Below are 143,214 nucleotides of genomic sequence, written 5' to 3'. Positions count from 1 at the left end.
CAGGGATAAGAATAAAAAGATGTTTTGCACTATTTAGCACTGCCTGCTCTTTCAGAATAAAAAAGACAAACCCCTCTACATTCCTGGCTGTCACAAGCTGCACTTTCCTATTCAGATCCCAGCCCACCAAAGCCAGTAGTTATAAATGCTCAAGAGCCAATAAACACTCCTCAGGATTTAGCCCTGGAGAAGCACATGATAAGGAAGAGACAATTCTTTGTTATTACCATACGTAGCCCCCTCCTTAAAATGCCCTGACACGATTTCTCAGGCAATAAATCAGCTTTCTTCTGCTGATGTGCTAAAGCCCATCTACATACCATAAAAGCTTATTTTTCCTCTCCACATTCAATATCCTTATGATGGCTTTAATCAAAAGCAAGAGCATGTGCATGAGAAGAGAAAATGCAGATCTTGCATTTCTGAGAAATAATTCTTTTTGCAACTTAATACTCCTCTGAGCAAGTGGAAAAGTCCCATCCTCACCCAGCCAGCATGATCTTTATTTGCTTTATATTTTCCTGACACAGTCACAGCTCTGCACCGTTCCATCATATGGTAGAGGTATTAATTCACTATTTCCTGCATTATACAATCCCCACTTCCTTTCCAGTTTTCTCACTATAATGATGCTATAATAAAAAACAGAGGTAATAATGAAGCTGGAAAATAGTGTAATTTCTAGCTGGCTGGAATAGAGCACAGCTCTGGAAGCTGCCTTGCTACTAACTTATTACATGAGGTTTTGAACAGTGTCTGAATGACTACCCATGAACTGCCTTGAAAATCTGCCAGCACAGCGTTACTGGATCTCCAGAGCAGCACACCAAGGACTGACTCACTGATGGACAGAGCCAGGTAGACCAAAGATTCAGCAGCTGGGCATTGTGTTCAATTCTGACAGCAAAATTCCCTCAAATGGGGTGGATTTTGAGGTCGGTTATAGCTGCTGTGTGCTCCAACACAGTAAGGAGTCCTAGAGGCAAGGATTGCCTCTGCTCCCAAATTCCTCCTGCTGCACCACCTGGGTACTGCCACATCCCTGGCACGAGCTTTGCTCCTCCTCATTGCACTGGAATAAACAGGATCAGGACATTCAAATGAGGTTTTTAATGAGCAATTTGGAGATAACATTTCCTTTCAGCACACCCAGAGACACACCTTTCCCCATAAGCTCTGCCCCTCATCTGATTTTCAACACTTCATTCATGCATCCATGACAATTCCTTATACAGTTGCCTTTTCCCAAAAGAAGTCCTCACGATACAATTAAAGATATTGATCTTCTGGCTGCCTGCAGCTTCCAGAACTCCTAACACCAGGGGAAATGGCATTTCACAAGCTGGATGCTCCTGGGAAATGCAGTAATATCAAGGAGACAGCTTGGATGCTTTTCTCAACCAAGCAGAAGAAATACCCTCCTGCACAGCCACAGGAGCAAATGTGAGGAAGGGAATGCCATCTCCAGAAACAGTGACAATGACAGCTTCTTGTGTAATCAGCTAAATCAGGAATGGAGAAGTTTGGCAGGTACCAATGGAGAGCAGACCATGGAGAAGGCTGTCCTCAGTGCCAAGGACACAGTTTTCAAGGTCTCTGCTACATGGGCCCTTCAAGCTGCACCTCTGGGCTCACTCTCATCTTCCATTAGCCCCTTCCAAATGCCTCATTTTATGCCTCACCTTCCACCACGGGAGAGCAGAGTCAATCAGGACAGGCTTGGCCTTACCCTTCTCTAGCAGAACTGTGGGTTTGCAGAGGAAAAATTAACCTCTTCAGCTCTGCAGAGAACAGGACAGAAACAAAAAATGTGGGATCTCCTCTATGGACACCAGCTGGAGCCTCCCTCCAACGCAGGGGTTACCCTTTCACTACCCATGAGGAAAGGTTGGGCAGGGATGAAGTGGGGACAGGGGCTCTTGCCAAGCTCTGTGAGCTCACACTGAGCAGCCAGACCTGTATTTCATGCAGAGACACAAAATCCTCGTGTGGAAGAAAGTGTGAGAGCAAAACTGCTGTTCTCATCTGCCTCCCATGAAACAGGAGCCTGCAGCCCAGCCCTGCCCCGCTCCTGCAATTACAGAGAGCTTTGGGGGCAATAAACAGCACCCAGCTGGTTGCAGCACAGCCCAGAGCACTTGGTTTTCCGTGTCTGGAGTCTTTGCAAGCTTTGCAAGCACGGATTTAACAGGGAAATGTATTTCCACAGGTGAAGTTGAGCTGCAGCTGGGAGGAAGTGCTGAACGCCTGGATGGACAGAGTGCACGCTGTGGGATGGATCCAGAGACACTGGATCCCTCACTGATCAAAATGCTGCCAACCCTGACTTCTAGCACAGCTGGAATTGAGCTCCTGGGGAGCAGGAGGGCTACAGTGCAAAGGAAAGGAAAGGAAAGATGGCATCCTGCACCCCCTTCCCACAATAAAGGGGCACTGGGAGTCCTGCACCCCCTCACCTGGCTGCCAGCACTCTCCACAGGTCTGTGCACCTGCAGAGAAAATCCCCCATAGCCGGAGCAGATCCCAGACTGCATCAGCTACTCCATGCATTGAACAGAAATGCACACCATTGTGCATCCATCTTCCCTCTGAAGGGAGTTTCATGCCACCGCTTCTGCTTTTTGATCCAGTAGCTGTCACCTGAAACAGCCAGTGCTTCCAAGCACAACCACAAAGAGAGAGACAGTTGCTTGATGCAGCACTATTCAAAATATGCCCAAACACATGATGGATACAGTGTCTGAGCATTGTGACCTTCAAACCTCTCCCTCAGCTTTTCCATAGTCTTGCAGTCAGATGTGATGGTTGTTTCATTTATTTGGGGTGTGTGGGCAGAGATAGGTGTCTGTTGACTGATGGTATCAGATTGTATAATTTGCTTTTAATTTATATCTGTCCTCCCAAAGTGTCTAGTGGGGAGAATAAAATAGATCTGAGGATAAAAACAATGGCTTTGGGGCGGGAGGGATGTACAGAACACAGAGTCCTCCACTCCCCACACACGTCAGCCTCTGCTGAACACCTGAACAGACATTAACAGCTCCTGTGGGCTTCAAACTATCATGTGAGCTAGAAAATTATGCATAAGTGGTTAGAGCCCAACTAGAACTGGTTTTGGAGCAGATATCAGAAAACAATAATCTGGGCTTGCACTAAACTGCCAGTCTGTGCTAAAGAGATGCTCAGGCGAGCCAAGAGTCAAAGAGGCAGAGAGAGGGCAGGTGTAGCAAAGCAAGAGAGGTCAGAGACAGGCTCAGTCACACCACCCTGTGAACTCCTTGGCTTTTGGGAGGCAATGCCAGCCTGAGCAATGAAGCCTGTCCTGGCCTGGGACAGTGGGTGACTGGGAGCAGGGACAAGGACAGCCATGTGGGGAAGCAGAAACTGGCCATGGGGCAAAAGGAGCAGGAGCAGGACCCAGAAGGACACAGCAGAGGGCACGCTGGAAAGGTGAGAGCAGCTGGTGGCATTGCTGCTGTGCCAGCCACAGGGACTGGCCAGTCCCAGGCCTGGCAAGATTGGTCTGGAACTCGTTCACCAGGCAGTCTTTTTGAGGCTTTGATTAAGACAACAATCTCTTCACTTGTCAGTGCACAAGTTTGTCGTTTCATTTACAGCCTCTTCTACTCTGCAAACAGGAGAGCAGCTTGTGTTTGCAGGGATTGGCAGAATGTGTTAATTAATCCTGAGACACTGAGAATTTTCTCAGCCTTTGTAGTCACAGCTGACCTCTGCATCTGCAGAAAAGCATTTTAATGCACTTATCACCAGATTTCATTGCAGTCATATTCAGCCATCCTGCCTCTGGCTTGGCCCTCTGGAAGCAGGCAGATGCCATCTCTGCCCTCTTAACCTACCCACACCCATCAGCAGCTCACCTTTCTCCTGGCACCTTCACTGTGTGGCCACCTGTTTGCACAGGCATATGAGTAATAGTAAATTCAAGCACAAGGGTAAAGAATCTCTGTTTGTCCCAGCCAGCATCCCTGCCTGCTCACAGGAAAAGTCTCTGTGTCTTTTGCAGCCCAAGACCCTCTTATATCACAGTGGTGATCAGCTGACTCTTTCTCTACAGTTGCTTTCTAACACATAAAAGATGTTACTCTTTAGATTTAAATATTCCCCGTGCACAAAGCAGCACTGGTGCATTTAACCCCCCTGGATTCCTCTCTTTGCCATTCAAGGCTTCCCTGGACTCAGGACTCAGTTTATGACAGGCAAGAGCCCTTAATCATTCACACACTGAATTAACTTGTCTGAATCCAGTGAAGACGAGGAGCCAGTACGTAAAAATGCTCCATGTAAGCCAAATGTTCATCCAGTTTGATTTGTTTTTAATGCCTCAGCTCACGTCAAGTCTCAGCTGGGATCTGACAGCTTATTTCCACTGACTGGGGTAAACCCAAATATCTCAAAGAGTCAGGGAGAAACATTCAAAATAATTTAAATAAAAGTGCTGGTCACTCCCAGCTCCATTGCTCACATTGGAAGGAAGGAACTCTTTTTCTTATTTATCTCCCACTGTTTGCAACCTGGTCCTGCAAGAAAAGTGTGGCCAGCAAGGAAAAAATATCCATTCCAACACCTGAACCTCTCCATGCCTTTGATAACTGACTTGACCCATTGCCTCATTACAAAGCACAGCAAGACTGTGGGCAAAACTGAAGGGGAGTCTGAGATCAGCAGAGAATTTGAGCTCCAGAAAATAACAGCTACTTAGAAACAAAGCAATTTAGAAGTAAAATTAAGTTTAGCAGTCAAACAACATAAAGAAACAGTAAGATCCAGAGTGGGATCAGAGCCTTTTGAATGTCCATCAGAATTTGAATCCTAGTCCAGCAGGTGAATGAGCCAACCAAGGGATGTGGCTCTCTGAGAGGGTGGGCAGTCCCAGGAGCCAGGACAATGCTCAGACAGAGGACAAAACTGTAATTTCAGCAGAGCTAGACAGGAAGTCAGACTGGGTCATATTAAAATGATCTCTTTTACTCTTGCACTTGGTGAATGTTGGATCCAAGCAGTGGGTGAAGGATCTCCAGGCTTTCAGGTTTGCTCCATACACAAATGAGTCTCAGGAGAGCTGGGATGGGGTGAGCCAAGCTCTGTACCAAATTAACTGGTATTTGGTTATTTGGTTATTCAAAGCTGGCAACTGTGGGAAACTCTTAGAGACTTCTCCTGGGGTATCTCCACTAGTTACCTAGAAACCCAGGCTGAGTTTTATGAGCAGAAAATATGTTGGGAGGCATGTTTGCCTCATCTCCTTTAAAAAAGAGCTATTTTCCCCTTTTCCCTACCCAGCAATTTCATTAGTTGAGAACTATTTATGGGCTTTAACTGCCCCTCTCTTTTTTGTAGCCTGGATTTCCCAGCCTTAAGAACATCCCAGCCCCTTCCACTTCCAGCACTGCGGCCTCACCCAGAAGCAATCTGTGCAAGCTTCCATGGCATCCACAGGACTCTGTGTGAATAAGAAACCCTTTATGAGCCTAATACCTCTGCATGCTGTGCTGAGACCTTAGAGAGAACTACTTGTGAGACAGAATTCAGCGGGGAGGGCGGGTGGGAATGGTGAGGGGTGAGGGCAGCCAGCCCATGATTGAACCCAGCGAGTTTTCCGGTTGATTATCCTCTCCTTTTGTCCAGGATCGAGCTGAGATTTCTTTGCAGCCTGTTTGCTGACCATCACAGAGCAAAGAGCCAGCAGCCAGCGCTGGCCGCTCGTTCTGCCCGCGCACCGAGCAGGGCGCTCTGCTCTCCCTTCAGCCATCGGCTGTGGCTTGCAGGAGCGATTTCCCAAAGTCAAAGCATCGCTTTAACAAAGCAGAAGGGGGGCTCACTGGCAGGGAGGGAGGCCAGAGTATTAGCCTTTCACCTCTGGAGGCCAAACCCTGGCTCAGGTTACCAAAGGAAGCGGCTCTGATGCGCTCCTCCCTCGCCAGCAGATGTGCTGCGCACCACACTCAGCATCCCACATCCCTGCAGAGCATCTCCGTGCTGGGGCTCCACTTCCCGGGGAACCTGGCCAGACTGAGAGTTTCATGGCTACAAACTGCCATGCAAAGCCAGCAGCACCCAAGGATGTGAAGGTGAAGGCAGGCTGGGAAATATTTCCCCATTTATTTTCTTTGGGTTTGCTGATCTTTCTTCTCCACTCCAACTGGACCAGCTAAAATTTGCTGACCCTTTCTCTCTTTTCATTCTAAAACTCTCTGTGATGAACGAGGCAGGTAAAAATATAGGAAAAAAATATAGTTCAACTACAAACTATCTAGGATCATCACTTTTCTGTGGGGAGCTCTGCTTTATGTGGGCTGAGCTGCTGGGGGATTTATTTATTAAATTACATCAGAAAGTAGCAAAAAGAATTAATTCTGAAAAAAAAAAACCCTGAAGTCAAAAATCATCTCAAGCTCCTCAGACTGTTCCTAGAGATAAGGCTGAGCTTGGCACTCAGAAATGTACTTTCAGAGTGGAAAATTTTTTGCTATTCTTCCTTATATTTAACCATAGCCACCAGCTGTGAATTTTTGCAATAGCCTTCTGGGAACAGTATCAAGGACAAAAATACAGCTTTGGAGATGAAGGTAGAGCAGTTTAATGAAAGTTTAAGAAGTGACTGCCAACAAGAGAGATGGGGTTTAAATTTTATCTGAGATGCAGCCTACATAGGGGTCTGACATAATTTTAAATTATTTGCATCTATGAAGTACTCTGGTTTGGTTCAAGAAGAACTGAAGCTGAGGTGTTCTTCCAAACCAGCTGATCTCCTGGCATTCTCCAGGAGGATATTTTACAGGGACAGTAGACTTATCAGCACTTCTAAATTTCCTGCTTCCTGACTTCAAGAAAAATGGGATTGCTGAGTAATTGATTCATGGTGAGGTAAACATCCAGATGCTTCCAAGACCACGTTGGATGGGGTATTAGTGGGAGATATACCTGCCCATGGCAGGACAGTGGAAATAGGGGAATTTTAAGGTCCCTTCCAACTGAAGCCATGCTGTGAATCTCTGTGCCTGTGCCAGTGAAGGATGGGGCAGGAGGAGAGCTGGAAGAGGGCTGCAAATTGAGTAACCAGACAGGTTCACCCATTTTCAAGGCCAGACTCACTGACCTTGCACAAGATCAGTCCCCACACTTGTGTTCCAGGAGAGGCCAATTAATCTCAGGTAGATCAAACACACCAGAGGCTCATCCCTCCACCAGCACAAACCTCCAGGAGCTTAGTGACCACTGCCCTTCATGTCCTGTGCAAGCTCAGACCTTACACAGCCCACTGAGGGTGCTCCCAGCAGACCTGCACGTTGGCTACAGACAGTCTAGAGCCAACCAGTGTGAGCACAAGGTCTGAATTGGGAGCTCTGGGCTTTTGAACCCACCCATCTGTCCATGCAGGCACCCCACGGGGGCTCAGTGAGCTTTCCCTGCTCACATCACTGCTGCTTTGCAGGAAGCAGGGACCACCATGGCTGTCCAGCAGACATGACCCACTGGTGCTATTTTAACTTTAGGTATTTCTTTTCCCTTCATGGAAGGAAAAAAACAAATACAAGACCTTTTGCACCTGGTGAGGAACGGCTGTTTGTTTAGACAGCCAAATGAAGTCATCGCTGAGACACGATGCCCTCACACCCCCTTCAATACTCACTTGCCAGAAACCATAATGGAGTGAAATGACCCATCACCATCTGCAGCTGTCTGATACAACCAGGAATGTTCCTGCCTCCTCCTCAGTCTCCTCTAACCATACAAAAGCCAAACTTATCATTGCCACTCAGCACAAACAAAAAAGTCATCTCCCTAGAATGAAAAGGAGGTGGAAATTACCGCACAACCAATTTTTCCTGCAGATTGCCCTGTGAACCTTCTAATGAAGGCTACAGCACCCAAGCCTGCCCTGCTCTGGGGTCTGGCCAAAGCATTACACTAACCCCCAGCCCAAGCAAAATTGCCCTAAAGAAGCTCCACACTCTAACACCACTCCTCAAGACAAATGGAAAACTAAACATTTTTAATTTGCATTTTAAAACAAAGGCTTCTAATATCCAGACCATTAACTTGGCTATGAGGCTTTCACAGCAAAACTTGTTACCCACTGCGTGCTTTGTTGTCACTAAGGTATATTAAACACTATTAATTGTGATGCCTTGCTATTATGCTGTTTGGAGACTTGCCACAAGCCCGCTTCCGCCCGACCTGTATTATGCTGTGAACCTTGGAGGCATTTTAAACATCTCCTGCAAAATTCATGAATGTGAAAAGGAGCCTGTCTATGCTTCCAACATCTTGAGGGGCTGGGGAGCCTTCCTGAAACCCAGCTCAGTTCAGGGCTCATCCTTAGCAGCTACTACATCTCAATCCAACCAGCCAAGCCCCATCTCAAGCCCTGATTATTACCAAGGTCCATATGCACCTTCCTCCTAATGAATATAGGCTTACGGCCATCTCATGCATTATTTACCAAGGTGTGCTTATTATGATTGCAGTGATTTAAGGCAGTTTGTTACAGGCACAGCTCTGAGTGATTGCGATCAATAGAAGAAACAAGAACAAGCCAATCTGCATAGAACAACAGCCCTGCTCCTCAGGGGCTGTGCTTCCCTGATTAACCCTTCCCAACCCAGCACAAGAGAGATAGACACAAAGAGTTGGTTCCCTCTCTCTTGCACTCCCCACTCTGGGTCAGGGGTTCTGCAGCTCCTCCAGCTCTTTGTTGGGCAGGATCCCACGTGCTGGCACAACATTCCTCATGGTATTTATATAAGGTGCACCTTGGATGTGGCTGTACTCCGCTCACTAGCATATGTCACGCCCTCCATACACAAATCCTCCATCTCTTTTCCCAGACACCAATTTAGAAACAGTGGCTTTTGCTACCAGCTGGGGAGATCCCAGGTTCAGCTCCTGAGGATGGCTAAGGCAGCAGGTATGAAGCAATTACTGCAGACAAGGAGCTGGACACTGATCCTGCCTGCCTGAAAGGTGGTGAGAGCTTCCTCAGCTAGAACTGGAAGGAGACAGGGAGAGGGATGTAGAGCAGTTTTGTGATTTTATAAGTTTACAGACTGAGAGGTCAAAACTCTTTGCACCTGATACCGCCTAATGTACAGAATTATGGTTCAGCCTTTGCTCTGTGCACCCTGGGAGCTGGAGCAGATCTCTGGGCCAGTCAGGATGACCCAGTGATGTTGCTGCAATGTCCCACCACAGCAGCATGAGGTCCCAAATGCCAGAAACTCCTTCCCTGTAGCACAGGAAGCAGATAACTGTGACCTCTGGGCAGGGCTGGAGTGTGGTTCAAGGACAACCAATAAACACTGCTGTATGTTTATCCAAAACTCCTCACATGAGGTGACTCTGGAGATGTCCTTCCCCACTGAGGACACGACTGGACTTCGCTTCTCCATCGGAGCTTTGGATCGGACCCGGCACATGGGAAATATATTCATTACTTCCAAGGGGAAGCAAACAGGATGTCTGGACAAAGCACCAAATAAAAGGCTAATGACACAAATGGATATTTAATACAATGACTTCCTCTGATTATCCTATAAGGAAACACTTCAAATGCTGTCCATTTTCTACATCCTGCATCATTGCAACGTGCTTCAGAGGCTGGGAGGGAGTTTTCCACACCACACGCTGGTCAGGTGCCCTTACCTGCCTGCTGCAGACAATTTGGTACATCTTGTTCAGCCTGCAAAAGTGGCTCAGGGCCCTGGGGTGCTCTGGCAAGCAGCAGGATGGGAGCATTCTTCCTCCTCACCACCAGTGCTCGGCATCCCCAGCACAGTGAGAAGGGTGACAAAGCACTGCTTTGGTGGCTGATCACCTCACAAAGAAATTCCCAGTGATGCAGAGGAGACCAGAGTTACCTTCCCCCCTCCCGTCTATCCCTGGGATAGCCAGCAGGAGCTGGGGATAACACCAGCACTGCAAAGCACTGCCTGGGTTCAGCCCCCAGACTGGCTCTCCAAAGGTCTGTGCCACAGCCTGAGCCATCCCCAGGGCACTTCTGTGCTGGGGAGTCACTGAACAAACAGAGTTTATCCCAAATCCTTGCTTAGATTAAACCAAGACAGGATTTCATTAGCACGGCACTTGTTCTGCTGCTGCTGAAATCTCTGGAGAAAAGACAACTGAAGCCTTTTGCTTCATAGCAACTGGAAGGAAGAGACAAGGACAAAGTAGTTCAGCTTAAAAAAAAAAAAATTGTTTCCAGAGTCACCATGACCTGATGATTGCTTTGGGTTAAACTAAATCCAACCCAATTGGCCAAGAGGCCAGAGACATCAATATGTAGGATTAAGCTTAGATTTCTTTTTGCTGGCGAGAGAAGCCTGAAAAACTTCTCTGTAGAAATTGCCTTTCATTTCTGTGTAATTTTTGATGTAAAAAATTCAAGTGAGAGTTGAGCTTTATATGGTTACTAAAGAGCAAAATAATGACACCATTAGGAACACAAAGCTGAATGCAGAAAGTTCCTTTCTAGTTTAAACTCATAGGTTTTGTTAACAGTTATTTCATTCCAGTGCCTAGCCAGCACTTTGTTTAAAAGAGGTCTTTGTTAATATTTTGATTAAGTTAATAAACATTATTAGGCAAACTTGCCTCTACACAGCTAAGAAAAACCTCCTAGCAAAACAGAAGAGGACATTTGACAGTCCTAGAAATTCTAAGATAAGGAAATACACAGGAAAAACAAAAAGGAAATTCCCTCAACATCAGTAGTCTTTAACCATTCCAGCAAAATTAAATACATAAATTAAATGAAGTCTAATTAAACAGCAAATTTTATTACAAGCTATTTTCAAGGCACTGTTCTTCCAATAAAGGAAATCTATAGTCTGGGGAGGAAGAGGAATACTTTCTAATGTCTTTTGAAGTCTGACTTTCTTCCAGTAATTTATACACTGTTTGCTGGGATAATACCACTGGAAAAAAAAATTAGAAGGAAAAACCAAACAAAACTAAAACCCCTTTTTCATTTCTCAGCAACATCCTTGGGATATAACTTGCTTTCCTGATGCAATAAAGAGAGCTGTGACTAATACAGCCATTGCTAGCAGTAATCAGACTCTGGTATCTTTGTACATGGTGTGAATTATAGTTATTTCTGTACCAGTGATGCAATAGCAGCTTTCTACCCATCTTGAGTTGTTCCTAAGCTCAAGGGAAAGAGATTCATTCAATCCCATCTTTGCTGTACAGCTGCTTTAGGAAAGAAGCCAGTTAATGTTCCATCCCAGGCCAAGAAAAATAATTTTTAGGGATGAGATAAGACAGAACTTGATCCTGTATTTACAGGCCCCATTGCAGCAAAGGCCAAGCCAACAGACCTGTGGGAAAGCCTCTCAGTCTCACAGAGCATCAGTGGCACCAAGAAATGTTTGCCCCAAAGAGCAATGCTCCTCCCAAACACCTTTCTGCAGCAACACAAGGGATTAACTGGTCTCATTATTTGATAGCTCAAAGCTCCCTATTGATTCCCAACTACTGCTGACACTAAGGAATCACAATTAATTGTGGTCAGTTTTCCTGCTGGGACAAAGCTGCTGGCAGCAACCCTCAGCAGGCAGAGCCTGTGGTCCCATCACCTGCTCATACAGCCCAACACCAACAGAGAAACCAACACGCAAAATCAGGAAAACACCTTCATTCAGATTCAAGGCCACCTCCTTTTTGTCCCACAGGAGCCCTAGGCTCCATCACCTCCTCCAGCCTGGGAAACAAACCCCTCTTTCCTCACAAACGAGCTGTTTCCACAGGCAGCAGCTGATGCTGGGCCACTCACTTGCATCCACGTCCAGCTGCTGGCAGCTAGCACAGCACAGCACAGCACAGCACAGCACAGCACAGCACAGCACAGGAGGTTAAGTGTCACTGGGGCTCAGCAGCAAGATTGGACCTGCCCTTCTCCAGCTGCATCCGTTGTGCTCTTGGGGCTGGGCCAGGCTCGAGACAGAGGATCTGACGGGGTGGAAAAGGAAATTCTGTGCATTCCTCATCCGTAGCCTACATGCCAAGTGAAATGCAGCGACGAGCAGCCAGACCGGAGTGCTCGTCTAAGGGCTGTGAGAGCTGCAGAAATTGCAGTGTTTTAAAGCACTGCTGTTGAGCTGGGTCCAGATGAACCAGGCTGTTTGGGGTATGAAATCATTAGCCTTCCAGTTGTACTGCTGCAACAGGTGAAATATCAGGAGGAATGTAAATCCCGGGATACACCCTTCAAATATTGAATTCTGGCTGAGGAAAAACACCTGCCCCAAAATGTTCTGAGCATGTGATTTTAATTTTCTATGACCTTTTTACATCTCTCCTTAGCCAGGGACAAAAATATCCTCCTCAGAAAAATTTCTGCCTGGAAATGATGGTCCTTTTTCCCCAAGTCCTTTTAAAGGGAAGAAAATTACTTGTCTTCCAGAAATATGCTGCTATGAACAAGCAGTGCATGAACTGCCTGTTTGGGGGAAGGAAAAAAATTCTTGCTCTGCATGGGGAATTCTCTCAATGCTCATCCATGCTCATCCCAGCTATATCCTGAGCAACTTGATCTCGTGGAAGGTGGCCCTGCCCATGATGGTGGGGTTGGAACTGGATGGTCTTAAAGGTCCCTCACAACACAAATCGTCCTGTGATTCCATCCCAACAAACATAACTGTAATGAAATTAAAACACAACAGCAGGAAAATCCATCATAAATGAAGTATGATCTTGATAATTAACAGTTGGAAAAGTCAGCCTTTGGTTGCCTTCTGCCTCCTACCAGTGCATTGTTAACTTTGTAAATGGAAATCTCCTGAGGAGAGTCATGGCTGCTAATCTCAGCATCAGGATAAATGCTCTTTAGTGCCCCATGTGCCTTCAGAGGGTTTTGAGAGGGACTGTCCTCTACCCCCACAAGAACACCAGCTCCTTTTCATCCCTTAGAGCACTGTGTGGTTTGCTGGGCTGCTCCAGATCCAGACACCCTCAAGATCTGTTCACCCCAGGTAACTTTGGTCCCATGGTGTAGCTGGGGATCTGTGGGGATGAAGAACATAAAAGACACACAAAGTATGTTCCTTTTGTAAGAAATGTTGGAGAAGGGTCTGTTCAATATTCATGTCCAGGGGTTCCTGTCAAGTATCCCATGTCCCAGGAGTTGGACTCAATGATCCTTGTGGGTCCTTTCCAACTCAGGATATTCTAATATTCTATGTGCACTCAAACCTTTAAAACTTCCAGCATGAGGGAGCTGGAGCCAGCAACACTCATGCCTTGGGGAAAGGAGACTCATCCCTCCTAAAACATAACCTGTGCCTTCCCACCCCAGCCTGGCAGCCAAAATACCAGCCAATACCACTTCAGCACCTCACCCACTCCATCCATGGCTGCTGACTTTGATGGGCCGACAGCTCTGGTCCAGGATGGCTTGGACAGAGCTCCCAGTCAGGTTTGAATCCAGGCATTTCTGGCAAATGCACCTCTGATTCAACAACTGCATTGGGTTTGGAGACCTGGCTTTTGAAAACAGACCAGCTCAGCTAAAATCCTTAGGGAACAGAATGGAGAAGGGTGCCAACAGCCAAAGGGAAACAAATTGCTCAAAGACTCTTCCAGGAAGCTGGATCACGCTCTATTGGCATTGGCCACACAATGTTTTCTTCACCACAAAAACAGTGTTTCTGCCACTGCTACCACTGATTTCACTCCAGCATTGGGAAACACTCCTGTCTTTGTAAATCTGTTTCCTGAAAGGGTTCATAACCATCCCACTTGTGCCATTCAGTGTGGGACTCATTCCAGGTATGTGGCCCAGGTGCACTCAGTGGACACCTCTGGTTGTTGCCATGTCACACCTGCTGGGAGGAAGTTGCAACCTGCTTTGGACACCTCTCCATTCCTGTGAGCCAGGAAGGAAGATGAACTTCAGGAGGGAGAAGCCAAGAAAAGCAATATGTGAGGCATCATTATTTGGGAATTCTCCAGAGCTCTTGGTACCATACCCACAAAACTACAAGCGCCTAGAAATATAGATGTAAACTTGCACACTTCTGGTGTACTAGAGGTATAAATTATCCCCAAGCAGCTGATCTAAAAGCACTTCTGCTTCCACATGAGGAACAGTTTCAGGCTGAGATGACTCTGACACGAGCAGGTCAAGCTGGGGGCATTGGCCCCACAAAGAGAAATGGGTCACAGATCAAGCATGCAGGAGGTATGTGGTGGGGATGTCACTGACACTTTGTCCATCAAAGGGATCAGTTAACAGCTGTACCTGATGCCAGCAGCAATGTACCAGTGCTGCCTAAATGGCTTTTGGTGTTTAAACTTGCTCACATGGATGGTTCTTTCAGCTGGATTTGTTACTCCCAACATCCTTCCTAAACCATCAATCAGTGTTCTCTATAAACTGAAGAAAATCTCCTCTCAGCACTGATTTCTGCCAAAACTGCTCAAACGCAAATTCACATCCCTCTAGACAAAATGGTCAATGAAAAATTTTGGGATAAATATCAGCAATGACTTGTATTTCTTGGGTAGAGCAGAAACCTCCCAAGGCAGGATAACGCCTGTAGGTGCAGCAGATGGAGCTTGTGCTGAGCTGGCACAGGGCTTGCTCTCTTGTTGAAGGACAAGTGACACAAGATCCGCAGCTTTTCTTCCACATTTCTTCACAGGAAACAGTTGGGATCCAGGAACAGCCTTGTAGCACATGTGCTGGGGGTAAACAACTGCACTGCTTCTAAAACAGTGCAAACAGGGCTACAATAACATGGACCAAAATCCTTGCCCTAAAAGGGTTTTTCCAGCCCTGTGTCCTGCGGTCCTGTTCCTTTGACCTTGCCTTTCTAACATTAACACATACCACACATTTTTCAAAAAGCAACCAGCAAAATGAGATATTTCACTGCATCTGATCCTCCCAGGGAGAGATGAGAACAAAACCTCCTAATGCACGTTAATCCCATCACCAGAGCACTGCTGAAAGATGGCTGATACTCGGGATAGGAGCACTGGCAAGGGATAGGAAAGCCCGTATCAAGGTTCCCACATCCCACCCCAGCAGTGGCTGTCTATCAGTGGCCGGGGAAAATATTCTCAAATACAATTTTTCCAGCATAAGTCAGTCTGCAGCAAGGCTCATCCATGATCACAAAGCAGGCAGCAGCATGGTTCAGGCTCTGCAATCTGCCTGTGTAAGGTGTTGCTTCAGGCAAGGGGTGGCCTGGCAGTTTTTGGGTGATGGGAAGCAAATGTCACTGCTCTGCACGTTTTGGGTCAAATCCCCTCCTGAGCAGGAACCCTTGTGTCTCCATCTCAGAAGAAAACAGAACAAGACAATTTGCATCCATGGGACCCTCAGCCACTGGTCCGGGGGAGAAGAAAACCTCTGGCAAATCCATTGAAATACAAACAGAGCCTGGATAAAGGGTAAGACCTTCAACAGGAGGAAGGGAGAGTCAAGCAGCAATTTCCATCCTGGGGCCGGGGCAGGTGGCAGCAGCAGCAGCCGGGCCGAGCACAGACTTGTTCTCATTTTTGTCCTTTGACCTTCTCCCCTCAGCAGCTGAGCCTTGTTTACCGGCATTTCAGCAGCCCATCTCCTGTTTCCATTAACCCTCGGAGAGGTGGGAGGCAGAGAAAGGAATGGGTTTGCGCACTGGGTGGTTGGTGCTCTGCGTGAAGGGCAGTGAGCTGCTCTCAGGATGCTCCATGGGCACAGATTTTATCCACGGGGGAAGCCTGGGGACAGCAGCCTGGCATGGGCTTGCTGCTTTGCCTGGTCCACAGCACACTGGGAGAGGCACAGCAGTTATGAGGACTCTGGAGCCACCAGCTTTGCCTCTGATGCTGCACATCTGGGGGGCTTCACTGTTCTGACAATTAGACAGACAGTGTCAAAACTAGCCCTGCTTTGCCCTCAGGCTGTGTTTATTCAGCACAGAGATGAGACATTTTCAGCATTCCTCCACCAAGCCTGACCTTGTAAGAGAATAAAATCTGAAGGATCTGTCCCCCGCAAATGACACTGTGGAGACTTCAATGCTCTTGAACAGCCATGCCCCATGGGTTAAATCCAAGAGTTTAACATAAAAACAAAGGGAAAATATTGCCCTGCTGACATTGAGAGCCACTGAATGCAACTGATCTGAGCTGCTTCTGGCCAAACGGATCAGAGATTAAAGATACCTGCTACAGGCAGGGAGGCACATCACTCATTCTCCCTCTTGATAACACTGCAGTTACTACAGCATGGCTGGTACCTGGGTTATAGATCAGGATTTTTTGTGGGGACAGTCCTGGGACAGTCCTGAACCATCCTGGCTATGAGCCAGGCCAGTGAATGCCCAATTAATTAATGCTCCAGGGAGCACACATCCAGAAAAGCCCTCCCAAGTCTTCACATTTTCAATGTATCACTATACATTGAAATACACAGAAATAAGCTCTCCTTCCCTGCAAAATCATCGAGGCTTAGCTTTAGAGTATTTATGTTTATGGATTTTTGCTTATCTCTTCTCTTTTTCCTTTCTCTTTATGGAATCTATTGGTAGCAACAAAGATGAAATTTCATCTGTGCACCACAGCCAACTGCAAGGCATCAGCCTTTGGTTTGGAGAGAGCCCACAACCATTCTCCAAGCTAAATGCTGATTTTAATGACAAGCTGTTATGCAGTTATTCAGGATGGATAGACAGACAGACTGAATCTCCCTCTACTCCTAAAGTGTTTCAGTAAGGCCACAGTCAGTCAGCCTGGCTTAGCTGTAGGTTTATTTGCCATACAGGGATGGTGAAGGGCACAGATTTATCATTATTCCTGCAAGCACAGGCTCCCCAGCCCGTGCCTGGGAATTAACAAATGGCACAAAGAACAAATTGAGGATTACAAGGACCCCTCAGTCCCTGCAATGTCCTGCTTTGCTGCTGGCCCCGGGGACCGAACGCTCCCCTTCCCTTTGTCTGATCCACACTTGGGCAGGTGGCAGCCCCTGGCTGGACTAGGCACCCCGCAAGCATCAGGGTGCTGATGAATATCCATCTAATTAGAATTAGGGATTCTCCAGACCAGCCCTTCGACTGCAGAAATTAGCTAGTTTATTCCAATAAAGATGCTAATACGGGGGGCTTTGTGAAGGGCGAGAAATTCCCATTGTCATTCAGAAGCAATTTGTAGCGGATTTGAAGCCTTTGAAAAGGTGACGTGCTGGTGGCTGGGTTTGTATAATACCCATCCCCGAAACTCACAGCTGAGCATTCTTCCCCTCCATATGCTCCAGTGCTGCCCAATTTGTATTCCCCCGGTGAGGAGGCGCTGGAGCGGAGCAGGGAGTGAGAGCGAGTCAGAGGGGAGGGTGGCAGGTCCTGGGGAGGGGGGACATCAGCCCTGCACGGCGGGGCAGAAGGGTTTGGGTAATCTCCAAATTGGCTAATCTCCCCGACAGTGCATAGCCTGAAACGGGCAGAAAGGTCTAAGGTGCCTTCAGATATTTGTATTAATTATTTAATGCTTCTTTTGGGTCTTCATGCCATTTTGCTGGTATTGAGACCCTCTACATTTCTCCTTTGCTTTTTGGAGCTCAGACCTTCATTAATCTTTATTTCTAGTGACTGATGTTGAACTTAACACTATCTCTTCAGAAAAACCCCAAAATCCTCAGCTGAACTTTTCAATTTAATTTGATTTTACCTCACCACTCACTCTCCAGATGCGGCCTTCCGAATTGGAGACTCTTGTGGTGGTGTCCTGCATGAATCACCTGATGGAACTGAATTATCTGGGGAGGCCTAAGCTCTCCAAATTGCTTGGCAGGTGACTTTTTCCTCACCTTTTAGCCAGACTTGCCTCTAACGCACCAGTGTCTGCAGCAAACCTAATCAGCATTTTAGGAACAAAGCATTTTTGCAAACTGCAACCTAAACTCACATAAAACCCTAATGCCTCCCTAAGCTCCTCTTCATGGATCGCTCTAGGAGACATAATGATGTAAAAATGTTTCTCTAACAGCTGCCTGGAAATGGAGGTAGAGCTCTGTAGCACAGCAAAGGACTATTTTTGTGGAGAGGGCATCCTCTTGCCACTGACCTTCCATCCTCTGCTCTTTCCATCTTGTGACATCAAGTCAAGGAATGACAGCAGAAGACATGAGCAGCTGGGGCTGCTCTCCAGAAGCCCAGATGCACTTGACTCCTGTCCATCTCTCTGTAGCTTTATCCATGCACAGCCTGGCACTGAATTTCACATTTGCTGTGGATTGCATTGCTCTATTAAGTCCATTAAGTGCCAGGGGTTGCTCTACTGTAAATGTCACTCCAAGGCTCTCAGTCAGGTATTTCAACTCATGCCTAAATTTAAACACAGGATGGCTATGCTGAACCCAGGGGACTACTCCCATGCCTGCTGCAAATACTTTAAGGTCAGATAGTTTAGAAGCACAGGCGAGGGAGGAAGAATATTTCCACCTGCTCAGGATCCTGCCTTTGCCCATGGGCCATGGCCCTGCTTAGGACAGGACAACACTGACCAGGTCAGAGCCCATAAATGCTCACTTTCAGCCACAGTGAAGAGCTTCACATTTCTGGGAATGAGCCCATCAGCAGCTGCAGCTGAACCAGTACCAGGTTTTGATGCTTGAAGCAAGCATCAGTTTAAAACTAATAGGTAGAAGAATATTAATAAATAGCTGCATAGGCAAAAAGGAGGTTTGGTCCCCAGCCAGGGCAGCTGATGCATCTGTGGGATGTTGTTGGCTGTGCAGCCTGGCTTGCCATGCGTCCCTTGTGTGACCAGAGCACAGATGAGGATCATACAGAGTAGGAGAGCGGTCTTGGCTGAGCTCAACTTTGTATTCTGAAATAAGCTAAATTCAGCTCTGAAACCCCCTGAGTAGGGATTACAGAATCTGTTTGTGATCACAAAGCGCCACATAATTGTAACTGAACACTTCTTTTCTTATCTTATTTGCAATGTTAATATGAACTTTAATTAAAAGGAGGGGGAAAAAATGTTTCTCAGACATTTTGGCCAGCATTGAAGTAATGCTTTACATTATCTACCCAGAAAGAATAGCTTCACTAGCACAATAATTTTTTTTTTAACCTCTTGGAAAACAGAGCGAAGATAGTATTTTATTTTTGGTTTCCAACTAGCTTCATTTTCTATGTGGGGCTCAGAACTGGGGAATTTTCTCTGGTTCTGGATGAGGATGGGGCCATGGTACCTTCCTCCCAAATGCAACAGGGAAAGGAGAAATGAACCAGTATCACCAAAATGTCCCTAATAGGTCAATCAGGCTCAGGTCAAGGAAAAGTGTAAAGATCAGGACAGAGACCCAGCAGCACATGGTCACAACAGCTCCACACTGAAGCTTCCACATGGAAGAGGGGAAAGGAAAGGTTATTGTGCTCCAGGCAGCAAAAGCATGGCCTTGCAGTCCAGCCCTCGCTCCAGTCTGGTGACGTCCACATCCTTCCCGTGGTGAAGAAACCCCACACTGCACCCCACAAAACACAGGCTCTGTCACCTGCCTGCAGGCCAGGTCTGACCTGTGAGTGTAGGTGTTGGTAGCTTTGTGGCACTGGAAGGATGAACGCATGTCCCTGCTCCCCAGCTCCTCCTCTCCTCGGCGGCTCCACATGCTTTAGCTCTGCAGTTCAGGCTCTTTGGGCCCCCATTTTAGTGCAGCCCATGATGCACTGAATGCAGGAATGGGGCTGGAAGGAAGAATGCCCTCCCTTGGGGACACAGTCCCCATGAGAGGTTTCCCAGTGCCACCATCAGCCCTACCAACACAGCTGGGTTGTCGCCTCCTGAATGGTGCCATTGTTCCTGCCTCCAAAATAAAACAGACACAGGAGGCGTTTCCACCCAAAGAAAACCAGTTTCCACTGGTGACTTCTTCCCCCCTTGCTCGAGAATCCTCCCTCCCTTTCAGGGCCCCCGTAGCTTTCCTTTGTGCCTCTTCCAGGATGAAAAGAGGTAGTCATTGATTGTATTAATAATTCAGGGCCTAATCTCACAGACGGGTGTTCATAGCCCGTGAGGTGGCAATCTTTCATCTTGAGATCAGGATCAGCCAGATCTTTTAGAGGTCAAGGAAGATAGCTGCAGCATGGAAAATGCCTTCAAAATAATAGGTTCAGGCAATCCTCATGCATGGATGGAAATGGCAGATGAAAAGCTCGTGTGTCTCACACTCTCGGTTGCACCTGCATGTCAGCCTGGTGATGCCCAAAAACTCTTGATTTCCATCAGTGTCAGTGAGCTGTGATCTCTGCCACATATCCCATGGCAGGGGGGCTGGAACTGGATGATCTTTAAGGTCCCTTGCAGCCCAAACCATTCTATGATTCTACAGCATGTCCCAACCCATCCCCAGGTCACCTGAGTCCTCCTGCTTCTCAGGACAGCCACCTGCCTCCTGATAATGGGTCTCATGCTACTGTTCCTCTTCTCCCATGGCCAAGCTCCTCCTTTAACTGCCTGTTCACTTGCGTTGTCTTAATCATATCTGGAAGGACAAACTCTACTGGCACTATTTTTTTTGTTTGGTTTGTGGCCAGGAAGGTCCCTGCACAGCTAGAGAGGCAAATTCATCTCCAGGGCTAAGAAGCTGGTCACAGGCACTAAACTGGGGATTCACCAGACAAGCAAAGAAAAGGGAAATCTGAATATGCTGGATCTAATTGTAACCTGGCTGTACTGTACGCATGGGGACCAAATTTACATCAGTACTCTTGGAGTTTCCCTGCAAGGACAATAGCCCACCCCCCATGGAAGCCTTCTCTTGCCCCAGGACCCGCAGTCATCCTCACCACTGCCCTGCCGGCTGGTGCTGCTGTCACCACAGGGGCTAAGCTCATGCAGAAGGTGCCCATGAAGGGCCGTTGTTGCTCCTACACCTCGCAGGGTGTTTATGGAGGAAATGCCAAGGTCAAAGACATGCACCTTGCACCTGGAACTGGAGGTGCCAACTCCTGTTGTGATGCCAAAGATTAACGGGCGCGCCGATAAGAGCTGGGGAAAGTGGCCAGCGGAGACTTCTGAGAGTTCCCACGAATGCAGCTGTGCTTTGCTGGAGCCTCCCTGCTTTGGGGCTCCTGGTTCCCAACAGGAACCGGGCTCAGCACCAATTGCTGCCGCCGCAATGCTCTGCTGCTGTTACCAAGGCACCTCAGCGCCCTGTGCATTAGCATTCTTCTGACTTGTGCTTTGTCTTCTCAGGGAAGCCCTTCCCCAGCACAGCCAAAGCTGCTGTGGTTGCGGTGGCAATGCCCCCCCAGCCAGCAGGGGCACAGTCCCCAAGAGCTGGGATTAGTAACGCTCCAGTGTACAGTATTTTACAGCCTGGGACTCGCGCCCGACCCACTGTGCACACCTGCAGGAAGGCCTGGGCTTGCCATCACTTCTCCCCCTCCTCTTTGTCTGCTGCATTCACTTGGGCTCCTCCGAACAAGCAGTTTACCTTCTCCCAGGCAGGGTCTGCGCCTGGTTTCCTGTCTGTGCAGCATCCCAAGCCTGACAGAAGCTGCTCTGTCTCTGCTGTGGTGTCCAGACACCACAGTATCCAGAACTGAGGACTGATTTGCAAATAATTATTACGGAAGGAAGCCGTTCCTTCTATAACTGATAACTTATCTGGTATACATCAGGCTTTCCCCAGTCTTCTTTCTGTTCCTGCTTTAATAACTCATTCCCAAACACGTTGTTCCTTTGTCAGGACTATACACTCACTGTGCCCACATTTAAGAGAAAGCCCTCTTTGATAGCAAGGTTTCTGTAGCAGGGTTGTTTAGATTTGTTGTGATTAAATCACATCCATTTTCTAATTTGTACCTTACACACACTCAAATCCCTCCTTAAGCCTGAGCTGTACAGGCACATTTTGTCTTCACTGCTGACTTAATCAAGCAGTGGAGAGCTGCTGTGTGCTCTCTGTAGTTGCTGTCTCGTGCACACAGAGGAGAAAGGGGAGAAAGAAACACTTTGCAAAGAGCTGCTATTATCCATGCACTACAGCGACAGCATATTTAGCGTTTGTGGCTCTGGGGCTGCAGTAATTAATTGTGTGGCTGACACTTGTGTTGGCACAGCCCCGCACCCAGAGCTTTCCCATTGCCCCGGTACCTGTGCGTGCCAAAACCAGCCCCCACAGGCCTCTCACAGGAGTGCTGGGGAGACTTGAGGGCGAGCTGCCACACTGCCCAGCTCTCAGCAATGCTGGGTGCTGGGGCAGCTGGGGTGGGCGACTCCACTGAGGGGCTCTGAGGGCAGCCTGGGGTCTCCATCCCTTCCCCACCACACAGTTCTGCTAAGGGTCGTCCTCCCGCCCCAAGTCCCAGTCTTTGTCACCATGCCCCATCAATGTAAAGATGCTCTCAGCACCTACACATACCCCAGGGGCTGGAGAGGGGGGTGCCCCCGAAACCCCACTTCCCCTTCATCTCCTCCTGCTGCAGGTGGAGCATCCCCACCACTCCGGGAAAACCCTGAAATCCTCCTCCACGTCCCCCAGCCCTGTCTGCCTGCACATGGACAGGGGGTGCTGGGGGTCGGGGGTGTTGCAGCGGAGACCCCCAGCCCCCCCTTCGCGGGGCCGGGGCTGCGCCTGCCACCCTCCCTCCCTCCCTCCCTCCACCGCTCCTTGCGAACGACGCTGCTCAGCGTGTGCGGAGAGAAGGAGGGAGGAGGGAGAAGGGAAGGACGGAGGAGGGAGGGGACCTCCCTATCTGGCTCTATCTCCTCCGCTGCCTCTCACATGCTCCGGGAGGGCGATGCGGCTCCCCGCGTCCCGCTGAGCGAGGCCGCTGCACCCCGCCGGGGCTGCCCGCAGGGCGGGGGGCTGCCCGCGCCCCTCGGCCTCCACCCCCCCGCCACCCCCACTTCGACCCTTGGGGGCTTTTACTATTTCATTTCGTTTGGGTTTTATTTTATTTAGTTTTTTATTTTTGTTTTATTTACCCCTCCTGGAAAAAAAAAATACAAAAAAAAGCCGCCGCTGCCTGCACCGACCCCCGCGGGGCTGGAGAGGCTGATGCGGCCGCCAAGGTAAGCGGGGCGGGGGCTGGGGGCCCCCCCGGCCGCATGTCCCCCGGATCCCTGCATGGCCCTTCCTCCTCCGGACCTGTTGAGGCTCCCGGTCCCCTCCTGGCTCCCCCTCCCCGGCCGTTTTTATAAGGAACCTCGATTGTTCCCACTTCCCCTGCCCAGCGCTCCCTGCCCGGCTCGGCGCTAGCTGGCATGCCTGAGGTTATTCATTTATCCTCCCTTCTGATGGTTGCCACTAAAGCTGCTCCCTGCTGCGCTAAGTCAATCGAGTAATTTCTTGCAGACCACTGATGAGAACTGTAAACATCCTCCCCAGTATTTCCCCCTTTCCCTCGGATTGCTCATCCCGGGGCTGATCGCGGTTATCGAGACCGGAGCGGGGACACAAAGCTTTCCCTGAACTCCCCTGGTTGCAAAGTGCTCGGGGGGTTTGCGAGCTCCGAGGTGGGGGGTGATAGCTGGACAGATGTGGGACACTGCTGGGACGGGCACATCTGTGCGCAGGGAGAGGATGGGCAGCTGGAGTGTGGCAGGGCAGGGGGAGCGACTTCGTTCCTGATGTCCTGAGCCCGTAAATAGCCCAAAACCTGCTCCAGGAGACGGTGGGGGGACAGAATAAAGCCCCCAGACAGGACAGTTCAAACGCACCAGCCAGAGCAGCCCCTGTCCAAGCTTCCACTGTGGGACATGCACGTTGCCCTTCCTAAAAATTACATATATTTATGGAAACCGGGCTGCGTTTGCAAGACAGGTGCTTTTTGTTGTGGTGGTGGTTGTGAGGCAGGAGATGAAAGTTTGGTGTTGTTTTGATGTGATTCTTGATTGCTGCCTGTTGGAGTAATTGCATCGCAATTGCTCAGAGGTAGAATCAATTTCCCCAAATTGAGATTTTAATGGGAGCTCGCAAGCTGCTGTTATGTCATGTGGTTTAAGGCGGCGTTGGATTGCATTTATTTTATAAACTGGATACTTTCGCAGGCGGCGCAGGGATAACAGCACCACCCAGTGGGGCCGCAGCCCCGGCCCAGCCCAATCCCAGTCCAGCCCAGTACCATCCCAGTTCACCCCAGTCCCAGCTCAGCTCCAACCCTGCCTTAGTCCCAGCTCAAGCCCCAGCCTCAATCCCAGCCTTAATCCCAGCCCAACCCTAACCCAACCCAGCCCAGCCCCGAGCCAGGCACACCCGGGAGGACTCCTAGTGCCAACTCCAAGATGCTCCCCCTTCAGAAAAAACTCCCGTTTTCGTTTGCCAAAATATCCAGAGAAGTACTGGATTAAAGTTGTTTGGGTTTGGGGGCTTTTTCCCCCATAAGAAGGAATGTCTCTTTCTCAGCTATTCAGGACAAAGTTTTAAATCGGCTGAGGTCACTGTCACTCAGTGTCTCACAACTGAGAACACAGGAAAGGCACCCTGTGTTGGGTTGTATTTCTGGCCACTGCTGCCACGAATTGACAGAAGGAGACCTGGCAAAGGGCAAAGCTGATTGGGTTTCACAGAGCTTTTTCCAGAGGATCCTTCAAACACCCCTTGCTCAAAGGGCTGCAGATGTAGGCTTGCAAACATGCAAGCCTACCACCTTTAACGATGCCATCTCCCACCTTTAAATAGGATCGAGGAGGTGTCCTTAGCTGACCTGTCAGTCAGAGGAGGGGAATCAGTGGGTTATGTTTGCACTTTCTCGAGTTGTCAGGAGCTTTTAAAAGCAGCAGAGAAAGACTGTCCCATCACACAGACTGGCTTCTGTCTCTGCTGATAAGCACACAGTTCTCTGCAATTCTTCTGGTTTCCCTGCCAGGGGAATCAGAACTAGATGATCTTTAAGGTCCCTTCCAACTCCAGCCATTCTGTGATTCTATGATTCTGATCATTTTTTGGCAGTTCAGACTTATCCATCTTTTCTGCTGAGCTGACATTTGGCCATTTGAACTTGCTCTAGGGAACCTCCCAGCCCATCTTCTATTTTTGCTTAAAGGGGAGCCCAGATGTGAAGATTCACTACAGAGATATTACTTGATATCTACCCCAAAGGGGAGACTGGGCCAGGAAGACCAGCTCCCTGCAGAGAATTAAATATACAGATGGTGAATTCCAGCCAGCCCTCCAAACACTGCTGAAGAAGGGATGGTTACATGCTCCCATGTGTAGAATTAGGCCTCATACCCCCCCAGGCCTTTGCAGGCAAGGGAAAGGGAGAGACACAAATAAATGTTACAAGTAAAAAAAAAAAAAAAATGTGATGAACTCTATTTGCCTTAAAATATCCCTGCTTGTTTTGCTTTCTGTCATGGGTGAGACTGTAAGTTTTCCACCAGCCCATCTTCCCTTCCCCTTATGCAGCCTGGCTGTTTTTCAGCATTTAGAGGTCACTTTTATGGCTGTAGGCTTGGAGCAGGCAATTTGAGGAGAGAAGGTTACCCACTGTGACTTCAGTGGGGGTTGCTGATAATCAGTTAATCTGCAGATGCGAGGATGCAGGTCAACAAAGAGTTCTTACATTTCATTTACTGGTGGCACAAAGCTGCATTTTTTTTCCACCTTTCACAACTGGCCTCTTTTTACACAGCCAGGTTGGTGAGGCTGATATTCACAGGGGCAGCTGTGGGAAGGAGGATTTAGATAAACCAACAAACTCCTCTCTGCACTTTGCTACGCAGGAATGGGTTGCTTCTCAAAGCCCAGCTCTGTGCCATCCTCTCTGCCTGCCCCATCCAGCTGATGCCAAAATTCAGTGCAGGGCACTAAGGAGATCTTGGGTGGACATTTTCCTGCTCTACCTGCAAGGAAGCATTGGCAGGGAGGGGGTTTGGATGAGTATTCAGCAGCTTTGGGTGCACAGCTCAGGGACAGCATCTACCTGGTCAGCCAGGGAAACTGTAAAATGATACAAAAATGGACTGATGAGTAAAAGGAAAGTCTTTAAATTTAATTGCAGGTATCAGAGGTGGCTGTTAGTGCATAAAGATGTTGGGGTATTTTTGGTTCTTATTCAGAGGTTTTTTTTTTTCTATAGTGAAGTATTTTTCTTTAGTTCAGTGCAAAAATGTTTGCTTTTATTTTCACAAACATTTTGGGATCAGTTGTCAAACTTCTCCAGGCAACAACTTGGGGGTTTCCATTCCAAACTTCCTTTCTTCCTCCTTTAAGGAGCAGCTTGTTTTTTGCTGCTCACCCCAAACACACACATATCCCTGCAGAGTGTTTCAGGATTAACTTCCTGCAGGAGTGATTATGGCTTATCCCAGACAGGCCAGGAGTTGAACACCGTGTCCTGAGGCAGAGCAGGAGTGTGGAGATAGTGGTGTGAAAAGTGGCCACACAAAAAGTTCATGGGAGAGTCAAGAGCAGACCAGGAGCTCCAACATCCACTCCTCTAACTACTAGTTGCAGCCCTCAGAAATACCCATGTTTACTGTTTTAGCCATATAATTACAGGTAGTGAATGATTCCATTAGGAAGGCTGTAAGGGGAGCCCTCATCTGCAAACCTCTGGGTTCAAATCAGCCACATTCACTCAGCCCCACTGAAGCCCACAGCCACGCAGGGCAGAGAAAAGGAAAGTTCAGCCCAGCGATCCCAGCTGAGTGTCCCGTGGGAACTGTGACTCCTCCAGCATCCTGCAAATACCTCGGAGAAGGCTGTGATTTGCATGTCACCCCTCCACAATGACACCAAACACGGCAACAACGTGCAGATGACCACGGAGGTGCCTGTGCCCCGGAGCTGAGCCGCTGCAGTGGTTGCATGTCAGCGGTGGGTGGTTTCCCACATTCTGTTTGCAAGGAGATCAACGCTGCCTGAACAGGGAGTCCTGGATGGGCTTTGAGAAGGAAAGAAGTCGGGGGAAACGCAGTAGCTCCACATATCCCAGCCTAGATATCCCCATGAAGCAGGGCACAGATCTGAATTTCACACAGTCTCTGATTCAGTAGGTGATTTAAAGTCCAGAGCTTTGATTCAGCTAAACAGAAAGGTGAAGTTTATTTCTAAAACGTGTAAGGGGGAGCAGGATTTCAGAAACACACCTTATTTGGGGCCTTTTCCTCCCTGAAGTTACGGCTTGGACACATCTGTTGTTTTCTCCAGCAAAATCCGCTGCTTTGATCAGTGCCAAGAACAGCAATCCCATTTGCAATGCATGATGCAACGGAGCAAAATCAAGGAGAAATTTTTACAAACTGGAGCCAGGGGCACCCGACCGTTGCTTTATAGCAGCACAGTTTTCCCTACACCAAAGGCTGAATTTCCATCAAGGGTCTTATTTTAACTATAATGCCTCAGACTGGATTCCAGGCTATCATTGCAATGTGTCAGCCTGCCCCAAAACAGCAATACCAAAGTGGTGCTTTAGGTCAAACCATCAAAGCAGCCTCGCAGCAGCTATTTAACAGCTGGGTTTTAAAAGTTCGTAATTCAGATGGGTTTTTTTAGTTAAACAGATCATGTTAGATGTCATCAGTCAGGGTAACAGCAGAAATTATGTTTTTCATTTTGAAATAAAAGCAAAAGTTGAGTTGCAAGAGGAGAGGGTAGGAGCAAGGGGAAGGGATTTGAGGTCTGGAGCCCCATCCCCTGGATCTCCTCCCTCCCTTTCCTGGGCTCTCCCCAGCTCACAGACCCTCCCTCTCCTCCCTCCAGGCCCCTTCCAGCTCCAGCTGCCTACACATCCCATCAGCAGGCATTTCTTCTTGGGTGGTAGGAGCAGCTGGCAGGGTTTGGACATATTTGCCCCTGTTTGACATCCCCCACAAAGAGGTGCTTCGAGTCGGCGTTCCTCCCACACTGCCTCTGCTACAGGTCTGGATCCGGCCTGCCAGCTTTCATCTCCTGCCCAGCTCTGCCCACTCTGGCAGCTCCTCTGCACACAGAGCTCCCTCTGACTTTAGTGGACACCGTTTGAGAGCAGCTCTAGGACCAGCAGGACCAAGACAGATATTCCGTTAGGCAGGCAAGGCCACAGGATTTTTGGATCCCATCTGGGTCCCAGATGGAAAAGATGCAGTGTTTTAATTCCTGTTGCAGCCTGGATAAAGCCCCAGAGAAGCTCCTCCTTAATTTGGAGGCATGGGGGCTCGCTCCCCTCATGGAGAAATATATATGTGTTAAAAGATATCTTTGCTTCTTGGATATTTATTCCCATCTCCTCTTCCTGTTTGTTATTTGATATTTGTTGTACTGGATCACAGATTCAATCTGTGACGGGGAGGAGATCACAAACTCTTATTAGAGACTTTAAGCCACGGTCACTTGAAAAAGCATGCTTAAGGATGTTTATGAGCGAGAAGAGGAGGTTTCCAAGAATAATTAGAAGAAATGTCAAGGAGTATCCCAGCCTATACCAACCTGCAGGAGGAAAGTCACATGGTCTTACAGAGTTGGGAGATGGGTGGTGTAAAACAACCAGCATCCTTTTATTCTTTGTGTAAGAACCCCAAAAGGAAGGAGATGAAACATCCGGACGGCAAGGGGACACGCCATCAAAGGAGAGCTAATGATCCAAAACACGGAAGTTATTAAAGCCTACACCCGTGGGCACCCTCATTCAGAAGTGGTCTTAGTTCACTGTGGCTAAAACATCCCTCAAGGGAAATTTTTAAGAGATCCAAGCTAAGTGGATGCCTTCCTCCTGGCCTAGCCCTCTCATGGGTGGCACAGACCCCTGGGATGGTGGGGATGCAGATCCAATCTGCTCACCTCCGCACGCTGTAGCATTTCAGGAGGAAGAGAAGAGCAGGATCTTGAAACCCAGCAGGCAAACGCCTGTGAGCTCCAAGCTGCTGTTGCATCTGATGGTCTGTGAGCAGGCAGGGTTCTCCCAGGGTTGGTGTCTGCCTGGGACTGCCCAGAGGGTCTCTGAGGAAGGCTTAAAAGTGAGAACCTGGGACAACCCTACCAACATAATTGGTGAGACTTTCCCCCAGTGAACATCCAGGTCTGTAAGTGGGCTGGTGGTGCAGAGGAGGCAGTGGGAGTGGTCCTGAGCGAGTTTAGGTATTGTTACTCATCTCCATCAGTCCTTGGTGGGCTGGCACCTGGATTTGGGTACCTGACAGCCATGCCCCTATGAAAGGAGTGCCAGTCTAATGATAAGGACCTATGAGACTTGCTGTTTCTGAGTCACCTGGGGTTACTTCACTGCTGCCAGTGCAGGTGCGGGTGAATTACCTGGAACTGTTGTGAAACTCTCACCTACCATGGTGCCAGGGCTGGGAAGACATGGAGGAGCTCCATGTGCTGGGGTACGCCATCCCCCAGCAGGCTGGAGACCTCAGTGTCGCTATCACAACCCCTACCCCACACCAGCTGCATAAAGCCTCCCTGCCTCAGTTTCTCTCCTCTGCTGTATGACAGCACCTTTACCCCAAACTGCTTAAGTTTTGGGCCCAGGATCCCAGGGCCAGGTTACCTTGTTCTTTGGATCAAAGGGCTCTTGGTAGGCCCATGGGAGAGGGGCAAGGAAGGCACAGTGGGTGTTGAGACCCGATGGGGTGGGAGAAAGCCCCTCTCCCAAACTGCCACTGAGCTGCGATGATGGCACACGTCAAGAGCCCTTTCCGTTACCCATCCTGCGTGAGACCACCGCCACCCCCTTCCCCCGGGGCACGGGAGAGCTTGGCGGCTCCATCCCCAGCTCCAACCCCCCGGCCCGGCTCTCCCCGGCTCTTTCTCGCCGCTCCCTCCCTGCCCGGCTTCCATGGCCGCGGCCGCTCCCGCCCCTTCCCGCAGCATGGCCGGGGAGGCGGGCGCGCTCGGAGGAGGAGGCGCACAGGAGGATGCAGGCATTGGGAGGCAGCGGGATGATTGATGGCTGGGGCTGGGTTGCGATGGGAGGGGACGGAGAGGAGGAGGAGGAGAAGAAGGAGAAAAAGTCTGTGTAATCTTTCAGTGCAGAGCCCGGAGCTGGGGCCGCCCGTGCCTGCCGCGCTCTGCGGAGCCATGTGGGGCTTTTGATTTCATTTTTTTCCCCCAAGTTCTTTTGATTGATTGATTTATTTTTTCCTTTTTTTCTCCCCTTCCTCTCTTCCTTTCTCCCTTTTTTTTTTTTTTTTCCCTTTTTAAACTCTTCTTCCAGGGAGAGGATAGTGGTTAAAGCTCGAGCTGGATGGATGGGTATGGGGAGAGGGGCAGGATCCACAGCCCTGGGACTTTTCCAAATCCTCCCTGTCTTTCTCTGCATCTTCCCTTCAGGTAAGGAACAGCCTCTTTATTTTGCAGACTTTTTCCTTGTGTTTCTAGCAGCCCTTGGATCGCCGCCCCCGTTCCCCTGTCCCTGGGCCTCTTTCCCTCTCCCTCTCCTCGCAGCAGTTTGCCACATGTTTAAAATAAGCAAGTGGGGCTCAGTTTTGGTGCGTGCACCCCCAATTCCCCGTTCCCCAAGCAGTTGCGGTGGGTGTTTCTCCTTGACCTCATCTTCTTTGTCTCCCCGCTCCTCATCCCACAAGGAAGGAGATGGTGGAAATCAAAGCGGCGAAGGCAGCCGGGAGGTGTTCCTGACAGCGCCAGGTTACCTTGTTCTGCCCTTCCCGGGTGCCGCGAAAGGAAGGGGGGACACTGGTGGGGTGACCCACCCATGAACACCCCCATCCGAAATTTCTGCCGTGAGAGCGCTGGGCTCCACGCTCCGAGCCCCCGCGGAGGGCAGAGCCGGGGAGCGGTCGCGGAGGGGCTCGGGGGGGGTCGTTGCGGTGTGATTTGGGATCGCTGGGGGCCCGGGGGTCGCACGGCCCCGGCGGGGGGAGCGCGGCCGCGGGGCGCACCTGGGCGGGCGGGCGGGGGATGCGCGGGCGCTCCGGGCGGCCGCCCCTTCTCCCTCACCGCCCCACGGCTCTGGGGGCTCAGCAGCCTCGTCTGCTTGGAAAACTTGCCCTGGCTGGGCCGGGAGCTGTTGTGCCGTCCGAGGGCGGGATGGCAACCAAATGGTCCCGCGAGCATCGGCACCCCCGGCCGGCCGCTCGCACCCGCCGCGGGGCTCGGCCCCCCCGCCGCCCCCGGCCCCGATGTTTGTATTGTGTCAGAAAAGGGGAGAATTTCAGAATTACAGCTGAAAACGCCATCTGTTTCCAATGAATCCCCCATAGTTTTTCACAATGTTTTTGGCAGATCTCTGCCTGCAAATTCCTTCAAGCCCTGAGTGCTTGTTTTTGTTGGGGGAGGGGAAACCCAGTCCACAGAGGCGGATTTGTTCCTTCCAAAACTCTCCAGTTTCTTTACCTCTTTTTTTTTTTTTTTTTTTTTTTTTTCACTTGCAAGGGGGGGAAAATGGAGAGAAAGCAGAAGGGAGAAAGGGAGATTTAAACCTTAGAGTTTTTCTTTCTCCCTTTTTATTTTAGTAAAGCTTTCATTTAAAAAAAAAATTAATTCATTAATTTTTAAATCGCCTCTGCCTTTCTTTTGCATAACCGTAGGTGAAGTAGTCTTGCACACACATGTAGGAAATAAATAAATAACTGCTTTACGCCCTTCCTCCCATCTTTGCCCTCTTCGCCCTCTTCCAGGAAGACCTTTTCAGCGCTGCCCTTAGTACTGAGGTGTCTCTCTGAACCCCAGTTTTCCCATGAAACTTCCCAGCAGGCTGGAAGCTGAACCCCCTGGTTTTTTTCTGGAAACTCTGGAGCTGCTCCCGTATGTGTTGCTTAACGCCCTTTTTGGAGCGGTTGAGTTGCAAAGCGTCGAGGCTGTGAGATTTACGGTGCAAGAAAGAACTTGATAGGAGATCTGGCTGGCTGCTTTGTTTGATTCTCCCTTCAGCAGTCAAATAAGGTGCAAAGAACTGGCAGAACGAGGCGATCCAGAGCCCGCGGGAGCGGGGCGCAGGCGGAGACGGGGCTCCCCGTGCCGTGGGCTGGGAGCAGGCTGGGGGCTCTTTGAAAGCTTTGTGGGTGGGAAGGTAGGGAGAAGGGGGGATTTATTCCCTGCCATATTCTTTTGCTCCTTTTTCCCTATGCTTCCTGGGAATTTGTGGGTTCCCAGCAGGTTCCCAGCACCAAGGAGGCTTCGCACCCCTCCTGGGAGCCCCAGGTGAGCAGGGCTGCTGGAGGCTGCCCAAGTGGGCGCTCGGCGTGTCAGATCAGTGCCTCGCTGAGTCCTGCCCTATTTATTTATTTGTTTAACCCCCCCTACGCTCACAGCCCGGGCTGGATTCCCACTTGTGCTGCTCTCACACTGATGGCTTCGCCCTGCTGCCTCCTGGGCAGCCCCCACCATCCAGTACCCTTGGGCTGGGTGCTCTGGCCGTAGGTCAGGGTGACCGTGAGGCAGCTGGGGAAGGAGGTCTGGGCAGAGCACGCCACTGCTGACAGTTTCCTTGGCAGAAATTCTCCTTAGAGCTTGTGCCAAGTCCAAGTGTTGGATGCTCATGGGTGCTCTCCCAGCTGAGACCCTGATCTCCTGGGTGAACCAAACCTGTGCCTCCCAGTACAGGCTGTGCTTAGTTTTCTTGCAAATCCTTTTGTACTTCCAAGATCTGGCTCTGGGTGTTTTTGCCTCAGGTGTGGCAGGCTCAGGTTTGCTTTTTTTTTTTTTTTTTTTCTGTTTGTTTCCAGCTTGGCTGTTTTGGCTGTAATACACTCCTGCCTCCATAAAAATCTGGAGTTTTCTGCTCTTGGTCCATCCAGGCAGTGCAGCAGTTTCCAGATAAGGATCCAACCCTATTGGAGGTGTATGAGGTAGTCAATAAATGGCTTTTGTCTCAGCAGCAGGGAGGTGATGGCAGCATTAAGCCAAAATTGAGATGGGGCCTTAGAGGCTAAAATAACCCCCGCAGTGCTGTGAACATGGAGCCCATCCTGGGGAAGGTGGAGGCAGGGGAGGAACGCGCCTGTGCAGGATGTTGTCAGGGCAGAGAAGAAGGGAGGGATTCAAACGTAAACCTGGAAATATTTTGGCTTCCCTGTTTTGTTGCAAGCTTGGAGCTGGTCTCGTACTTGGAACAGGGAGTTCTCTACCATTGCCAGCAAGGCACGTTGTGGGGCTGGAAGGAGGCGCCTTGTTTTTATTGTAGATGGGGTGGATATGTTGCTTTTTTCCACATAAAACAGTAGAATTCCTGGCCCTTGGTTACTGGGCACAAGGCAATGTTAAGAGTGACTTTGGGTTTATCATGGGAACAGTGGAGGTTTCTTTCTTTGTGGCCTGGACAGCTGTGCTGAGTCGGATGTGCACATGAAAGTGCTCACAGGGCTGGGCAGCCATAAAAACTTCCTGACCTGGGGGCTCTTCTTGGGCTCTGCCCTGACCTGCTGTCCCTGGAGAGCCAGGCTGTGGCCTCAGTGACAATGAGTTCTGTGGTCTCTCTTCTGGCTCCCTGATGGGCACACCCCATAAAGCATCCGTAGGCTCTGGCACGGCAGTGTGTGGCCCAAGCAAGCCCCTCTTCAGTCCTTCAGGGGATCCCACAGCCAAGCCCTACTGCTCCCAAGGGATAAGTGTTGGTGAGACAGTGAAAGAGGTCAGAGACAGAGGCTTTTGATCCATCTGGATGAGTTTGATTTAGTCTGATCTGCTTTTCCTATTGGAGCAGACACCAGACTTGGAGTAAGGGAGAGTGTAGGAACCCAGGACCAAAAGAGCCTCAGGGTCCCAGGTGGTTTGAAGGGGGCTGGGGTGAGCTCAGGGCTGCTGGAATCCAGGAGTGATGTGTGCTGGGGTGACTGAGAAGGGTTTTTGGGGAGGATGGGGGTTGTGTGGAGATGCAGCTGTGGTGGGCAGGTGAGAGGGTGCCCTGGCCTGTGTCTGGCTGTCCTTGCAAATTCCATCCTGATGCCACAGAGCAGGAGTGAGCTGTGCAGGCAAGGTCCTGCCTGACCATGCACAGCATCCAGAGTGCACTTGTTAGAGGAGAGCTCCTAAATGCCTTTAAAAAGCTCTGTAGCTTGCACTTGGCAGCTACTGGGATGAAAAGAAGAAGATATTTATTCCCTTGTCTGTGAGCTCTCAAAATAACAGTGCGTTCGATTGTAGCCTCAAGATTGCTTTGCACTCAAGTGCAGCCCGGCTGAGTAAATCACTGCTCCACCAGCTGAAATTCCTGCAGCAAGGGGGAGAATTGAATTATAGCCAACTGCAAAACCAGATGCCATCCCCTTGATGAAGTCATCGGGCTCTCACTGCAGAGAACAAGCTGGCTCCGACACACACAGAGCCCTGGTAGGCACAGACTGAGCTGCTCTGTCTGTCGGCCTGGCCGTGGTGTGTGGGGTGGCCAGGGTCTCATGTCCCCACAGATGCAGGGACAGCAGGTCCTTCAGAACGGTGTCGAGTCCCACTTTGCACTACATGAGCATCCAGAAGTGTTTGGCCATTCAGTTCCAGTAAGCAGAGCTGTCCCTGACATACAGGTTTTATGGGTCAGGCAGAGAGCAAGCTTCACTTGAGGCCAAAGAATTTTCTCCTCCCTTGGTTTCCTCTCCTTCCTGGACAGCTGTTGACTTTGGTCCCCAAGGCCTTAGTAATGATCTATGGCATTTTGGGTTTTGGACAAGCTACCTTTTTCTCTTGCTGTGTGACACACTCCAGCTGGCCCTTTCTGAGATGACAAGGCATGTGGCAGGACATGACTCTGAACTTTGCCAGCCCAAGTGATGAGAAAGCATCACTGTGCTGGGTTACAAGTGGGGGAGCAGTGGGACTGGGGGAGTGGGTTCCAGTTAGAAAGTTACTTTTTCTTCTTAAAATTAAAACCTGAGTCCAGGAGAGGCAGCATTTAAAAATAAATAAACCTCTGAAAGTCTGTGGCTGTGAAAGATGAACAGATACTGTGGCTTCCATGGGGTATGAGCAATAGGGAGGGAGTCTGGTGCTGGGTGGGAGCCCAGCCTGCAGGAACGGATCCACAGGGTCCCCTGCATCCCCAGGTGAGGCTCCAGAATCAGTCAAGTGTCTTGATGGGCTTGTGGGGCTGCTGCCTTCCAGCCGGGCAGCTGCCACCCCACGCCCTGTGCAAGCCAACGCCTCCAATTGAGATGCCGCAATTTTTTGGCAGACATCTGATTGTATAAATTTGCCTCATCCAGATTTATGTGCTCCGGGCTTTTCTCCATCTCCTCGTTTTGTATCTCATTTACCTCTGCGTTTGAAGGGTTGAAATTTCACAAGAGCACAGCGGAATGATTATTCCTAGAGGGAATCCACACCTGTGAGCAGAAAGCGTTTCCCTGCCAGCCCTGCCGCGGCCTGGGCGAGGGGGAGGAGGGCGAGGGACCCGCTGCCACACCTGGGGGGCCCCCGGGCACTGGTGGGTGGCAGCGCTGCCTTCAAAGGCACCCTGAGAAAACAGCTTTAGCGTGGGGAGAGAAATGTCTGCTGGAAACCTGAAACACTCGGCAGTGGGGGTGGCTGGCACAGGTGACTTTATGCAGGGACCACTTCTCCAGAGGGATGGGGACATGAATGGTGGTGGCTGAGGAGGAAGGTGAGGGTGATGCTTCATGTAGGGCATGAGAGTGCAAATTCACTTCTCTTCCCACGGCAGTCATCTTGAGTGAAAACCTTAACATCCTTCAGTGTCCTCATCTCAAAACTGGACCATTTGCCTGAGGAGATTTACCAGCTCTTGGGAACTGTTGGTGAAAGTGTCTGGGTGCGCTCCCAACGGGGAAAGTCAGGTGTGCAGCTCCAGAACAGCTTCCTAGCCTGCAGCACACTGTGCTGCTGGAGAGCCAGCTTTGTTAGTGCCCATCTGCAGAGGAAGAGTCAGAGCTCACTGCCTTATCGCTTCCCTCCCTGCTTATCCTCCATCCACCAGCTCGTGGAGGAGTAAAACCTGCATCTTCTGAACCACCCACTGGCGCTGCTTCCTCTGAGCAGGCAAAAGCTCAACAGCTGTGGCAACGGCAGCACTAAGGCTCAAATCCCAGGAGGAAGATTCAAGAACAAAGTCAGTGACTCCGTAGCTGCGTTGTCTGTTGCACTGGTTCCCCCTCTCAGCCCATTGTGCCTGCTGAAGTCCCCAAGGTTTGCTGGTAGTTCTCAGAGCAGCACGGCCCTGGCTGGCAGCTCTGGTTGGTGCCCTCTCTGATGGTGTCTGCTCTCCCTTCTCCCTGCACATGGATGCTGAGGTGAGCCTGGAGGAGCAGTGCTGCCTGGGGGGCTGGGGAGAGCTGCCTTGGCTGGCGCGGAGCATGCCGGGCCAGCCGTAAGCTGAGTCTGGAGCCAAAAGAGCTGACTAAGTGACAGGAGCGATCAAGGGCTCCTTCGGCAGCGTGCAGCAGTTTGTGCTGTAGCTGGTGAAGACACTGACTCTGCTGGTTTCCTGCCTGTACTTGCCCTGTGTCTCTGTGATGCCTGCAGAGGAAAGATGGGGGGCCGTGAACTCGGTGCTGAGGACAGAAAGGAGTTGGCCATGGCAGGTCCTCCGGATGACTTAGCGATTGACATGGGCTGAAAAGAAAAATCCTTTTGTGTCCCTCTTCTGACTTCAAGGAACTGGTTTCTCCTTCCACCAACATCCTCTTGAGCAAGACAAGGACTGGGTTAAAGGAAGCTGCATGGTTTGAGGTGCGCTCTGGGGTACATCTAGAATCACTTTATCGTACACAAAGTAGGGCCTTTGCCTGGATTTAATGCATTTGCTGATTTTGCCAGTGGAAATGAGCAAATAACCCCGGCCCCAGCGTGGAAGGTGGCCCCTCTGCACCAACCTCCCCATGCACACCCTTGCAAAATATGAGCCCCAGCTCTTTAAGAGACTCAGGTTTATTTTTCTCCTTCAGTCCCCTCCTCCTGGTCCTCCCCCCACTTCAGTGCAACTGAAACCTGATCTAATCCCTTTGCACATGGGTAATTTATTGGTCTATTGGGCTTTTCTTGATGGCAAATTGCATTGTCTTTCTTCCTGGGTTGAGGCTTTGGAGCAGTTTGCTGCATTCCTGCAGCTCTTTTCTCAGGGCTGATCTTTCACACCCCCTCTGAGCACAGTCAAATCAGTTTTATTGGGCCTCTTTGTTATGCAAACAAGGCAATAATAACCAGGCTATTATTCTGCAAGATTGTGCTTGATTAACAGTTCAAAGGAGGTCGCTGGAAGAGCCCGGCGCTGCCTTCCCGCACAAATCCTTTCACCGAGCTTGGGTCAGGTGGCCCTTGGGTCTTGCTCGCCCCACGGTGCCCCGTGGGGCTGCGGGAGAGCTGTCCCTGCCCATGACATCCCATCCATCAGGGCTGCACCGAATCGCTCCTTTCTCTCCCTGGTGTGACAAGGCGCCGGCTGATCCGTGTCATAAAATAGAATCACAGAATGATTTGAGTTGGAAGGGGCCTTTAAAGGTCACCCCATCCAATCCTCCTTCCAAGGGCAGGGACCTCTTAAATATCTCCGGGGATGGGGCAGCCACCACCACCTCTGTGGGCAACCTGTGCTAGAGTCTCAGCACCCTAACTGTAAAAAAATTCCTTCTTTTTGTCTAATCTCATGACCCTCGTGGGCATCAGGATGTGGGTCCAGCATGGCCACCATGAGGAATGGCTTATGGGGACACCGCCTAGGGTAGGAGCAGCACGATGGGCTGGCTACAAAGCACAGTGTTCATTCCCTCAGTTTTTGCTTGGGACTCCTGATACCTTCCTGGAAGCAATCCCTTGTCCCGTGGTTTTAAGGAGCAATAAGATTTTTTATTTTTTTTTAACTCTTTTGGGTTCATTTTGATGCTGGTGGTGACTGCTGTCTGCCTGTGAGCAGAGCAGCCCCCATCTCCTTGAAGCTGGCAGATGTTGCTGGTATTTAGCACCTTGGAGAATCGTGCCTTTCCTATTGAGGTGTCAGCATAAATATGTTTATTTAGATTACTTAAATAAATATGTGTTTAGGAGCCTAAGTCTGCGTGCTCAGATCTGAGGCCAAAGGTAATTACGTTTTACTGTGTTCTCCAAAAAGGCCCTTTACTGCATGTGTGAGGCTTGCACATCTACACTTCAATCCATGTATTTGGAAAAACGCGGGATGATGTATTTGCATCACATGTGGGTGATGAAATACTTTCCAGCCCGTTAGGAACCAAGAGGATATTAAAAAACATTGCTTAGCAGTGAACACTTTAAAATTAACAGGTCTGGTGAATGTGCATTCAAGAGTCTTAAAAGAATTGGCTTTTGCTTACAGAAATTAATTTCCAGTAATTCTCTTTGTTACAGGAATTACAGGAGAATAGACGAAATGTTGGTTTTGTGCTAGTTTCCTGTAAGAGCCTGATTTGGGTAAATGAAATCCAGGTTACTTGACACCCGCTGAAGGGAGAATAGGGGGGCAGTGATAATTAAATGTTGTTAAAGTTATATGTGTGCATGTGTTAGAACACTTAATTTGACATCAGGTAATGCAATGTACTGATGGTGAGGGCAGAGCAGTGGGACTGGGGTCGGGTGATACCCCAAGAGCCCTGAGTGTGTGTTTGGTGGTCCGTGGGATGTTGAATGAAGCACCAGGGCTTTCCAAACCCTCAGGAAAAGGTCACAATTCATTCATTGCCTGCTCTATGCGATGTCCTGGTTAAAGGGCTGACCTCGGGAGAGTTGTGAGCTTGTCTTTATCCCGTGTCCTGTCGGGGTGGTTGGCTGTGCAGGAAACACGGCTGCTGGAGGGAGATCTGATGGTGGGGCTGGGCAAACACCTTCCAGCGAGAACTTAAAAGTGCAAACCGTTTAGCTTATCTGGAGGATTGACAAGGGACTTGATTGCAGTGTGTAAATATCTTTGTGGGAAACACACTCGTTACTAACTGATCTTTTACTGCTTTGGAGAAAATCGCTGTGTCTTTTTATGTCCTTACAATGAAGTCAGATAAAATCCACTTAGAAGCAAGACCCGTGTTTTGTAAATGTGATAAACTCCTGAAACAGCCGGCCCGGGGTGGCTTTTCAGTGGGCACAGACCTCCGGAGTCCTCACGGGAAGTGTCCCTGAACAAACGGGGGGTATGGGAGGGGGCTATCCTAGTCCAGGTGGTTTTCTGATTTATTTTTTTTTTCTGGCTTTAACTTTCTGAAACCGTTGGTTTCAAGATAACAAAGGAAATGTTGTTCTCTGGTTTGAGTGGCACCAAGGCCTTGAAAGAAGATCATGAGGGAGGGTTGGGAGGTGGCTTGGGGGGGTTGAATTCACCTGTCTGTGAGATGCAGGCTACTTTGCCATGGACGAGAAATCACCCAGACCTGGGGATGTCTCACAGATCCCAGGAGAGCCTTGCTGGGTTCCTGCTTGAGAGGGATTTGTTTCCATGCTAAGTCATCTGTGGTTGAAAAACAGAACCATTGTGAGTCGATGGAAAATAGATTATGTGAAATTGAATAAACATCGTTTCTTGGCCAGGGTACAAATGAGCCTGCACCACTGTGCCAAAGCTGCTGCCAGAGGGGACGAGGCAAGGCTGCTTGGGAGGGGTAAGGGTCGTGTTTGCTCTCCTCCACAGCCTTTGTCAGCTGTGGTCCCTCCCCAGCTGCATGAGGGATTTGCCACGAGGGTGGCTGGGGAGATGTCCATGGGAAAGGCCAGGCGTGAGCGGCCCCGCTCACACACCGCCCAGCGCCGGGGCACCTGGATTTGGAGATCTGGCCTTATATGGGGCCCTGAGCGAAACAGTCAGAAGGGGACCGGTGCCAAAAGTGGAGCGATAACATCTCAGAGCAGAACGCTCCCCCTTCAGGCGCCGGGAGGAAGGAGATGGGCTTCCCTGCCCTCCCTTTGGTTGGGATTTTTTAATTCAGTACCTTATAAAGTCATGTGTGACCCCAGGCAGGGCAACAGTGAGGGATGCTCAGCATCCCTCAGCACCAGGATGTGCCCAGCACTGGGTGTTGGGCTGTTCAGCAGGGCCCTCTAAGTCCCTAGGCAGCCACAGCTCATGGCTGCATCTCTTCATCCAAGCGAGTGAAGCAAGTCCTTAAAGAGCAAGAGGCAGTGGATTTGTTCCTATTCAAAAAATCCTCTCTATGCAGCGGCTGAAGGGCTGGAGCAGGCAAAGTGCTGCAGCCAGGACTCTGCAAGCTGCCCCCTGGATGGGATGCTTTGTATAGTGCATCCTGGTGCCTTGCTGAGCTGTGGGGTGTGTGGCTCCTGCGTGTCCAGGGATGTGTCCTCCAGCTTCTCCCGGGGCTGTGCGGGCTGCAGTGACAGCACCTTCTGCCACGAGAAACCCCAAGGCATCCTCAAGCTGTACATTAGCATAACAACTAGGAGAGCAATGACTTTAATTGCCTGATGCCACAAGGGTTTGGGATAACCAGCAGTGGTGGCACTGGTCACACTCCTGCGTGCTCTTTTGACTCCTGCCTTCCTTTATGACAGTCCTGAAAAACCACACTCCTGGGATGAACAAGAGAGGGATGTGAAATAATAAACATCTTTAAATTTGACACATACATGCAGAAGACTTAGCAGAAACATGAGCCTATGTCCCAGGTCAGAACCTTGTTGTTGAGTCACTGCTGGTCAATGATGAGTTAAAGGCTTTCCACAGAGCTTCTTGCAGGTTTAAATGGGATGCTGCCAAGACCAAACAGCTCCCGGGTTCTTGGTGCTGTTGCTAGCATCTGAGTTTATTAAACATGAATTTTAAAACTCTGAGGAACCTGTCACCATTTCCTATTTGCACTTCAGTCTTCTTGGAAGCAGAAAGGAGACTGGCTTGTTTCTCACAGCTGAAGTGCTCAGTGTTTTATAGTCTTAAGTCTCCCTTTCTGATTTTCCAGCACCAACTCTGTTTAAGTTTCCAGCACTGTGATGTTTAAAACTCAAACATACTGTTTTCCCTGAAACAATACTGGGTTTTGTAACTTTTTTCTAAACAAATCTGAGATACTTTTGGCACGGATGCCCTCATAAGCTCCTTCTAAACAAGCCCCAAGACAGGAATATATGGGTACGCCTGCAAAAGGCACCATGAAAGCATCTGGAAATGGGGGGGCTTGTCTTCTCCTCCTCCTGCTGCCTTTTCTGCCTGAACCCATCCTGTTTCCAAGTGCTCTGAGGGGGTCGATTAAGAGGAGAGGAAGGAAAATGCCATGAATTTTAAGTAGTGTGCGCCTGGGTTCACCCAGCAAGACTCCAAATTGGCAGGGGCAGAGCAGTGTCTGCGACATTCAGCGATGGCCATGTGCTTTTTGCACAGCTGCTTTCAAGTCTGCTCCAGGGAAGCCACACTGCCCCAGGGAGCAGACGTTGTGTGTGTGGGGAAGAAACAGGATCTGAATTTTCTTTGCCTTCCTCCGCCTTGCCAGGAAGCACCAGGGCTGCGGCTGAGCCCGGCAAAGGCCCTGCAGCCTCTGGCTTCGCCTCTGCCTGGGCACCACACGGCGGGTGGGAAGGGAAGGCGGGGACTCGCTGGCATCCCCGCACCTGCTGTGCCGGTTTTTCTCCTCCACCTCTTGTTCTCCCTCAGCGGGCCATGGTGGGGAACGGGCTCCCAGGGCTGGGCAGAGCCACACAGATGTCAAGAAGGAGATTTTTTGGCTCCTGCTTCTTTCCGGAGGCACAGGGACAAGTACTGCGCCGTCACTGCTGTGGCGTTGGTGATGGTGGGTGGCCTCTGGCTGTGCTGCAGGGTGGGTCATGGCACTGGTCCTGCTCTAACCTGGGCACAGTGGTTGTGATGCTGTTCTGTTTTCCCAAGCCCATAGAGGAGGAAAAGGAAGAGAGCTTTGTACTGGTAGAGATCAGTCTGGACACAGTGCCCAGTAACTCACGCAGCACAGAGCTTAGAATGTCAAACCCTAAAAGGGCATTAGAAACCCCATTGCATCTCCCCCCCATATTAATGATCCTCCCTCATCACTGCTGATGAATATGTCCCATTCTTCCACACCATGGTTTCCCCCCATGATCATTCATCTAAAGGCTGGATGTTCTTTCCCTTTTTGGCTTCACTTGGGGCAGATCCTGTTGGTTTCTTTGGCTTTGATGCATGAGAGTTGGGTCATGGGAGAGGGTCACGTCTGGTGAACGAGGCCCTGTCACGCGGCCGGGCCGGTGTCATGAGTTTGGGCAGCGGGAGGAGGATGCGGCCTCTGGATGGGCTGGAGTTGGGCGTCCCACCCGCGGGCAAGCCAGCACTGACCCCCTTGTGTTCTCCTGCCCTCCCACAGTGACATCTCCATGCAAGATCCTCAAGTGCAACTCTGAGTTCTGGGTGGCCACGTCGGGCTCGCACCACCTGGGCGCGGAGGAGGCGCCAGAGTTCTGCACGGCGCTGCGGGCCTACGCGCACTGCACGCGCCGCACCGCCCGCACCTGCAGGGGAGACCTGGCCTACCACTCGGCCGTGCATGGCATAGACGATCTCATGGTGCAGCACAACTGCTCCAAGGATGGCCCCACGTCCCAGCCCCGCCTCCGGACATTGCCCCCCGGGGACAGCCAGGAGCGCTCCGACAGCCCCGAGATCTGCCACTACGAGAAGAGCTTTCACAAGCACTCGGCCGCCCCCAACTACACCCACTGCGGGCTCTTTGGGGACCCCCACCTCAGGACTTTCACGGACACTTTCCAGACCTGCAAGGTGCAGGGGGCTTGGCCGCTCATAGACAATAACTACCTGAACGTGCAGGTCACCAACACGCCGGTGCTGCCTGGCTCCTCGGCCACTGCCACCAGCAAGGTGAGCCTTGTCCCCCTGGACAGAGGTGGGCGAGGGCAGAGAGGCTTCAGAGCAGCCTTTCGTTCCTCCGTGTCTTCCCCCATTTCCATATCTCCTTGGGGAGGGTAAGACAGAGCATGAGCTCTTCAGAATTGGAATGTCTGGCCCTCAATATCGGATGTCCATCCTTTTTTTGTCCTCAGCCTTCACTGAAATGTGGTTTCTTGTTGAGCACATCCAGCCCCATCACAGTGAGCAGGCTGAGGTGCTGCATCTCAGGGGGCCTTCGTGGCCAAGCCAGGTATTGCAGATTAGGAGGGCTCCCACTTTGGGACTCCGGGTTTCTGTGAGCAGCCAGATCAGAAATGATGCTGGCACCTCTTGGGAGACCCCCAAGGCCCAAGCAAACCCAGGACTGCCCTCCAGGGAGGCTCCAGCTTGCAGGAAAAGCCTGGAGGGAGCTGAGCTCCTCAAACTGCCTTCCCCTCTACCCAGGCTTGTAATCGTCTCTGTGGTTTGCAGCCAAGTCAAGACATTTTGTGGGGAACAGTCTGTTCTGGAGGTGCTTTGGCAGACTAAATAAACATCCTGAAGGTACAAGGCAAACACAGAAAGCCCAAGTGAAAATGTGCTGCTGTGATACAGCAGGACTTGTGTGGCACAGCCTCAGCTTCAGGAGGGACCTGGAGCTGAGGAACTGTTGTGCTGCCCCTGGTGCACAAGCTCTAAAGCTAACAGGGCACTTTTTGTGCCAAAGAAAATGGGAGGCTCAGCAGGAGGCATCCTCTTGCTTTTGGAAAATGTCCTGTCTTACCATGTCTGGGAGTTCTGCTTCTCCCTGTGTGTGGGGAGAGAAGAGAAGCACGTTTAGAACAAGGGATGCTTCTCTGCTCTGGATATCACCCCTTTATCCTGAGCTGGAACTGGCAGTGAGGTTCTGACCTGTCTCAGATAAACCCCCTAAAAGATACTTAATGATGCTCTGATGTCCTTACCTGCTAAAAGACATCAAAACCTGCTGAAGCTTGCAAGGAAGTCTGGCTTGAGGAAAGTGGTTCTTAAGGATCCCAGGACCTGCTGGGATCGCAGGATCACCATCTTAATTGAGCCTTTTCTCTTATCTGCCTCACAGGCTTGTGGTGAGGAGGGATTAGTCATGAGATCTGCAGCGTGAGCTGTGGGAAGCACTGCTGTGGGCACTGTGCTGCTGGAAATGATGGGAGCACTCAATCCTTGGGGCTCTTTGTGTTCTCTGCTCTCTTCTCCAGCCCCACCCTGCTCTGGCCAGGTCTCAGTCTCCCCCTTCATGGGGCCCACGTGGCAGGAGGTCCCCTTTGCCACTTGTTCCTCATGGGCAGAAAGGTGCAAGAGCAACTCTGCAAGAGCTGAAAGAGCGTAGTTTGTACTGTTTGTACATGCAAATTCTACTCATCTTCCTCCCCAGGTCTTCCCTCCAAAAGCCAGGCCAGCAAGGGAAGAGCAAGCACTGTGAGGTCCTTCTGCTGGAGGGGGCCTGTGTTTGAGCCCAGCCAGGGGTGAAGGAGGCATGTTGGGCTTTGTTTGTGTCATAGAATCATAGATTCATTAAGGCTGGGAAAAATCTTTTAAAATCGAGTCCAGCCATTAACCCAGCACTGCCAAGGCCACCACGAAGTCACCCCTAGAAGGGCCATCCTGCTGGAACAGGCTGAACACATGTGTGCCTGTGGGGTTGAGATGGAGCAGGACATGTTTGAGGGCCCGTGGGAGAAATCCTGTTGGTCTGCAATTGGTTAGGGAAACAAATTGGTCCAGCCCTTGGGATGTAAATGTCATGGCAGTCAGAAGAGAAGTTCCACCGCCTCCAAGGGAGTCAGGGCTCATCCCTGCTGCCATCTGCCAGCCCTGGAGGCGAGGCAGTGCTGCGTGCACGGGCATGCTGCCACAGGCCTGTGAGTAGGGATACTCCACCCAGCTCCAGCTGCAAGGAAGCTCCTGTGCTGGGTCTGGAGATAACAGGCAGATCCAGGTGGTGCATTCAGTCAAGCTTCTGGGTCTTGGATCTCTACACAGTGTCTTCACCCTTTGGCTGGAGCACGATCACTGTGTCTGGGGGGCTAAAAAGTCAGGGCCACTTCTTAGGATGAAGGACCGTGAGCCTGAAGGTCACGCTTCTGTCTGGACTTCAGCGTCCAGTCTTTCCACCTCCCACCCCACTGCAGTGTGTGCTCTCAGGTGGCTGTGTGCTCTCAGGTGGTCGTCACTGGCCGTAACCATGCTCCTTTCCTCCCCCACAGCTCACCATCATCTTCAAGAGCTTCCAGGAGTGTGTGGATCAGAAAGTGTACCAGGCAGAGATGGACGAGCTCCCCGCTGCCTTTGTCGACGGCTCCAAGAACGGAGGGGACAAGCACGGAGCCAACAGCCTGAAGATCACAGAGAAGGTGTCGGGCCAGCACATCGAGATCCAGGCCAAGTACATCGGCACCACCATCGTGGTGAGGCAGGTGGGGCGGTACCTCACCTTCGCCGTGCGCATGCCGGAGGAGGTGGTCAACGCCGTGGAGGACCGGGACAGTCAGGGCCTCTACCTGTGCCTCCGTGGTTGTCCAGTCAACCAACAGATTGACTTCCAGACCATCCGCTCGGCTCAGGCCACGGAGGGTCGTGCCCGTAGGAAGGGGCCCAGCCTGCCCGCCCCCCCCGAGGCCTTCACCTACGAAACGGCCACGGCCAAGTGCAGGGAAAAGCTGCCCGTGGAGGACCTCTACTTCCAGTCCTGTGTCTTTGACCTCCTCACCACGGGGGATGTCAACTTCATGCTGGCTGCTTACTATGCCTTTGAGGATGTGAAGATGCTTCACTCCAACAAAGACAAGCTGCATCTCTATGAAAGGACACGGGTTCTGACCCCAGGCAACACGGCTCCCACGGGAACACATCCCACCCTCTGGGTAGCACTGCTGTGTTTGTGTTGGTTGTGTTTGTTATAGAGGTTTGCTCCTTCACACCTTGGAGAGAAGGGAAAGGGGAGCAGGAGGCAACCAGGGATGAGATGCAGGTGTTGGAAAACAAGAGGTTGGACATCAGAGCCACGTGGGTTGTCCTCAGACCTCAGTCTCTCTCTCGGTGCAAGTCCTCCACCTTCCCAGCTCTTGCCTGGGAGGAATGTGCTGCCAGTGGGACCAGTCAGGAGTTTTTGCTGGACTGTACCTTGTCTGGACCTTCCTCACTTCCCCCTCCTCCTGCTCCCATTTGAGTGGGTGCTGGGGAGCCCTTGTAGCTACTCTGCTTGTAGCGCTCCCCTGGTCCCAGCCGTGCACGTGGTGACTGTGACACTGGCGTGTGTGAACATGGCTTTGCCTGCAGAGAGCAGAGCCCACGAGGAGGGCATGGAGCAGTGAGACAGGACCAAGCCTGGCCAGCACAGCAGGGCAGGATGTCCTGCTCACTGGGGCTGGGCTCTGCTTTTTGGCACGTCCTGCTCTGCCCACAGTCCTGCTGTTGCAGAAGGTGGTGCAAGGGGCCGAAATGGTGGGCAGTGATCCCATGCTTGCTTGGCTGCTGGTGCCAGACACCTTCTGGCTGGAAGGAGGACACGTTCCTCAAGCCTTGGCCTGCATTTTTTGTGGTTCAAAGGCGTCCCCTATTTTAGCCAGTTCACCTGGCTGATTCACTCAGTAGTTTTACTCCTGTCTCCCTTGTCTCTGCGTGGACCTACCGTGGACTCTTGATGGCAATGGGAGAAACCTGGCCAGTATTCAAGCGGTTTCTGCAACTTCTGCCCAGCATTGGATTAGTTCCTCACACCATTCACTCTCTGGTCCCCTGAAACTGGCAGCAGGGCGGCTGCTCAGTGGGAGACCCAACCTGCACCTCCCTCCAGCCCCTCTCTGCCTGTGGCTCGGCCTGGCCCAGCCCTGGGATGGAGCAGGAGCATGGTGCTCTTTTTTTTTGCTGCTAGGTCTCTGCTCTGCTCCCCATCCTGGGGCCGCGACTTGCAACCCCATTGCAGACCAGTTGCACCTTAAGCCCTTCAGGGGATCAGAAATGGGGCAATGTCAGAATTCAGCCAGGAGATGGGATGCAGCAGAGGACCCCCCCCAGCTGCCTCCAGATGTCTGTTCCCTGCCTCAAAACCATCAATAATCTCCTTCCCCCACCATGTAGTGCTGCCCATCTCCTCCACTTCATGTTCCTCTGTGGTTCACCCCATCGCTCACTGAACAAACATCGAGACCACCTTTGGTCTGCGCCTTCAAGACCTCCTGGTGGGTTTCCCCCACCTTTCCTCAGGGGGAAGTTCCCAGAAACAAGCCCCAAAACACGTCATACTTGGGGCCACCTCCTGCTCTCAAAAGGGAGGTCTCTGGGCGTGATGAGACAAGCTAGCACCAAAAGAGGTGGGAACAGGCTTGGTTTGGCAGTCTGAACTGGTGCCAAGAGGCAGCCTGGTGTAAATACTGAACATGACTATTCATTGTGTCCTTACAGCTCTAGAGCTCCATTTGTAAAGCAGCAGAGAAATGCAAACTTGTGTCAATTGATGTAATTTATATTGTCTCTTTAATATATAGAGCCCTGGCATTGATCTCATGTGACTGTACAGATGAAAAGATGTAATTGGTTTTTAAATGTTTAAGGAAAGAAAAGAAACAAAAAGATGTGTTTACTACTTTGTTCCTTGCTTTGTTTGCTGATGCCCCAGATACTCTGTTTAGGGAGATGTTGAAATAAGGATATCACAGTTTGGAGGTGCTGAGAGGAGCAGCCACTGGACCACGGCACCAGACAGTTTCATTTCCCAATGCACTAATGCTCAGCCAGGCTGATTTGGACTTTCTGTTTCCTTTGTTCTAGAGAAAACAAATTTTGATCTTCCCTAGAAGTTTAAAACCCACCTTTTAAGAGCCAAAACCTGTTTCTGGGCAAAGAAGAGGTTTACCCCACAGCTAAATGCAGCTGTGCCCAGCCTCCCTCTGAGCACACAGTGCTGCTTGAAAGCTGCCTGAGCTGGCCCAGCCACAGTGTGCCAACAGGTCAATAATTCCTTAAGACCTCCCCTTCCTATAAAACAATCACCCCACAGCATAACACGCTGTGGTTTAGGGACAGTTTCCATCCAAGGAAAGTCTGGTTATGGCGTGGCCCATTCCCTCTGTCCAGGTGGGTGCTCCAGTGGTGGCTGATGGTGTGAGGTAGTTGGGGTATCCCTATTTTAGAAGCAAACAGTGAAGCACTTTATTTTGGTTGTGTTTGACCCAGTTCTGGTTAAAGGTGAAGTGTGGCCAAGAAGGACCCGATACTTGGAAACAAACAAAACAAAAAAAAAAAAAAAAAAAAAAAAACCCCATAGGCAAAGGGGAGGCATTCTGAAAAGGCTCCCCCAGCTCCTCCCTCCTCCCTGCGCTGAGACCCACGGGAGTATCACCGCGTGTAAATACTGTAAATTATTTATTGAGAGAAACACAAGTAAAGTTTGAGGTTTTTTTGACAATAAACGAGTGGGTCTCACTTTGTTCCCCGTGTGCTGGCTGCATGCAAGTGTTGCCCCATTTCTGCACTCACTCCAAAGCAGCTCTCTTCCACCTGAAGGACCCTCTGAGAGCTCATTTCTGTCCTGAATTCTGAGACTTTCACGCTGGAGTTCAATTTATCTAAAGCCAAAGGAGGCAAAAAGGGGATGGGGGTGAAAATATAGATAATAAACCATTAGAGCCTTGCCTCGCAGGGAAGGGAGATGTGCAGCAATGGAGTCCAAGTGGGTGCCACCACCCTTCCCCTGCTCACCACAGCAGACTGAGGTGAGCAGCCGATAATGGTAATTCCTCCCTTTTGTTGAGCAGCTCTCCTGTCCCAGCTGGGTTTGTTGCTGCCCTCTAATGAGGAAAAACAAAATTGCATTTTTTTTCTGTTAAATTTTCTGGTTTTGAAATCTCATTGTCACAGCAGCTGGGTACAGGGAGATGCTGAGGGCAGGTGGGACACCCACACCAACTCAACATTATTTGGGTTAAATCTGTGCAATGATGCAAATCACAGAGATGTGATTGACATCTGGCCTTCCCCTCCTTCGAAGCCCAGAGAACTGGCAGCGTTTGGAAAGAGCCAAATCCACTTCCTCTGCCAGTCCTTGTATGAGAGCTCAGGTTTAGCCATATGAAATTACTAAACCTGAAATGGCTAAACCTGAGAACTCCTCTACAAAGTGCCCAGAGTGCAGGGGCCAGGGGTCCCCCTCACTAAGTGTTCTGCCAGGAGGTCACCAATGGTCCCCTGCTGTCCAGCCTGGGACAGTGAGCAGGCAGCCCCTGCATGTTCCAGTGGGACAAAGTGCTGATGTGAGGGAATGGTGACCCCTGAGGCACAAGGATGCCCTGTTCCCATTAACCACACAAGGCAGCAAAGCATCCCCAGGAGGTAAGTGGGGAAGGCACAGGCTGTGCAGGGACATTGGTGGTGGCCTTGTGGTTCAGATTGCTCTCCAGACCATGTTCAAGGCTAGTGAGGGGGCAGCCCCTGGGGGATCCAGGGTCCCGTCCCATCACTGTGATGAGCAGCAGCTCAAGTGCCACCACCTGGGGCCTGGGGTGGCTTTCCAGCCCCATTTTGGCTGTGCCTGCCCATCCCCTGGCCTTTGGCCACTGTCTTGGGCTCTGAGCTTCATGTCTGAGTGCTTGGGGTGAGCCAGGACCAGCTGTCTGGGAGCAGCCACAACTGCAGAGTGATGGTGTTCACCAAAAAAATGGGCTTTTTGCTGGGAATCAGCTCCCTATAGAGGGTCTGTCCCAGTGTAAAGCACAGCCCTGTCCCCTCACTGGGGTGGGTGCAAGGCAGGGCTGGGGGTCCTGCTCCCTGTGCCAGCACATGCCTTTGGCACGTACCATGTCCTTATGGATGATACCTTCCTGTGGGACTGACCAGACCTGCCTGGCATGGACAGGTGGAAAGGTCAGGAGGTCATTTCCTCATCAATTTTGAGAAGGCCTTACTTAGGATTGAGCTGTTCTCAGTGTGGTGCTGTGGACATGAGTGGGCAGGACTGAGCTGTGCTGGGGGAGACACCTGGCATCAGGGTGCTCACATCCTTACCTGCCTGCTTAAATCAAAATAAAAACATTTTAAAAGTCACTGGCCTCAGGCAGTGTGGTGGTCTGTTGTTTTGCAGTTTGTTCTTCTGTAGTATGTTTTAATATTCCTTGTTACAAGTTTGTAGTGGTTCAGTCTGTGTACCCCATTTGGCTTCCCTAATGGTCCAGTCCTGAGTTGCTTACCACAGTTTTCCCTGCCAAAATGTGTGTCAATCCACCTGTATTCCTCCCTTGTTCCCTCGTCTTACCCCTGTGTGTCAAAGATAGCACACTCCTTTGGTTCTGGAGTGTTCCCTGTCTGTCATCCCCTCCTCGAAGCAGAATTGGGCAGTAAGGTTTGCTCCCTCCCCGTGTTGGCTTCTATTGGGGAGCCCTTACCCTGCACCCCTCCCCTAATGCCCTGCTATTGGTCAGAGTTGTGTCCTCCCCGTGTTTCCCCCTCCCTATAAAAGTAATCTGTTCAGGTTAAGATTTGTCACTTGCTCTGCCCCGCTCTGAGGTTAGATCCTTGGAGACTCAGACAAGTGTCCCTCCCTTATTCCTGTGCCTCGCTTTCCTCGTTCCCCGTGCCTCTGCTGTGCTGCGCACGCCGCAGCGATCACCGCCCCCCGCAGCAGTGCAGCCTCGGCAGAGCCTCGGGGCGGCCGCTCCCGTGTGAGCCCTGCGGCCAGCAGCGGCACAGCGAGCCGGGAGCCTCCGCCCGTGGCCGCCGAGAGCCAGGCACAAGGTAGATTCACCCAGGCATGTGTGAGTTTGCGGGCCCCACGTCGGGCAACTCCCTGAGGGCTCCCCTGGCAGGGGGAAACCCTCGTGAAGCAGTTCTTTGTCAGGAAAAGCAGACGCACGGGACTTTTTCGCTCTTCAGGTTCTTGTTTTATTGTTACCTTATCAAGACTTCAGCGCACTGTCTGCACCCAGCCCTTGCATGTGTGAAAACAGCACAAAATGGCTAACAAACTCGTGTTGCAAGGTCTTAAGTCTAATCAAAACGTAAACTACCCAATTAAGAAGTGACACCTGGATTATTTCCTTTTCTAACCCAGTTACTGACTCCTAAAGACCCGCAATGCAGATTTTTCTACCCAATTACAAGATACCACCCAAACCCAAGAAGAAGAAAGAAGAAAGGAACTTGAGACAACACCCTGTATCCTCCATCTTGTACCTGTCTATAATATGCTAAAAATCCTAAAACCTAAATTTCTCACCCATGTGACATACTAAACTAATCTCTACAATCTATTTCACACTTGCGTGGTCTCTAGGTTACTTAGAAGCTTTGGAGGCCTTCTCCATGAACTAGAGTCAAAGTCAGTGTTTTCCTGGGAGTCAGAGCACCCCAGGGCAGACAGGGGGATACTCCACCTGCCCTGAGTTCCCACAGGCATGTAACACCCAGCCCAGCTCCCTGCAGCCCCTGTGCCTCCCTGCAGCTGAGCCCCTCTCCCTGCTGAGCCCCATGGCTAACAGCCAGTCACTCTTTCCATTAGGAAATCCATTTTTCAGGAGCATATAACTCAGCTGTGAAATTTCACTCTTGGCTGAAACTTGGCTCAGCAGCAGAGAGTCTGGGAAGGGCTGGACCCAGTGGCTACAGGTGTGAAAAGTGCTTTTTACAATGAGCTTTTATAACTTGGGGAGAAATGGCTCCAATCCCTGCTCTGTGTTTTGCTGTGTGGGCCTCAGTGTGAGCAGTGGAGGGTAAAGACCAAACCAAAGCAGCCACTGGATGCCTTCACATCCCACCTGGGGAGAGGCACATCCTGCTCAGGAGGGGCTGGGGATAGAGAGGGAGAACTCACTGGTGCAGCAGGAGCAACACTTCTAGAGAAAGGGGAATTGTCTCCAGGAAAGGTAAAAAATTTAGACATCTTCAAAGATCCACAAAACGTGGAGGTGGGATAAACATACAATCATCAGTATCATCCCAGTTAAATCCTGGTGGATCTGGGTTAGATTTCTCTGTTAGAGAATGTACAGCTCCTTCTGATCAGGTGGAAGCTCCCATCTGAAGAGGCTTCCAAGTCTCTATCACCACAGACTGTGAAACTGTGAAACAGCCAAGCAGAACATGCTTATTCCTGCACAGTGAAGATATCCACACTGGCTTGCCTGTGGCTGGCAGAAAAGGGCCCTGTCATCCCAAACCAGCCCCCAGACCTGCCACAGGACCCCCCAGAGACACCACACTGGGGCCCTTCTGAAAATCTCAGTAACACTTTTTAATATACAAGAATCAAAAGTACAGCAGTTTTACAATGTAGGAAAATTTCATACATACTATATAAACAACATATTTACATCAGAAATCACTAGGACAGTGGCATTTCTTTCACAAATATAAATTAATATTAATTACTGTTTTTAGTCAACAGGTTTAAAAGTCTGTATTTTTACAGTAAGAGTCCTTCTCTCCCCAAAGGGGAGGCAGAGGTGGGGAGGAAACGGGTGAAAGCAGAAAAATATTTTTGTGTTTATCACAAACCGTTCACACAAGGACTTCAGCACTCGGTTCCGTGTCCATTTTGGTTGGGACCATCGCCTGTCCCCACAGCAAGTTTTGGTCTGCAGTATTTCCACCATGTGAACTCATAACTTGTACACCATTTCCAAAGAGGTCAGGCTGAAACACTCCTTTTTTTTTTTTTTTTTTTTTAATTGAACCTCAGCAAGTTACTGCTTTTTTTCTGCAAAGAGGCTGGAGGGAATCCCACAGCTAGTTAGGAAGGAAGAGCTGTTCCAATGTTGACACAAACACCACAGGGAAGTTTATGGCTGTGGATGTGTCCCCTCTGATCCCACTCCCGTCCCCGTGACTGTGTTAGGTTATGGTCCCTATGCTGAGGGGACAAAAAATGCATAAGAGTGTCTGTGTATGTGTGCTCAGGGAAGACTTTCTCCCAAATCTCCTTCTCCAGCTTCACTAAAGCCAAACCCAGCAAAGACTCACCCATCATGAGTGGACATGATGTGACTTCAACATCAGGCTAAAGTGACAGTGGGGACAGCTCTCCAGTGGGTGTGGGTAAAGCTTTTGCTGTTGCACAAGAAGGAAATCCCAAACCTTGTGCCTGGAACCTGGGATAAGCAGAAACCCCCACATCTTGACACAGAAAATGCCTCTTGCTGGGATCCAAAGTTTCCTGCACCAGCCCTCACACTGGTTGCCAGTATTGCCTTTGCTACACGAGTATGGCACGAACGTCCCACTGTGACAGCACCACGCCGTGACAAAAACACGGTGCCCCTCCAAGGCTGCCTCCATTTCACATTAAAAGCTAATACCTCTGAAAAGAAAGGACCTCTTTGTTGAATACCACAGCCTGCAATCACAGCTTAGTGGGAAATGTGCTCTCTCCACACCTCCCACCCCTCCGAGGGGGACTGTGGAAGACTTGCCTTCAGCTCGCCCTGCACAGGTAAACACAAGTGTAACACTTTATCAGGGCAGCAAGTGCCCCTAAGGAAACAAAACTGCCCTGAATTCGGTGGAAATCTTGCAACATAAAAACAAAAGGGGAACAAAACACTTCCTGTGTGTCCCCTTAGAGCAGCGGGATGGGGAGGAGTGATGGCAGCAGATTTCCAGGGATATACTGCATGGAGGAGTATTAGTGTCAGTTTGCATGCACCTTCCAAGGCACTGGCTGGAGTCAGGAAGCCAGCCCTGAACACCCATCTGCCCTCAGTCTTTTGGGGAAGGGACATCACAGCTTATTAGAGTCAAATACTGGCATCTTAACAGGAGGCCCAGCTTCTGTGCCCCACCTAACAGGAGTCTGGAACTGCCTGGTCTTTAATACTGTGCTCTGGGTGGTGATGCAGCCCCAGACACCACGCTTGGGGCAGCTTTTGTGGTCTCCAGGGAACTCCAACCTGAAAAATAATCACTCAAGGTGCTTTTGGCCAGCAGGATGTGCACAACCAACCTCTCACCACACCAGTGCCCAGGCCGGACACTGGTTTGCATCAAATGCTGTGGTTTGAATACTTGGAGTGTTTGCCCTGAAGTCCACTGAGCTGGGCTGCACATTCCTCTTTTCCCTCTGTCATGCCTGGGCTCTAAGGCATTTGCTCCAAGGATCTTTATGGATCCGTCCTGAATTCCTCATTCTCTCCCTGCTCACTGAGGTGCTAAGTCCTCAGGTTCATTTCCAGTTTAGACAAACAAAAGGTCTATAAATGCAGGTACTTTCAGCAGTTCAGAGTCACTGCTGACTGCTGGAAAGGGAGTCACCTTCCTGCTTCACTTTGTTCTACCATTCCTTATCTTTCACTTACAGTAAAGGTTTGTGATCACTGCTTTGTGAAGCACAGAGAGAGAAGTGATTTGCCCAAAGACCAGAGATTTTAGTGGCAGGAAGATTAGGAGTTCCAGGATCCCCAGAACCATCTTTTGATCTTGCACCTCCCAGCCAGCATCTGTTAGTTCCTGGAGCACCCAAGCTGCCCATGCCAGAAGAGAAGAGTTTTGTTATGAATTACTGAGCCCTGTCCACTGAGAAATACTGTTCTCACCACAATTTCTTTCAATTTCTTCTGCTGGTTAGACATGAACTAAGCCTTTGCTAAGGATGTTGGCCTTTTTTTAACCAGCTCCCACTTACTCCCAGAGTCAAGATTTGCCAGTTCCAGCTCTGGAGATGGGAGGAAGATCCCCCCCACCTCTTCTGTTGCAGGGGACACAACAGCAATCAAAGCAGAGCCAGTTTCTTGAAATGGATAAAGACATGAAAATGATAACATGGCCAGGAAAGCGATGGATTGTCACCAGCATGGCTCCAGCTCCTTTGGAGTCATTCTGCTGGGACATCAAGTCCCTTTCTCAACCAAGTTTGGCTGCTGAGGGACTTTCCTGTCCCTCCTTGAACATATCCTCCCATTGCCCCATGCTGATGACATACAAATCCCAGCCCAACCAGTTTATCCCCAACCCCAAAGCAGCATCAAGTCAGAGCAGGCACACAGCCTTCTGCACCATCCTAAGCAGCATCAATCTGCCTTCTCCTTCTGAGGAAACACTGGCTGGGGAAAACTCCTTGGGTCCATTGGACTGAGGAAAACAAAAACAAAACAACAAACGAGGCAGCAAGGCTGGTTCCATGACAGAACAGTTCAATGGTAAAAAAGGGGAAAGGAAATGGGAATCTAAACCAGAATCAAGAACTAGGGAAAATCTTCCTCCACCCACTCCCCCAAAATCTTCCTTGACCCAGCCAGATGATAGCAGCATGTTCAGAGTTTCTTGTTGCTGGCTTGGAGAAAGCAGCCACCGTCGCATCAATCCCAGTATTTCAGACGTGCGCTTCGCCCTCTCAGTCACTTCATGCTTTCCGAATGTTCCAGTTATAATCTGGATTGTTTTTCTGTTCCAATGACCTATCCAGAGGTGACCTGTGATCGAGAGGTGACTTGGAATCGTGGGGGGATTTCTGAGAGGGGGGCGAGCGAGGGTCCGACACCGCAGGGTGAGATGGAGGGAGGGGCTGTTTGTAATCCCCCAGTTTGTCTGTGTGGAAGGACCGGTAGTGGTCCGAAGGTCCTTGGCCATGGTATCCCATGGGCGGCCTGTGGTCAGACATCCGCCGGAAATCCTGCTGGTGGTAGTTCTGAGGCCTGAAGTCGTCGGACCGTCGACGTTTGGAATCGTGGTGGTGCCTGTGGAGAGACGAACGGATGGAGATCAGCTCTCCAAGCCCTCTGAGGTGAGGGCAATGCCTTAGGTTGGAAATGGGTGTGTGTATTCTATTCCTATCTGTGGAGCAGTTATCTTCTGTTAACTGGGCAGTTTTTCTTTATCTCTTCCACAATCAATCCTCCCTCCAGGAGATATATTCTGTTAATGGGCCAGTGAGGGTCACTGCATGGCTGATAAAATTACATCATCCCATTGTGAGATGCTCTGCCCAGAGGGAGGAGCCAAGCATTACTATCTGGATATAATCAGACATTTGGAAGACCACAGGCAGCCTTTTCCACTGGATTCCCAGAGGAAGACCAGGCCCATCTACACCACCACTGGGCCTTCAGAGGAAAACTCCACCCTTCTACAGGGTCACTGCTCCAACAGAACCACACCTGTTACTGCAGGAGGGCTGCAGCCACCATTTCAATCAGACTGCTGCCAACACCCTGACTAACAGGGTGTCAGGTCGTATTCTGACTCTTGTCGGTGTTGTTTTATATTACTGCATTATATAATTTTTTTTATTTTCTTCCCTAATAAAGAACTGTTATTCCTGCTCCCATATCTTTGCCGGAGAGCCCCTTAATTTCAAATTTATAACAATTCGGAGGGAGGGGGTTTACACTTTCCATTTCAGGGGAGTCTCCTGCCTTCCTTAGCAGACACCTGTCTTTCCAAAGCAAGAGAGCGCTCACCTGTCGTAGTAGTCGCGGTGGCCTCTGTGGTCTCGGTCGCTGTTGTACTGCTCGTAGGGCCTCTTGCGGGACAGGTTGTTTGGTCTGTAGTTCCCGGAGCTCCGGTGGGGATCCCCCCGCGACCGCCGGTCCCCGTAGTGGTGGTCCTTGTACCAGTGCTGCTCGTACTGGTGGTGCCGCTCCCCGCCCCACATCTGGTTGCTGTTGCCGCCGTAGTTGAACTTCCGATCCCTCTGCCAGTCTCCTCGGTCTGCCGTGAGCAAAGAGCACCTCTGAGTCTCTTTCATGCTTTGGTTTAAGCCCATTTGCTTCCCTGATTTCTCCAAGAAATAATAGCTACTGACGGCCCTTTAACTTTTTCCTCCCTAAACAATGTGGGCCAAATTTTATTCTTTGAATGTCTTTATCACTATCACTTTATCATCCCCACAAATCTTATTCTGTCCCATTCTAATGTTTGGTCTCTTCGAGCCGGGTCTTATGAGCTCTCAGAGACAAGTATTATACCCTTGATAGCTCAGCTACCTCAGGTGGCATAAAAGTAGCAGGATGGCTCCTGTGACAGTGTTGTAAACAAAAAAGTTTTAATAAAAGTTAAAATAAAAAAGCTCTTTTCAGAGAAAGACCGAGCCAGGGCAAGAGGCTCTTGTTCCTGCTAAAACACTCACAAAAGCGATTACTTCTTTTGTTCTCTTCTTTTTCTAGTGAATTGCTTAGGTGGGACTTCTTGGCTTCTGTCCAATTGGCTATCCTTAAGTTTGAGGTGAAGTCTCCAAGGTCCTATGAGGTGTCTTTTAACCAAATTGAGGAGAGAAACTTCTGGACTTTTTTCCTTTTTAAGGAGACAAAGGGTAACTTTTTTACTCCATCAACAGGGGGCACATTCCTACACCATTCTTACATTCCTTTCCGCACTACCTCACCATGTTTTCTATCCCAGCATTAAGTACAGTGGTAGTGTTATGTTCTATCCCATCCCTTTTAAACCTTAGCAGTCACAAGCCCCAGAAGGATTTGTACCCATGAGCATTAGGTCAGAAGGGAAGGTTTCTCCTGGCTTGCCAGTGCTCACCTGTGTTGCTGAAATGTCTCTTGTTTGGATGGCCGTAGTTGTCCCGGGGGTGCCCGTGCATCTGCTGCTGGGTGTGGGAAGGGGGCATGTGGATCTTCTGGGAATGAGGATTGTGAGGCACGTGGGACTGGGACATCACGGAATCGCGGCTGGAGCCCGAAGGCTCTGGGCGGAACTGCTTCTTCATGTTGGACATGTCCTCCTTCTTCTTTTGCTCCTGCAAGGTGGAACAGAGGGATACAGCTCAGCTGCTCTCCCACCAGAAGAGCAGGACTGTGAGCAATGACCTTGTCTGCCAGGCTCTGGATTTTCCTGCTTCTTTGAGGTGAGCCAACTCTGTGCTCAAGAACAGCACAAACGTTGGTGGAGGACAGGCACAGTTTGGCAGCTCTGCTTCTACACCTGAAGCTCTGCTTCTCTACAGGGCAGCATGCCCAGGCTTTTCACTCCACAGGGCAACTGAACATCACATGCCACACCAAACAATGCTTTTGCTTGGTCAGAACAGCCAGGACAAAGTGACCAGAAACGCCACATGAAAAAGAAGTCTAATCAGTCTAATCAGACTGTTTAGATGTTGAGAAAATCACACACTGCCAACAACAACAAAGAACACCCACAGTAAGAGGCAGAAAGGATTGGAACTTCCAGTGCAGCAACTTTTAAGGACAGAAATCAAAGGGAAAGCACTTCAGCTCTCACCTCCTCTTCCTGTGATCTTTTCTTATGAGCCATCTTGTAGAGTTTGTGTAGTTTTCTGGCATCAAATTCTGTGAATTTTGACACAAATATCCATAGGTTCCTAGGAGGACATGAACATTTTCTGTTAAGTGCTACAGCAGCAGTTTAACTGCCAACAGCTTCCAAACCAACATCAAATTCATTCTACCCTCTCTGGAAAACAGTCTTAGCTCAGGACAGGATGATCAGGAGGGCTGGAACCACATTCTTAAAACAAAATAAAGAGGTTTGCAGTGGTTTATGTGATTTAGCTTTGAAAAAAAATTTAATGAAACCAGCACAACTTGAAGAGAAAACATTTGCCTGGGACTGGTGATGGAAGACCATCCCTGGAAGTGTTCAAGGTTCAGGCTGAATGGAACTCTGAGCAACCTGGTCTAGTGAACTGTGTCCCTGCCCATGGCAGGGGGTTGGAACTGGGTGATTTTTAAGGTCTCTCCCAACCCAAACCATTCTATGATTTTGTGATTCTGTAGAGTGAGTGGGCCAGCAACCACAAGATTTCACAGGTTAAGTAAGAGGCAAATGGCACATCCGTCCACAAAAAAACCAGCAGCCTCTGGCTACCATTTCAAAATATCCTAGACAGCTAAGGAAAACAAAAAGCTCCCTCACCTTCTCCATAGCTTGATGTGATCCTGGTCAGTGTAGGCTTTAAGGCACTCAGAGATGCGATCACCTATTTTTAGCAGGCAGTTGCGTGTGTGCTCCAGCTGTTCTTGAACTGTCAGTCCCTTGTCAGGCTTATCAAGTTGCTTCAGTGCTTTTTTGACTGGTCTCATCCTTTCCTTGCACTTGAAAGAGCAACAGAGAGGAGAAAGTGATTAATTTGGCAGAGGGCTCTACATCATTGCCCTGTTAATCGAAAAGAAGCTGATTTAGCTTTATCTGGCCATTAGGCAAGGAGAAATCAGCTATAAAATAAAATTGTTAAACAAGCTGCAGAAAATAATTAGTAGAAGACAAGGTTCTCCACACCTCCACTGCCCCTTCCTTTTAGGAGGGAACAATTTGCTTTGCAAGCAGTAATCACACATGGTCTGCCCCTGCACCGATCCCGTGGCAGGCAGGGAAGTATCCAAGCCTCCACGTGCTGAACCAGCCACCCCAGCTGAAAGACTGCTCAATTCAATCCTGTCCAATCCCATCTTTGGTCACTTTAATGCTTGCTTTTACTAAAACTGGCAGATATGAGATGAAAGCACCATGTTTTTCAGCCTGGGCACATCAACACTGCACACAGATAGGAAATCAGACAGGTTTTTTGACTGCCTGCCTGGATCTTTTGTGCATCACAGAAGGAAAGTTAAAGAAAAACGACAAAAAACCCCACAGGACCTGCAGAAAATACAGAGATTTTCATTGAGAGAACTGCTTTGAAGAAGTGGTATTTCAGCCAAGGAGAATCTGCCATGACAACTTTTACTAAAAGGCAATTTTTACAACAAGCCTTGTGGGCATGTTTGCTGTGAGAACATTTACACAGCTCTGCACCTCCTACAAGGTCACCCTCAAAACTCTCCTGCATTTCCTTGCTTGAAATTGCTTCAGTGGCTCCTTGGCTTCTACAAGAGAGGGAATGTAAGGCTGCAGGGTGTTCCATAACCCAGGGCTGCCAGCTGAGCACTGGGAAGTCACCAGCTGAAGCAGAGAGCCCTTGTGCCTGCTCTGCTGACAGGCTACCAGCTGGCAGCACTGGTGGGCAGCTCTTGTCCAGGGTTGTCTTGCCCTGCTCTCAGATCAGCCAGAGGGAACCCCTGTGGGGCACTAGGATGGGGCTCACACCCCAACACCTAAAACACGTCCTTGGATGACATCTGAGCAAACCTTGGCTGGGCTCTCGGCACTGCCCTCCCATTTCCCAAGGAAAATACTCACTATGCTGAATGTTTCTTGGTCCAGATCATCATCCTCATCTTCTCCAATGGGGATTGGCTCGCTCCCTGCAGTGATGTGGACGGGACCTTGTGATCTCTTCCCTTTACTTCCAGACTTGGCCTCGCCACCTTTAGGCTTTACAAGGACAAATTACACGCATCACGCGATGAGCCAGAATGGAGGATCCCCAGTGACCCAGCTAACAACCTCCACACTATTGTTACTGGCAGTGGCTAAACCTGGGCACTGTTCCTACAACTTTCCTCCCAAAATCTCCAACTGTTGAGCTGCAATGGCTCTGTTTAGCTTTATATCATCCATGAGGGAGCAGGGAGAAGTCAGAGCCAACAGTTTGGACACGAATACGATATTCACACTCATGGGGAGAAACCAATATTGAAGACTTGGAAAAGAGGTTAAAATAAGGAGTATCTCTCCCTTGCAAAGGATAGAGCTCAGGGTAGTCTTGTGTCTACAAGGACCTACAACTTTTTGTGATATCACTAGCTCTCAAATCATGGCCTGTTCATGTACATTTTTACCTATATGACTTACTTGCAGTCAAAGCCATACCAAAAATCACTGGAAAGCAAACTTTCCCCTACATAAGCAACAAAACTTCTTAGTTTGCACTTATGACCTCAGTGTCAAAACACACTGGGCATGTCGCACATACCTGTTCCTTGGACAGGTACTTCAGGTCATTATTACGGAAGCTTTTACCCCTCCTTCCAATCTGCACCCACCCTCAGGGCAGTTGTACCCAAAATCCAAGAGACATTTGAGTCTCCAGCATACCAGTGATGTTGAAACACTCATTCTGTTGAGTCCTGAACAGTGACAATGACAACTTACAGTCTTGATGGTGTGGACACTTGGGTCATTTGGGTGAGTTTAAATTAAAGGGGAATACAGACACGGACCTGCCAACCCTGTGATAAATCACAGCTGGACAGAACTTTGATTTGAGTGCTCCAGGCTCTTTTCTTAGCATCAGCTCTGTGGCCATATGCATGTCACAGGGACAGCTGTACTTCAAAGGCAGCCTGACAAAATCTCTTCAGTTTTGGTCACATTCCATGAAGCTTTAGGACATATAGCCTTTTCTACTTTTTTATGGCAATTCAGAAGGGCTGAAAAAGGGATACCCCTTCACCCCACGGTGCTTCACTGATGTCTCTTCACACAGGGCCTTTAACAAACCGTAAGTCTCACAGTTTGTCCTGTTCAGGGACTTCCCTATCATGCTGCTCCTGGAAGTACCACATACCTTCTCCTTCTTGTCTTTTGTCTTCTTTTTCTCTTTATCGCTTTCCTTTTCTTTCTTAGAGGATGTCTGTTTTTCCTTGTTCTCTTTGTTCTCTTTCTTCTTCTGTTTCTTTTTCACTGGGCTCTTGTCCAAGCCATCCTCCTAGAACATCAGTCACAGCACAAAGTTGGAGTCCCTCACCTCATGTACATTTTCTTCCATAAAACATAGGCAACTTTTGAGGTCCATCCAGATTTACCCTCACACCTCTTTAAGCAGACATCGAGCCCTGCTCAAGCAGCTGCCATCCCCCCAAATGTGACAAAAGGGTATGAAAACCAGACCAGCCCCACTCTGAAGCTGGCAAGCTGCAGAGCAGCCCTGCTCTCCTGTGCCAGCTGCACTCCAGAACGATCAGCCCCTGAGGTAGATACTGATCAGCACACGAACAAAAAGCCTCAGAGTACAAGCCAAACCACTCAAAGACTGAACATTTTTTAAGCAACAGCATGACCTTGGTAAACTCCAGCTTCACCACAGACTGACGTGCCCAAAAGGAGAGGGAAACAATTCTTCTTTCTCTCCTTTATAAGGGCAACAGGCTTTGTCCTGAGACAACCTTTCCCCTGAGTCAATATGTGGGTGTTTGTGGCCATTCTGGGATGCCCCAAATCCCTGAAAGCACTGAGCTAAAAGAATAGGTGGGAAAGGCCCCTCTTTCACACCAATAGCTGTATGGGTGGTTTTGTGAGTTTGCCAGTCCTGTGGGAATTCACTCTTAGTGCCTCTGACTCCTGGGGGCTTTGCTGGGAATGCTTCCCAAGGAAGCACAGCCCAAGCAAACCTGGAAAAGCCACTGTTCACCTAGGCTGACTCACCTTGACTTCACCTTCTTCTGACTGGTTGTCTGAGTGCCGAGGAGAGGACAGTTCATTCCCATGCTCATCTTTGACTTTGGGAGCCTTGTTCTCTTTCTTCACTCGTGGTTTCCTCTTCTTGAGCTTGCCCTGGTAAAAACACAGAACAAGTCAGGGAAAGCAAACAGCTACAGCTACTTCCTGGGGACATTTCCCATCTCCTGAACATAGTGCAAACAGCTGCAGGTCCTGCATGCTGGCAGGAAACCTGATGAGACCAAATCCTTCAGTAAGGGCAGTAATAAGCTTTTACCCCTCTTCCAATTGGCACCCAGCAAATTAATTAGCATTTAAATGAGAAATATCACAATGCAATCAGAGAGTAAGTCCATATTCCTTCACAGAAACGATGTCTGGTGCCCTGGGAACACAGGCTGTCTCCTGCTATCAGCCAACCACTCCCCATGAAACTCTCAGAATCAAGAGGCCACATCTCACCTCTTCCCCATCTTTCATGTTTTCTTTCTTGTCCAGATCTTTTTTCAGCAGTTTCAGTAGATAATCAACTCGGGTCTGGAGCTGTTTTCCCTGAGGTTTCTTATCTGTCTCAACCGGTAGGATCTTTGATAAAGCAGAAAAAAAATATATATATATACACTCGTAGGCACGAAGTTTGACAAAAGATTTACACATTAGCAGCAGCCCTTCCAGGCCCAGCAAAGGGCACCAAATGCTGCACCTTCTGGGGAACAAAAGGCTCAAGCCTTCCTTCCCCTTCTCAGATTGTCCCTGTCTGGCCAAAGGCAAAGCTCCTAGCAAGCAATCATCCCTCCCCTTGGAATCCTGCAGAAGTTAAAGGATCCTAAGGCTTCCTAAGCCTTGCAAGCTTGTTAAGTTCTCTTGAAGGAGAAAAATCCTTTACAAGCTACATTTGGGACCTCGAGTTGCAAAACTGAGTCCACTCGCCTTGACACCTCAGATTTGTTTGCGACAGCTTGGTCACAGCAGCCCAGTCACTCTGGTAACCTGAGACATTGCTACAGCAGGGGCACAGATGCACAGTTTTTAGTGGAAAACAAGGCTGAAAGGTGACACTTTGTGGAGGACATAGCTCAACTTGCCAGCTAGGTTTGCTTCATACTTCACTGGAAAATGGGTGGCATGTTTCAGGCAGCTGTTTCCATTGCAGAATGCCTTTCTGAGCTCCACACATGGGGGGCTCTCAGGCAGAGCCTGATCTTTGCTAAAAGCACCAGCAGGGATGTCAGGGGAATGCTGCACGCCGGCAGCAAAGCTGGTGTGGAGATTCCCAGTGCTCCTCAGCCCTGTGCTCCAGTTTCCACACTCTTTCTACCACACTGACACAACGGATGGTGGATTATTTTTAACCCAGATCATTTCAACATGGTGCCTGTAAACTGTTCTTGTGGGGATGACTGAGGAACAGAGGAACTAGATGGAGGCTTTCCAGCTGGCTGTGCTGCCATTCCCAGTCGTGTAACCATACCCTCAAAGCTAACACGGACCAGCCTTGACATAAGCAGTGTCAAATCTGTGAAAAATTATTTCCACTCAGAAATTCACACTCAGCTTCTTGTGAGATGCTCAAGGAAACATCAAGTCACAGCCTCTTCTATCCTGTGTATGGAACCACACATGTCAGCACTGCCATTTTCTGCCTGCATCATTTCAGTGTGGTTCACCTGGTACTGCCCACCAAACGGCACAACTCTGCTTTCCATCGAGCATGCAACATTCCATGAAGGCCACTGTTTCCCCCATTATTATTGATCATGATTTTTGCAGTAGTTACAAACATAAACATCTGTTTCTGGAGTAAATGAGGCATGTTTGCTATGAGCACTGCAATGGACCCAATGGAGGCAGCAAGCAAAGCGACCTACCTTATCAGATAACTTCAACTCCGGATCTGTTTTAATTAGCTCCCAGTTTCCATAACCATGCTCGTAAATTCCCACTAACAAGCGAGAATCCTCCTCCACTCCCCAGTCTACATCAAAATGAGCAGCTTTGACACGGCACGTCAGGCGGTACCTAAAGGCATTTCAAACACGAGCTCCTTTTAATGCTGTGGAGGACAAAGCAAATCCACACATCCAGGCTATTCTCTTTCCACTACAAATTCCAAATTCCCTGAGCCTCTTTCTGCATTGCCTGCTTAGCCAAACTCACTTCTTCCTTTCCTCTGGGTCCGAGGGAATGGATTTGTGCAGCATTTCAAATTCCTCTTCATGCTGGATGATGGATTTCACATTGACTTGGACACCAGAAATCTTGATGGTAGGACCTCGTCTCTTTCCAGGTCCCTTCCCTGCTCAGCAATAAAACACAATAATTAAGGGAACTCTTACAGAAGGAAGTGTCTCTGTAAAATGGCTTCACAGACAGTGATCAAGACCTTGCCTCCAACCTCTTATTTAAACATAAGGTCAAAAATATAAATTTTCTTCCACTAACTCACTTAGATTTGCAATTTAAACACCTCCCAGTACCATTTTCTTAAAAATACTTCTAAGTATGCTGGAGCTGTTGATTCTGCAGTCTTGATCAGTTGCAACAGGCAGAGACCCAGCAGGAAATCCATCCCTGACGCTGTATGTCCAAACAAACAGCAAAGAACAGCCAGACAGAGTGGGTGGTGATTCCAGCTCTGGGAATTGCTAACTGTGGACCCAGCTTTACTGTGGAGTACACAGCACCAGCTTGATTTCCAGTTCCAGGAACAGTTAAAATAAGATCTGCTTTGCTTTGTGGCCCAGCATTCAATAAGCTGGTCACTTCAGTCCCTCCCCACAGAAACTCATGTCCAGCAGAAGCCAACAGACCCAAGTGACACTCTCCAGTCTCATCAGAAAGTTCAGTGGCTCCTCTCTGTAGGTGAGAGCTGCCTGGCAGAGATGGGGTGGTTTAAGTGTGTTCTTGTTCATTGCTTCTAAGTCACAATGTGACCTCCCTGTCCAGAACAGGAATGGTTTCCTCACAAGCTCCATGGAACACTCCCAAAACTACCCAAACAGCAGCATACAACCCCCTTGCCTACCTTCTGCTGGATTTTCCTTCAGCTGTTCCTCATATTCCTGCATTGCTGACACACAGCTGTTGTGGATGAGCTCCCCTAACCGCTTCAGGTCAGCCACAGACTTATCCACCAGCTCAGCATCCCGGGCAATGCACTCCAGCCTGGGGAACAGGGAGAGTTTTGTGTGTGATACAGCAGTTCTTCTCTCAATCATTTCCTATTCAATTGTTTCACAGCTCAGTGCTGTACAAATGTGAATGTATGAAACATGCATGAGTTGAGTTCATGCAGGAAACAACTCAGGTTTTTGTCTTTTTTTTTTTTTTTTTGGTCTAACAGCTGCAGTGCAGATGTAGAAAAACTGATCCAATCCTTTGGATTTTTTAGTACCAAAGCAAAGGTGAGAACTGTCTCTCTTGGGGACAAGAGGGACCCTCCGTGACTGTCCAGTATTCCCTCAGGCTTTTCCAGTTCCACATTAGCTCCATTTGATGGTCCAAAGCTGCCATCTGCTGTCCCTTTTGCCTGCCTCAAGTCAGTAACATCACGACTCACACACAAGCCTTGTGTTTCATACCAGGAAAGTAGAAGCAGCTGAAAAAGCACTGAATTTCTCCTATAATACGTTTAGGGAACTCTGCCTCAGCCCTGAGACCTTTCCAGAGCCAGCACAGGGCCAGGGCTCTGCAGATCCCTGTTTAAGGATGGTGCCTCTCTTCGTTTCCCTTCAGCAGGGATAGAGCATGGAAGGATGCTCCAAATTGAGTCCTGAGGCTAACGTGCATAGAGAAGCTTGCCAAGTGTTTTGGGTAGCATTTGTTGTTCTGACAGCTGCTCCCTCTCCTTTCTGGGCAGAGTGGGAATGCCCCTAGGGCAGGACTGTGCCAGCAGGACCCTGCTGTGTCACAGCTCGGCACCACGACTGTTCCAGCTGGTTTTTAGCCAGCGTTCATCAGCGCCCATCAACAGAGACACCAGGGAGTGTAGAGCAGTGCCTGGGGTCTGATGGCAGGACAGAAAGGCTTGTGCTGTCTGTGGAGGTTGTGTCAAACACCCAGAGCAATGTGTGCCTGGCTGTGCTCAGAAGTACAATGTGCCTCCATGATTCCCCTCTGGAGCAGGGCCAGCTTGGGACTCACCGTTCAAGAGGCAATCCAAACTTCTTGTAAGCCTTGATAAACCTAAGGAGAAAGAAAACAAAAAAGAAAAACCCTAAACTAGCTGCCATAAAAAGTAGGTCCAATATCACAAATATGCTTGAATATATTAATTACAGCCTGTCACATTATCACCCTTGCATTCCCCACTGATCATCAGCTCAGCATCCCTCAGCACTGGGAAGTCTCATCCATTAGCCCCCACAAAGAGTTTTGTGACCTTGGCTGAAGAAGAACACAAAATTATTATGAATGTTGAGTGTTTGACAGATGAGGGAAAAAAAAAAAAAAAAAGGAGAGTGGTAACTGTAGGGTAAAAAAAAAAAAAATAGAAGGATTGGCTCACACCATGTTGGTAATTATTAACTTCATTTTTCCAGGAAGAAAAGAGGCATTAAATCAATGTCATTAGTAATTTTAAAGCTCGGGCTGTAAATGTAGCAAACCATCACAGAAGAGCCAAATGTGGTTCAATCCATCACAGAGGTTTGCTATTTATTTTCATGTCTTAGTTTTATTGTGAAAATCCCTGCTGTGGCTAACACATCTTTAGAGCATGAGCTGCTGCAATCAACCATTGCCTTGAGCTGGGAGTAGACACAATGGCTACAACTACAGGTTATTTTTTTAAATTAATTAATTTTCTGCCTTCTTACTTTCATTTTGTATTCTTTTGGCCCCTTTCTGCTACATCACAATAATCTAAATGGCTGTTATATTGCATATTGTAACATGTCCTTCCAGCTCCATGGTTTCAGGATGGTTATGGGGCAGCTATCACAGCCCAAAAACTCTGTTATCTCCTGCTTAAAAATACACCAGCTCAGAGATAGGGAGTTAAGGAAAACTCATAACTCCCTCTCTTCCATCTTTGGCTGAACATCTGGGTAGAGCTGTAAGAAAAAGATCTCTGGGAAAGACTCAATAATTAGAAGATAGGAGAAGAAAACAATGTTCTGAAATTCAGTCTCCAGCTCACATCAGAGACTGACACACTCGGATCAACAGGACCAGTGCTTCTCATGAGGGCACTTTGCCAGAGTCTGCCTTTCCCTGAGAGCTTAAATCAGCAGTATGACTGCCAGAAAAATGTCAGGAAGGCCAGAGCCCTTGGCTTCTCCAGCTCTGCAGCTGATGGCACCTAAGACCTCACATGTTATACAGCATTAGCTCCCTCCACTTGGCCCACAAAGGGCAGTTACAGCATGGATTAATTTTAGGAAGGTACCAAGCTTCACTGTAGCCTGACTAAAGACAATCCAGTCCATTCTGCACTGATCTGAATGTTAAGGTCATCATGGGATCAAACTGAGTTATATAAAGGTGCAGAAGCTGTGATAGTGAACCAGCTCTAACACTGACATGCTTACAGGTGAGCACATCCTGGATTAATCTGGGATTTTCTCCACCTGCATGGGATTTCTATATTTGTCTTCTGAACTGTCTCTCGTGCCCAGCACTGACCTCCTGATTTCAGCATCAGTAAATCCTTCCACAGTGTCTTTTCTAACACTCCGAGGGCGTCCCCTGCGCTTCGGTCTCTTCTCGTCGTCGGTATCGTCAGTCTCGCTTTCTGACCCAGATGATCTCTGAAGCCTTCTCTTGGTCTCTGCATCAGATTCACTGTCATTTGTCTGAGCCTGCACGTACCAGAGAAACAGCAGGACAGTTAACAACTGCTCATCTAATCAGCTAGCAACCTCTTCTGTCCCTCCGTGCACTGGCGCTATTTAATGGACTGCACAACACCTGAGCATCCATTCCTGAAGATGCAGGAGCCCATGTGACCAACCCAGAGAGGCTGCACACCCTTGCAGCTCCCAGCTGGCTGAGGTTGTGGTGGTCATCCTCCTTTCACAATTGCATTTCGATATACTAAGAGATGTTAAAATACTGATTTCTATGGGTTTGTGCCACAGTCCCTTAAGACTATTTTGAAAACCAGGACACCTCAAAAATTAATCTGGATTCATCCAACATGACTTATCATTCTCTGTGTTTTTCACATCAGTATTTTTCTCCAGCTCACCCCATAGAAGAGTTCTAACCCCTTAAAGTCCCACCTCCCAGCAGAGCATCCTTGCACAGTCAGCTTTCTTTTGGATTGGGATAGATCCCATTACATCTCTTTTGCTCCTCAGGATCCAGATTTAGGCAAGACCCACCCAGGGAGCAAGAGAGCCCAAGGAAAAGATACAGCCAAAAAATGGCAAAATCTGCAGCAAAATCCAATGCAATTGGAAACTTTGCTTTATGGTCACTACAGATTCTTTTGATTTTGTCTGCTAAGGTGAGATGAGTTGCACCAAGTTCAGTCTGGGCCCAAACCGTTGGTCCAATGCATGGTGCCAACAAGAGGTCACTGTGCTACCTCTGTGCTTTATTCTCAACCAACTTCGGAGGAGGGAAAGATGCAAGGAGGCTTCCCCTGAGCATTCTCTTTGGCAGCTCCCTCCTCCAGCCTCTCATCCCCTCAAGATGAGTTGTACCTTTTTCGTTGAGCTCCGGATTCGAGGCAGCATGTATATTTCCTCCAATTCTTTCTGCCTTTCTTCCTCCTCCACCTTCTTCCTCTGCTCTTCTGGAATGATATCATCCCAGTCCTTCTGGGACCGCTCATCCAGCTCTGTCTCTTCCTCCTCCATGGTTGCAAAGTTGGCAACCTTGTACAAGCAGAAGAGAAGTTTCAGAATTCCCTCCCCTGGCAGGAACACCCCAGAGCAGTCTGCTAAGCCTCAACTCCTTCTCCATAGGAATTCTGCCAACACTTCCATAACTACTCCATAATTGATCCCTATGCCACTACATTCCTGGCTCCTTGCCACGTCTTAGGACTAACAGCTTTTGAGGAAGTACGTGCAGTTTAAGAAGTACTGCTGAGTATTTGTAAATGATTGGGTTTGCTTCCAAATTTGGTAAATTCTGCACTTTATTCACAGCCTTCAAAACCACTTTCCTGAAATTAAATTAATACCTAACTCAGGGAGGTTGGAAATGGACGATCTTTAAGTTCCCTTCCAACCCAAACCATCCTGTGATCTCTCCGAGGTGTTCCTGCCTGTTACTGACCTCAGCTCCACGGCAGGGTGTGTGGGGAGCCACATTCCCACACCCCAGTACAGAGCCTGGGGTCCATACCTTGAACTGTGAGAGCAGCTCGTCGGTGGCACTGGTGGACACCTCATTCTCCCGTGTTTCAGCCAGACGCAGAATCTCATCGATGTCCATCTCCTGCCAGTCAGGGAGAAGGAGGGATAAAGCAGAGGGTGCCAGGCACAGCAGGAAGTAAGAGGCTTTGAGAACAGGCTCATGTGCTGATATGAGCTAAATAAAGTGCAAATATCTGCAGGGTGCCATCCCAGAGGGCAGGGATGAACTATCTCAAGTGGTAACACAAAGTACAAATAAGGTGACAGAACAGCAGAAGGAAAGGACCATCAAGGCTGAACAGTGGGAAAAATTTCCAGGTAGTGAGAGGTATGAACTGTAGACTGTCTCCCTGGGGAGAAGCTCTGCTGCTTGGACCATTAAGATAATTGGTCAAAACACTCAATGCTAAACTGTCAAGCAATGCTGCACTGAGGCAGGAGAGAGCAGCCTGTTCACTGCACTGTGCTGACTCCTGCCTCGCTCAGAGCCACCAAAAAAAGGTGCTGAGCAAGTGCTCAGAAGAGGCAGGGAGAGGAGCCTTCACTAGGCTGTGCTGTCACTAGCTAATAATCCTCAGAAGGCAAGGGACTCCCTTGGTGACCATTACTATTTAATCCCTAACAACAAAGCTCTCCTCAACCCCTGATCCCCCAATCCAGACTCTGCTTCCAGCTTCTCCAGACTACCACGTGTCCTATTCACCAACTTGCTCTCGTGCACAGGGCAAGAACAAAGCAGGAGCAACCACACACAGTCCTTCTTGCAGACCTGGAGAGCACTACAAACTGCTGTGTGATTTTAATTTCCAACTACCTGAGGCTCTGACTCTTCCCCTTCAAGCTCCTTGAAAAGATCTTCAGCTCCAAACTTCAAAATAGCTGTCAGCTCCTCTTTGTTGAAGGGATTTGAGCTGTAAGAAGAAAAGAAGGAAAAGGTGTTTTGAGCTGTTCAGACAGAACTGCTAACAGCACAAAACCATACCAAAGTTTTTCCCAATTGAAGCAAGGAGTAAGTTTTCTAGCCAGCACTATAAAAAGCTTTGTTATTAATCTCTTTCCTGCTCTAGCACAGACAAAGACTGCAATGGGAACCACCTCCATCTACTGGGGAAAATGAAGAAAATCTGAGGTCACTGCCAAAATGCAACTGTTTCACAGCCAGGTTCCCTCAGACCAGGATGATCTCTGAGTGGAAGACACAAGCAAAAACACACAGTGCCCTTAAATGAATTTTAAATTTTTGATCATCTTTATCCTATGTATCCAAATTAATGGCTGCAGAAGCCAAGTCAGTGGAAGCTGCCATTATTAGCCTTCTGTCCTGTACCCTATCAAATAAATACTGGGAAATGCCAGCAGGGGAAGCTGGTTATGCCACATGTTCCAGACATTTCTGCCTCCTGACACAGCCACGTACTTGGATCTCCCAGAGTTGTTGTCCAGAACAGTCCGGCCAGTGGTGTCCATACGCTGGATAACCAAATGATCCAGCACCATTTTCTTCTTGGCTCTCTCAATGATCTCCTCCTCCACTGTCCCCTTTGTGACCAAGCGGTAAATATTCACCTGAGAGGCAAAAAGAGACCACAGCTATTTCCTGGACAGGCTCTGCTGATACAGCAATGCATCCCCTCAGCTGTTTACACTGGGCTGCTGACGTTGTTTCTTCATGTGCAGATGTGCTTTTTTCAGAAGAAAAACAAGCACATTCTCTCTGTATCTCAGGAGATCCAGTTAAAAAATCAGTATAGTTAATACAGTTCCTGTAGTGTGCCTATGCACAGAGTAAAAATCTTCTGAAACAATCACTCCAAATTCAAACGAGCACCAAACTAGTTTTTCACATATCTAATAACCCCTAGTAAAGGTGGATGCTCTACTTTTTGAGTTTTTCAAGGCAAGAAAGAACAGAGTCTACTAGGACTAGGCTGAGAAGTGCAATGCCATGGGTTGGGTTCTGGGTATGTTCAAAACCAACAGAAAGACTTGGCACCTGGCAAATCTGGGCTGGTTTTTGTCTCCTACTTTTTAAAAATGAGATTCCCTTGGGCAGCACTCTCTGGAGCAAGGACTGGGACAAAAAGCCCATGTTTTCAGAAGCTTTGGTGAGGTGAGAGGATGTTTAGATGCACACACTGAAGCCACAGTGAAAACAACCCAGGCAGCTCTTCTGACCTGCTTCTTTTGTCCAATCCGATGAGCTCGGGCTTGAGCCTGAAGATCATTTTGGGGGTTCCAGTCCGAGTCAAAGATAACAACAGTATCAGCAGAGGCCAAATTAATTCCCAACCCTCCAGCTCTTGTTGACAACAAGAAACAGAAGTCCTGGGAAGGAAAAAATAAAAAGCATCCATGAGTTAACCAGCTTGTAACTGTGGGCATAAAATAGCAGTGGTGACTCAAAAGCTGTAAAAGGGAAGGCTCTGCTGCACTCATGCTTCTTAAAGCAGAAAAAGGATTTCCTTCCCATGTCCTGTTTATGCAGCCTGTTCATGCAGGCTGACCAGCACCAGTATTTATGCCCAGACCCAGGGTGAGGCAGTGCTGGCCCAGGTGAAGGCTGTGCTACTCCAGGCATGAATCAATATGGGAGAGCAACACAAGCAGCTCAAGGCAAGGGCACCTTGGAGTCACTTCTGAAGGTCAGACCACATTGCTCACCAGACTCCTGCAAAGGCAGCAGGCAAACACCTGCTTTTTGCTGCCTAGATCCTGTTAGGAGTGAGATCAGCAATGAACAGACTGTGCCAGGTTAGAGCTAAAATGCCTGAGCCCCCATAGATGTCCTCAGGACAGGGAAAAGGGCAGGTTCTAGGGGCATTCTTGCTCCTTTCCCCCTCACACTTCCTTTTGTTAACTATCCTGCAACCACTATCTCTCACAGCCCCTGTGTGAGCCAAGAATCCCGCTCCAGCCCAGGCTTCTGGAGTGAGGAGAGGTATTTCTCACAGCTGGGGTGACTGACACAAAAACAAGTATCTTGCACCAGTCACTATGAGTCAGCAAGCCCAGATGAGAGGTTTCAGATGCCCTCTCCTATTACACTGGAGACTTTCACCTCCAGCACTGGACTCCACTGCCTGCCAACACTTAAAATCCTTCTTTTGCCTCTGTCATTTCATATTCAAAACCAGCTTCAGACTGGAATCACTCAGCAACCATCTCATTCTCCAGACCAATAGGGAGAGAATTGCTAAATTTTGGCTCTTCCCAGCCTCTTCAGAGCTTTCTGGAAATGTGACTTGCCACCCTGTTCCTTGGATGTGAGATATTTCAAATAAGCAATATGGCTGGCTGCAAAACCTGCCATATCCGTGTCTTTAAAAGCACCTGGGGTCCTGTGAAAAGAACTGAACTGAAGCAATCCCCTGGTGTCAGTCACAACCTGTGGCTCAGCCACAAACCCTCTGCCCAGGACTGCGGTACCTCGGAGCCGTCGGCGTTGAAGTGATCCAGCGCCTGCTTTCGGATCTCCCCCTTGATCGAGCCGTCCAAGCGCTGCAAGAATCAACAAGAATGATAAAAGCAAGAAGGTAAAGCAGCCCTGAGGCACTGCTGCGCCCGAGTGCTGTCAGCCCTACAGCCCCCTTTGCTGCCTGCAGCGTTTAATTGTTAAAAATAGCCACCAATTAAAAATAATGCACTGCCTCAGCTGTGTCACAAGGGCTGGGGGATGCTCAGGGAGCAGGCACACAGCGGGTGACACCACGGCTCCCGTTACAGGCTTCCAGCCAGGCTCTCTGTGCTCACTGTGCTCAGGGTTTATCACATGACACAGCCCAAAGCAGGGGCCTGTCAGAGGAGTTTTGCAGAGATGGGGTCACACTGAAATGAAGGGACATCCCAGTTCCTTCCAGTAAGTGCCACCTGTAATCCCAGACACCAGACTCTGGGGAACTCAGTGACTCCTGCTGCTCAAGCTCCTTCCACTTTTTCCCACACTTTCAAGGGGATCCCACTGTTTTCTATGCTGATGTTTCTCACCTGAAAAGGGTAGTGTTTGATAGTCAGGTACTCTGCCAAGATGTCCAGCATCCTCACCATCTGGGAGAAGATCAGCACTCTGTTGCCTCTCTCCCGCAGCCTAGTCAGCAGCTTGTCCAAGAGGATCAGCTTTCCACTGCTCCTGATCAAAGACTGAAGAAATAACCATCATTTCCAATCTTATCCTGTACATCACACAGAGACCTGCACACACCTGCTCCTTTTGGGGGTCATTCATCTCTTCTACATCTCCAATCGAATCATCTGGATTTACACAGCAGAGCCCACACACACAATGAATCACACAAAACAGATCCTACACTGCCCCCAACTCCTGCTCTACAAGGCCATAAAAAGTTGCCTACAGTAGATGTGGAGGGCTGGGGGTTCAAATGGCTTAGCTGTGGGAACTATTTTTTCAAGAAGAAGCCACAGAATATAAAGCTTCACCAGCTATTATTTTGTTGGGGAGACAAAAGAATGAAATTTAAGGGAAAAAGATGGTGACTAAGGACACCACTCACCTGCAGGGTCTCAAGGCCATTCTCTCTCTCGTTTTCCTCGGGAGGTTTGATAAGGTAGCAATGGTTGCAGCACTTTTTCAATTCCATCACAATATTCAGGAAACCAGATGTGCTTCCCCTTGTTCCCTTTGAAAGAGCTTTGTAGTTTCTTGTCAAAATCCACCTGCAGGCAGGAAAATTAAAGTCCAGATCATTCCTTGGTGCAGAGCAGAGCCTTAGAGGAACAAAACCTTCAGGAACAGCTCATTCAGGCATCAGTATACTTCCCTCCCTCCATCTCTCCTCACTTCTCTTACAGGATGCTCTTTCCTCTCTAAAAACCCTGACCTGATTTTCCTATTGATACTATCACTGTTTAATATTGAACAGCATCCCAACTTTGTGCATATTGTCACTCCCCCAGTGACATAACCTCTATCTTGCAAAACTGGCCAGTTGAACTGTATCACTCTACAAAAACATCTTCCAGAAGGAAAGATATCAACTCCCCTACCTCATATTCCTGCTGGGAAGCTCCCAATACTACAGGTGATGGTAGGCCACAGTATGCACAGAATACTGGAACACATTGCCAAGGCCCACAGAAAGATGTGCCCATTGCTACTGGAACTCCCAGTAACTCATTCAGTGACTCACTTGTAGTACTGCTTCTGCAGAGCAGACATTTCCACCCGGAGGATCTGCTCCACTTTGGCTGGCAAAGATTTCTCCACATCCTTCTTCACTCTGCGCAGCAGAAATGGCTCCAGGACTTTGTGAAGGCTCTGGTAGCCATTCTCTCTACCTTTCCCGTGATCCTCCTCAAAATCCTCCCAGAACTCAAACCTGGCAACAGAAAAGAGGAGAAGGGAGGTGTCAGAATACCTCTTGTCTTATGGCACCAAACAGCATCTGTTGGATACACTCCTGCTTCACCACAAGGCAGGAGACCAGCAGTTTAATGGAAACACAGTGGAAAATAACAGATTCACTCTGCTCTGGTTAACTGAAGAGACTGCTGGCAAAGCTCGATCTCTGGGCTTAGACACCTTCCTAACATCTTATATTTGAGCTCCACACTCAGGAGGTGTGTGTGGAGGACCTCCGCACTCCCAGGACCCAAAATCCCAAGTTTCCCACTATTTTACTCTGCTGGCATTTACCTGGCAGCAGTTTCTGAATTTTCCACGGTGCCTCCCCCAGGCACAGCTTTGACAACTGGACTGTTTTACCCTGCCCTGAAGGCTCTTTTGGGCTTGTTGCTTCCTGACAGCTCCTTTGAAATGTGGAGATCCGCTCTACTCCACTTGGGAAACCTCAAGCCTCTCCTTCACTCTTTCTGTGATCCAACAAAAATAATTTGGGGGACAGCTCTTCTTGCAGTCAAACATGATTTCAGTAAGCTTTGGGGCATGCCTGCCTTAGCCTTAGAGATGCCCATAGCTCATTTTATTTTAAAGGAAACCAAACATTTGTTACACTGTGGACACACAATCAGCCAGACAGCACCCCCAGAGCTGCCACTAAATGCTTGGCAGAGGTGCCTGAACCACAGTGTACTGGAAACCTCAGAAATGGCTGAACTGATTGCTTAAAACAAGTTTAGCTTTTTAGAGATGGCTGGAAGACAGCAGACAGATTTGAAAGGCATGTATCAGGTTTCCCCATTCAGTTGGCTGCCAGAAATACTCCTCGTGTTAGTTATTTAACCTTTGATTTTCCCCACTAATGTCTGTTCTCCTATCATTGCTGTCACACCACTGAGTTTAATTCAGGGATTTCTGCCATTCTGCACTCCCTTGAGCCTATTTAACAGAGAAGAATGGAACAGAGACATTTCTTGGAAGGCCTGAAAGGAGACTCACTTCTCCGGCATGATGAAGTGCAGCAGAGACCAGAGCTCCTTGAGTGAGTTTTGAAGTGGGGTGCCAGTGATCAGCAGCCTGTGGTTGGACTTGAAATCAATCAAGGTTTTGTACAGCAAGGAGTCGTCATTTTTCAACCGATGGGCTTCGTCCACGCCAAGAAAGGCCCAGTTAATGCTTCCCAAAACAGTCTGGAGGAAGAGAAGGAAAAAACACAGGCATCAAGGGGATGCTGGGTCAGACAGGCCCCACCACCTTGCACATGTATCTCTCCAAGGCAGGAAGCCCTGCAGTGTGGGCTGCCCAGGGTGTCTTGACCCAGCCCTGCAGCTGCACCCTCACAGGATTTTCTTGCTAACAAAATTTGGGGACCAGGGTGCGTTCCCAGAAAGGAAAAGGTGAAAATTAGCTATGCTGTACAACAGTCCTGCTGTATCTCAATAGGCCTGCAGCAAGTACACCTATCCTAGTCCTCCTTTGCTTTACCCAGAAAGCAGAGTCCTTCCCCAGCTCTTTATTTCCCCCTTTCTCCATGCCCTTGGGGCCCTGGGTAGCACTAGTCCCACTGGAGCAAGAACAGGAGAGCAGATGAACAAGCCTAAAAAGTTCAGGTAATTCAAGGGCTTTGATTTAATTTTTTTTCTTTTTTTTTTAAGCTTTTAGTTTTCTACTAGGACTCTGACTGAGCTGATGAATATTTCCTAAGCAGACAGAGTTCTTGTAGATGTAAAAATGTAAATACTGTTAACACTGTGGCCAGAGGTTCAGTGTAATGTTTTGTCCTCTTAACAAGCCTAAATTAAACCAGGTAAAAATCCAGGTACTGCTGGATCCTGCCAGATGTCTTACATGTAAAAAGAATAGCACAACTATGCAGTACAAGAGTGAAGACACTGTAAAATGTGTCCCACATTCCCACATTTGCTTGCATTACTGGGAAAGAAAAGCAAACAGTGGCTGTAGTTGTCCATCACCACAGAAGGAAGAGGTGAAACCCACTAGCTGAGAACTGGCTTTCTCCTTTGAAAATGAGAGAAAGTCTAAATAAAAACATTCTTGGAGTAATGACTCACCTTATCCTTCAGGAGGATCTCGTACGTTGTGATAAGTGCATTGAATTTCAATCTTTTAGACTGAGAATGGATCCACTCATATTCACGTATCTGTGAGGGGAGACAAAAGTTAACTTGAACACATGCTATCAAAAGGAAAAAGTTAACAACTGTTATTATAGTGTATATATATAGTGTAGCTGTAAGCTAGAGACTCCAACCAAGTCCAAACCCCTGTTGTTCCAAGGTGCCATTTGATGAGCTCAAGGTGCCCAAGGAACAATTTGTTTTACCCCACACATGGTTCCACTGCCCTTGCACAGGTAACAAAATAAGGTTAACCTGCTGTTGTGGCATTAATGAACACATCACCTCACTGCAGACACCACTAGAGTCTGCACCTGCGTGTCCCATTGTCTGAACAGTCCCAAACACTGAACACAAGCACTTTTACACTGCTGGACTTCTCACTGCATGTTTCACTCCAGATCAGTACTGGCTTCCAGACTCTGAGAGAAGCCAGTGTTCCTGTACTCACTCCAAGAGGCAAAATAAAGCAGAAAATTCCCTGCAGCAGGGAGTTACACCCACACACTCAGCTCCAGCAGCTCCAGCTGCCTGCAGGGCTGCCAGCACTATCCACCAGCCTCTCCAGCTGACTGTGTGTCACACACATCACACACAAGCTGCTGCTTTGCACCCAGTGCTTCTCCCTGAGCCCTCACCCTTTGCTCTCTGATTACACACCATGTTCCTGCTCATGAGGTCTCCAATGTAAACCACCACGTTTATCTCGGGTGCCCACACTTCAAACTCCCTCTGCCAGGAGGTCAGGGTGGACAGGGGCACGACCACCAGGAAAGGGCCATACAGCTGGTGCTGATGGAACAGGTATGACAGGAATGATATTGTCTGAATGGTCTTGCCCAGTCCCATCTCATCAGCCAGGATCACACTGTTGTTCCTGAGAAAGAGGAGAACAAACAGAAAAATGCTGTCTGAGTGCATGTTTCTGACACTACTCATTGACTGTGCTCCACATGAACAGCAATCCATGACAAGGACAGAGAGGGGCAGTGCAAAAACAGTTATTTGAACACTTCCAAGTGGATCCCAGGGACAGCCAGACTGAACATGGCACAATAACATGCAAAAATGAGCTATGATGACTCCAAACTGGAGGAAAACAGGCAAAGGCAGAGGGGAATCAGTGGCCTAATTTTAGAAGGACATCTCTCAAAGACTTCAATGAGTATATATAAGCACACTAAGCCAGAAACCATTTTTCCCATTAAGTCAATGGAAATCTAGGGCTTATATGTACCAGGCTCAGCCAAATCCATCATGTGAACAGGCCCAGACAGGGAAAATGCTTCTTGTTTTCACACAAGGTTTCTTAAGTTCATGCTTTAGGTAGTTCCTGCTTGCAGTGTCTGCAATGCAGCTGGGCATGGTAATATTTGAAATCCTCCAAGCTGCAGAGGGAGGGCGGGTACAGACCTCACTTGAAAAGGAGGTGTGCCAAATCCTTCAGGGACAAAAAAGCCACAGGATGAACATCACAGGCTGTGTACATACTTGCACCAGGAGTGAGCGAGCCAGTTGAGGCCCTCCAGCTGGTAATCCCGCAGCTCCAGGTTCTCCCCGCCGATGTACGAGGGCTGCTTCTTCAGGGCAACAAACCTCGGCCTCTGCTTCAACACCTGGAAGAGATGCTGCCATAAGTCCACTGAAGAGAAAGACAGAACTCCCAGTGGCTGAAAGGCTGACAATTCAGCAGTGAAATCTGTGAATTCAGCAAAGAGTGCGTATCTCTCCACCGGTTCAAGTTAAGAGAACTTCACTTCCATCCACATTTTCCTAGCCAGTGCTTGTGTCCGCATTTCTTGTGATTTGCCTGCTGCCCTGTGGTTTATGATTAGGGCTCTGAGTCCCCCAGGAGTGTAGTAAGCTGCACGAAATACATAGGAGTCAGAACAAGCTCCACTTCCTTCTTTGTCCTCTTCTGGTTTTTCTCCCATTATTTCTGTCCCTCTCCTTCACTGTATCAGCATCTTGCAGGCTTCCTCTTTTCCCAGGTGTGCTGTTTTTTCATCCAAATGATATTAAAACTGCTGCAGCTCCTTCTGAGGAGGAAGCACTTTGCAAGGATTAATTAAGCCTCCCACTCCCCAGGGGGACATAACGTTCTCACTGTGCACAGAGTAAATGAAACTCAAAGGGGTTCACATCTCTGCTTGAAGTACAATACAAGAACAGCAAACAACCCTTCAAACGCAGGTGGGAGGATGGGAAAATGTTCTCTGACATTTATCCTGACAAAACTTCATGCTCCCACTGTTTGCATCTTCCCCCAGCCTGGAGGAACCCAGCAAAGGAGAGAAGCCAGCAAACCTTGCAGTCACGGGTGGGAATCGTCTTGGAGTTGTTCCTGCTGTTGAAGCTGTCAATGCAGTGCTGAAATTTCTTGCTGATCAGAGCCTCATCTTCCCAGCTGCACTCAGCATAGGGCAGCCCCATCCACTTGCACAGGTATTCGGGGTCATTCGAGGATGTTTTGCGACTGTTTGCTGTAAAATATGCAAAAAAGCCCAAACCTCAGCACCTGTAGCTGAGCAGCTGAACCACAAGCATGGTTCACAGGCTGAACTGCCCAGACAGCCACAAAACAGGTCTTGGCTCAGAGCAAAAGTGTAGAGTGACCAAAAAAATGTGCCTTTACCTGGGAAATCTGAATGTCCCGTGGCAGACTTGCTGGTCTTCACAGCTGTGTTTGGAGAGAGAAGGGAAGGGAGGGTTGGAAATGCTGGCAGCCAGCAGAGGGAGCAGGGCAGGCCATCACTGCCTCACACCCACGTTTTTACAGGAATTGTATTGGAAATAGGTTAAACAGCTCCCCAGGCCAATTCCCAAAGCAGCTGGGTGCTGGCACCTCTGACTGACATGATTGTGATATTACCAAAGTGCTCAGTAGGTTCTGGTTTTATTTTTATTAATCAATCGTGAAAATCTCGCCCCTGAGCTGCCTTGCAGCCTAACCACACCATGGAAAGTGGACCTCACAAAAGCCAGGCCCCTGCTGCTGCTTTGGAAACAAACATCTTGCATCCAAAGGGTTGAAGACAAATTCAGTAGCAACAATTTCAGCAACCTGTTGGATACTAGTGTGTCATCCCATACTCCAGGCAAGGAGAGTCACTGATTTGTATTGCTTGTAAATACAACTCTGTAAACCTGGATTTCTACTGTCCAAATTCCTAAATTTCACAGAATGAAATCCAGTAAACACCACGGGGTTTTCTTCAGGCATACTGAAGGACAGGGAAGAAGAGAGAGCTGCACACTTATTCTGCTGTCACATGGAATAAAGTTCCCATTCCTACTTCACCTCTTTACCAAAGTCTTGGCTCCACTTACCTATTACCCTCTCCACTATTTGATACTGTTTGTTTAGCTCTGAAGCCAGCTCTTGTTGGCAGTTGAAATATTCTACATCTTCAGGTGATACCTTGCCCAGCCTAGATGCAAAATAATTCAAAACAAAACAAAACAAAACAAAACAAAACAAAACAAAACAAAACAAAAAAACACTATAATGCTTCTGTAATAGTGCTCATGGATCATGCATATAGAAAATCTACTTTCCTATATGGTTCTGTCATTCTGACAAGTCACAGGGGCAAATTATTGTTATATTACATGTTTCTTAAATTTCCTAAAATTGTAAATTATTGCTGAGAAGCAAATGTCATAGATGTTCAGATTGTGTCCCTGTTAAATGCTGCCTTATTCTGAGGCAAGAATCAGTCTCAAAACAGGAACCAAATAGAGATGGAAGCTGCTACTCCAGCTTTAGCACTTTGGAAAGACACTGTAGCTCCCCTTATAGCTCCTGGGGAAACTGAACATAAACTGATGCAAAAACTTGCACACAGAGAAGCCCATAATTAACAAGGGTAAAAAGTCTGCAAGCCCTCACAGCAGCTCCTGGGCCAGGTGAGTCTGTGCACCATTTACTGGTCGTCAGCCTGCCCAATTCTTAAGCCTAGAAGTGTGGATTTCATGCCTTGTCCTCTCCATTTTCCAGCCATCCACACCACAGATATAATTTCTGTGTGGGGGGACACTCCTCAACAGGCAAAGAGGCACATGAAACACACTTTGTAAGAAAAAATCAAACATTTTCAGTCATGACTCCTCAAACCTCTGGCTAAAACCAATTTGCCCAAGGCCAAATCACTGCTTGAAGTGAAGCCTACCATTGCTTGATCTCCTCCTCTTTTTTCTTGAAGTTTTCTAGCTTTTTGAGGCCCTTCACTTTCTGCTGCTGCAAGGACTCCTCGCTCTCCCACGTGCTGTGGATGTATGACCAGCCCTTCCATTTGATCAGGTACTGAACCTCCCCCTCATCCTTCTCGGGGTCGAAGTCGGCGCTGGGGTTGCCGTTGGCCTCGGTCACGTACACTGTGGTGGAAGCTCCAATGGCTGCAAGAGAAACATCACAGGTACCCTCCTTACCCACCACTGGACATCAACTGCATCACAGCAGAAAGTTACTCTTCTAATACGTCTTTTGTGGGAGCACAAAGAACGTCCAAAACCTATAAGGCAGGCACACAAAAAGTTCTCCATGCAACAGAATCTTTTTAAATCTGTTATAAGTAGCTTTTCTTTAACTATAATTTAAAGGCCTCTTGAAAGTGTCCACAACCATTCAGTTTTACAAAAATCCTTTTGTAAGGCTTTGAGAAGAAAACATTGGCTTTATTTTCATTATGGCTTTGTCAATGGGGCTATGAGAACTGACTCTTCTAGATCTGTTTCATATTTCAAAGCAGAGAAAAGCAGGAATTGCAGAACAATGGCTGCGTCTTTAAAATGTGCGCAGGCTAAATAAAAGCTGCCAAGCACATAGAAATTTTTAGGATTTTAAATATTGTATGTTACAAAAGCTCTTACATATTACAAGATGTAAATAAGAAACATAGAGGAAAAGATGAAAAGCACTGAAACAACCCTTGGCCCCACTTTAAAGATGCAAAAGCATTGCACCAGTTCAAGAGAAATAAAGGCTTCTTCCAGAGCCACGCACCTCCCTTTTTTCCAAGCCTGATGTCCAAAACTTTCTCAATAGTTTCACTGTTGTCTTGTTGTTCATCAGCTCCTTCCCCAGTCATCTCTATCAGGTCATCAGAATCCGTCTCAAAATCGTCATCCTCTTTGTAGCTGAGTAAGATCAAAACCAAACTGATATAAAACCCTTGACTCTTCCCAGCCCACCAACAAAGAATGGCTCAGACTGGAGCACCTTCTCCAGTATTTGTGCTGTGGTTCAGTGCATGTTCAGCACACACATATCCTAAGTCATCCATTCAGTATTTTCCCCCAAGACACCCAGATAGCTACACTTTACCAGACTAATCCTCTATCTTGCCCATATAGTTTTGCTGACCATGGCCAGCATCAGGTGATTCATAAGGTGGAACAATCCCTGCAGCAGAGGCAAGGCCATAACAAAGAAAGTCTCCACTACTGAGGGAAAGATTATGGTGTGGAGGTTGCAGAGCATCGAAAGGCTGCATGGGTGCCTAGGAACTGCACTTCTGTCTTTGGTGAATGTTTAACCACCACAAAACACCATTTGGATGGCTCTTTGCAAGTCCCTTATTGGGACTGCCTGAAAGGTGGGAAGGTACATTGGGGAATGGATAAAGCTTTACTCCACCCTGCCTCAACACACTGTCCCAAGGCACTACCTGTTAGCCACTCTCAGACAATTGGTCCAGTCCAGCACAGCTGCTCCCTTTTGCTCATTTTCATCTATTATTTGCAATTATTAATCTCATCTGAGAGTGCTTTAGAAATATTATGCAAACCTCCTCACGTTTCTCTTAGGAGGGACTGGTAAACATTCCCTCCTTCACAGATGGCAAAATGAGGTAAACCCTGGATGTGCCCAGCAGGAACCTGTCAGAAGAGCCACACCTCAGCCACAGGTCTCTCCCTGCAGGACCACACAGGGAGTCAGGGCCCCCAGTGCCTCCCTTCCCCAGCCAGCTCTCACCCCCAAGCAACCCCACACTTCTTCACACCTGACATTTTTGGCCGCTCTTCGCCGAGTTTGTCTCTTGGGGGTCTCATCGTCTTCGTCATCATCGTCATCTTCAGATGAGTCTGGTTTCTTCCTCTTCCCACGCTGGATTTTGTGGGGCTTTTTAACACCAGTTTTGGCCACTGTTCTAAAATAAGAGTTAATAAAGCCATAATACAGCATGGTTTATGTAAACATCCACTTTAATAAGGCTTTAAGGAAGCACGAATCTCAAATATTAGACTTTTAAGGGATTTAATCTGCTCGAACTATAATGAAAACCATTCTAGTGCTCACTGGAGCATGAGATGGGGAGATGAGGGAGTAACTAGGCCCTAGGTTTACTAGGTCACAAACCAAGGTAATATTGCATGAAAAATTCACTAGTGACAAATAGGGATATCCTCTCCACACAGCACAGGCAGAAAAAGAGACTGAACCAACCATTCCTTACCTCCTCTGGACAGGCCTTCTCGCTTTAATTTTCTTCGGCTCAGGCTCACTCTCTCCACTGGTGCCGTGATCCCCTCCATCTTCATCCTCTTCTCCAGCAGAGACCTCTCTTTTCCATTTAATTCTGTGGTCAGAAATGTAGGTCACGAAGGGCAACAATATTTCTACACAAATACTTGGCTGAACAAACCATCAGGGCCATAATTACAGGAAAAAAGTTCCAAATTCTACCCTTGGCTGTTCAGTGCAATGGAGGGGGGATGTTGTTTTGTGATTCTCTGCTTTTAGGCAGGGGGGTCTCAGTCACCTGGGGCTTTGTTCACTTGAGTGAGCTGCCTTGAGTGAGAGCAGCTCTCACTTCACGTGCTGGTGGCAGAGCTGTACTGCTTAAACCTGGCTGGGCAAGGGCTTTGATTGATGATTTTTTTTTTCTCTACTTCTGCATTTTTGAGATGGGCTAGAAGGATCTGAAGAGGATCTGAAGAGAAGTGCTCACTGTCACAGAGCATGAGCCACAACATGCAGAGTTACATGAGCTCCTTGGAGCCCAGAAAATGGAAGAAGTCTCCTGCCGTGGAAATTCTCCTGCCAATTCAAGTTTCCAAGTGTGAAGCCAAGTCACATTGTAAATTAGTGGAAGGAAGCACATTCTCTGGGCACAACTAGGAACAAAGCTGCAGCTCCAAAATGCCTTTTGGAGGAGCCCCTCCTTCCTCCTAGAGGACATGGAGGGTCCACAAGGATCATTGCCCTTGCCCAGGAGAGATTCATACAACCACAGTCCACCCTGTGCTTTATCACCTTCCCTCCTGCACCGATGGGTACAACTAAATGAAGAGTTAAAAAACAAGTTGCAGGAGAAAGCAAGCAGGATGATGTGGCTCTGTTTAGATTTTCTCCATCAGGCAGCTCATAGTTCCCCACTCCACTTTAATGTAGGGAAAAACTAGAAGGCACTTACTAGATGGGAAAAGGCAATAAAATATGACTGTAAGTGAACTCAAGTTATGGTGCTTAGGCATCAAAAGCATTTTTTATGGAAGTTCTTTTGTTTTAACAGAGGGTTATAAAAGATAAAAGAGGATAATAATTTGGCATTTTATTCTCAATTAATCAAAAAGGTGGGAGGAGAAGGGATTAAACTGTTTTAAGTATCTCTGGAGGAGAATCAGTAATCTGATGGAAAAGTGAAAGACTAACAACAGAAAGTGAACCTGACTCATTCAGGTTCCATCACAGGCACAGCAGGAACATACAAATAAAGGCTGGAAAATTGCATCCATCAATAGATTCATATTCATACTTCAATTTTAGCAATCCAAAATATTACTAAAATATTTCTTTTACAAGCTCACCATGCTGACAACTCCTATCAAACATTCCAATGCACTACTGTTCTGAGAAATAAACCAAAGCATCACCACTCAAAATCCTTTCCTTAGAAACTTACTTTCTTTTCAACTGCTTCTGGCGTCTTCTTTTTGGGCTCTCGTTTTCAGATTCGCTACTTGCCTTTAATTGAAAAGAAAGAAAATCAAGTTGTAGGCTTCACTGTGGACTGGCTCCTCAAGGATGCAAGTGAAACACGTGCTCGTGGGCTGAGCCAGGGTCCTTTCCCTGCAGTCTGAAGGACACTGGAGCAGAGCAGCTGCCTCCCAGCACAGCCACCTCAGCTGCTCAGTCCCGCTGCTCTGCTCTCAGTGTGAAGAAGAAAACCCTGCAGGAAGCCTGGAGAGCTCTACAACATCACCTGTCTTGAAGTCCCTGAGCTCAGGATCATCCACCCCTCAGCACCAACCCCCAGTGCCCAACAGACACCATGGCAGCAGTGGCCAGGCAGACCTGCAGTGCCTTCAACACCCCAGGGATTGCAAACCCACGGGTGAATTTATCCCAAAAATTGCATTATGATCCCTGCCTTTACTGCACAAACTTCCTACAAGGAATGAAATAAAAATACTGTCGTAAAAAGGCAATATTCTTATCAAAAGTATCCTTGTCTTGTTGTTGGGTTTTTCCTCCCACAGCAAGTCACCAAGGGCCTTACTGGGTCAGAGCTGTGTCTGTGGCTTTCCTTCCTCCTAGTTCTACACTCTCCACCAGTAAAGTCTCTTTGGCTAAATATATCTAGAGCTATTCTAACTACTTGCTGTACTGTTTTAAAAGTGGGCGTCATGAATTCCCACAGACCAAGATAGCTAAAATAATTTCTTTATGCTGGTTGTACACAACCCCATTTTCATAAAAACTAGTCAACCATGAAAACAGATCACCACACAGATAACATGACTTCTCCTTAGCCTCCCCCAGAAAACGCAAATAGGCAGGGACAAAACTGAAGAAACCCATGTGAGATTTCTTAAGAAGTATTAAAATGACAGAAGCAGCCTCCAAGATTGCTTGCTCCACACACTTACTGGAAAGCTTCCACTTCTAGCTGCTTTTTTGCCACAGTATTCAGCTTTGGCTCCAGGCACTGTCTGTCCATCACTATAGGTACCACAGTTTGCATCCCCTGACACCCCCACTGCTCTCCTGGATAGAGTTTACACAGCTGTGCACACAAGGACCTTGTGGAATGGTGTGAGCTGCAAAAATGCATCCTTCATTCCCATTTTCCAGCTTTCCTTCCACCCATCAAAACTTCTGTCTCACTTGCATAGTGTATCCACTAAAATGCACTAAAATACTGGATGCCATGTTTGACCATGAGCTTTTCCGGGATTTGGTGTCAGACTGGCATGTGGCACAATAACAGCTTTTGCACCATATCTTACTACAAACACGTGTTCATCCACATGTTTCATGGCCCTGCATGAAATCCCCGACTCATTTACCAACCGTGAAGCAAGTGCCTGGCAAACACCGTGGAGAGCCTTGCAACACAAGCCAAGCATTCCACACGTTTCAGTTTTGACACACAATTTAAAAGTCCTCAGCTTTTCTTTTCTCTTCTAATGTCTTATCCACTTTCTGAAGCTTTTCCATTCCAATTGGGTATGATTTTAACAGCTGCCCCTCCGTGCATGTTTACTTTTGCTGTCTTTTGGCAAGCCACAAGTAAAGAGAGGTGGATTTCTCTTCTGCTCTGCGTCAGAGATCACATTGGGAGAAAACCAAATACAACCCTTAGTTCTTTGAAATTAACTCCACTTCTGTGCCAAAATCCCATTTTCCAAGTTCCTAGTGTCCATTTTCCCAATGCCTGTACTCTCCCCCTGCTCTGTTTCTCTCTCTACAAAACTGATTATTATCTCTAAATGACTTGACTTTTCCTCCCCTCTTCCACCCTGAAAAACGTAACTTGTGATTGCAGCTCAGCCACCTTCTCTTACATATTTCAGTAACAGCATTGTCTGTTTTGGATGCATGTCAAGCCCAGCCCTATGTCCTGACACAACCAGTCCCCAGCTTGAGTCATCTGCCTGCCTTGTGCTCCCACATCCTCCCCATCGCAGTATGGAGTCCTCAGCCTCTCCTCCCCGCTCCCTCGTGTCTCCTGGTGGTAAATTCCTTGTTTAAGGAAGCACAGAGGACAGCCACAGAGCCAGGGTATGCCAGGTCCAGAGCGTGCACCTGAGGCCCTGTCTGACCACACCACCATCAGAACACACTGGTTGGGAAATCACATGAAACTTGAATTTTTGTCATGTCACCTCCCCGAATGACACAAGCTAGACTGGCAAAGTCCATCCCCAGTCCCAGTGGGACTTCTGTCAGCCCAGCACGAGATGCTGGGGTCATGCTGCTCGCTCCAGAACCCAAGTGCCAGTGTTGGACTCAGGCTGCCCTGCTGGGGTGCTGCTGCTGTGGCCAAGGGGAAAGACAAGCCTGGCTCCCCCTTATCAAAACGTGCCCAACTTATTCTTGCACCACTGCTTCGAGCTGGACTAGGATCTGGCCTCTTATAATTTTCCTCATCTGCAGCTGAAGGGATCAGCCTTCCCTCTCCATGCCTGACTCCTCCCATCAATTCTTTCCCTCTCCCAGCACATAAAGTGCACACACTTTTACCAGATTAATTGCACTGTATTTTGCCGTGGAGCAACACTGAACAAACATAATGATGCTGCACATGTAGCACCAAGCAGAGCAACACAGAGCAATTCAAAGTTCTGCTCCTATAGATTATCCATGAGTGTCCTTGCCACTAGCCCAGGCTGGCAGAAATGGAGATTCCAGGCCATTGGAGAGGAGGTCCAGGTGAGCCTCTGGAGCTCACATAAGGACAGATAATGACTTGCTTAAACAGAGCCAGAAGTATTTTAGACTAAAGTCAAAGTGAGGATTTGCTCATTTCAGGCTTAACAGAGGCCAAATCTAGTGCTCCAGAAAAGCTGGAGAATCTCAGCTCACCAGGTTAGTTTTATGTCTGCTAAACTTCTCTTTTCCAGTGAGACCAGTAGTGTTTGAATTTTTAGTAAATACATGAGGCAAAGCATTGACCAAAATGCAAATGAGCAATTTTTTTTTCCAATAAGAAAGCCGGCTGTATTTTTAGAACACGCTGGTGCGTGACTTGTGGCCTCCCTCTGACAGAAAAAAATACACTGACATTTGTCACCAATTTCAATCTGAAACTGTTCTTTTTATAGTAGAAAGATTGTGTCTGGTTGGGGCACATTTCTTTCTCAACTGCCCCAGAATCACAGAATCATGGAATGATAAAAAGGTTTGGGTTGGAAGGGACCTTAAAGATCATTCAGTTCCAACTCTCTGCCATGGGCAGGGACACCTTCCACTAGACCAGGCTGCTCAGAGCCCCATCCAACCTGGCCTTGGGCACTTCCAGGGGTGGGGCAGCCACAGTTTCTCTGGGCATTCTGTGCCAGTGTCTCACCACCCCCATAGGAAAGAATGTCCTTTATATATCTAACCTAAATCTCCCCCATTCAATTTAAAAATACTCTGAAACGCACCTGGTTCTGCATGCCTCACATCTCCTGGCTGAAACCTGAAGCTGATTTATCAACTGCAAAGAAAATACCTGTGGAAGTAGTGTTTTTACTAAAAAACTCACACGTTCTCTTGTTCCTGGAGACAGCTCTGGGCCTCTGAGCAGATCTGTGCTCCTATGCAAAGCTGCACTTTCACTTCCCCAGTGGCTCAGCCCATGCCTGGATATTGATCACGAGTTATCACCCTACCTGATCACACCTCAGACACCTACACAACGAGCCCAGAAATCCTCAGAAGGTAACCATGTCTAACACGCAGATAACCCTACCCAGAGTGCTGCTATCAGAGGACACAGTGATTGAGCAGGGCCCCAAAACCTGAATCACCTCCACCTCTGCGCCATCTCCCCTGTGCAGGTGAGTCACAGGGCAGCGCAGGGAGCTGGCATGGCTCATCCATCCTTGCTCTGGTCTCTGAGCCTGCCACACTGCCTGCACGAAGCTCTTTGCTAATCTGCAGAGAAGCATTAGGGAAGAAGGCAATTACAAGCCCCCAGACACTGTGCTGGAAGTCCCAAGCAGCAAGTGAGTGGTGCAGGTCACTGGAGACAGGATTAACCCTGTGAAGGCAAAAAGCATCTTCAGATGTGCCTTGGGTTTCTGCCCCCTCCAGCAGCAGCAAGGAGTGCTCAGCACCACGCAGGCTTGAGCTATGCCATTTCCTCTCTCTTGGTGCCTTCCAAAAGCAAGACTTTCCATCTCCTCCTGCTCTCTGCGAGGCCCCAGCACTGTGCTCCTGACAGGTCACACCCTCCAACAGACTCTGCTGCAGATGGGAGCTGCCCTGTGGGGACCAGTCAGTGTTGCTTTGGGGAGAGAGGGGTGAGGGCATGCTCCAATTTTCATTTCAGCTGTTTCACAGAAGTTGCAGTGAGGGTCATTTGGAGGACCTTTGGGTGGGTTTTTTTTTTGGGTTTTTTTTTGTTTTTTACAATATTTTGTGGTATAGCAAAGTTTTTGCATCTCAGATTTTAATTTTTTTTTTAATTTTACCTTAAGTAGTAGGAAATAAAGATATTGCAAAAGAAAACAACATTTGCAAAACCACGTAATATTGTAAAACAAAAAAAGAAGGGACTTACCTGGGCCCCTAAGAGGGCAGGGGGGTGTGCAGCGGAGCTCTGGGGTGGGTGTGAGGTCGCCGGCACAGTGCATGCCGGGCCATCGCACAGAGGGGCGGCCGGCCAGCCCAGCCTCTGCCAACTTGAAAAGGAAAACAAAAGCTACGTCAATGGTGCACCCCGAGCCCCTTCCTGACCTCTGCTCTGCGGGACAGCCAGCACAGGAGTCTGGGGGGCAGCTGGTGGCACTGGGGTGCCACCAAGGCTCAGCAATAACACACCAGAGCAAGGAGCCGGAGACCTCCATGTGACCCCTAGAGCATCCGAACACACATCTTGGTGGCAAAGCACAAACAGCCTGAGTCAGAGAGCACCACTGGACCCCTGCTCTGCTCAAAGTCTGCTGCTTATCTTCAGATTCCTAGCCCCAAGCTCTCCACAGATGCCTCTTTCTGGTTCTCTTTCCCCTCTGCTATAGCTACTCGATGTTCCTGAAGACCTGTAGATGAAATGCTCCATGTAGAAAACCTGTCAGATGCAAATGAAGGCGGAACCTAATTTCTACATCTTCAGAAAAAAACCCAATAGTGTTCTGAAACAGGAACAATTAGAAGGTTTGGCTACCAGGCTCTGATCACTGTCACCTTCAACTGAAGCATAAAAGACTCCCCAGTGTTCAACCAAAGAAAAGTGATGGGTCATAAAGCTGCACACACACAAATGCATTTATTAGTGGGATCCATTCTAGGATGGGCAATAATGACTGTTTTGTTGCTATGAGGTGTTTCTGGGAACTTTCCTTTATTCCTGGTTGGATTTGTGTTGCATTTTGGTCTTGTTCTGGTTTTTTAATTACACAGATTCCTCTCCAGGATGTTCCTACAGCAGAGCAGGACTTGCATTACGCCCCATTCCAGCAATCAGATCAGTGCATGCAGATCTCAGCCCAGGCAGTGTCCCGCTCACTCCAGAGGTCTCAGGCCAAGGATCCAGCTGCAGGACTGGGACCTCAACTGTGAGCACCAACATCCATGCACCAAACTGGGACTTAGTGTTTACAAGGCAATGCAGTTGAGACCTCCCTTTCCTCTTTGGGCTTGGTTGGTTTTATATGTTCGGTAATCCCTCGTCCTTTTTTTTTTTTTTTTCTCCTTACCTCATCTTTTATATTAAATCGTGACGGTTCTTGTCTGCTTCGGTTTGACCTCCTAACCCCATAAACATCAGGATATTCTTCCCACATCTGCAAAATAAACAGACCATCAGAAGGCCTGCTTCACCCCAATTATTTTTGACATTTTAGAGAAGTTTGATGGTGTCTTAAAAAAAAAATCAACCAAAAACCATTAGGGAATTAGCAACCAGTAGATGGACAGTTTAAAAAACTGGCTGAAAAAAATTATTATTATTTTGGGATATTTGACACCTCTCTAAAGCAGCATGTGTTTATCTCAGTGTTCTCTTTACAGTGGTCCATCTTTCCACTGAGGCACAAATCACTCTCCAGCTCTCTCAGGCTGAAGGACAGAGTGCTGAGGTAACCAGCCCTCTGCAGCACTGGTGCCAAAGGAATGGAGGCAACAGCTTCGACAAGGAATGAACAGACCTACCAACTCAACAGGGCATTTCTCTGTCACTAACAGCTTCCAGCATAATTCCTTTCCTGGTGGAAAGCCCCACGAGCTGCCTGGAGACATGGCCAGCTGCAGCTTCAAAGGTGAATTCTGTGGCCCAGTCTGGATGGCAAATGGAGCAAGATACCCTGTCATTTGGCAAGGCAAGGCAGTGGCTGCTGGCTCCTCTCCCGAATGCACTGATGGGAATGTGGATTGGCAGCACAGGACACATGGATGTGCAGAGGTGACTGCTGGCAATGGTTGTGCTCTTTGCTCTAAAAGGAGGCCCTCACCAGTTCAACACACTGTGTATAAGAGCATGCAATTGTTCTTGTGAATGGGCAGGAGAAGGGGACACAAAAATGGATGTCCTGAGGGGGATGAATGCAGAGCTGTGTTGGTGACACAGGACACAAGAGTTACAGGGACAACACAAACCACCACCATGCCCCTCAAATTCCTACACCAGCAATTCCTCTCTCCCTCAGCAGAGCTCTTAGTTCTCTACATCTATTCATTTCCTTCTCATTCTCTCTCCCTCCAATCCTCAAATATCGCTGCAAGCCACTGGCAGGGAAAGGAGATCAAACAACGCCGCCAGATGCAGCAGTGATGGCATTGAGAGCGTGATGGATACGTGGCTGCAGCCCAAGAATTTTCCTGCCTCTGTTAAAGGAGTAATAGGGAAAGGGACAGACTGTGACAGTGTGTATCTATTGGGCATGCAAGTACTAAGGTACATTCTCATTAAAGAATACACCCTCAAATTTAATGCTCCCCAAACCATTTGAAGAACTTGTCTTTTCAGCTATTAAATGGCATGGGTTTTGAATGTAGGAGCAACTTCCATGATGAATCTTAATAGCACCTAACACAGATTAACCTCGCCTTCATGGGTGTATCTAGTCAAATACCAAATAAACAATAATATAATAATTAATTGCATTGGTTATTCAAGGGGAAGAGGTATCAACATGCCTAGGTTAGACCTAGCTAAGGAAGACACCCATTAACAGAGAAATTAAGGAAGGGAGAGGCTTTCTTATTAGAGGGTGTCCTGACCTTTTCATGTTTCACCCGTGCTAATTATCACCCTGTGTATATGCACTTCCTCACAGGATAATATTAACATTTATTGTTAGGGACATGCTCTTAGAATCCTTCAGAGGGAGAGAAGATTTCCTTTGGTGCCCACTTAACAATAAACCACAGATTTTAATATAGTGTTACCACAACTGCCTTATAAACTCATCCTCCCTTGCCAGTCCGAGCACTGGGGGATTTAACCACTACCTAAGCCAGCAGCCTGGAGCTGTGTGGGAGGCAGAAGGTGGTAACAAAATCCTTCACTTCTCCCTGGCAGGTCTGTGGGGAGCACAGGCTGGAAGCACTGTCCTTCCTCCTTATCTTTTACACACATAGCACCTTTTCCATGAAATTCACTCTCAGGAGCAAGCTGTACCCAGTGCAACCCATGGCTAAGAACAGCAGGACGGTTACACACCACAAACAAACAAACCAGCTGACCTAAACCAGCATTTTCTCCTTCCAAGTGAACTCAGTTCACTGAGTTCCTGTCTCCAAATGGTATCTGGGCTCCTCTTTCTCACCTCACACTGCCCTGTGTTCGTCAGGTGCCTTCATCCCTCAGGTAAAGCAGGTACCTGAGGTGCAGCTTCTGCCCTGGGGTGTGCAGAGGGATACCATGAGCAGTAACACCCACAATCCCCTTTCCTGCTGGACAGCAAATGGAGGGAAAACCTGACTATCTGAGGGGTATTGCTAGGGAGGAGCTGGGAAGGCACAGGGGAAAAAAAATACTGTCCTGTTCTGGACTTCCATAAATAATGGAAGTTCTTTTTTTTTTTTTTTTTTTTTTTTTTTTCCCTATGCTTTTTTGAGAGGAAGAGTGATGTAAAAAAAAACCAAAGTGGTTCAGACTTCAAATCCTAGACAAACTTCAAACCCTCTTCCTGAGTATCATATGGGGAGGCTTTACTGCTTCTGAGGAGAGACAAGACAGAGGAGTGGAAAGACAGAGGGAGAGGATGGAATGACAGGATCATGTACTGATGACAGGCAACTGCCCCTCATTCGCACCAGTCAGCCCTGTCACCATCTACTTGGTGACCCAGTGGTTGTTCCACAAACACAGCAGCTCCTGCTCTCAAGGGTGACAGCAGCAAGGCTCCTGCATGCAGACCAAACAGCCCCTGGGGACACTGGAGGTCAGAGGCTGTTTGGTCCATGTGCAAAGTGGCCAGGAAACTGGGCACAGCTTCACTGAGGTCCTGCTGTCTGACCTTCCGTGGTGGGTACAGGAGTAACGTGTCCGTGCAGAGCAGCAGGGGTAATACCTTTTTAACATCTGCTATCCTTTCCTTCTTAGAGGCTGGTTTTTCTTTGGTTTCAGGAGGGGTCTGCTGGGATTTGGAACCCGTTGATTCACTTTCAGATTCAGACTGACTCTCAGAGGACTCGGAGCTGCTGTTTGACTCGCTGCCCTGCTCACTTTCAGACTGGCTTGCAGAGTCAGAGCCAGAGGCTTCTTCGGATGCCGAGTGACTAATGGTAGAGAAAGAAGAGGTTACATTTTAACTGCACTGACACAGCTGTGAAATACGCAGGGAGCAAACCTGAGACACATCCGAGCCACAACAACACGTTTGGAAAAGCCTGAATGCAAGTGCAGACCCTGCAGGCCCAGACACCCCACACTGGCATTCTGCAGCAGGACTGGCAGTGAACACTGGTGAGAGTGCAGCCCCAAAAATCCCTGCCCGGGATGTCCTGCTCATCACCAGAAGAAAAGCAGTGGTGGTAGGTGAGGAGAAGCATCAGCAGTACCAGCAGCACAGGCTCTGCTGGGAGCATCTGCGTGTCTTGGAGCGAGGCAGAGTAGGGCACAGTGGGAGCCGCAGCATCCGGGGACCATCCTGCTACATTGAAGATGAGCAGTTGCTCCAGCACGGCTCTCCACTGCATCCTAGTGTGGCCAGTTGTTCAAAATAAATCTGACATCCGCTTCCTGGAAGAGGCCAGTATCAAAAGCACTATACCCCTTACACCATGAATGATGTTAAATATAATGATTTTTGCAAAAAGGATTAATTCAGCAACAGGGCAGAAGAAAAAAGCTCACTTGGGCTTGTGGCTGGGGCAGCTCCTCCTTAAAGGATTACACCAGTGCTGTGCAGACTGCATTTCTCAAGCCAGTAATGGGAGAGCAGAACACTAAGTAGGTGTAGTGCCCCCATTTTTTATTTTTTTTTAGTGTCTTTATATAAAAATGGGTTAACACCCAGTGTATTTCCTTAAATAAAAGCTCCTCAACAAAACAATGAGAGGCCAAACTATTTTAGGTGGCCAAAATATTCAAATACCTTTGCCCAATCACTCCCAACATATATATTTTTTATTTTAAGAGCCAAAAAAGCCAACTGAAATCTCAGTACACCTTACCACACGTGCATTGGCAAGGCAGCATTCAAACCCCACTGCCACGAGCAAAAAGACAGTGACGATGCCGCAAGCTTTTGGAACAAAGTCAGCTTTCCACTGGTAGATGTGTTTGTGATATTTAAGGATTCACTTAGGTGGAACACTATGAAAGAAGAGTCAGGAAAACTTTGCAGAGAGATTAAAACGAATTTTTATTTTTTTTCTACTTTTGTACAAAAGCGACAAGGTACATGAAGGGCTTTGCTCAGATTTCACGATTCAAGGGAGAAATAATACAAAGGAAAAAAAAAAAAAAAACCAAAAAACAAAAACAACCCAGAGAAAGCATGTGCACATACACATTTACATCCGACTGCGCAGGGGTTGCCATGTGGGGATGCCCGGAGGGAGCCGCGGCCCGTCCCGCTCCCGGCCGGCACAGATCCCTGGATCCGTGGCTGTGGGCCGGGAAGCGGGCAGGGGGCAGCACCCGCGCGCCCTCAGGCGCCGCCGCCGCCATTTCGCGGCCGCCCCTCCGCCGCCATCTTGCGACCGCGGGGCCGTGGCCGATCCCTGGGATGGATCCCCGGGATGGATCCCCGGGATGGATACCTGGAGGTACTGGATCCCCGGCACTGCCCCGGGGAAGGGGAACCGTGAGGAGCGCGGCCTTCCGAGCCTGAGGGGACACAAACAGAGCCCCTTCCACAAGGAGCGGGGGCAGCCATCACCCGTGGCTGCTGTTTCACTGTCCCAGCCTGGGTTTGAGGGAACAGGGTTATCACATTGGGTCCTGCAAGCAGGGCTGCAAATTCAAGTTGAACCACGGCCGTCCCAGGCTGCCCAGTCCCTGCTGCCTGTCCCTGTCCATGGATGGAGGTTATCCACGAGAACCAAAGGCGCAGCCCCACGTACAGTGTCCCAGTGCACCCCTTGTTCTGCAGGCTCTACAACAGTCCCCCCCTTGTCCACCACAGCCGTGACCTGTGGTGGTGCCAACACTGCTCCTGGGAATGGCACTCCAGCAGCTCTGGGGACAGATGGTGTCCAAGGGCAGGGCTCAGCAGGACACCATCCCACTGGGCCTCCACAAAGGAATGGGATCTGGAGGTGTCCAAACCTCTGCTGTCACAAGAGTAAGTGGCAAGATCAGGCTCTGCTTGAGGCATGTTGGCGTCCCGTGTCCCACAGGGACGCAGGGAAGAGGAAGACAGTTTTTTCTTCAGTCGGATTTCTGAGCAATAGCTGGAAGGAATTTTAACAGCCCACGCAAGACTGAGGCCAGACAGCTCTCACAGTATTTGTTTAGAGGCAGAACAGTAATTAGTGTCCTCCTCCCGCTCTGGAGCTCTTTGTTCCTCAAAGCCTTTAAGCTTTATTTCAAGGACACAGGGACACAGGCTCTCTGTACATCAAGAGCCATAATTCATGTGCTTTATCCACAACATTGTCTGAACACTGTAATTCTTTTTTTCAGGCTGTGAACTGTGTCATCTGAAAAGAGCGAGACTTCTCTGGTGACAGACGCATCTGTATGTGCAGGTATTTGCCTGCACACCTGCTTCCCCTACTAAGGAAAGAAACACAGATGAGAAGGGGTTATGATGTCCTTTTGAAGGCTGTTGCAAATAACTCTTTTTTTTTTTTTTTTAATGAATAATCTGTTATTGAGGCAAAATTTGTGTTTGTCTTCTTTTCTATGTTGATCAGATAAAAAAATATCAGAAAGGCCTATTTTCATAAAAGAATAATTTTTAACTGTCACTGGGACAATCAGGAAGCATTTCTACCTGCCAACAGAATATAATGTATCAGCAACATTACATGTCAAATCAGGCCTGACACTGTATATACCTGGAGACCTAAGTCCTCTTTTCAGAAGTTATTTTTTGAATTTGTCCTGGTTTAATGCCCCTGAGTTAGCATCCAAACAAGACCTACTTTCAATTAAACTAAAAGTGAGAAATAAGCTATAATTAATTGTCACAAAAATCACAATTCAGCCAGACCACCCTCCTCCAAAAACACCCATGAACATCAAAAGAAAGCAACAGATGGACCATTGGTAATTTCCTTCAAGTGAGAAACTCCTAAAAAAAGTTCAGATCTGCAAAGACTCAGCCAAATACATTCCTCTGGTTTCTAAGCAATACTTTAGGCTGTAAGTCTGGTTTAATGAAGAGCCTGCTCCTGACTTGAAGAGGAGCAAAACTATCATTCCTTACCGAGAAGGACATGATCCTTCCAAGAAATAAGTAGCTGAATGGCAGCGATAAGACCCTTTACAGTGAGGCATCTGAGTTTAAAAGGCAATTACCATGTGCCTGAAGCCTCCAGACTTTGCATTTAATATTTCACATATATGACTTCATTTTATCGGGGATCATCTTTGCAAACAGCAAATCAATTTATAAGTTCTCAGTAAGAATGCTTCCAGAAGGTGTGAGACAGCTGAAAAAATGACCCCAATATGCATTTGTGAAACCAAGAACTGACTGGGGAATGGCTCTAACTGGGACCATTCTGCCTCAGTGTTTAAAATGTGGCTTTTGAGGGACAGAACTTGAATTCAGACAGGGGAATAAAGGAGGATTAATAACCCAAGACCCTCCCACAAGCAAAGCTCCTCCCAGCTTGAAGAACTGTTGTGAATGTTTTGAATCTAAACAAGTTTGAATCCCAACAGCAACATTCCACTGGGCTTCACAAGCTCTGCAGGGATTCGGCACCAGCAAAACCACCCCGCAAAGACTGGAGAAGGCCCTTGGCAGATGATCCCACGGCTGGATAACATCAGGGGCTGGATGACAGAAGGAACCGTTATATTTAACTCCTGTGCATTGTTGGCCACAGCGTCACGAGTGCTGTTGGTAAGTGACACCCAGGTGCACATCAGTGGCTCACTGACACCAAAATGCCCCGGGCAGGTGGCTGGCACACAGTGCCTCCCTGCTCCCATCCCTCCTCACCCTGCAGCCCATGTTCCCAGCACTGGCTGGACCCGCCAGGCTTCCTGATAACACCAGGATAGCCCAGAGAAACAGCAGGTCACTGCTGGCTTAAGCCCAGCCCAAGCCTTTACAGTAACCAGAAGCAGTGAAAATAACCTGCACGTGGCAGTGCAGGTGAGTTGCAGAGTGGATAACGCAGCAATAGCTTGGACTCAATGATCTCAGGGGTCTTTTCCAATCTCATAGATCCTGAGAAGGGGGTGAGCAGCTCAGGGCTGGAGGAGCTGCTGGGTCAGCCCAACCGGCCTTGACAGGACCATGGCAGGGTCCAGACCAGGTGTCTGGCAGAGCCAACTCTACTGAGCTCAATCTCAGCTCCTCTGAGAGGAGCTCCTGGGCCACCACAGCTCTTCAGCTCAGGCTGCCAGCTGCTCCAAGCCACTCCCATCCACCAGCAGAACCAACCTGAGATTTACTCCAAAGCACAGAGCAGCAAAGCCAGTGCAGGCCACCATCTTTATTTAAACAGGTCTGTCTTCCTAAAGTGACTTGTACAAACTGTGGGGACACACAAGCACGGTGACAAACCACAGAAAGGGCAAACACATCGACTGAGATAAGGACTGGCTGCTGTTAAACATTTCCATTGAATATCTGATCTAAAAATGGGATGTTCCTTATTATGAAAACTATTTACAAGAGCATGTAGTGACAGGACAGAGGGGAATGCTTCAAACTGAAATAGGTTTAGATTAAATATTAAGAAAAAATTCCTTACTGTGAGCTTGTTGAGGCACTGGAACAGGTTGCCCAGACAGGTTGTGAATGCCCCATTCCCTGGAAGCATTTGAGGCAGGTTGGATAGGGCTCTGAGCATCCTGGTCTAGGGGAAGGTGTCCCTGCCTATGGCAGGGAGGTTGGAACGAGATGATCTTTGAGGTCCCTTCCAACCCAAACCATTCTATGTTTCTATATAAGCATATATGAAATGGCTACATATATTGCAAATACAAACAAGCACCATCAGTGTTGATATGTGCACTCAAGTCACAGGGTAGCTGTAAAAAGGCACTAAACTAAATTTAACCTTTAGGCTAAACAAGCCAGGGAAAGGAACACAAGATCGGTTCTAGTTATAGATCACTAGATAAAGAGAAGATAATACGGGTACCACAGAGGACTGAGCAAACACCACAGTAATCATGGACAAGGCCATACACACACAGCACATGGAGTGTGCAGGAGAGCCAAGCAAAGGACAGATTGTGACACTGAACATAAATAAATTCATTCCTAACTTTTTCAGTTCCCTTGATTTTAGTCTGAAAGTCTACTAAAAAGTGATTGGTGCTTGCTTGTCTCCCAAGGCAAAGATTTTCTGAGTGAGAAGCCTTGAGAAGGGTTATTTGGTGAAAGAGCTTTCCCCAGTTTATTTCCTGCAGGAAAAAGCAGAAATGGGAGGAAGGGAAGGAATACTCCTGCTCCTCTACTCTCCATACCTATGCATGGTCCTTTTACACATTGATCTCTGAGCAGGAACTTAATATCCTAAATATCCTAAACACAACCAGGCTCCTCATGCTGTTTAGGAGTGAGTCTCAAACAACTCTGAATACTCAAAATATGATTTGTCCAAATCCAGGCCAGCTTTAAAGGGGCACAACAAACTCCCATGGTGATAGGGCTGGCCCTTCCAGATGACCAACAAGTTCTTCAAAGCAGCATAAAAATCTTTCCCTAACCTCATTTTATGATCAGCAACTTTTTCTTTTTCCCCTTAAACAGGCATGTGAGAAGTTCTCATGCAGAATCCACACTTTTCCCACCTGTGCCTGCAAACTTGGCTTGCAGGATTGGGTCGTGTTGATGTAAATTACATTTACACAGCACTAGGCACAGCTGGGCCATTGTGCTGCTGTACCAGCTGAGGAATTATGCACCCAAGAAGTATCTCTCCAAAATATCTACCTGAACTAGGCTGTGAGGCTTTCCAGCCTATTCTGGCCACTGCTACTTACCCCAGCAGAGGTCTCCCAAATGCCAAAGGCAGAGCTAAATATATCCCTCACTGCTCTGCTGCAGCTCAGCAAATCACATTGGGCTATCCTGAATGATACAGGCTTTCCAAAAGCTGGTGGGGTTTTTTCCTCCACTAGGAAGACACTATGTTGTGTTTGCATAAGCAAGCAAAAAGAGCAATTCATTCATGATGGGGAAAGCTGGCTCTCTCCTCTCTTATCTTTAAGCCAGAGGCTGAAAATGCTTGGGATGTATAGTGGGAAGAGAAAAAAAAAAGGAAAAAAAAAAAACAGCAGAGGGACAAAAGGAGTCAAAACCTGTCTGGTTGATTAAGGAGCACCATTGATAATCTCCAAGGCAGTATCCTTCCCTTTCCCTGCACAGAAAGGGGAGAACAATTGCAGTTCTCAGGGATTGAAAGGGCCCATCTCTCCCTCCCCGGAGGCAGCCAAGCATTTCCGAAGCATTTCCGGGCTCCACATCCCACATCAGCGGGCGGACCCCGGCTGGCTCCTGGCAGCTCCCAGCTCCTCCTCACACCCAGCCAAGGAGAGGAGCAGGAGCCCGGGGGTGCACAGCTTCCTCAGACAGTGGGCAGGGCTGTCCCTGTGCCGTCCCAGCCTCCGCTGCGCCATGTCCCGCCGGGGACAGCCAGGCACACAGGTGCAACCCACTGGCAAAGGACATGTGGATGCATGAGGGGGGCTGGAGCGTGCACACACAATTAGTACAGGAAAAGTGGGTGCTTTTTCTCCCTTAACATTTGTAAACTTCCTTTAAAACCTCTCAGATTAAAGACACGGAGTGTATATGGAAATTTAGGACCCAAACCCCATTAACAGGAACATGATGGTGCAGAAATTCCTTTATGTTTCCAAGCGACCTGCAGTCCAGAAAAAGGGAGCCTGGGGGGTTATACCAAGTGACTCTTAAAAGCTGTTTTTAACCAAGAAATTTAAGCATAAAGTTTTACAGACATTCATATCTCAACTTCACTCTGCAGTGAAGTATAGAGATTCCTCCCCATAACAGATGCAAACGACTCCTATAATTAACGTATTAGCAATTCTATTAAGTCATCTATACCTAACAATAACACTTGCAAGAGACATAAATAGTTGCAACACAGCTTTTTCCTGAGGAGTCGGGTGTTCTGGACTCAGTGGATTCTTGACATTGCAACACTCTTGTTCATAGCTGGGGTAAAGGTTGGTGAGCAATGAAGTGTTAAGCATCCCATCCCGTCTGTGGAGCTTGGCAGACACACTGAACTGAGCCCTGCCAAGATCAAACGCCATGCCAGCACTTCCAGCACAATACCAGAAAGGAATCTGAGATCACTGTTAAAAATTTTTTAATTTTTAACCCTTATTAGTCAAGGTTAAAAAAGCACATGTAGTACAGAGTAGGTTATCTCAGCCCACAGATAAAGGAAGGTCAAGATTGAAAATTGTAATTTAGCAGCAGTGTGACACGAGCTGTAATGTAAAATGAGCTGCTGCACATTTGGAAAGAATCAGCAACATTTGTCTCATTATATCCAAAAGATACTCCCTGCTCTAAGAAAATGAGGCATTAACAGTGTGACAGACTTACAAAAGTTTCACTGCAAGTCAATAGGGGTAGACTTTTCCTCTGGGCTTTTTTTCTTTAATTTCAAGTCTCTTCTACAGGATGTGAAGGTGGGCTTTACATACACACCAGCACCTACTGAAAGAGCATCTTCACATGGCATTTCAGCACGTCTTTTAATAAAAGCACACCAGGAAGGCTGATGTAAGACACCATGTCAGTAGAACTGCACATCCTTTGCTGGAAGGCTGCTTCTATCTAATTATGGTGATCCAGGCCATCCCCTCCCCCAGCGCTGTGCTGGTTTTGTATTTATTTTCCTTGAAGGAGAGGAGAGATAAAGCAGAACAGCAGCTTTCTCCAGCCATTATCAGCTCCTTCCTGAGCTGGATTTCAGCTAGGGGCAAGAAGAGATTTAGAAGCCTTTTCCATCTCCAGAATTTAGCAGCCTAATTTAACATTGCAATTCCTGCTGCGACCGTTGTGTGCAACCTGAAACAAGATACAGTGGATACAAACACCCTCCAGGTTATGTATCAGGAGATGCAATGCCAAACCTACCCAAAGCAGGTTTACTTGGTCTGTCTCCAGCTCAAAAGCAGCCAGTCCATGGCATCAGAAGCTTCCGTTCAGTCCTTAAGACTCCTGCTTGCTGTCTCAGGTACTTCACCTGCACCTGCCACTGGTACCCTCACCTGCTCCTCAACACCAGCACTGATAAACCTGAATTAAGAGATGTCCCAGTATAAAAACTCCTCAGAGACAAGTCTGGCAGCTCAGTAACCTGCTAATGCTATGAGCAACTTTCTGAGGGGTGAAATACGTAAACAAAGACAGGAATTGGTTTGTCCCTATAGCAAGTTAGACTGAAATGAAACATCGGGGCCGTCCTGGCCCTCCTTCCGCGCCCAGTCAAAGCTGCCAGTGAAGTGTTTGTTTGAATACAGAAATGTGGTTATGGCAGCCCCAGCGCTGCTCCCGAGGCACAGCCGGGATCTGCGTTCTCAGAAATGCCACCACCGAGCCACAGCTCGGCTCCAGCGCTGGAGGAAGTGGGGGAAGGTGCAGATAAGGGCAACTGTTGCCCTCAGAGCGAGGCAGGTGAAACATCAACACACAGAAAGGGGAACAGGCTCCAATCTGCCATCTGAGCCACCTCACCTTCCCTTGGCTGGAGGCACTCATGGAGCTGGAACATGCCTGCACACACGTGCACTCAGCCATGGCAACGCCCCAGCACAGGCTGTGCCACAGAAACTGGGTTACAGAATTACCCAGGTGAGCTCTTTATTCCCATTTTCCAATTTTTATTCAGCAAAAGTCATGCATTTTAGAGAATCTATACTATTTGATTAATTAGCTTAAGATGTTTAACTAAAAAAAAAAAAAAAAAAAAAAAAAAAAAAAAAAAAAAAAAAAAATCCAGAAGACAATGAATTACAGCTAAATGTAGCTTCTTGCAGTTGGCGAGCTCCTTTTATAGTGCTGTATATACTGTATCCATCTCTGGCAGCAATTGCAAAATAGGGAACAGAGGAGTTGAAAGTCTCAGGATTGTGCATGCGTAATTAGATGAGACACTTCCTTCACGATTGTAATGTGAAACAGAAGTAACAAAGCAAAACAAGAACAATCTCCTTTGTGCTGCACACAGATTACATCACAATTCATATGAATTCCTTGCACATTATTCCTTTTGTGTCCCGCACTGATCAAGCATTTTTCCTTTTCAAAAAAGGCTCTGGACAGTTTCACAAAGGGTTAAAGCTTAAAAAGGGAGAAAAAAAAAAAAAAACCTTGTTGAAGAATGTGACGGTGCAAATGAAACTGAAAGCTTCGGCACATGCACATGGCCAGAATAGCTAAAAAATAACTCGGCACCCGGATAAAAACTTGAAACCCACAGTTTGAGGCATTTTAACAAATCTATTCATTGTTTCTACTCAGCTGAAAGAAAATCAGTTGCAAAATGCACACTAAAAGCAAAGAGTGAATTCTGGTGATTTAAGGATCCTGAAAGCTGTACCTCTCATAAAAAAAAAAAAAAAAAAAAGACAGATGTTCCGGGAATACTATGGCATTCTACAATTCCTTTTGAAGTTTGAAAAAAGAAAAAATCCGCAGCAAAAAATAGCCCTGCTTCTTTTCAAGTGACTGCTCAAAATAGCTTGCAGTATTAAAATGAAAGCCCCTTAAAATGAAAGCAGCGCGAGCCCACGCCCGGCAGCGGAGCGGAAGCGGGGGGAGGCCGCGGCAGCCGCCCGCGCCCGGCGCGCTGCTCCCGGGGGCCCGCGCGGCGCGCGCAGCCAATGGCGGCGCGGCCGGCGCAGGGCGGCCTTTGAACCCCGCGGCCGCTTCCCGCGGCGCCCGAGCGGTGCGGCACAAAGAACAGCCATTTTGTGACAGTGCCGGCCGCCGCCGCCCGCCCGAGCCGGCCCCGCCGCTGCCCCAACGACAACGGGCTGGCCCCTGCTCCCAGCGCCACACGCCGGGGGCAGTTTGTGCTTAACGCGATCGTTTCCCTCCTGTCCCCCCCCCCTCCGCCAAATGCTGGTTTGTGTGCACCGACATCTCCATAAAATGGCTGCCACGTCAGGCGAGGGTGTTGTGCTGCGCAAAGCCCTGCGCTGGGAGGTGGCTGCTGAGCAAAAACACGCCATTTCAGACCTCGGAGCTCCAGCTCTGCACAGAAAACGGCCTGGGAGCTAACCCATCGCAACCTATTTTTTCCCCTCAAAAACAATGTTTTAATGCTAGAGAAGCCCAGAGCTGGATACAGACACAAGGGCTGACCCAGCCTCGCAGAGTGTGCAGCTCAAACCGTTCCACCGCCGGGTATTTCTGAGATGGGAGAGCAACTGCAACAGATACAGGCCAAGGGAAAAGAAAACTACGTATCCCACGCCTGTTACTTGCTATCCCTGAAAAACTCACTCCTGGGCTACAGGGGGTCACAGCCTGCCTCTGGCCTCTGCACTTCCCATGAGGGCCGACCATGGATGATGTACCTCCACATTACCTGCCTTTCAGACATGCAGCACAGAAGATAATAGAAAATACAGCAGAGTGTGTTCAATTACTTATGCAAATCCCAGGCACACAGGCGGGGGTCAGCAGGAACCGCAGCAGACCCAGAGCAACTTTTACCTTGAGCAAAGTTGCATGGAATCACTCAGCTCCAAGTTCAATTTACTGTCAAAGCACAAAGGACAGGTGTTGCTTGGCATCTGGAAAGGCAGGAGTACAACCCTCAGCTTACAAACTGTATAGACTTAGCACCATCTCTCTCCCCAAGAATAAATCATCTGCTTTGGGACAATTCTCAAGTATTTTTGTTTATTCCACACAGGCCTTTGTATTTCCTTAGAACTGGAAAAGGAGGAGTCAATTCCTCAGGGCACTAGAGTGGTGTGCAAGAACTGTATTTTCCTCCACTCTAACACCCTTCTCCAGCCCAGGTGAATGGCACCGGCCTCCTCCACCACCCAGGGTTCCCACCAGGACTGTGCAACTTCCATGTTCAGGTACTTCCACGGATGCCAAACTGGTCTCAGCAGCATGTGCAGTGCAGACACCGGTGCATTTTGGGGTTACCATACAGCAAAGCGGTGGCTTTACTTCCTAGAAATCATTTCCCCTACTTCAGGTCAACCTCAGGAAGTAAAGCCCATTTTATGACATTGAGCTGACTCACACCTCACAAATAAGCTCAACAGGGTTCACTTGCAAATATCCTGTGCTCAATTGTTCCCACACTTCAGGTGTGTTGGTGTCACTCACACACAGCAGGTTTATTTAGAGAAAAAATATATGTGAATGGGAAGAAGGGTAACCTCACACAACAGGTGTTAAATGTAAATGGATCAATTACGATAAATAACCTTTCAATGAAAACCCCAAAAGCACACGAGACACTATGCAAATCTCATACCCCTAAGGACAAAACCCCCTGTGGGACACCCTGCTACATGGCTCACATTTTAGCTCCTATTCCTTTCCAACACTGGAAAAATATTTTCAATTTCCTCAACAAATTATGTCTATTGCTGCTCTTGTTGATAATCTCCCCTTCAAAAAAGCATGACAATTTATAGAATCTGAAAAATAATTTTTATAAATGATTTTTTTACATAATATTTTGTGTGCAGCATTTACAGTACAGGAAGCACAGTATAAAAATCTGATGTTTTTAAACTGCATTATTAGAAAAGCTCTGTTTATGTGCTTCAACAATTCCTGAGGCTAATTTAGTTATTAATCATTTCAAATTAAACAATCTTACCCATATTTATTTTAGAATTCAAAATTTGACTGCATTTTTAATACACCTAGAACACCATCCAAGTTTATACTAGAAGGCTGCAGTTATTTGATAAAATATATATTGCCACAGTATTTCAAGTTCGAGTGCTTAAGGAAGGTTAAATACTGGACATCAAGAATACTATTCAAACACCTGAACATCACATAGAGCACATGTGATACAACAGACAGTTTAGAGTTCTTTTTTATTAATGTCGGTTAAAAATGCAGGAAGACAACACCAGAGAAAAAGAAACAGACCAAGATTCAACTGAAATTAACAAAATGCATCACTCAGTAATATTTACAAACTAAAACCCAAAAATGCATATAGTTTAATTCCCAATTTTTCGAAGAGCCGACCTTTTAAATACAAAATGAGCGATCTGGTAATTGTACTTCTGCATTCCCAGCAAACAAACATTTTCAGTATTTCATACTTTTCCCACATCAAGGTTAAGTTTCTAAAAATCTGTAAACAATCTCATTACTTGACAAAAGTAAATAAAAATACCCTGAGAAAAAATACATTAACAAAACAAGCAAATCATTTGGTGCCTCTTGTTAACAGCCCCAGTGTATATTTTATGATACAAAATGCCATCACCAGCAGGACAAAGTCTGGTTAAATTGTATAAAAATATTCTAAAATACCTCCACAGAATCAAAGTTCTACAAGCTCAAATAAAATTTGAAGTAAGAGGTATCCGACAAACAGGCACTTTCCAGTTTATATTTTAAAATAAGCTTTTTTTCATTCATGTAACTTTTTCTTGTGCCTATTTACTATAATTTACTACTACACCAGGCTTCTGTATGGCCCTCAGTTAAAGTTTAGACTTCTGAGATTCTTCAAAGAAAAATTTGCCTTGTATGTAAAATGGTGCAATGCAGCAATGGCTAAACCGACAAGGTCATTTTTCACAGCACAAAAAACCTGAAAACTGAAATTCAAAAGCTGGAAAAACATCATACAGGGGCAAGGGCTGCCCTGAATAAAGGTACAGTACCTTTTGCCTAGGACATGGGCCCTTAAGTCACAACACAAGTTTCAGAAATTGCTACCAAAAAAAATTAGGGTGTGGCATGCTAACAATCTCAAGGTCATTCCTTAAAAAGGAAGCAAAATCAGTAAAATGTTTTCTATTAAGCACTGACAGTAACCCAAGGCTGTCAAAGTAAACAGGGTATTCACAGGTTTTACAAAAAAAAAAAAAAAAGAAAGTTGATAGGTCATACCTCGATGCATTGCTGTGGACTGAACCCTCCTCTCCTTGGCTTTTGTCCTTATTTCTCATCATCTTTTTATTCTTAAATATTAAAAGGGGGTCAGGGGTGTCTGTTTGCTTTGAAGTCCTGTGCCCAGGTATTTACTGTCAAAAGTTGAAAGAAAGGTAAGGTCCCAGTTCGTTTCACTGGCTTTCATTATCAGGAACAAAGTCCTGACGCTGCAATGATATTGTTATAACAATACACAGCACTGATCAACACGGCAAACCGGAGATTTAAAACAAATAATCATTTTTACAAGAAAAATCCGAGAATAAACACAGGAGAGGAGCATCCTGCAAACTTTCCCAAAGTAACACTGGATGCAAATAATCTCTGTATCTTATTGCGTCATCCCAATACAGCACAAATCGGTCGAAAATCAAAGTATTCAAAACGGCAGAAATCTAAAAATTATTATTATTAATTGCTCACCTACCTGATCCATGCACCGCCGCCAGGACCAAGTCGATATTAGTTTCGGGTAGTGGAAAAACATTAGATCCAAAATATTTGTAATTATACCGATAAAATACAAATTTCAGAAAATGAAAAAAAAAATATATTCGAATCCCAAAAATATGCTGCCGATAAAGCAAAAGAAGCGGTAATTAGTACAAAAATGTCCGGGGGAAAAAGCTCATTAGGAGAGCGCACAAAAATGGAGGTACGCCATGGCTTCTAAGCTGGAAAAACAACGACCTGGGCTCTCTCCACGGCTTCTTCTTTCCAGCAAGGCACGAAAAGGGAGCCCTCAAAAGCTGCTTTTCTGCCCGAAAAAGGTCCGCTCGGCCCCCGATTAGTGCCTAGGAGAGGCAAGGGGCTGTGGGGGCCCCCTGAGGCTGCCTGAAAGTTAGGGAAAGTTGCGTAAAGTGTTGGGGAAGGCACGGAGCTGAGCGCGCTCTCTCTAAGGCACAGCCGCCATCTAGAGCTCCTTCCCAGCTCTGAGCTCTGCCTTTGATTGACACTCTCTACATTTACCCCACAACTCAGGTGATGTACCATAGACCCACCCCTTCATTTCTACCAAAAAAAGAGAGAGCCTCCACCTAAAGGGTGCCTGCTACCCCACAGCCCTGGCTCCTTCCAACTACCCCAGCTCAAGGGGCACCTTAACCCCATGTGGCTCAGGCACCCTTTGGAAGCCAGAAAGAAATGGAATTTGTGCCTTTTGTTTTAAAGATTTGCTAAATATTTCAGTGCCTGGGCTAAAATTACTTCCTCCCTGGACAGGAAGTGGTGCTGTTACAAGCCATTTTGAAGGCATGGAAGTGGAGCTCACAGCCATGCAGGCAGCAGCAGCCCACCCTGGGGGTCACCCCACCCAAGGGGCAGCTTCCCCCCAGTTTGGTGGCAGAATCCCCAGACAACAGCTCTTCCCTTTGCCCCCCAGTGCTGGCACTGGCAGGGGGGGACAGGAGCATCACCGGCTCCCAAGCCAGCCCCAGAGAGCTGAGATTGCCCTCCAGCTCCACAGCGCCTCCCTAGTGGTTCCCCCCAACAACTCAAATCCAGCAGCCACACCACTTCCATCAGCTATGCCAAGGCACTGCGGTCAAGCCAGTCCAACACCATTAAACCACTTATTTCTAATGCACTTTCTTAACCCATTCATGGTCATTTACAGATTTTAACACAACAAATTAATTTTAAAGCTGCACAATAGCCAAGCTGCAGAACTGCAAATTAATCAATGGACATCTCCAACAGGACATCCTGGCATTGAGAGGATGTATCACCAAGGGAATGGAGGCGATCCGTGAATACCCTGACCACTTGATTCTGACTACCACAACCAAAACCAACCCCTTAAAGCACAAGAACATCTTGCATATTCATAAGCATCACAACAAGACAGAGCCATCAGCCACTGGGGGGACCACTGGAGGACAAAGGGGCAATGGGCTGGTTTGGGGTTCTATTGGAACATCCACGGCACAGCATCCCAACAGCCCAAAACCATTGGCTTCGACCAGTAGAACGAACACTATCCCCTTTAATTGCTCCACAGACCTGCCATTTATCTCCTACAACCATCTATCCTCTTTCCACAAGGGGTTTCATTAGGAACTCTCCAATGCCACAAGCCATTAAAAAAATTCCACTTTACCAATTACTCACAGAAGACTCCTTGCACCTCAACTGCAAGAATTAAAAAACCACGATGCAAGACCATTCCAAGCATTTTTGGTAACACTAAGGAAATCCACTCATTTGAATGAGAAACCCTTCACATTGGTCACAGAATCCCACTCCACCATAAAAACACATGGCAAAACCAAACTGGGGCAAGTGTGTACCACCAAAATGGCTGGATGGAAAAGGTATGAGCAACTCATCATGGCAAAAATTTCCAAAAAAGTCTGAGCAAGGCAAATGGTTAAACAATGAATAGGATTTTGTTTGAGTTTTCAAATATAATTTCAAGGTTATCTCAGCACCAGCTTTACCATCTTTACCCTCCAGCACAAAACAAAGACAACTTTGAGTTTCAGGGTGAAACATATAGAGAAGAAATGCCTACAGTTAAAATATTAGATCCACTAGAAACCTGTAAGGAAATCATGACTTCAAGTATCAGAACCATTTTAGAATTCATTTGCAAAGGTTAATATGTCATCTGTAGCCATATCAAAAAGAACTCCTTTTTTTCCTCACCAAACACATGGCACTGTATTGTGACACAAAGGCTACATGCAAGAGCAGTGAAGCAGATTGGACACTTGCACAGAACAATTTTAAGACCAAAGAGACTGTTCAGGAAGTCTGTAGTCCAGGAAATCTGTTGAAAAGTTTCTGTACCCACACACAACCCAAGAACATACCTAAAAAAGTTACACAAAACATTCAAGTACTCCTTTATTGTCGTATTTTCTCAGCCTTCAATTGGTATCAATTCCATCTTAAAATAACTTCACAAAGTTCAGCAGCAGTGCCCTGACAATAGGCCAAGTACTGAAAACCCCTCATATTAAGAACCTGAATGAACAAGCCAGCGAATAAAAATTCATTTGAAGTCATGGCAAAGTGAACATAATTTGCAAATGAAAACCACATTTGATACCAAGTATAGCACAACATTTTACCTTGCCTCCAGTACTTAGCTAAAGTATTTCTCAGTTTAATAGCAACCAAAAATGTAACCCACTTGATTATCAACTCCATAAAAAATATTCAGCCAGAAAGGACAAACACAAAGTGTGAAATAAACCAAAACCTTTTATTTAAAGTCACTTTATAAATTACATTTTCTCAAAAGCAGTAGCAACAGATCTTTTACCAAATTAATTTGCCTGTCATGCAAAAACAACCCAAAAGGAAAATTTTGCCACCCAGTTCTCAAACAGATCCATCATTGGATAGTCACTGATTAATTCAAAGGCAAAGTCCATTTTGATAGGATGATCACAACCCAGATCTTCTCTGGTTTAATAACATGAGAGTCCACGTTTTAACATCCTTGTCTTGGACAGACATCCCAGCACTCATGCATTAGTCCATTTCCTCAACCTCTCATGCCCCAGTGGAACTGCCATCTTGGTGTCTCATTCGTAGACTCCTTTTGACACTCTTCATCTGAATGGATTCTTTATGGAAAATTAGAAGAAAAATGCTGTTGGAATACACATCATTGCTTTAAACTAAGACATTCAACTACTGTACCTTGAAGATAATTTAAACATGTAACTGATGCTTCATTCCATGTTACACAGTCCACAATATCTACTTTTATCAGAAACAGTATCAAATAATCAATTCAAGAATCAAAAAAAAAGAAAGTTTAACCAAAACTATTAAAAAAATGGGAGAAAATATTAAAAGTCCAAGAACCCTACCAGGAACCATGAATTCAATTTGAAATTTTTAAACCACTAGAGAACCGTGTGGTGGGAAATCAAAGAAATTTGCTCTTGAAACCATTTTCATTGCACTGGCCCTTCCCCCGAAGCTGACATTGCTTAGTAGAACACCAAGGTTCTTGTAACAATCCAAAACTGTTAAGTACTGTTCAAGCTCCTTTCTTCGAAGACACATATCCATCCAAACCAATGAAAACTGGTTTCTTACAGACAGATGGTGACTGGACACAAGACATTCCACCATCTTAACCCAGTTTTCCAGCTCATGAAAGATGTACAGTGCAACAGCAAACACACTTACAAGCAAATGGAATGACTGGTTTGGTTACTGGTGGGAAAGGACACACCAGACATCAGACAAAAATGGTCACAAGTCGCACTAGCTACCTTTAGCAAGGCTCCTGAGCCATATTCCAACTGTACTCATCATGGAACTGCAACCAAGCCCACAGGTGAGTGACAAACCAAACTGAACAAACGGTATCCACATGGATAAAGACAAATCCAATGTTCCCATCTTCCTATCTTCTTCCAAGAAATATAAGCTCAAATTACTTCAAGTAAAACCTTACTCCTCCTCACATGCAAAACTTAGGTACAGGAAGTTACTAAGTGTTAAGAGCATCATTTTGAAACCAATGCTGACTGTAGGCTGACATGCAAAAAGGGTTTTAAAATGTCTTCATGATTTTGAGTATCTGCACTCCAACATCAATTTATTTTTTTGAATATGTATAGGTTTAACCTCATTTTAGTCTGAAAGCCAACTTCACCACCACTCTGCTCCCTGGGATCCTGGGCAGATTCTGATGAGGGATGCAGAAACTACCCATAGCCCAGCAAAAACCAGTGGGGCCATCTAGTGGTCTCTGCCTCAGCATCCCCAGTCTCATCTCAAAATAACCAGTTACCGCAAAGCAAGGAGCACTGGAAGCAGTGCAGCAAGCCCCAGTCTGACTGTCACAAGTACCCATGTGTCCTGTTTTATGCTGTTCTATAGACTTCCTTGTTTTAAATACAATGGGAAAGTAGTGCACATAGAAGTGGAATATGGTATCTGGCAATTTCACTTTGCACTGGGAAACACGCATAGCTGCAGGAGTATTCAACCCCAGGACATTCATGCTTTCAGAAACAGAACTTTCCAGTTTAAAGAAATGCTCTGTTTTAAACATTCAACTCATCCTCAGTTAAGACAATGTATTAAATATTTTGAAAGGTGTTTTTCCCTCACACTAAGCTAGTTTTGGGGTTGCTTTGGGTTTGGTTTGGGTTTTTTTTCCAGTTCTCACTAAATTAATTTCAAATCTGTTTAGGCATTTGAAGATGAATTAAAATGTTGAATGTTTTTCAATAGTAATGCCTTCACCGAAGTATCCAAACAAAAAAACACCAAAAAGTTGTCCATTATTGACACATTCAAACAGAATGATTAACATACAGTGGAAACCCCATAAACAAGACCATTAAAATTATTTTTAGCTATTTTTAATAAGCTTAACATATAGAATCCCAATTACTGACATCAACTTTCCCCATCTCTAAAAAGGTAATTTAGTTATGTATTAGTCACCCTTAAAAGGCTCTTTCCAGCTGGGTTAGACCTCTGCCTCAGACACTCACAGGATCTGCCAAAAGCAATTTCAGGGCAAATTTCCCTGCTCGGTTCACCTACGTTGGGTTGGACCAAGAACTTCACAAGTAACCCCATGACCTTCATCTTAAACGCTTCTCTAAATCTTGTAGAATAATTAACAGTAAACAGAACTGATGAGGTATTATAATTAAGAACACATTCTTGTTCTCCAAGCTGTTATACATCAAAAGGATGCCACAGGAATGGCCAAAATATTAATAGCAGCCTCTACACTTGTGAAATTTACATTTGCTTTAGAAGATTTCACAGCATTTGTTTACTTATGAATTAAGGCACATTTTACTAAGAAATTTCAATAATGCTACAAAAATACACTCCTCCATGAAGACATATGCAGTGATCCTGCACTTGAGGTAGATCCTGAAAAACCCTTTTTTTTTTCCTAGATGACATGAGTCTACCATTCCTTCTGTAAAATGAATTAGGCATCCACCCATTTTTCAAGCTTCTGTTATCTACTAGTTACTGGTTTGGTTTCCAAGCACTGTTATTTTGGTCATGATAAATCAGGGACCTGCCTAGTCCTGTAATCCTGACAAAGTTTCCTTCCAACCACTGGTAACATGTTGACACTCCATGCCATCAATTCCCAACCTGCCTAAACATTCAAGGCAACAATTACAAATTATCTGAGTTTACAAAGTTTTTCTCTTCAGCTTTTATTGCAATTATTTGTTGCTGTTTTAAAATATCACAGCAACAATAGACATGCCTTATGGCCAAACCCATGGCTTCAGCCATTTCAGGTCCACTGTAACCCTGCATTCATTACAGAGTGAGACTGAAGCCCAACACATACAATACCCACGCATAAGACACCAATACATTTACAAACTACTCCAGAATGAAATCTGAGGTTTAAACTCTTAACCGAGGTGACCTACTTGGGAAAGGGAATTCACTCCAACAGAGGAAGCTGAATGGACACAATGAGGTTCTGAGCAAACCAAACCTCAATTTCTACACCTCAAAGTTCATTAAAGAAAGACTTTACTCTCAACGACACCCCTGGTAACTTTTACACTGGAGGAAGTAAGTGTCCTTTATTGGCAGCTAAGTCCATTATTTTATTCTGTACCATCTTTAGCAGGAACTAAGTGCTCTGGACAGCCCTAAATCTGCTTTTACCACCATTAGATGTTCCTTAAGCAGAGCAGTAAAAGCACAACTCATGTAGGTTTGGGTATTTTTGGTTAAGAAAGGCTATTTGCCAGATTTGTCAGATTTCAAGGTTAATTCCAGGTAAGATGTAGTTTTATTCACAAATGCACTCTTTTGTGTGTATTATTTTTAAATAATAAATTTTATTACATTAAGCAAAATATGCCAACTTTAATAAAGCTCCTGGTGTTTTTGAGTATTTTCTCTCTTCTCTTAAAAAAGAGAGCTAAAAATAAAATTTAGTGCTTCAACTAAACACTGTATTAACCAGAGAACGTAACACCAGATCTTTCCAGATCCACACATTGGAATGCTTTCGCAACTGCTTTTTGAAACAACTTCTTTTGTAGACAACTGTTTCAACTAAGCCATTTAAGGGTTTCACATTCACCTCTTCCTTTAGGTAAGGATTGTAAACCAGAAAAGAATGGAATAATTACTCAGCAGGTAACTGAAAAGTCAAAGTTCTACTCAAAGAGCCAGATCTGACAATAGCTAATTTACAACCCAATGAAAAAAACAAAAATGCACACAGAAAGATGTAGCAATCACACAAAGATTAATATTAAAACGTAACATGAGTCACATGTTTAGAGATTCTATCAGGTGACTGGGGCTAGGAAGGCATCAGTGGATAGCATAGGAAGAGTTTTGAAGAATAGCTGGAGAAGAAACATATCAAGAAATATACTGCTTGACACACACCTGCAGTGGGAAAAACAGCTTAAGACTTCTGAAAGAACAAAGTAATAAATCTTACAGACCACAGTGATAGAAGAAATTAAATACTTATCAAAACTGAATTTGTGTGCACACATTAAAAACTTAATTCCTCAAAGTCCATGAACTCTTTGCTTCAGGACTGAAAACTCAAGTGATAAAATAAAAATTGGTCCAAAATGAAATGACCCAGAAGCAGCAGAAGGCCAGACTAAGACAGTCTAGCAAGGTTTGCACCTTCTTCCACATATTCCTTTTCCTTCTCAGAAGGGCTCTACATTAGTCTCCATACCATGGGGTGGAAGAGAAGCACAGGACTTTGGAGTACAAAACCAGCTTCTCTCCCAGCACCTGAGGCAGTGCAGAAGGCAGTGGCTGCTGGAGGGCTCTACTAACAAACAGCCATGGGACAGCTAAAATTCACTGTCATCTAGCCACTATAATGAGTGGATTTGCATTTTGGAACATTTTCCCAAGCTATGTGAAGCCTAAGGAAGGCCTTGCTCAATCAGGTAGCACGTCAGACTAAAAGGAACTGTCTCTTAAAGAAAAGCACGTATTCCAAAGCACATTGCTAGAGGAATAGAGCTTCACATAAAAAAAAAGTTAATCCATGTATACAAAATGCAATGGATGCCCTAATTAAATATGCAGAATCAAGGAGTCTGAATTTCAAGCAGAGAGAAAGACAAAAGGATTTGTGCATTTCTACAAGCAACTCCCAAGTAAGTCACAAAAGGTGACTTTGTTGTGCTAGAGAGAACAAAAGGTCAAGACCAAATTCCTTTTAGTTAAGGAAATGGGAAAAAAATTCTGTCCCTATATTCATGCAGTATAGAACTGAATTAATTTACCTACTCAAGCCTGCCAATTTTATGTTTTGACTATATGAGGAATGATTTCAAGTCTATCAGCTAGCAGTTTAATTTAAAAAAAATACTGGCATTTATCATTTTGTGCAAAGCCAGAGCTTTATGAATGAAGAACAGAAACAGAACAGTAAGTGTCTGCTCAAAGGCTCCCACTGATCCTGACAGAAGCATAAGGACAACACAAGATGCTTGTACAGCAAGTTCTTCCTGCTATACTTTCCACACCATTTGTTATCCAAATTGTGTGTAGTACCTCTCTAGAGACAGACATCTGCATACCAAAAACCCTTCTGAACAAGCACAACTATGATATAAAAGTTCTCAGTGAAATCTGGAGTCAAATCACAGAAGTCCCCAGAACTACAATCAGATCTGAAAGCTGTTCTGCAGCCAGCCAGGGAGAGAGCCCTACCAAGTACTGCTCACTTCCCCAGAGCCCACAGGAATGATCCAGGGTCCTTTTAAGCTTTTCTGAAACGTACATGCACACATGGCCACACACTAAAGACCTTCAGAATGTACTCAGCCAAAGCCTTCAGCCACTTAAACATTACAGCCATGTGTGGTTGCTGGGGTGTTTTTTAAAGCTAAAAAGTAAATGTTATTAGGAATAACAACTTACCAGTGCTTCAACCAAGAGCAGCTACTTTGCTTACAGTGAGTAAATCAATTCCTCAACACATCTGTAGGGAAAATAGGATATTAAAAGAACTGAATTAAAATAAATTAAAAAACAAGAGATGTAGACCTTAAGGTCTACAAGACCAAGCATTATGTTTTATTACAAAACTCTCATAAAAAAAAAATAAAAAGACAAACAAAACCCCCCCACAAACACAAAAAACCCAACCATTTCCAGCTCACAGCATGTGCTACAGAAGTTAATTTAAAAAAAAATTAAAGTATCACTAAGGAACCTGTTATTAAAGAACCTGCAAACAACCCAAGAAATTCAGACCCAGTCCACAAATTTATTGAGAAAAAAACAACAAAAAATATATTATTTGAAGTTTTTGAAAAAGATCAGACATCAAGTGGAAGCATGCTTAAACAAACTGACTTGCCCTTCACAATAGAAAATAAAATGCTCTTTTTACTGAGAGGAGGTATCTGCTGGCTGCAGGGCAATTATATAACACATTTATGTGGAACAAATTATCTACTCTATCTCAAAGTTACTCATGTATGGGCAAGGTCCAAATATGGAACTCTGACTCTAAAAATGCCTATTGGCAATCTGTATCAATAAATTCTTAATCATAGTTACCTTAAGCAAAGGTAGCAAGATTAAAGACCTAAACTCTAAAACAACTCATAAATCCCCTTTTCAGGGTAATTTTCAACTACATTAAATAAGAGGTTCAAGTTTATCCTCTTGACACATACAAGCAAACCACTACTCTTGTCATCTCTCAGAATCTACTTATATTGAAATATAGCCTCAAATGCATAAAAATTAATGAACCTATCCAATGTGTACTGTGCAAGCCTCTAAATTCTTCTCTTCCATTTGACAGCTGCTCAGAGGTGTAGAAAGAAATATGGCATGAACAGGATTGTAATTTCTTTGTTGATGCAATTTATGCAAACTCTTATTATGGAAAAAGCCTTTAGAAAGGGAAGTGACAAAAAAAATATAGCAGTAGACTGGCATAAGCACATAGAATATCCTAATGCATGTGAAATTTAGAGGTTTTAAAATGTATTAATGATATTTTAAAATGTATTTGAATGGGCACAAGCAGCTGCTACTTAATCGAAGCACAGAACTTCTGTGAAGTGCCCATCCACCATCTTAGAAGAAACTCAACATGGCTGCTGGACCCTGATCAGCCATGAGGCATCCACCAGTCATCCAAGGCATGAAAAATGAACCAGGGACTTGGGCCCTTTGAATCATTTCATTCATAAAAGGCCACTTAGAAACTACAATCTATATGAAGACAGGTAAAGTTAATGACTGGAAGACTCTCAGTTTACAGCTCTCAGCCATTTTTAATAATTCACTGCACAGCTACACATCCATCATTGCTTTCAAGTTGGTTCTTGTTTTCTTTAGTTCTAGAGCACGCACACAGCTATGGTAGTTTGACAGAAACTTTAATGAGAGTAATATTTAATATGGCTGTCACCACAAAGCACCTTCCTCTAATGACAGTGTTAGGAAGACTCCACCAGAGTTTGTTCTTCTGACCTCAGCACACTTGTGCAAAAGCAATCTTGGGTGTGTCAGAGTGGTATCACGTAGTAGTAGTAGCAGTGACACTTCTCGTCTTGGAAGTGAGTGGATAAACCAAACAATGAGTTTTGTAAAAACAGCACGAGGATGTTGATAATATATTACATTTAATTCACGCAATTTATTTTTTCCCACTATTATAGAATACACCCCTGTATTTTGAGTTTTTAATTTTCACATTCAAAACACATTCACTCTTAAACTACAGAATAAATCACCAAAGCCATACGTTTATGCCACAAGCCAGAAACCAAAGCTTGGAAATACAAGTCTTGGCTGAAAAAAATTAAGTTTCCTTGTTAACAGCTGTATTTCCTGTATCTAATGTCAAAATCTTTTAATCAGACTACTTGCTATAATTGTTGTAGCCTGATGATTAAAAAAATCCATCCCCTACTTAAAAATAAGCATGAGTTTACTTTTTCTAATAGCTGTGGCTTATTTTTGTTTTAAAATTACAGACACTTGAAGTACAGTATAGCCCACCACACAAAACATGCCCGACATCATAGGTCCATGGCTCCTTCCCCCAAAGACTGGCACTAACCATCACAAAATGCATCTCCTTTTTCAGCAAGAGGTGAGGTCAGACACCCAAAAGCTATGACCCGGTACCACATTTTCTCTTGTATTTATTATTTAATTAACAAAGTATTTTGGCAAAGATGATGTGTATCACCACACCAATGTTCTTCCATGTACGCTGTCAATGCTACCAGAATCTCTTCTATGAGAATACTTAACACAGGTTCATATCCCCCACAGAGGAACAGATTTCCTCCACTGAGAAGGTTTGGACTCAACCTGAGCGGTTCTCCTGATCCGCCTCGATCCTCACGAGCACGCTGTAGCGTAGCCATGAACTTGGAACTTTCCTCAAGTCCCAGTAGTGTGCATCTAACCCACTGAAGTCCACCTATCCTAGAGGTGAAGCCACAGTTAGCTGAAAACAAGTTGTTCTTGCACAAAAAGGCAGCTCACAAAAGGGACAATTAAAGCTGCTTTTACTGTAATGTCTATTCAACACTATCAGTATCAGAACAATACTGGAAAGATGCAAGTAAAAATCAAAGTGCTCAATTTCATAGTGATCATAAAATGCTCAGGTCACGCAAGATCTCTCTTGAGCACTGTGATTTTCTCATTTTTACTTTTCTACTTTTTTTTTTTTTTTTTAAGAGCAGGTCAGTTAGAAGCTGCAGATTCCAACATTTCAGAATTTAATACCAGGAATATAAGTCGAGTCTGACAGGTTCAATCCCATCAGTGTTATCGGACTTTTGCGTGACCAGGCTGGTTCTTTTATCATAATAGACTGTGCAGTATCTGTGATTTTTGACCCCCTAAACTCAAAATTTATGTGGGATTTTAGATATGCCCTGTCATTCTTAAGGTGTGAGATAATTTCTAACACAAACTTATAGTTCTCACACTTCCCATCAGACAGTCACACGATGAAGTCACAGGAACATTATGACATATCACCTTGCTTGTTAGCTGTGTTTGCTGCAGGACATCCATGACGGTGGCACATGTCCAATGTCTATAAATATAATTTGAACCCTACCTTCCACATCAGCAGTGACTCACTGCAGATAAAGGTTTATTACAACCTGAAGAGACATTTTTGTAAAGCTTATGGAAAATCGTGTACAATCTCTTCTCTATGAAGAGACTGAAGGCTTCATCCAAGCCAAAAAAAAAAACCAAAAAAAACCAAAAAAAACCCAGCTGCACTCAGGTGAGGGTTCACAATTGTATTTTTTTGGTTATCATGATGAATTAAGTAACTTGAAAAAGCAAATCATCAAAAGTATTTTTGGGAATCCTGATACATGTGTCCTCATGAAGACGCCTTACGCTTTGAGGTCCTGAGTACGCACAGAAGTACACGAGCATGGGAAGCTGGGAAAAGGAACCAGTTAAGACAGGCAAACAGGATCCCCCACTTTTAATTACAGAGTGGTGAAAGCCTGACTCAAAGGTTACTGAGATCCTAAATGCAGAATCTGAAGTGTAAAAACAAAAAATAAACATTAAAAAGCTGCTTTGTTTACACTGCAAGAAGAGCAAGATACCTCATAACAACTGGGTACCACTTTAGGCTTTTAGAATAAAATTTACAACAAAACCAGAATTTTAAAGTTTATTGTATACGCAATTTCTTGAAAAGGAAAAGCTTATGAGCATCTTTTGCTAATAAACCAATACCTCAAACTAAGGAAAAGCATTCCTGAAGTTTGATTAGACAATATCCATAGGAGATGATAATCCTTTGGCTTCACTAACATGTTTGCATGTCAACATGGTCATAGCAGATTGTTAAGAAGTTGTACTTTTGAGTGACCATAAAATCTTCAAATATGCAGGAGACATTAACGCTGCTGTAGTACGTACATACTAACAATTTCCAAATGCACTAAGCTCAAAAGAAAATAAATTCCACAAGGTAAAACACTGAAACTTAAATGTTTAATGTTTATTAAAAAAAATTGTTTCCAGTATGATTAAAAAGCAAAAAACACAAAACAAACAAAACACAGTGTAACATACCTGGCACGCACAGTACAGAATTTTGCTCAAGGTCTTTTGCCCAACCAGTCATCTGAACCTTTGGAAGAACAATATCCAGTAATAGCCCTTAAAGATAAAAAACAACAAAACCAGGTTTGTCTGAAAACAAGGAATAGACGAGCTCTTTAATCCTGACATTCTTGACTGACAAACTTTCTGAAAATACGTAAAGGAAATGTCTTTGAAAAAACGAAAGTTTTACCAACAGTACAAAACCAATATTCTGTTGTTGTTAAGCATTAGTCCCCAAAACAAAAAAAAAACAGGCCCCAAAATCTCCTTCTCTATGAATTCCTGAAGTCTTGGGTTACTACCTTCATATACAAATTCTACAGTTTCCCCAAACGTTAATGCTACAAACTCATTACGTAAAAAACCTGTATCTAAGTTTAATGCAGGTTTTCACTGGTGAAACAGGACATACAGAACTTCAGTTTATATGCACATAGTGTCCTTTTCCACCAAATACAATACATATACATGTACCCATATATGATAAAAATAAACAATCCACATATTTAACAGCTTTTAGTAAAATAAAATTTATACCCAAGCAGCACATAAATGTGACATTATATGAAGACAGTCTACCTGTAACTGCAACAAAAAGCTTTTCAGAAGTCCAGACAATTTATAAAAATGTGTCCCCTCCATATAAAAATGAGATTTTTTTTTTTCTTCAAATCTGCACAGTACAAAAAAGGCAAAATCCAGTTTCAAAAAAATAACAAGTAAATTAACATATTAACACAAGGTATAACCATTCTTACCTAAGAAAAATAAGGCATGAATGAATCCTCTGGAAGGTAGTCAGGAAATAAGGTTCTGCTCACGAAATCCTACCTGAAAAAACAAAGTATGGAAATTTTCAGTATTTTGCTTTAGAAAAGCAGCGTTACTCATATGCCTGAAATCTATCAATCTTTAGATAATTATTAAGTCAGGAAAAACTTATGATTGCAGTAACTATCTTTTGAGCTGAACTCTAAAAATAAAAGTATGAGTGGCTATACATTCCTGGCTGAAGAAAAACCCACTGGAGATGAGTGACTGACATACAACATGCATGATCTGTGTTTTTCATGAATAACTGCAGTCTGCTCTTCTGTCTCCTATTACTTTAATTTTGAAAGATTTAAAGCTAAAATTCCAATTTAAGATTTTTTTACTGCATAATTTATCACACAATATCCCTCAGCCCTTTTACTTTTTTTTCCACATTAAAATCTTGAGCAATACACTATACAAAATTAAATAAAACCTTTACTGATAGCAAGGTTATTTTAAAATGGCTTCTGTCATCAGCTTCTCTGAATTTCAAGTCCTAAGTTACTTCATCTCCCCAAAAAACCATCTTTTTTGCCCTTTAGAATACAGTTTTAAATCCTTCAGCTTCTTTAATCAGATCTCAAACTGTTATTTTAACACAAGGAACACCATATTTGCACAACCTCTAGACAACTTTTCTTGCCTTTTGTGAAAAGCCATAACATTTTATTTTGCAGCAATTATATTTATCACCAGCATTACTTCATACTCTAGAAGTGTAGAATCATTCTGTAAATATACAATTAAAAAACAAGTTTTATGCTGGATTAAAAGATGTATAAATTCAAACACCTACACCTTAAATATAAAAAACCTGCTGCAGAACTAGTAAATAAAACACATTATGAATTACAAGTATTTTACTTTCTGGACAATTACCTGCTACTTTATTTTCAGCTGTTAAAATAAACCAGTCAAAACTATTAAAAAAATTATCCTGTAATATACTTAAGACAAATTCAGCAGACACCCACCTAAAGCTAGAACTTTCTTTAGGGCAAAGTGTGTATGGCAGAACCTGTTCTACACTGCAGAACTGTTGCTGGGGTTATAAAACCACCATAATCCAAATCTAAAATAAAGACACCGAACACTTTGCATAAAGGTGACAGAAGTCCAGTGGTTGCTAAAACTTGTATTTCTATTTCCAAAAAAAGGGCTAACTTCAATTGTTGCAATGGCAGATTCTTATTTGAAGAGGAAGTACCGAAAAATGTAGATTTACCTCCAACTGCAGTATTTAAAATCTGCACAGAGTTTTATAACCTTGCACAAGCGTACACCATTAAAATCCAACAAATATGGCTACGCACAACCTCCAATTAAACCTAAAGTTTTTAGTATTTGCCTTTTGCTCTTCTACAGGGACTTTTTATATATTTAGAATTACAATTTTACCCTTAAATTGGTAATTGCTGAACGCAAGCCAACCCAAAACAAACGTCAGCCATTACATTTAAACTTGCATTTTTAGAAAGTCTTGCAATAGGTGTTGTACAACTTCTAAATTATCAGAACACCGAAAGGACGATTAAAATGTTTTGCAAAGAAAAGTAACTGTGAGATCTCTGAAAAACCTGTAAACTGAATAATAAAAACAAACCTGATACCCATTAAATGTTTTTTAAAAGCTTTCCATGTCAGACGCAAACTCATCCGTTTCCTTATCGTGTAATTCGTATTTAAGTAACTCTCTTTTTTTTTTTTGTAGTGTCGCTTAAATCACAACTGTAGTATTTTGCCAACTTTAAACGGCAGACTTGGTATGACCGAGCTTTGTTTTTCTCAAGCTTTTAAGTTTCTACATTGCCGTTTTAATTACAAAATCAAATTTGCAAGTAATTCCTAGGAGTTTTCTTTTAAACTTCTGCACCTGAATTGCTGTTTCTCCAGTGAAGTCAATTTCCCTCTATTGTTTCATAAAGTACCAATCTGTCTCATCCGCAGCCTGTTTCTCTTACTGGCTTACAAAGAGTTAAAAGCCAACACCCCACAAAAAAAAACACTCCAAGTTTTATTTTTAAGAGAAAAGGACATGGCGTCTTTGTTCTTAGAAACTACGAAAACATCCCCATCCGACCAGCGACGGGCAAGAAACGCTCTTTACACAGACACGGGGCTAAACATTTCAGTGATGCTGTCGTACAGCCTTCACCTCTCCCCCCTCCCTCCACTGCTGCATTGGAGTTCCAGGCTGGTTTGCAGATACCCCCCTTGAACGCTGTGCCGGGGGGATCCGGTCCGCAGCCCCCCCTGCCCTCGGTGCTGCACAGGGGAGCCAAAACCCGCCGCTGCTCCCCCCGGGGCTGCATCGGGGACGGGGCGTGCGGAGCCTCCCGGGTGCTCGCAGGAGAGCGAAGGGAGCGCCCGCAGCCGCCGAGGGTCACCGGGCTCCCCTCGTCCCGCCGCTCCCCCTCAGCTCAGCCCGGTCTCGGGCACGGGCGGGGGTCCCCGAGGGTACCCGCAGGTCCCCTCTGCGAGCGGCGGGGGGGGAAGGAGGGGGCAGGGAGAGGCAGCGCCCCCTCCCCCTCCCGGCTCCAAGGACATTTTGTTTTTCCTCCCAAGGACAAAGGACAATGAGGAGCCCGGAGACTCCGGCACTTACCCGGCGAAGAGCAGCCCTCTGACAGGCACCCGGGGCCCCGAGGACGGGGCGCTGCTCCCGGCTCTCCCTGCCCGCGGTCAAGGGCAGCCCCGCGCCCGCCCGGCGAGGGAGCGGCGCGGGCAGCGCTCGGCAGCCCGGCGCCATTGCTGCCCGACCGTCGGCAGCCCCGCTCGGCAGCCCGGCTCGCCGCCCTCCGAAGCCCCGGAGCCCACAGAGCGCCGGGCCCGATTTGGCGCCCGGGAGCGGCACCGAGGGCGCCCGCCGGGCGTCTCCGGTGCGAGCGGCGGGGACAGCGCCGGGAGACGGGCGGGAGCTGCGGCTGCTCCCCGGCCATCTTGTGCCGTGTGTGTGAGGGAGCCTCCGCCGTCTCCTCTCAACTCCTTGCTCCCCTCCCCCCGCACAACATGGCCGCCCGGTCGCTCCTCACTGCGGCGGGGAAGGGGCGGCACCGCGCGCGCGCCCCGCCCCTCCCCGCCCTCGGCTGCGCGCGCGCCGCGCGCCGCTCCCCATTGGCCTCCCCCCGCCCGGGGCCCGCGCGCTCCGGCGCCGCGGCCTCCCATTGGCCCGCGCTCCCCGCCTCAGCCGCCCGCCATTGGCTCCCGCCGCCTCCTCGCGCGCCGGCGGCAGCAGCCGCCCCTCAGGGGGAGGCGGGAGCGGGAGCAGCCGCGGCCGCCGCCCCCTTCCAGCCCCACCTGGCCGGGCCGTCCCACCTGAACTGCCCCAGCACAGCCCCGACCCCACTCGGCCCGAGCATTGCCTGACCCCACTGCAGAGATCTCCTCGTGCCTCCGCCTGCCTGCACTGACACACAGCGGGGTTCAGCCCCCTGAGTTGGCTCCTGGCGTCCCGCATCTCACGGCCCCGTTTGCCGCCATTCCAGAAACAGCACCTCTCTTATCAGCCCTTGACATGAGCCAGGGACAGCTCACCCGCCAGGGTCCCCACGGAGGAGCGGGGCCAGGAACCCCTCTGTTCTGATGGGATGCACACCGCTGTTGTGCACCCTCAGCCCCAGAGCCCAGCTGGGGCACAGAACCACACAACCCAGTCACCTGCCTGTCTGCCACATCAGTCCCCCATTACTGTTGCTCAGAAACAGATGCACAAAAAAAAAAAAACCAAAAAACTAGGTATCCTGCTTTTTTCAGCCAACACGCTAGAAACTCTCTGGTGTGCCAGTCTCACTAGGACACTGCCTCCTATTTTGACTAGAGCCATGGAAACCACTTCAGATATCAGCAAAATGGAAAGATATCCCTTAAATTCCTGGTCACTGCCATGAATCCTGTGCCCAGCCCCAATTATGGTGCTCCTCTGCAAGAAGCACACATAGAAAACATGACAGAACTGATATTTGTATCAGTTTTACTAATGCAAAGTTTCACTTCAGCAGTCACTTTGAATAATATGCACACCTTTCACCTTCTTTCATTTGCCCAGGTGACTCCATTAAAAGCAGAAAGAAATTGTCTAAGTTCTCCTTTTTCATATTAATGAACCTGGGTAATTATGACATAATTAAACTAACAATGCTTCAAATTACTATGGAAGGCCTCAGGATCCAGTCTGGCACTAGAGATCATGCAGCTGGACTTTGGCAACTTTCTCCTGAGCTGAGTCCTGGAAAAACCACAAAGAAGTGGCCAGCTGAAAAGAATCAATCCCTATGATTTTGAGCCAAGAGTTGTATTTCCTTTCAAAATACAGAGAAAAGATGACTTCGTGTATAGGATAGCAGGAGATATCTACTACTTGTAGACAGTGGGATAAGGTGTCACCATCTTCAGAGAAGGGATGGTGGTGACCCACATAAAGGTGCCACAGCACAGGAACCTCCAGTCAAGGAAGCAGTGGTGGTACAAAGGAGCCAATGCAGCTTCTCACTGAAAAGGGACAAAATGCTTTTTTTTTTTTTTTTCCCTCTCACAAGAAGAATTATTGAAGTTCTAGTCTACGGAGACTATGGATAGCAGAAAGCCTGTTCTTGCAACTTCTTTCCCATTTAGATTCCTGCAAAGGCCAATCCTCTTGCTCTCAGTGGAACTGCTCTCATATAACTGCATCTAAAGGTGCTTGCACAGACAAAACTCAGATGTTGTCCTCCTTGGAAAACCACCAGCAGTGAAAAAAGGGGGAAGGACGAGGCAGGATCCAGATGAAAGCAGGGTGCAGCAACAGCATTTTTCCTTTTGTCAGCATTTTCAGCCAATCCTGCATGGTAAAACTTCACAGCAAAGACCAAGATTAGAAAATCCATGTACAATTTCCAGCCTTTCTCTTATTTCTTCCCAAAACACAGCTTCTAGCAGAATATATGTGTGATCACTTGCAATAACCACATGAAAGGGAGAAAAGAGATCAGGGATTCTAGACATAATAGTGCCTTGTAAGAGTAGTGTGATTCCAGCCAGGAGAGCTGAGATTGTGCCTGAACAAGACCTAACCTGTGTGCTCAGACTGTTATCTGATTTTCTCTAGCTATACCAGACTGCCTCGTAATAGACTGTTCCTCTAAAAAAAAAAAAAAAAAAAAAAAAAAAAAAAAAAAAAAACCACATAACAACCCCATGTACATTTATAGATAAATGTTTCTGAAGTCCGTTACTCTATTGCTGCTATGTGTTACCAAAAATTTACTCAAAGTCTAATATCTTCATTAAATATGTGCAGCACTGCTCTTTTGCTTCCTGGGCACCAAGACCTGAAGCAGCTCTGAAAATCCTTCCATGATTATCCATGACCTCCTCCGTTCCTTAGCCCTGAGTAGTTGCATGGAGGTGAACACAAGTAGAGTCACTCTGCAGAGCCATGGTGTTGCTGTTCCTTACCAGGAACAGACTGCATTCTTCTTCCTAATGAAACAATGGAACAAAATTCTCATTCCTACTCTGCAGTTACCCCATTTTTTCCCTCCTAAATTCAGCATTTCTACACTGCAATTTCCTCTATAAAGTTCCTTCCTTCTTTTTTAGATAATACATTCTCTTCCTTTGTGTATCATTAGACCAAACACTTCAGCCATGTTTTATGAACCACATGTCTGAAAATAATGACACAAGTTAATGTTTCCATTACTAATTTGGGAACTATTTTCTGAGATTGCATCTGTGGCTGGAATTCCAGATGGAGGCACAGAACCTGACTTTCTGGTACTCTGTTTTCTTCTAGAACCTTTCTTCCTTCCCCCAGCCCAATGTTATTATCCCTTAGGGACAACTTAAAAAGGCACAGGGCAATGCCTTCCCCACCTGTCCCAACCTGCCCTTGGTACCAGAGAACACCAAAAGGTTGGTGAAGCAGTTTATTCTTTGTTTTACAGCATAGCCCACAGATCCTTGGAAACACAAATATAATGGAAAGGCAAATACTGGAAGGCAAATGGTTGGAAAGGCAATCTTGGACAAAATGGTTAAGTATTGTATCTGCCTTTTGAAGTAGAAAACTGAGAAATGTCACCAAACTTTTCTTCAACCAAAACTCTCACTTTTCAGCAGAAATCAATGCAAATTTCCTAGGCCCTAGGCCAAACAGAATAGTCTGGATTACTTGGACAGAGAATATGCAAACAGGATATGGAATGCCCTTTGAGCACAGCAAGCTGTTTGTGGGAGGCATTTAACTTCCTGTGACCTGGGTGATTATAGAAGTTGTCACTTTGCCCTGAATCAAGCAGGGGCTCTATTTTCAGATTTTGTATGTAACCTGTAACATGTTGGTCAAGCAAACAATCTCCTTTCCCCCCCCCCCCCCACCCCCTTCTGTTTCCTTCCTCAGTAATCCACTACTAAAATCACAGCAACTGCTCAAGTAGATACAAATTCACCTTCTAAGCATGGAACCATGTTCCCCGTGTGACTGAAGATGATTATGGTGTATTGATCCCAGCTAAAGCTTTTCGCTACTGTCACAAGACAAGCAATAAACCCAGCAGCAGCAAGGATAAAACTCAGTTCTAGCAATGAAGTCGTGCTGTTCATTCTGCTCCAAGTCTGGAACTGGAACTGAAATCCAGACTTTTGCTCCAGCCGGTAATGAATAATTGCAAACACATCGACACACATAAAGAGAACTTCTACATATGCCCTTTTTGTTCCTAGGCTTTAACACCAAAAACTGAGATTATGTTAATATGGGGTGTTTGCTGACACTTCTATGGGGCTCATGTTCAGAACGATGAACCTTGTGAGCAGCAAAAAAAAGATTTATTACTATGAATAATTAGAAACAAATTCCTATCAGTGTTATAAACATATGGTAAAGAAAAAAATCAGTCTAAGCCAAACCCCAGTGTTTTTTCACTTTATTAAAAATAAAGCTATTTTAACCAAGATTCAGCTCTTTCTATTCCTGCTTTCAAAGAAAAGTAAGTTAATAAAAAGTATAAAGATGAAATGGAAGTCAGAAATGGATTCAACATATTTTATAGGACTTAATGGTCTCTCCTAAGCAATTTTTTAACTTGCTGGTCACAATGTATCAAAGAGTCAGTACTGTTACTGTGTACGTGATCTTGTGGCCTGAGCTCAAAGTTTAGATCTAAGAGCTCCTAAACAACCGACAAATCTCGCTGTTTCAGTTTTGCATGAGTTCCTGTATACAATAAAGCAAATAACAGACCAGTAACTATTGTCTAGTGAGAGGATTAATTATTATGCTTTATACTAACTCCACTAGGGAATACATACACATTTTTCTTGGGAAATCAAATCTACTTTTCTTAAGGAGGTTTGAGACTTGAAGTTATTTGGTTTTATTACAGATCATCTTCAAACTAACCCTTGTTGCCATCTTAACTGGATATAAGAAATAGAGACCATCTCAGTCAAGGTATTTACGCTGTATTTGGTCAATGTCTACCACACTGCTACTGCCTTAAGTGGCAGCCTTAGAGGTATAAGAAAAGTCAGAAAGAAGCAGTAGTCCTTAGTGTGCTGAAATCTTATGAGAGTTTAAAACTCTAGACTGTTTCAAACTTAAATAATGTTGGTGATTGGATATTAATATGTTTAATTGTTTCTTAAAGTAAACCACTGGAGCTTGGAACAACAAATCTGTTTCTTTACTCCCTTTTTTAGCCCCTACTTCTTGTTCTGCTTTTTCAAGATCACCTTTTAGGTAACAAACTATTCTGCTTGGCTTGGAAAACTTTTATAAGAGGACTGGGACATGGTAGAAAAATACTGACCGTTTTACTTGTCTCCACTTAGACACTGGAATTCATAGAAGTGTTAACAAGGTATTACATGTCTCCTTACATGAAAAAATCATTGCTTACTGCTGACATCACCTTTAAAAGCAAATAAGAAACTAAAGTGCACCTTTCCAGGGACTGTAATGCCAGAGGCAGAGCACACCAAGGCAGGTGCTGTGACCTGGCTTACACACTTGAACTGCTCCGCACTGATCAAGTTCCCTGTCTGCAGACTTGCAGGACTGGAACCATACAAGGATTAGACGTGGTGACAGGGTTTGAAATCACTTTAAAAGGTAGAAGCTGCAAGCAGCATTCTTTATGTCACCATTCCGACTGGAAAGAGAGTCTGCAGAGTCACGGGAGTGTTTGGTGATCATTGTTTTAACAAGAGTTTGTTCAAAAAAAAACCCAAAAACATCAGCACAATTAAGGGAGCCTAATCCCATCTTACATTTCAAAATAGATACTGTTCTCTCATTTTCCAATATGTTATGGAATTGTTACATAATGAGTCAGAATATTTTATAACTTTTAAGCCAAATCTTCAGAATATCTGAACTTTAAATGTAGCTGCAAAATTTCTAAAAGATATAGACAATTAAATTAATTTTTTTTTGTAACTTCACATAATTTGAAATTCTAGCATGATTATTTCCTTATGCACATTTAAAGCTCATTTTCCAAAGGCATTTACCTGACCATCCTTGAAACTTATTTCCTGCAAAAGCCAGTAAAGCTTGATTGTTTAAGTGTTCAAGGATCAGAACAATTAGGATCAGAAAAGGGAAAACAGGCTTAGCACAAATATGTGTTTACACATCAAAATCAAAGGACGGAGGACAAAAAATTTCCAACTATAAGCTCAAATTTTTATTTTTACACACTCTCCATTTGAGTTCTGGTGGAAAGTTATGATGATGATTGTAACAACAACTACATTTTCTTGGTAAATCTCCTTGGGGTTTTGGAGGCAAAGGCTTTCATACCAGCCTTGCAAACACGAGGAATTTCACTCAGGCTGAACAAGATAAATTACAGCTACTCTAGAATGAAAAGAAAAACAGCCCAGACCTCCAAAACTGCAAGTATAGAACTGGGACTTTTATTTCAAGCAAGTTTCAAGCCTGTTTCTATAATGATCTTCACTCTCGTCTCCCGTGTGCAGGTGGCACCGTAGGGCATTTATTGATTGCTATATAAAAGTTGACAAAATGATGCATTATTCAGTAAATTGCCACATGCAGGGAAAAGAAACGGTACCTTTTTTTTCTGAAATCTTACAAGCATATACTTTTTTTATTTCATAGATTGTGACAAAGCACTGAATCACCCTGTTGTAATACACCATATATATAAAAGACCCCTTATGTAATAACTCAAAACAAACTTTTTCACATTTGTCAATACTTGCTAGATATGGAGTCAAATTTTTGCTGTAGTGAGGTACCGACACACTTGGATTAGAACATCATCTGAACAGAAACAGCTCCTGTGTCAGGCTGATGTTTCTCATGAGCTTTTATATTTTCTTCCACCAGTCAATTCATTATAAACTGGCTCCTGCCAGAACTTTACCCAACTCAGAAAGCTCATCAGCCCAGGGACTAGAGCAGCTCTGGGCACGTCAGGCACATAAACTCTGGAATTACCAGCTTTAACTGTTGCAGACAAGAGATTTTCATGCTGAAACAAATACTCCCTCTCTCTCTGACCAATGCAGTATGGGTGACAATCTTGTCTCAGCTTAAAACTATTCACAGCGCACTTTTTTTTTTTTAATAGTCGAAGTTTTATATTAGGTGTTGAGCTGTGACAAAATGTCCTAGAAAACACTGTTGGTACAATCCTGTAACAAAATTAGGTCAATGGCTTGTTGTGCAATTAAAGCAGCAGAGCAAACACAAGACATTTTGGCTGAGACACGCACAGTGCTTGATCACCACCTGAAAAATCTGACTGTCACCTTCATTGCCATTTCACCCAGAGGAAGATCCCAACAAGGCTCTATGTGGCCAAAACAAGATTTATTTTCTTCAAGATTTAATCATGCATCTAACCAGAATCTATCACTTCTCTCTACAAATGTGTTGTAAGTGTAGAAAGATTTAGTTTAATAACAAAAGCTGAGATTTTGATCTCTTCTTGTTACTCCAAACACATGGGACACAAGTTATGTGCCTGTGCCTTTAATTCAGGGCTGAGTAATTACATTTAGGCCCATGGAATCACTCCAGTTTTTTCTTGGTGTCGAAACCAAATGTTGTCCTAAGGATTTGGAAGCACATGAAGTGAATTAGGGATGAACATGTATGGCAGTAGTTGGAAAATGCAACTGAAGTGAACTAATCCAGTCTGTAGAAGGGAAAGAAAACCTGAAGCAGACGTCTAAATTTCAAGAGTAAGAGCAAGCACATTGTAACTTTGCACATACAGATATAATTTCATCACCATTCTTTTAATTTCCCCCAACACTTATTTTTCTTTCATATTTTTATTAATAATGGCAAAAGAAATAATTTAAAAGAAATAATTTAAATTGTGCTAGGTACTTCACCTCTTATTCCTCTCCTTCAGTATACCTTTAAAACCTTTCCCTAAAACAGAATATTGACTATGAAGAGACCAAACATGAGACAGAAGTAGAAACAAATAGGTCAAAATAAAATACTTCTAATTTAGAAACTATCTCAGATTTTCTTGTAACGAGGCACACATGCTACTGATATTAAACAGTACATTTGAATACTCCAACCTAGGGTGTAAGACAAAGGAAACCATAGAGCACTTTGGGGGAAAAATGTCTGGAGAGCATAAGTTCGTACGTGTAGGAGCTAAAGGCAAATGCTTGAATAATTTGCAATCATAGCATGCATGAAAATGAAACACTCTGACTTTAATAACTAGCTTTTTTTTTTTCCCCTTAAACTGCAATTATTAAGCTATTGTGCTCCAGGCTAGCATATCAGGTGCTGATAATGAACATTCAGGCACAAGACTTCTGCTGCACAAACGAAAACTGTTCTGCTCAAAAGATTAATAAAGGATTATCTTCTTGTATATACATATATTTATATTTATATTTACACACACACACCAAACAGAATGAAAATTGTAACCAAAATTGGAATGTTGAAGTCTACTCAAATGCTGTTAATAATGTGGAATTAAGTTTAGGGGAAAACGATAGCCTAATTAAGAGGTTCCAAAAGGCACATTAGTATATGCTGAAAAAGTGATTTTTATATATGAAAACTATTTTATGCTTTATGTTGTCATTATAATGCACAGTCTTAAACAAACCAAGGATATGCATGAATGCCATGCTAGAGTTATTCTGCATTTATTGCTGGTTATCAGTGCGCTGCACCCAGGTTATGTTTGAAGTGCAGATGGAATGTAACCTTAGAAGAGTAAAAAACGGCAATCAAGAAAAATAATGGTCGTGAGGTGGCAAAGAGCTTTTCTGTAATAAAGGAATCATCGTCTCAAAGAATTCTTTGCAGGTGACAAGCTTGAAAAGGAACCTTTAGACCCAGAGCAAGGAGATCAAAGACCTTGCAAAATTCAGCTGCACATAATTTGGAGGAGTCTTAAATATGTCTAATACTCCTTGAAAACCTAGCTGGGATTTGAATACTGTGGCTGGAAGTTTGCAAGTCTTTTGTGAGCAGCTGAAATAACGACGGCTGCGTTCCTGGGAGTCAGCAGCCCCACACCCAAGTGTGCTGCACTGCTGCAGCATTCCCAGTCCCACACCATATTCCCTCAGAGGCTGCAACATTTCCGAGCTACACATTATGGATGGGTCAGCTGGCAACGAGATGCTCATTGATGGGTCAGCAAGGAAGATGAACAGAGACCTTCTGCACTCATTTTGTAGCTCTTCCTTTAGAAGATGCACTGATTAATCTCTATAACGTGCAGTCTTCCCCAAAGTGCAGAACCTCTGGAACAGAAATTTGTTGAAACTGAACATCAGATCAAAAGCTCCAGGCCTTTAACAGCACCATTTCATGAGCTCTGCCTCCTTAAGAAGCCAGGAGAAAAAGTACAGCTACATGAAAAATAAATGAGCAGCTTTTCTTGACTCTGAAACCAGAAAATAATGACATGAAACCAAAATCAAATGCAGCACTATCAGCTGTATTCCCAAATGCCAGCATTAATTCTCCCTCTTCCAGCTCCCAGAGACTTGTTAAACAAATGAGCCTTATAATGCATTTTGCAAGTGAAAGGTCCCGGAGTGGTAAAAAGTCAACTCCCATACCAAAAGCCCTTAATGAAAATGCTGCAGCTTACTCCGGGAGTTCTGCACTGACGGCATCAGCCTGAGCTCACTCCTGCCACGATTCCTATTTTCTCCTCTGATCAAAAGAGCAGTTCTGCAGCATTAGCAATAGTCTGGGCTTTTAGATCAAAACTAGTATCTCAAAACCTGGAAATCAAGTCAGCTCATGTAAATCACAAAAGGCCGGTTTTGTGTGTGCACAGACCGTTTTTTGTAGCAGAAAAAAACTCTCTATTTAAAACATGCCTGATGTACCACATTTTCCCTGCACACCTGGGCTGGGTGTACAGCCACGCTGTCATCCTTGATATCCTCCCTGCACTGTTCATGGCATTTTTGGAACCATGTACACCTCTAAGATATTTTGTCTCTTGGAGAGAAATCTGATTTTGCTTTCACACTGTGATACCCTCAGAACTTTCCCATTTTTCCCTGGTTTTCCCCACTTGTCATAACTTTTGTTCCTTCAAATTTAAAAAACGAAAGTCTTTCGACTAAAGGAGGGTGAAGGCGGGATGAATAAGCCTCTTGCTTTAAACTAAGGAGAAAAACCTTAAAATCCGAACTGCACGAACACAACATGTCTCCTCTCGCTGCATTAATGCCGCCTCACGAAATGGCGCCTGCCTCTGCAGACAGCTGCCTCAAAACGCCCACGGCTCCTCGGGAAAAGAGAAATGCAAATTCTTTTTTGTTTGTTTAGTTTTTTCCCGCAAAGCTTTTATTTTTCTGTCTTCACATTCAGCCCCTCGGTACCTCCCGAGAGCCCCCCGCAAAGCCGAAACCTGACGGGGAGAGTTCTCCTTCACAAAACGGCCTTTCCCCTCCGCTTTCGGAGCCCCCCCGGGACTGCTCCCCACACGGGTGTGGGTGTGTGGGGCTGTGGGCTCCTGCACACTGTAAATAAATGTGCCGATTCAGACGCTATCGCCACGATCTTGCCTTTCCAGAATTTTCTCCCTCCGCTTCCCAAATATAAAAGGAGTTTTTGTGCTGAACACGGAGCGGGAGCAATGACGGGCTCGGCGCAGGGCGCCATGTGGTATTTGGTTTCTCTACAGTACATGTTTTTATAATGAAGGGGGAAGGGAAGGAAGGGAGCTGCTCCTACCAGCATGCCAATAATCTGTTGCAAAGGGCTGGAGCGCTCAGAGCCAATTAGTGCTCCTGTTAACCATTTAACTGCGGAAACAAAGCCAGTCCCGGGCACGCAGTCCGCGGGATTCGAGACAGAAAACACTGTGTAGGTTCCGGGGCATCCTGTTTGTACAGATTTTTTCATAGATGCATTTGTTCCTTTTACTTTCGATAGACAAACTGGCAATTGAAACTCTGCTAGATCACAGCATGCAAAGGTGGGACAGCTATATCCTGCACACGTACACCACACAGTTTTAATAGAAGCTGGATGTGTTTCAGGATCAGTGCTGGCCGGTGGTGGAACGATAAAAAACACCCACAGGAGGTGCATTTCCGATACGGGTATCAGGTCCCTGCCACAGGAGCAGCAAATCCATGCTGTCCATGGCGGGCTGGGAAGGGTCAGAGTGCTGCTCTGCCGGAGAATGGATGTGTCACTGCAACAACTCCCAGCAATGCTGCTGTGGGTGGAAAAACACCGTAAGGTGGGACAAGCTCTAGGAAAGCAATGGCAGCGTCTGTCTCCCTCCAAATGTGATGTCCAGACAGCAATACCCTGCACCAGTCTTGTTTTTTCAACTCCTTAACCACATCAGAACAAGACAAAAAAAAAAAAAAAAAAAAAAAAAAAAAAAAAAAAAAAAAAAAAAAGACTTTTTTAAAATATACAGCAGTATAATTTCTTATAAACCTTTAAAACCTGAGGCAGGCCAGTTCGTGGCTTATTGTGTGTCACTGAACAAGCCAGGGAAGAAGACGCACAGGGAATTCTCAGCCTCGATCTTTTTCCTTGGGGCAAGTCCGAACATTGCCAGAGAGCACTGACAAATTAGTCCTAACGCACAGCAACAGTAACCTGCTCCCGCTTGACCCAGCGGGTCAGTAAACCTATTTTTGTCCTCCTTTTTTATCCCATGACGTACCAGTGAATATTGGATCAGACTCCCAGGGATGCCAGGAGGACCAGCAGAGTTTGTACAGCTCATTGAAGTGCCCAGGGTGCCAAAAGCAGGCTCTGCACCGCAGCTCAGAAGCCCTGGCAAGAAGCAGACTTTACTTGCTTGGGAGGGGCCGCAGCAGCGCTGCAGGTCTGCTCCCACCCTAGGCAAGCTCTGCAGTGCACATGAAAGGCATATTGGAACATCACTACCTTCCCTAAAAGATGAAGTCAAATTTCCCTAGTAGCCATGGAGAAAGTCCAGTGCCCTTGAAAGTTGCAGGTTGCCACGTCTGAAGTGCTGTACTAAGGCTGACACTGTAACACATCTCACTTTTAAGCTCTAGGACGTATTCTGACTGAAGCATAACTTTACATTCAAATTAAAAACATTGGGGACCAAGGGGAGGAAACATATGGGTAAGAAACTAGCAGATTATTTAGGCATGTGAGCCGTCAGAGCACAGGCAATACAAAAGCTCTCTTGTTCCTGCTGCCTCCCACAGCTGCATTCACTAAATATATCCCGGGCTGAGAGCTGCATTTCTCCACCCCTTCCTCAGCCCAATCGCGTTTGCACAGGTCCACCCAGGTCCCTCCGGGCAGGCAGTGAGGCAGCAGCGATGCCCTAGTTACTGACAGCATGAAGAACACCAGTGACTAATCGTGTCTGCAACAGGGTGAAATTTGTTACGTCCACACCTTTTTTGGAGAGGGAGTCCATGCAGCTGATCTATATTTAACTTAAACCCAGGGTGGCTTGTTCTCTATAAGGATACACTCCATTTGTATCACACAGTTACTGGAAGTGATTCCCGTCAGATGATTTTCAATAGTTTATGGAGAGGGAAAAAAAAAAAAAAAGGCAGAAGAATAGCCACCTCTATAAAAAAAGAATTCACTGAATCCACCTCCTGGCAGATGTGGAGGAGAGCAATGGTCTTGGGGACTGGCTGTCCCCCAGACAGTTTTTACCCAGTTTTACCTTCCAATCAAGTCTCTGTGGTGTATGAACTAATCATATATACATTTGGGATGGAGGGAAGAGATATCACTGAATTTCCATAGGACTGTGGTGCTCCCCCCACGCCCTCCATTCTGCTCCTCGCATTTCTCCCATCCGCACTTTGCAGCCTTTACCCTCAAGGACACATCCTTTGGCCTGGCACAACAGAACCTTGGTCCCAACTGCAGCCTTGAGACACTGCTGCAGTCACAACAAGAGAAGGAAGAGCTGCCCCTTCTCATACAGATAATTCTATAGTAGATCAAATTGTGGCAGAAAAAAAAAAAAAGTTATATTGGTGTCTTTCCTCACTTCCAAGCTGTGAACCAGCAGGGATTTTGACCTCCTGGTCTCTGCTTCTTCCTTTCCTCACAGTTCCCCCTTTCTTCAACACCTCCAGTTCCACTAGCAGCACAGCAAATTTGACAGAATCTGGTCAATTTTTCAAGCTTTCTCATTTTAAGAAGTCAGTGGGAGCTCACTATCTTGCAATCAAACCTCACAGGAGGGAGAATTAAATATCTCATGTATGACCTTAATCCACAGGATTTTGCAGATAGTTTCTCTTGTAATCTCAGTACCTGGAGTTTATTACGCATTCAAAACATATCTGTAGCCCTGGAGCATTTTGCAACAAAAGAAACTCAAATTCATTTTGGTATAATTATGCAGTCATACCAGTCACATGCTTGCTATGGAATAAATATAAATACTGGGCTTTTGGGAACAACTTGCAGATTTACAGTGTTAAAAAAAAAAAATCCAAAAAACAACAAAACTAACCCAAGAATGAAACCATCTATTAAATAGGGAAAAAAGATCACGTTTAGATGTCAAATTGCAGTCGAGGAAAATGGCACAATTATGATGTCTTTTATACATTTTTTCAATCTGCAAAACATAAAAGAATGAACTGAAACTGATACTTAAGCCTCTCCATAAAGTAAAGACTTCATTTTCTAAAGTAGGAATATCATTTGAGGCATTTAAAAACCTTTGAAATCAGATAATTCATTCACAAAATGGCCACAGGTCCCTAAGCTTAAATCGCTGAAAGCTAGAAAAGTTAGAAAATTGTGCTCTGGGTTTTGCGTCTTTCTAGCACATTTTTCCTTTCTCTGCTTTTCTTGCCTTCCTGAAACAAAATGACCTCAAAGACTGTTCTAATTTTGTCTTTGAAAATTGCCTCTTTAATTAGGGACTTTGCTGTTCAAGAGCCACATCCCGCTGCCCTGGTGGTGCTGGAAACCAGCCTCGCTCCCTGGAGACTGGCTGGGGGTCTGCCTGCTCTGATCTCCTATGGTCTTCAGGATCCTATGGATTTTGGAGCACACGTGGGAAGATGTAGTCCCATCTCTGTGCTTTTAAAAACGGAATATAAAACGTGAAACCAGATGTTAAATCAGCTCCAGAGAAGCCACAGGAGCGTGAGTTACCTTCAACAGCACTGCAGTTCTAAAAGCAAACAAAGGCATAAGAGGTTGGGATGGAAGGTTTCTTTCCTCAGAGAAAGCAGTGACTCACCCACATTCCTAACTGCACAAACAAGAGAGGCAAACCCTCCTCTGGCAGTTAGGATCCTCCACATTTTCCGTGTGGAGCAAATCCCAAGAAAGGCGACTGTGGTGGTGTGTTAGAGCAGACACAGCACAGGACACATGTATTTTGGAAAGGGACCCTCTTTTGCATACCTCTGTGTTTATATGCCTTCTTGAAAAAATAAAGAGTTCCCAAGTACTGCTTTTCACTTCTGAAAACACACTGAAAAGGAAAAGGGCTGCTACTAACAATCTGTTTTTTAAGCTCCAAACCCATCTTTTGTTAGATACGGAGGTTTTTAATAGTATGAGGTTGTAGTTTACTTTAAAAAATCCAAACAAACAAACAAAAACCAATCCAAGGACAGATAAAACAAGTCCAAAAGTTCACTGAACAGAGAGCCCAGCAGTGTGTAACATGGATAAGGTGCTGTTTCTAACCATCAAGTTACCCATATAGGAAATTTTGACCCAGAGATGTGGAAACTCACCCTCCCAAATATCTGCTCAGTCGCTCCCATCAGACAAGGCACACTTCACTGATGGAGGACCAACATATTCCAGGTGATGGATGGCATGTAGCCATGCTAAACATGCCCTGCTCCACCCTTCCTGCATGGCTCTCCTGGAGGTGGGGAACACTGTGCAGGTTCCCAGATGGTCAGGGCATCAACCGAGCTGCTGGGTAGTAGCCCTCAGCAGCAAGGATGAGGAGGAGGTGGTGGAAAGGCTGGGTGTGAGGAAACAGGTATGAAAAGGAGCCCAGAAAGCACAGAACATTGCTAATTTGCGAGAGAAACTGCAGGAAACCAACATCTCTTAACTGTAAACCTCAGAGAGGTTGTGGTTAGGAGACAAGTGATAGGGTGTCAGGGCTGCAGGGCAGGCTGTGCCTGTGCTCTGGAGAGATGACTCAAAGCCACCATCCAAGTGGAGCTCCCCAGGGAGTGGAGCTGGGTAGGTGGTCCCCTGTGTAGCTGTGCCAGGGCTCTGTTGGGTGAGGTTTGTTCATCTGTGCAATGCAGGATGCCGGAACACCAGCACAAAATTCCCCTCTGGCTGCATACTCCATGAAGCAGAATTAAGGCTGATGCTCAGTGTGTTCCACTTTATATGAAATTTTTAAATTCTCAGGTTTCTAGTGGTAGACAGACACCCCAAAGTAATCTGCATTAATTCCTCCTGGGGAGCAACTCCTGAGGGCTCTTGGAGCTGCTGCAGAAGGGAAGTGGCAGCATTACCTAAGCGGGGTGGCACACTTGTTTGTGTGACAACTGCCAGTGTAGTTTGTCTGCTGATGCTGGGAGAGACCTTGGCAGCATGGGCTGCTAGCAGGAACACAGAACTCTTATTAATGAGAAGTATCAAACCTCAAACAGATAAAATAAGCTATCCTGGAGCTGAAGCCATGCTTGAGGCATCACAGAAACGCCTGTTGCACTGACGCTGCTGCCATACTTAACGCTAAGCCCCAGCAAGCAGGGACAGCACACAGACCAGCTCCTCCTGCTGCTGCAGATTCTGCTGGCGGCATTTGAAATATTTTAGGCATTTCAGACTACTCTCCTGTCAGGACTCCAGAGCTTACATAAAAAAAAAAAAAACCAAAAACCTGCTTATCAAGTTGCAGAACAACAGTGATCCGTCTGGTTTATTAGATGGAAAGAACAGGAGCAGGGGAGGATTTTGCTGACGGTATTTCTACCTTGATTAAGTGACTGTTATGATTGGAGCAACAGCAAACAAACATTACAAGCTATTTCCTTGTGCAAAGGAAGAGAATCTGCCACAAGAGATGGACTCCATGCATCATATTATTATTATTATTATTATTATTACTTCTACTACTGAGCATTTTGGCTGGCGCGTGCTGTTTCAAAAGCCCAGTTCTGCCAGGCTGCTTGAAAAAAGCAGCATTTGTCCCCAGCTTTCGGCACGAAACACAACTCAAATCCCTTTTCGGGAACAAAGGTGCTTCCCAGGAGCCTGGCGCGCTGCCGGCATGCCGAGCGCGTAGCCAGGCAACGGCAGCCGGATTGGGGCTTGCGCCTCACCCGCGATGCTCCAGCCTCCACAAACAATTCTTGCCACGTAGACAGGACCGTGCAGGGTAATGGAAAATTACTGCAGGCTCTTTCTTAAAGGGCGAGCACCGCCGCTGGCGGAGAAGGCTGATCCGCGTCGCACTTGCCAGCGCGCCCCAGGGTCAGCTCGTGTTTCCTGCGGGGAGGCTGCAGTGCGTCACCGCGCACCGGGGCATTAATACACTGAAATATCATTTACATGCTATTCCAGCCGGCTGCGGGGATCAGGAGCGTAAAGCAGCGAGCTGAACTGCGAGGGAAGGGGGGAGCAGAGCAGCCGGAGCTGAACAACCGAGGGCTGCCGTTCTCGAACTGCTCTCGACGCGGCTCGAGCACGGCAGCCTTGGCGCGGTGCAGTTCGTACGGGCTGCGGGCTGATGCCAAGATAACCCTCCTGCGCTTGGCAGGAGCAGCGTTTTAACAACTGCCTGCACATTCCTGCAAGGCTGCAGGAAGAAAAAAAAATACCCTTAAAGAAAGAGCAAACTTTGGCAGTGGTTAAGCTGCTATCAGGACAACAGTAATAATAATAAAAAAAGTGGCCATGTTTACCTCCATTTCTGGTGTAAAATATAATTTAGTTAATAAGACAGCATTGTGCTTACCCAGCTTTTAATACCAAGCCCAAAAGCCACGCAAATAGCTACAGGAGCACCAAACAGCCAGCTCGAGCCACTGCACCTCTGAAAAACAGAGATATGCAGACTTACTGGTTGGGCAGGGCAGGATCTGCCCCCAGAGCACACAGGAGCTGCCCAGCAAGACGGCACAGCACCAAACCGTGCTCTTCCCAAAAGTCTTCAAAAGTAGCTCCTGCATCCCTTACAAGTTTCATTTTGTCTCCTGCAGGAGCAGACCACGCTGCCTGTTCGTGAGGTACTTATGGGGAATTGTGTCCAGCCTGCAGCAAAAATAGAAATGCAGACCTGCTGCTCTTGCTTTTCCTTTTTTGCTCACTGCATGCAGCTCCTGGTGGCCATGGTGTGGCTCAGGATCACAGATGTTGCATGCCAGACTGGTTCTAGGTCAGCTCCTGCAGCAACCGTGCTTTTATTCTTCCCTATCTTCATGTATTAATTTGCCTGTTTTTTCTCAGCACTGGTAAAAGCCTCAACCCAAATCTTTTTTCACTGTTATAGCCAGCAAATGAAAACAAAGGCCCTGCACCAAGTCAGGGGACTACTTGTAATAGAAACTTCCTCTCCCTTAAATAGAAGCCTTTGTTGTGAAGCTGTTTTCATTGCAAGCTCCACAGGGAAAGTCATTATATTTAATAGAGGTTGACCTCATTTTGTACTCCTCGATATTAAACCTTAGAATAGGGATGCATAATTAGAAGCGGCGAGTTCTCGACAAAGATACACAGTACTTATTGCTGTTTCCTTCTTACCTAAGGATTAAATTAATATGGTTCGGAAAGAGTAACTTGAAACAGCTTTTGGCAGATAAGTGAACTCTAAGTAAAACGCAAAGATCTGGTTTCCAAGAAGCTTTTTACAAGCTGTACAGAGAAGTGAAATAAAACCTCCAGCAGCACACAAGGCTTCCTGCAGAGCCTCCCTGGAATAGCTGCAAACCTGCATTTCGGTGAAAGCTAATCTGGGTCGCAGGCTGGGGTTACATAAAGACATCTTGCATAGAGGCACAGAGGACCCGTGGTCAGGCATGGACCTGCCCCTGTGGCAGGAGGGAATCAAGGGAATTTTCTACTGCAGTTCCAAGGCTGTGCCCTGAGACAAAGAAAGCAAAAGGGGTTTCATCTCAGTCAACACAGACAAGGGAGGGAATGCAAAGATGCCCCAGCTTTGTTAGGTTTGCTAATGCAGCCTGGGTTTCCACACAGTGGACACTGTTGTCACTGCATAATGGGTAAACACAGCACTGGCCACCACTAAATAAACACATTTTCCACAGAAATGGAGGGCAAGGCACTGAATGATGTGCTGTGCTGCACCGTGTAGGGGCCTCACTGAGCACAAGCCTGTGTTAGGGCTCTTCACCTTAACGTGGCTTGAGTTTAAAACATCTCTTCACAGCCTGCTTTTCAAGTAACCCCATCACTTTTCCAAACTATAGAAGTTTGCTTGAAATACACTTTTTCAATTTATTTTTCCAGCTCTTGTGATAGCCCCACTGCTCTCCCACCTCCTGTGTGTCCCTTGCATTCCCAGTGCTCTGAGTTCTGCTGGCTGAAACACTCATTATATAAAAAGGACAATTTCTGGTTGAAAGGCTCAGGCTCCCTTAAACTTCCCTGCAGATTCTGTGGTTCGAATGAGTGTGTCTGCCTCAGCAACCCTGAAAACTTCCTGATTTCTGCACAGTTCTCCCCTCTGCAAACAGCTGACTGCTTTAAACTCAGTTTTGGATTTGATTTCCTGAAAAAATCAGATGAATGGTGTCCCCAGCTGAAGCACTTTCACATGGTGTTAAACACCAGCTTCTTTTCTGTAGCCCAGCTCTCCTGGTCTGTGCTGTGTGGAGCAGGGTGGTTGCTGCCCACACCTGCAGTGAGTTTGCTCTGTCCTGTGGTTTGTGGCACAAACATGCATTCCAACAGGAGCAGAGAAAGGCAGCTCCTCCAAAAACATCACCAGAAACTCCCCAAAGCCCACAGCATGGTAGCTTAAAGCACCCAGCCTTTGTTTCTCCTCCCTGGAAACAGATTTCCACTCCACACAAGAAAAAGGGATCACAGTCATGAAAAATACGTGAGGAAGCCAAGAGTGGGAGCACAGCCTGAGATGGTCCTGGATGGGTGGGCTGTGGGGCTGGGAGGGCATTTGGTGGACAGAAGGACACGGCATAGATGAGATACTTTTACCCTTGCACCCTGCCTGGCCTCCACCCTCAGCAAGGCCAGGGCTGTTCTGGCTTATCTGGTTTTTCCTCCCTCCTGTTTTAGATGTAGAGTGTTATTAAATCACACCCAACAATTCCCACCACACCTCAAGCAATTAACCCTATCCCATGGCAGTGCTGGCTGGGGAAAGCCCTGGACAATGTCCTGGGACTCCCATAAAGCTGAGAGCAATTTTGCCACCCGTTCAGTGTGAAGAAGGTTGGTCTTTCTGTGTTTATTTTTGGAGCAGTAAGTTATTTTCAAAGAGCCTTTCTGTCAGGCTTAGCAGGGTGTGAGCTGCCAAGTGAGCTCCTCCAGCTCTGTGGGCACCATTAGCAGGGCTGCCCTGTGCTGAAGTGATGTGAGCACTTCCATTACAGCACCTTTCCCCTGCTCCAGCCCTCTTATAAGTGGACATAAAAATCCACTTCTGGCAGAAACACTTGAGCTGACAAGGAAAACAGTCACCACTTTAACCTGATCCTTGCTAAATTTATCTGGCTGGGCGGAGAAAGCAGGGGTTTAAAATATATTTTCTCCCTCCCATGCCTAAATAATGAATTTTAAAATCCAGCTGTATTCCACTCAAATTACTCATGGGGAATTTTTTTTAGGTTGGGTTTTTTTTTTCGTAACTTACCCGTGATAAATGGAGAAGTGATCCTTTCCCTCCTCCGCCTCTTTGCAAGCCAAACACTTGATTAAAAGTTTCCATTGTCAGTCCTACTAATGAAGGCCACAGTTAATAGTAATTTTAATTGGGCACAAATCCATTGTAGTGTTAAGGGAAGAGACTGACGTCCTTCTCATAACCCTTGGTGACACAGAGCCACCCAGGGTGCTGGGGCAGGAATTAATCTAGCTGACGACTCATCAGGAGCTTCCAACCAGCTCAGCCCTGGCTGAAACCACCCGACAGCAGAGCAGGGGCTCTGCTGGGTTGGGACACAGCAGATGGGGCTGGAGGGAAGCAGGAGTGCTCATGGAACATGTTTTTCAATAGCTGGCTTCTAGATCAGCTGCTGCTCAAGGACAAAGCAGCCCCTTCTCTTGTGGAAATACTTGCTACCGAGTGGCTGTACCATCAGCCAGACCGATGGATTCATCCAGGCTCAGACTCCATTTTTTCCTTTTTTCTTGGCTTTTCAGCTGGATCACTTCCATGAGCACAAGAGCCAGCACACACAGAGTGGAGATAGGGGACTGAGACAGAGGAGTGCAAGATGCCTGCAGCCAGCAGCACCAAGGACTTGGGGAAGTTTGTCGCTCTGAACCCAGCACACAGCATGTGCATCATGAAATCAGCAGGTATCAAAGAGAAAGAGCCCATGGCCTTCTCTGC

The 143,214-nt window shown here is 46.7% G+C and overlaps 2 protein-coding genes and 1 long non-coding RNA gene across 8 annotated transcripts; 1 reads left to right on the top strand and 2 right to left on the bottom strand.

Annotated features, from left to right (window-relative positions):
• Window positions 1–22,755: 22,755 nt before the first annotated feature.
• RGMA (repulsive guidance molecule BMP co-receptor a) lies at window positions 22,756–48,379 on the top strand. The gene is made up of 4 exons (XM_053988838.1): window positions 22,756–23,037; window positions 30,108–30,223; window positions 42,106–42,617; window positions 44,873–48,379. Exons 1-4 carry the CDS (start codon window positions 23,024–23,026, stop codon window positions 45,566–45,568), a joined length of 1,338 nt encoding a protein of 445 aa, XP_053844813.1. The 5' UTR covers window positions 22,756–23,023; the 3' UTR covers window positions 45,569–48,379.
• A 3,485-nt stretch (window positions 48,380–51,864) lies between these two features.
• CHD2 (chromodomain helicase DNA binding protein 2) lies at window positions 51,865–107,931 on the bottom strand. Of its 5 annotated transcripts, none has more exons than XM_053988834.1 (39): window positions 106,763–107,922; window positions 106,298–106,431; window positions 93,131–93,338; window positions 90,314–90,400; window positions 84,589–84,650; window positions 83,140–83,262; window positions 82,687–82,833; window positions 81,687–81,820; window positions 80,854–81,079; window positions 80,012–80,112; window positions 79,317–79,361; window positions 78,989–79,164; window positions 78,173–78,297; window positions 77,342–77,558; window positions 76,616–76,705; window positions 75,543–75,733; window positions 74,335–74,523; window positions 73,699–73,861; window positions 73,175–73,327; window positions 72,617–72,688; window positions 71,366–71,515; window positions 70,608–70,756; window positions 70,005–70,101; window positions 69,180–69,272; window positions 68,531–68,704; window positions 67,506–67,681; window positions 66,024–66,065; window positions 64,906–65,045; window positions 64,038–64,176; window positions 63,749–63,899; window positions 62,343–62,465; window positions 61,866–61,994; window positions 61,009–61,149; window positions 59,739–59,873; window positions 58,476–58,654; window positions 57,822–57,921; window positions 57,120–57,336; window positions 56,048–56,297; window positions 51,865–55,324 (listed from the first exon to the last, which is right to left on the bottom strand). In XM_053988834.1, the coding sequence occupies exons 2-39, from the start codon at window positions 106,357–106,359 to the stop codon at window positions 54,991–54,993; spliced, it is 5,490 nt and encodes a 1,829-aa protein (XP_053844809.1). In that variant the 5' UTR covers window positions 106,360–106,431; window positions 106,763–107,922; the 3' UTR covers window positions 51,865–54,990. The 5 variants fall into 5 exon arrangements, with proteins under 5 accessions (XP_053844809.1, XP_053844808.1, XP_053844810.1 ...); XM_053988833.1 differs by having other exon boundaries at window positions 106,767–107,922; XM_053988835.1 differs by lacking the exon at window positions 90,314–90,400 and having other exon boundaries at window positions 106,767–107,922.
• A 1,597-nt stretch (window positions 107,932–109,528) lies between these two features.
• Window positions 109,529–142,603, bottom strand: LOC128813263 (uncharacterized). Of its 2 annotated transcripts, none has more exons than XR_008438979.1 (5): window positions 142,513–142,603; window positions 120,181–120,253; window positions 119,390–119,476; window positions 115,220–115,280; window positions 109,529–109,914 (listed from the first exon to the last, which is right to left on the bottom strand). It is a non-coding gene; the product is annotated as an uncharacterized LOC128813263 (long non-coding RNA). The 2 variants fall into 2 exon arrangements; XR_008438978.1 differs by lacking the exon at window positions 142,513–142,603 and adding an exon at window positions 122,844–123,254.
• Window positions 142,604–143,214: the final 611 nt, after the last annotated feature.

Source organism: Vidua macroura, chromosome 12, assembly GCF_024509145.1.
Source record: "Vidua macroura isolate BioBank_ID:100142 chromosome 12, ASM2450914v1, whole genome shotgun sequence".
Classification (NCBI taxonomy): domain Eukaryota; kingdom Metazoa; phylum Chordata; class Aves; order Passeriformes; family Viduidae; genus Vidua; species Vidua macroura.
This window is presented reverse-complemented; position numbering and strand designations above follow the sequence as displayed.

Coding starts and splice junctions, on each gene's coding strand:
- RGMA (XM_053988838.1), top strand. Junction 30,224..42,105: donor TCTCTGCATCTTCCCTTCAG/GTAAGGAACAGC, acceptor GCCCTCCCACAG/TGACATCTCCATGCAAGATC. Junction 42,618..44,872: donor CGGCCACTGCCACCAGCAAG/GTGAGCCTTGTC, acceptor CCTCCCCCACAG/CTCACCATCATCTTCAAGAG.
- CHD2 (XM_053988834.1), bottom strand. CDS start 106,359: ATGATGAGAAATAAGGACAAAAGCCAAGGAGAGGAGGGTTCAGTCCAC. Junction 70,757..71,365: donor GGATTGGACAAAAGAAGCAG/GTCAGAAGAGCT, acceptor TTTGCCTCTCAG/GTGAATATTTACCGCTTGGT. Junction 59,874..61,008: donor CAAAAGACAAGAAGGAGAAG/GTATGTGGTACT, acceptor GTCCTTGTAAAG/CCTAAAGGTGGCGAGGCCAA.